Genomic DNA, 144,179 nt, shown 5'->3' with positions numbered 1-144,179 from the left:
AATGTTTACAGCGGGATCTAGACCAGCTGTAAAAATGGGCTGGAAAAATGGCAGATAGAACTTAATGCAGACAAGTGTGAGGTGTTGTACTTTGGGAAGACCAACCAGAATAGGTCTTACACAGTGAGTGGTAGGGCACTGAGGAGTGCTGTAGGACAAAGGAATCTGGGAATACAGGTCCGTAATTCACTGAAAGTCGTGCCATTGGTAGATAGGGTCATAAAGAAAGCTTTTGGCATATTGGCCTTCATAAATCAAAGAATTGAGTATAGGACTTGGAATGCTATGTAGAGTAGAGAGAAAATTTGCAAGGATGTTGCCTGGGTTAGAGGTCCTGATTTATAAGGAAAGATTGAATAGGTAAGAACATGATTCCCTAGAACATAGAAGATTGAAGGTAGATTTGATAGGGGTATACAAAATGATGAGGGGTATAAAAGAGCTAAATGCAAGCAGGCTTTTCCCACTGAGGTTGGTCAGACTTGAACTAGAGGTTATGAGGGTGAAAGGTGAAATGTTAAAGGGGAGCATGAGGGGAAACTTCTTCATTCAGAGGATGGTCAGAATGTGGAACGAGCTGCCAGCACAATGGTGGATGCAATTTGAATTTCAATGTTTATGTGAAGTTTGGATAGGTACATGAATGGGAGCAGTATACTCTATTATTCTGGTAGTTGTGGACGAGTTAAGGTTAACCACTTCATTGCTCTCCCTAAGCTGCCACTGGTTCGTGACACTGCCACCCTCATGACTCAGCACATGTACACATGACTCAGCACATGACTCAGCACAGCTTCCCTCAAGAAACAGTGTCAGATTAAGGACCACGGTTTGTGTCTGGGTTTTGGAAAGCTTTCTGATCTCTTTGGGAGCCACATAAAGCCTTTCGTCAGGTTTCCACCCCAGTCTAACGGCTGGAGTTAGAGAGTGAATCAGGAGCATGAAACAAACCTGCTCATTTGTCTCTTGTCACTCTTGTCTCTTCCAACCCCATGACCTGGAGCTCCCAAAGTGGTTTGGGCAGATACTCTCACAGCATCAAAGAAATATCCAGACAAATATTAAAATCACCAAAGCATTGAAGTTTATGGACTTAGTGCTAGAAAATATGATTCTCAAATAAGTGCATTTACCAGCATAGGCATGGTGAGCAAAGGGACTCTTTCTGTGCTATATGACTCCATGACTCTATAACGATTTAGCTGGTCATGTATCTTTTGCATCTGGTGACGATCAAATAGTAAGAAAGGGCTAATCCTGCAGAGTAATCCAGGTTAGGGGCTACATGATGCTTCACACAATCATGGACAATCCAACAAGCCTTTTGCTTTTCTTTACAGGTCTGGTCAACTCTAAAGAGATGACAGGATAGCTCATTTGGTGACAATCTGCTGCAGTAAGTCCCCTGCTCATCATAAATTCCGTGTGCATCTTACTTCATTCACTTGTGGTCGTTAGATGTAGTTATACGGGTATAATTTGTAACTTCAGAAACTAATCAAGTCACAACCTATCAAATCTCTCCTTAAAACTCAATCTCTCCAGTCCAGCAACATCCTTATGAATATTTTCTGCACTTCCTCAGGCTTAATCACATTTTTGCTGTGGTGTTATGATCTGGATTGCACCTAATATTCTTACATATTGTATGACTGTAACATGCTGCCCCATCTCTGACACTCACTATCTTGGCTAATGAAGGCAAGTATGCCATAACCCTTTTTGTTACCCTGTCAACCTATCTTGCTACTTTCAGGGAGATAAGTAATTATACCCCTGAACGCAAACGCCCTACTGTTCACTATGTATGACATGCCCTGGTTTAAATTCACAAAATGCATAACCTATCTCGTGTCTGAATTAATTCCATCTGCTACTCCTTTGCCCATTTTCCCAGTTGATCTAATGCAGCTGTAATCTTAGAAAACCTTTATTTTCCATATACCACCAATTAACTATATTAACTGTAAATGCTTTAACTACAGTTACATCCAATCATTAATATGGATGACTTGTTTGTGATGTAAATGGTGGTTATGATTAGATTAGATTATGAGGACACGCAGTCCCCTTTTATTGTCATTTAGTAATGCATGCATTAAGAAATGATAAAATGTTCTTCCAGAATGATATCATGAAAAAGACATGACGAACCCACTTAAGAACTAACAAAAACCACATAATTATAACATATAGTTACAACAGTGCAAGGCAATACCGTAATTTGATAAGAACAGACCATGGCACAGTAAAAGTCTCAAAGTCTCTCAAAAGTCCCATCATCTTACGCAGACGGTAAACCTCCAGCGCCGCCAGCTTGCCGGTGCAGCATCCTGGAAGCATCCGACCACAGTCCGACTCCGAGCCTCCGAACACCTCTTCAACACCGAGCACCAAGCACCGTCTCTGCTGAGCGCTTCGACCCCGGCCCCGGCAACAGGCGATACACAAAGCCGAGGATTTGGGGCCTTCGTCTCCGGAGATTCTCGATCGCACAGTAGCAGTGGCATCGAAACAGGCATTTCGGAAGTTACTCCAGATGTTCCTCTGCACTTCTCACGGCTGTCCCCATCAAATCCGGATTGTGCACGGCCCCTAGTTACATATACGATATCATTCATTGCGCCGCCATCTTCTCCTCCCTCCTCCTTTTTGTCCATCATGTCCAACAATGACACAGGACACCTGTGCAGGAGAGCTTTTAAAGTGGAAAAGCTGTTGCATTGGGTCATTTGTTCTCTCTTGACCTCAGAAGTCCAAGTCTAGTGGTACGAACAAGCATCACAAACTGTGGTCTTCCTTGGTTGCAGTGGATGACCATGACGTCTTTTGTGCCACGTTATGCACTTCACTCTCCACGGGCTATTGCAGTACCACCTTTCCAGCCATTGGACCTCACTGTAGATCTCATCCACCCAGTCTGCCAGAGCTGATGTCACATGCTGGGACAGTATGTATTTATCTGACTGGCATGTGATGCTGCTAGCTACCCGCAGCTGGTTCAGCCTGCCTATTGAAATGGTGTACTGGGGGTGTGTCTGCTCTCACAGCTGAGGTGCTATCCCTTCCTGGACACTCAATACATTCATGTGTTTTATATATAGAAAACAACAAGGGCACAGCACTGACCCTAGTGGCACACTACAGGTTACAGGCCTCCAGCATGGAAAACTATTGTCCACTACCATCTCTGATTTCTACCACCTTGCCAATTGAATATCTAACAGGCAAGCTCACCCTGCATGCCCTGTGATCTAGCCTTTCAGACTAGCTTACCATGTTATCAAAGTTGTGGAAGTCCATCTATGCAATATATAAGGGGAAGAATCTCATTCAAATGTATCAAATATTGAAAGGAGTGGATGTGCAGAGGATGTTTCTTGTAGTGGGGGAGTCTACGACTAGAGGGCACAGCCTCAGAATACAAGGATGTCCCTTTAGAGGAGAGATGATGAGGAATATCTTTAGTGAGAGGTGGTGAATCTGTGGAATTCATTGCCACAGATGGCTGGGAGGCCAAGTCATTGGGTATATTTAAAGTGGAGGTTAATAGGTTCCTGATTACTAAGGGTGTCAAAACTTATGTGAAAAAAGCAGGAGAATGAGATTGAGGGGGATAATAAGTCAGCCAGATTGCAATGGTGCCGCAGATTCAATGAGCCGATGGCTTAATTCTACTCCTGCATCTTACGGTCTGAACGTCTATCTATTGCCCTGTCCTCATCAATCCTTTGGTCGACTCTTCAAGTAAAAAACAATATTAGTCAAGTTTGTGAAATATGATTTTCAAGAACAAAACCACGTTGACTGATCCCAATCTGTCCTTTCCTTTCCAAACCTTGTCTCTCAGAATCCTTTTCAATAACTTTCTCATTACTGAAAATAGGCTCAGCAATGTACATTTCCCTGGTTACATCTGCTGCTATTTCTTAAATAAAGGGAGAACATTAGCTGTCCCCCTATTTTTCAGCACCTCACCTGTGGCTAACAAAGTTACTAAAATCTGCCAAGTCTGAGCTTTTATGCTTCGCTTCCGATAACACCAGGCCGCAGGGGATTAATCCACCTTATGCATTTCACTGATTCTTGAGAATTTGGATAAACCAGGTTTTAATTTTGAAAAGAAAAAAAATTAAATGTTAAGATATCTAAACTTATGTGGCGACCCACTTTCTACACAAGTGAACCGGCTCACAAAATAGCCTGTGCGCGGGGAGAAACTTTTATAATGCACCTCTGGCGTCATTTCCGCCCGGAGAGGGCTGGAAGGGAACTGCCTAAAAGCCAGGGCCGCGAAGTTTGAAGAAACGAGACTCGAGTGAGACTTACAGACTGCGTGTTGTTATTTTTAGCTCTGTGTGTAGCACATCACTACACTTGTGTGTTTATAGAACACGGTCTCAGCAATCTAGCAATATTTCGGCGCAACCTCCTGATTTTGTAATTTTTTTCTAAAATATGTGTTTTTCCTGTCATTACTTAGTTTTTGTCAACACAGACACAATAAAAGGCTAATTATTCCTATTTATTTAGTCTTATATAGATTTAGAGCTTTTAAATTATTGTGTCTACACCATAGGTACACATATATACTGTTAAATGTTGAATATTCACTTTTGTTCATTTTTTATACTATTTCACATGTACTCCTTTAAAAACTCTTACATCATGCAACTTTTATCATTAACATTAAATATACAAAATAACAATTTTGGACATAAAAAACACATTTTTAATTTTAAAGAGACAATTACTTTAATAAATCAACCGCTTTGGAGGAACAGATTGTAAGCATATTAAATTAAAACAAGGAAAGTTCCATCTGACGGTGGTGAATGAGACCTGACGGTGGTGGCAGTGGCCTAATTACAACAAACAATTCCAACCTTTTCACCACTCAGGTCAATGCTTCCTTGCTTAACAACTTTGTTTACCAATTTGGTGCAACAAATAACAATTTGTCATGTACATTTTATCCTTCTGTAAATATTAACAACGGTAAACAGCAAAATAAAAACTACAGTACAACTGCAATGTTTAAGCATAAACATCAGAAATCACACCAGGAACTAAAAAAAAAAATTCCATCCGTTTCTGGGCTTGAAAATCTTTGAAAACGTTCAGTCAGCTTTAGCAGACAGGTGGTAGATCTCCCTCGTCCTGCTTGCATGACCCGGTGATGATGGCTCCACCACTTTGACCAGAATATCTTCAACTGGTACGAAGCACATATCCTTTCCATCTGGTTTGGGATGGAAGAGCATGTTGGACCCATGAGGGTGGAAAACTCCACTTGAACATCTTGATGATGAGCATCCAGATTGACAGCCTTTGCTAACCAACAATTTTGGTCATAAATGACTGCAAGCCAATCTCCACAATTAATGACACCAGCAGCTAGATCTGTCGTAGTCCCGTCAGGACCACTCTGGGGTTCCTGCTCCATTTCCTCTATAAGCATTACCAAAGGCCCTCTGTCCTCAGCCTGTACCCTGGCATGTGTATTTTTAGTCAATTAATTCCTTGAATGGTTTGTTTAAACTCACAACCAGTGGCTGAAGCACGGACATCAAACCACCGGGGATAACTGCAATGTCAGTATTTTCAGCTTTTAATGATGCTTTTGTCTCACCTGACAAGTGCACTTTGAACGTGTCCCAGACAAGTAGTGATTTTTCTTTCCCGAAACCTTCGGGGCGTCGACGCCACACCTCTTTAACCCACGTCAAGCAACCCGCTTCATCCATCCAGCAGTGTTTTTGGACGTAAACAACAACACCCTGTGGGAATTTTCTGAGCAATCTTGGTTGTTTGTCTCAACACAAGATCACCCCTATTCATAAATCAGGTGCACTAACTTCGCGTAGCTTTGAAATTTTCGCTGACCTCACAGTGTTTTTCGTCCCATTTCAATGCTTGGACTCGAATCATTTCTCTGGTAACAATGTATCCAGACGATCGCTGGTGATTCACCACTCTAAAACGTTTTCTTCCAGTTCTGGCCACTGGCATGTTTTCCTGAACTTTGCACATTTCGTCTTTGGCGTTTCCCTCAGCGTTTCCTCTGCCTTTCTCCACTCTCTCATTTGTTTCTCCTTTACACTAAACTTCTTAGCAGAATTATTTGTTCCTTTAGCAAAATCAACAACCTTCAGCTTGACGCCAGCATCATATCGCATTCGTTTTAATCTTCTGTACATGGTGGTTGCAAACTATCCCGCCAACCCCTGTTACATTTTAACAAGATTATGATGGGCACTAAATGGTTTCAGGGGGGTTACATTTCAGAGGATTCTTTACCAGTGGAGACCTAATCCAAAATTTCCCTCCCTGATTTATTTATTAAGAATTCACTTATAATGCTCTACAATGTGTAGGCCTGTTTTCTTAGCAGGTACTGGTTCACAAATTTTCCAGCTTCCGGATCCCGCAAAGCTGAGTACCGGCATGTGAGATCATGTGATCTTTTCTAGTTAAATCAAAAATCTCTACGAAAGGGGTTGGCTTATACAAAGGTAACATGAAAAAGTCACTTTTTTAACCTTGAAAATGAGGGGGGTCATTTTATACTCCAGGTAGGCTTATACTCTGGAATATACGGTAATTTACAAAATTAAAAACAAACATGTGAAAAAATGTTGCATTTGTGCAAAAGACCCTCAGATGATCAACCCTGATTATTTTAAATAAGAAAATGTTATTCATTTTCAACAGAATTAGCACTTTTCTTAGTGGGACATGTTTTCACCGAAGTCTCAAGAATCAGTTATTTCAGGACCTCAGCCCTCATAATATTGATTTGCTCCAGAATATTACTGTGTCCTCCACTGATCAATAGCTTCCGTGTCCTTCTGCACAGTAAATCAGCCCCTCACTCCTGAAAGTGAGCTCCAGCTTGTCTGGTTGTCAATACTATTCCCATATCGCTGTGTTTTCATTTCTGTGTGTGTGTGGACCCAAGAGAAAATCTCCATAATTAGCAATATTCTGAATGAGCTCAATATCTCAACAGTGACTCAGTGTGATTCCAGGCAGATAGTGTGCTTCTGTTATTCTTATTGTCGACTCACCTCAAGGTTTCTGTAACATTCTAAGCTGTCTCTCTGTCGACCTTTTTACCACATGGCTACCAGTCTTGGATGGTTCTGTTCTAACGCTGCTAAATCAGTCTCTGCCAATCTAGATGAAAAGCCTAGGAGGTGATTTTCATTTGAATTCCTAGAGGACCTCCCCAAGAAGTACCATTCTAATGAGTCAGACAAATAGCTCCATTTGTCTGATATAGTATGTTGACTCCTTGTATCAGTTTGAAACTTCAAGAACTGTTCCAAGTTTAAAGAAAAACTTCTTAATACAAGGTCTCCTCTTGCTTTTCAATCCTCTCACTACACCAGAATAATTCTGGTGTTTCTGCCACATGACTATTCATGGCTTTCTTAACTGTGACTTTTCTATTCCCACCTCCTAGTCTCCTGGGTTGCCTTGGTCATGCTGTTTGCCCCACTTTCACTCAGTTTAAACTCAAGTGGACTAACGTTCAACAAGAAAGGATTTGTTAGTAATCTAGTCCTGTGAGATCCTTTAGGGATAAGTGAATAAGGAGTTCTTATTTAAGATGGAAAGTGAAGTAATTTTAATCCAAAACTAGGATCCTAAATGTAATCAAAGGAAGCTATGAAGTTGTGAAGTTTCGTTAAGAGATATAATGATAGATGGGCGTTGGCTAACATCTGTGAAGTAAATGCAGGAACTGTATAAAGTACATATTCCTGCCTGTCTAGTGTATAAATGGTAATTAAAAGCTTTCTGAACCATCGCTTACAAAAGAAGTTAAGGATGGCATTAGATCCAAAGAGGAGCCGTATAAGATTGTTAGATATCGTGGTAAAAACCATAAAACCATAAGATATAGGAGTAGAAGCAGGCTATTCGGCCTATCGAGTCAGCTCTGCCATTCAATCACGGGCTGATCCAATTCTTCTGGTTATCCCCACTCCCCTGCTTTCACCACATACTCTTTGATGCCCTGGCTAATCAAGAACCTATCTCTGCCTTAAATACACCCAATGACTTGGTCTCTACAGCCGCTCGTAGCAACAATTCCACAGATTTACCACCCTCTGACTAAAGGAATTTCTCCACATCTCAGTTCTAAAAGGCCGTCCTTCAATCCTGAAGTCGTGCCCTCTTGTCCTAGAATTCCCTACCATGGGAAATAATCTTGCCATATTTAATCTGTTCAGGCCTTTTAACATTCAGAATGTTTCTATGAGATCCCCCCTCATTCTCCTGAACTCCAGGGAATACAGCCCAAGAGCTGCCAGACGTTCCTCATACAGTAACCCTTTCATTTCTGGAATCATTCTCATGAATCTTCTCTGAACCCTCTCCAATTTAAGTGTATCCTTTCTAAAATAAGGATCCCCAAACTGCATACAATACTCCAAGTGTGGTCTCATGAGTGTCTTATAGAGCCTCAACATCACATTCTGGCTCTTATATTCTACACCTTTAAAATGAATGCCAACATTGCATTCCCCTTCTTCACAACCAACTCAACCTGGAGGTTAACCTTTAGGGTATCTTACACAAAGACTCCCAAGTCCCTTTGCATCTCTACATTTTGAGTTCGCTCCCCATCTAAATAATAGTCTGCCTGTTTATTTCTTCTACCAAAGTGCATGACCATACACTTTCCAAAATTCTATTTCATTTGCCACTTCTTTGCCCATTCCCCTAAACTATCTAAGTCTCTCTGCAGGCTCTCTATTACCTCAACACTACCCGCTCCTCCACCTATCTTTGTATCATTGGCAAATTTAGCCTCAAATCCATTAATACTGTAGTCCAAATCATTGACATACATTGTAAAAAGCAGCGGTCCCAACACCGACCCCTGTGGAACTTCACTGGTAACCGGCAGCCAGACAGAATAGGATTCCCTTATTTCCACTCTTTTTTCAACCAACCAGCCAATGCTCCACCCACGCTAGTAGCTGCCCTTTAAAATTCCATGGGCTCTTATCTTGCTAAGCAGTCTCCTCATGTGCAGCACCTTGTCAGAGGCCTTCTGAAAATTCAAATACACTATGTCTATTACATCTCCTTTGTCTATCCTGCTTATAATTTTCTCAAGGAATTGCAGTAGGTTTGTCAGGTAAGATTTTCCTTTCAGGAAACCATGCTGGCTTTGGCCTATCTTGTCACGTGCCTCCAGGTACTCTGTAATCTCGTCTCTGTCAATAGATTCCAACAACTTCCCAACTACTGATGTCAGGTTAACAGGTCTACAGTTTCCTTTGCTGCCTCCCACCCTTCTTAAATAGCGAAGTAACATTTGCAATTTTCCAGTCATCCAGTACAATGCCAGAATTTATCGATTCCTGAAAGATCATCGTTAATGCCTCCGCAATCTCTCCAGCTACTTCCTTCAGAACCTGAGGGTGCATTCCATCAGGTCCAGGAGATTTATCTATCATCAGACCAATAAGCATCCTGAGCACCTTCTCTATCGTAATTTTCACTGCATAAACTTCACTTCCCTGACACTCTTGAATGTCCGGTACACTACAGAAGTCTTCCACTGTGAAGACTGATGCAACATGTGCATTCAGTTCCTCTGCCATCTGTACATCTCTGATTTCAATTTCTCCAGCATCATTTTGTATTGGTCCTATATCTACCCTCGACTCTCTTTTACCCTTCATATACTTAGTAAAGCTTTTAGTATCTTCTTTGATATTAGTCACCAGCTTTCTCTCATAGTTCATCATTTCCTTCTGAATTACCTTTTTAGTTTCCTTCTGCAAGTTTTTAAAAGCTCCCCAATCCTCTATCTTCCCACGAGCTCTGTCTTCCTTGTATGCCCTCTCTTTTATTTTGCTTTGGCTCTGACTTCACTTGTCGGCCATGGTAGTGTCCTTCTGCCTTTTGAAAATTTCTTCTTATTTGGAATATATCTGTTTTGCACTTCCCTCATTTTTCAAAGAAACTCCAGCCATTGCTGCTCTGTTGCCTTTCCTGCAAAAGTCTCTTTCCAGTCAACTTCGGCCAGTTCCCCTCTCATGCTATTGTAATTTCCTTTATTTCACTGAAATATCGACACATAGGATTTTATTTTCTCCCTCTCAAATTTCAATGTAAACTTGATCATATTGTGATCACTGTTCCTTAAGGGTTCCTTAACCTTAACCTCTCTTATCACCTCTGGATCATTGCACAACACCCAATCCAATGGGCTCAACAACAAGCTATTCTAAAAAGTCATCCCTTAGACATTCTACAAATTCTCTCTCTTGAAGTTCAGTACTGACCTGGTTTTCCCAATCCACTTTCATTTTAAAATCCCCAATGATTATTATCACATTGCCTTTCTGACATGCCTTTTCTGTCTCCTGCTGTAAACAACATCCCAGCTGCTGTTTGGAGGCCTGTATACAACTGCCATTCGGGTCCTTTTACCCTTGCCGTTTCTTAACTCAACCCATAGAGACTCTGCACCTTCCAATCCTGTTATCTCTTTCCAGTGATTTAATATTATTTCTTATACACAGAGCCACACCACCCCCTCTGCCTACTAACCTATCTTTCTGATGTACTGTATATCCTTAGACGTTAAGCTCCCAATGGCAGCCATCCTTTAGCCAAGTTTCAGAGATGGCCACAATATCATTTTTGCCAATCTGTAGTTGAATTTCAAGGTCGCCCATTTTATTCCTTATGCAGCGTAAGTTCAAAGACAGCACTTTCAGTCCAGTATTTGTTGCTTTCTGACTTAACTGCACCACGCCTCCATTGCCCTGTAACTCATGCCACTGGCTTTGATTAAGCGTTATCTCCTGCCTGTTCTTTCTATAATCTCTGTTGCATACTATCTTTAATTTATTTCCGTTTTCCTCTTCCTCAACCCTATCACTCCAGTTCCCATTCGCCTGCCAAATTGGTTTAAGACCTCCCTAAGAGCCCTATTAAATGTGCCCGCTAGGACGTTGGATGCCTTTGAGTTCAGGTGTAGCCCGTCCTTTTTCTGCAGATCGTAACTCTCCCAGAAGAGGCCCTAATGATCCAGGAATCTGAATTCCTGCCCTCTACAACAGTCTCTCAGCTGCACATTAATATTCCTGATCATGCTATTCTTGCAATCATTATCATGTGGTACAGACAGCAATCCTGAGATTGCATACCCTCGAGGTCCTGCTTTTCAGCTTCCCACCCAACTCCCTGAATTCTCTCTTCAGAACCTCCTCCCTTTTTCTACCTGTGTCATTGGTACCAACGTGCACCGAGACTTCTGGCTGAAACTGAGGACTGGGAGCAAAGTTCTAAGTAAATTTATTATCAAAGTGTGTATATGCCACTATATACTAGTCTGAGATTCAACAAATAAAGAAATTGATTAAAAGAGCAAAATTTGAGCATGAAACTCTACGTTGATTGCCTCCAATCAGAAAAGGGAGAATTCATAAAAGGAAAGGGAAACAGCAGTGCAGTTAAGCAAATGCCACAAAAAAGTCAGAAGTATATTTCCAGAAACGTTCATGAATCAAAAACCTCATGAAGTTGACACAATTAAGGGAAATTGATGTTAGTAACAAAATGCTGCTGGAAAAATTAATGACAGTGGAAACGAATAAACATGTAAGGACTCATAATTTGCATCCCAAAGTACTCAAGAGAGGTAGCTGTGGAAATAATGGGTTCACTGGTTATCACTTTCCAGAATTTTATAGACCAAGGATCAGTCCCTGCATATCAAATGAAGAGAACTGTAACTCTGTAATGTAAAAAAAAGAAAGAAAACAGGGATCTGCCAAATGTAGAGAATAAAATGGATCAAGATACAGTAGGATTAGTGTAAAAATGGTAGTTGAATTTCAACAAGATTTAATGGGCTAAAGGATCTATCTCTCTTACTCTGTGATACTAAAATATAGAAGTTCAGAGAAATTTTATCTCGGGAAAATTCTGGTGAATCTCTTCTGCACACTGTCCGGAGTAAACTTGTCCTTATAGTGTAGTAACTAGAATTGTCCACGATACTTCAGCTGAAGCCTAACCAGTATTTCTTGTGGTTGTAACATAACTTCCATAGTTTTATAAGACCATAGGATAGAGGGGCAGAATTAGGCCATTTGGCCTATCGATTCTGCTTCACTGTTTCATCACACTGATTCATTATTCCTCTCAGCCCCAATCTCCTGCCTTCTCCCTGTATTCCTTCATGCCCTGACCAGTCAAGAACCTTAAATATTTGTAAAGGCGTAGCCACCACATCTGGCAGCAACAAATTGCACAGATTCAGCACCATCTGGCTAAAGAAGTTCCTGCTCACCATGGTTCTAAAAGGATGCCCCTCTGTTCTAGACTCTCCCAGCATAGGAAACATACTCTTCACATTCACTCTATCAAACCTTTCACCATTCAATATGTTTCTATTCGGTCACCCATCATTCTTCTGAATTCTAGTGAATACAGGCCCAGAGCCATCAAACGCTTTTCATATGACAAGCTGCTCAATCCTGGAATCATTTTCGTGAACCTCCTTTGGACCCGCTCCAGTGTCAGCACATCCATTCTAAGATAAAGGGCCCCAAACTGCTCACAATACTCCAAGTGAGGCCTCACCAGTGCTTTATAAAGTCTCATCATTACTTCCTTGCTTTTATATTCTAGTTTCCTTGAATTGAATGCTAACAGCACCTTCCCCACCAGCCTGCAAATTAACCTTTAGGGAATCCTGCACACGGACTCCCAAGTCCCTTTGCACGTCAGATTTTTGAATTTTCCCTCCATTTGGAAAACAGTCAACTCTTTCCTTTCTTCTACCAAAGTCCCTGACAGTACACTTCCTGACACTATATTCCATCTGCCACATCTTTGCCCATTCTCCTAATCTGTCTAAGTTCTTCTGTAGCCTCTTTACTTACTCAAAACTACCTTCCCCTCCACCTACCTTTGTATCATCAGCAAACATTGTAACAAAGCCATCAATTCAATCATCCAAATCATTGACATATAACGTAAACATAATCTATTCCTTGGGTAGTGAAAGCAAGTATTTCCTTGCCTTCTGCAAAGGTTGATATAACCAGACACTTTGAAGAGATCAGGTACATTAGAAAAAGACATCATAGCCTCCTGAAGGAGAAATAACATTTAATAACTCTGAATAATTGTGAAGATCTAGAGTAGATAAGGGTGCCAATGAATGCAGTGTGATAAAATCCCACATGTATGAGGGTATGAGTTTAAAGTGTCTAATATTGGGACACTGTTAGAGTGAAAACTGATTGACAAAAAGTGGCAGATGGTAACTAGTGAGATACCACATGGGTTGATACTTGGCTCTAGCTGTTAACAATATGCAGTAAATCCTCAGGGAATAAAACAATACAGTTCAAAATTTGCTGACAACACTAAGCTGGTGGGATGGTGAATTGTAAGAAAGATATGAAGCAGTTTTAAAGACATTTATACCAATTGCACCCTATCCCCATTATATGCGTCTTCAGACAATGTGTTTTCACAGTTGTGTGTCAAACATATTTTGATCAACTTCTCATTAAATATGTCCAAAACTCACAGTTATGCATGTGTGTGTGGTGGAGTCTGCGAGGCTGTTGGCCGACCAGTATTGTGTGGGACAAGACACACCGCTTTCCCACCAAAACAAGCCACGTGCACATGCCTCATAGTCTCACTCCCGCCAGTCTCACATTGGTAGTGGCAGCATGTGGATGTGCGATCTTGTGCTCTTAACCTTTTGTTGTTATTACCTATGGTGCAGTGATTTTGTGTTTGAAATATTTAACCATGTCTCCTAAGCATCCTATGTCAAGTCCTGGGCCATCAGCCAAGCAGCAGAGAACTGCTTTAACACTTGAAAAAAGGTTGGAAATTATAGACAGGGCTGGGTCAGGTGAAGGTAACACAGTTCTGGGACTCTGCTTCAGCCTGGGTGGATCCACGATCAGGAACATGAAGAAAAATGCTGAAAAAATAAAAAGTGCAGTGATTGAGTCTCAAGTGTCTTCAAAGATTGTTACCGAAGTGCGTCACCGAGTTATGACAAAAATGGAGAAAGTGCTGAACTTGTACTTTGAGCATGAAACAAAGTAAAAAACAACACTCAGTGCCAATCATCTTCACGTGAATGCTTTGGAAATTTATGGTCGCCTTTGTTCAGAGGCAAGTAAGGAAGTGTCAAGTGATATTGTTAGCTTTAATACAAGTAGGGGATGGGTTTCTAAGTTTGTTAATCGTCAGAGGCTTCACAACTTAGCTGCGCATGGTGAGCAGGCTAGTTTTGACCACAAAGCTGCTGAACGCTACCCTTTGCAGTTGCGGGCTATGATAGCTCAGTTAGGCATCACACCAAAGCAGGTGTTTAACGCAGATGAGACCGGGCTTTTTTGGAAGCATATGCCGAAACGCACTTAAGTAACTAAGGATGAAAAGACTGCGTCAGGTTTCAAGACAGCAAAGGATAGGTTGACTCTGCTTATGTGTTCCAGTGCTGAAGGAGACTGTAAGATGAAGCCTCTCGTAGTCTACCATTCACTAAACTTCCGTGCTGTTAAGGGTTTGAGTAAGAATATGCTTCCTGTCCACTGGGCAGCTAACAAGAAAGCATGGGTCACTGGTCAAGTCGTTGAAGATTGGTTTGCTAATCATTTTGCTGTTGAGGCTGAACGCTACTGCTGGGAACAGAACCTTGCCTTTAAAGTTCTTTCGTTGCTTGACAATGCGCCAGCCCATCCTAAACATGGAGGGAATGGCGGAAGTTCTTCAACATCAGACATGCCATCAGCAACATTGACGAATCCTGGAAAGAGGTCAGGTCTTCCACTCTCAATAGAGCGTGGAAATCAATTTGGGCGGAGTGTGTGCACACCTTCAAGGGGTTTCCTGCCTTTACCGCAGCTGTCCAGGATTGTGTGGCCCTGGGCCGTAAAATTGATGGGGAAGGATTCTCAGATCTCGAGACTGCTGATGTGTTAGAACTCCTGGATTCTCATGATGAAGAAATAAGTGTGGATGACCTTCTGCGTTTAACTCAGACTGAAGGTGATAATGATGAAGAAGAAAGAGTTGAGTTGCAGGTGAAGGATTTTACGGTGAAGCAACTGGAAGAATTTTATAAGGCTGGGGAACACTTGGCACAAATGGCAATGGACATGGACCCAAGTTTAGAACAGAGTCAGCATTTCAGTCCTTCCCCGCAGTCAATCCTTCTTCCCTACAAGCAAATTTATGCTGAAAAACCAAATACTGCCAAGCTAACAACCCTCACCACTTTCTTCAAACCGGTGTCATCCACACCAACTCCACCTCCACCTGAGCGCTCCACACTTGTCGCATCTCCTGCTACCGGCGGTTCTGAGAGTTCCATTAACTTGCCAGAGAGTTCTGTGAGTCTTCCTTCACCCCTTGCTGTCCATGATGTTCCTGACGACCCTCGACCATCCACCTCATCCATGTAAAGCTGCCCGACACCACTGCACAGCTACTCATCTCCCGGAGCCTACACACCTACCACTGTTGGTGAGTACTGTACACCCTAGTATGTTAACTTTCTATGATTTATTATGTTGAATATTACCTTAAATTGATTAAATATAATACAAATGTTGCGTTGTGGTACTGTTTTTGTGTCGTATTGGTATGAAAATATGAATAAATTACAGATAAAACATAGGAAGCTTTCCAGAATGCACCCCTATTTTCTCCATTTAAATAATTATTCACATAATGCGTTTACCATACTATGCATTGACTGCGAGGAATGTATCCCTCGCATATAACGGGGATAGGGTGTAAATGAGTGGGCAAAACCTTGTATAATGTGGATAAATATGAAACTATTCATTTTACTGGGAAAAAAAGAAAGATGGCATATTATTTAAGTGGTATTAAATTAAAATATTGATTGCAAAGAAACCTGCACAGCAGTCACTGAAAGCAGCTAGCAATAATTAAGGCAAATTATATACTGTTTTGCTGCAGGGTTGTCGTGACAAATTTCTTGGAGTACTGTGTACTGATTCGTCTTCCTGATCCAAGCCAGGATTCTGTTGCCCTGGAGGGCAGCAGAGTGATTCCAAGTATGTTAAGGGTGTTCTATGAGGAAAGGTTGTGTTTCTGAGGTTTGTAGTCAGCAGAGTTTAGAGCAGGGGTTTCAAACCTGGCATCCACGGATCCCTCGGTTAATGGTAAGGCTCCACAGCATAAAAAAAAAGGATTGTGAACCCCTGGTTTAGAAGAATGCAAGAGGATGTCAGTGAAATGCACAAACTACTGATGGAGATTGACTGATTGGATGTAAGGAAAAGATTTTCCGTAGTCCTTGTGTCTAGCATGAGCAACCATATTCTCAGAACACAGGGCAAGATACTTAGAACTGAATTGTTAATGTTCTTCAGTTGGAGGGTGATAAATGCATGGAATTTGCTAAGATAGAGAGCTGTAAAGGCCATGTCACAAATATATTTACAAGAGAGGCAGATACATTTCTAAACACATAAGGCTTTGAAGGGTGTTGAGAGAGAGAAACACTAGAAAATATATTGAATATCTACTTTCCTACAACCAGCAAGTTCTTGAGTCAAACTTCTCAACCTTAACACTTCCTCAGCAATGGTGCACTACGGACTATCATGGACTTATCTTCAATTGTTTCTTTGTTTCTGCTTTACACTAAGTTCTAGCTTTCACACAGTGTTCCTTTTTGTTGTATAGTATAATTCGATGCATAATTTATATGCTGTGTGTTGTCTGTTCCTGCATATCAGTGATACAAGCACATTTTTTTGTTGTACCTGTACCTCACTGTTCTTGTACGCGGATGGCATGGTAGCCTAGTGATTAGCGCAATGCTTTACAATACCTGTGACACAGGTTCAATTCCTACCGCTGCCTGTAAGGAGTCTGTACATCCTCCACATGACCATGTGGATTTTCTCCACGTGCTGTGGTTTCTTCTCACAGTCCCGAGATGCACCAGATGGTAGGTCAATTGATTTATTGTAAGTTGTCCCATGATTAGGCTAGGGTTGAATCGAAGGGCTGGAAGGGCCGAATCCATATTGTATCTCAATAAATTAAAAAAAGTACAAATATGACAATGAACTCAACTTGATGAGATGGATGGTCAACTGTGATCATAACAAAGAGCAGAGCACACTGAAAAGTCTGAATAGTCATGGCCTCCTTCTTTTCCTTATGCTTCTGTGTCAGTCCAAAGCCCCTAGATCAAGAGACGTAGATATCCCAACCTCCTACCTTCAGTATAGGTAGTTAATAATACCAGTGCTTTAACTTATGAGAAACTTTTTTCTTATGCATATCACTAAACCTTTTCTTATACATATCACTCAGCCTTTACCTATACTTCAGAATGTCTCCTGTATTTAAAACCTCAGCCATCTACATTCACATTTTTAGGACCTCATCGCATTAGTTGGCACTAGCTTCAACTACTCTTTATAGTTGGTGTAATCAACTATTTCATTCCTGTTATAGGGCCTGAAATATTGACTACCCATTTACCATGACAGATGCTGTGGAGATTGGTCAGTATGATATTGTGGCCATCACTGAGTCGTGACTGAAAGAAGGCTATAGTTGGAAGCTTAACATCAAAGAATATACATTGTACCGAAAGGACAAGCAGGAAGGCATAGGTAGTGGTGTGGCTCTGTTGGTAAGAGATAGGATTACATCTTTAGGAGGAGGTGACTTAAGGTTAGAGAACGTTGAATGTTTGTGGGTGGAGTTAAGAAACAGCAAGTGTGAAAAAACTTTGTGGAAATCATATATAGGCTTCTAAATAGTAGCCAAGATGTGGGGTTGAGATTGTAAAGGGTGATGGAAAAGGCATGTACTAAGGGTAATATCGCAATTGTAAAGGGGAACTTCAATATGCAAGGAGATTGGGAAAATCAGGTTGGTGTTGGATCGCAAGAGAGGGAATTTGTTGAATGCCTATGTGATGGCTTTTTAGAGCAGATTGTGCTCGAGCCTACTCGGGTAAAGGCTATTTTAGATTGGGTGCTGTATAATAACCCATAATATGATTGAATTCATATAACAATTTGAGAGGGAGAGGCATAAGTCACATATATCAATATCACAATGGAATAAGGGGAATTACGGAGGCATGAGAGAGGAGATTGCCTAGGTGGATTAGAGGAGGATGATGGCAAAGCAAAGGTGGCTGAAGTTTCTGAGAATAGTTCACAAAGGCCAGGGTAGATATGTCCCACAGGAGGGGTTCTCAAATGGCGGGGTAGGCGACCATGGCCGACAAGGGAAGTTAAGGACTGCATAAAAGCCAAAGGAAGGGCATATAAGGTAGCAAAGTGAATGGGAAGTTGGATGATTCAGAAGCTTGTAAAATCCAACAAAAGGCAACTGAGAAAGCTATACGAAAGGAAAAGATGAAATATGAGAGCAAACTAGCCAATAATATAAAACAGGATACCGTAAGTATTTTTAGTTGTATAAAGAGTAAAAGGGAGGTGAGAGTTGATATTGGAGTACTGGGAAATGATGCTGGTGAGGTACATAGAACATAGAAATTTACAGCACATTACAGGCCATTCAGCCCACAATGTTGTGCCAGCCATGTAACCTCCTCTAGAGACTACCTAGAATTTCACTAGCACATAGCCCTCTACTTTTCTAAGCTCCATGTACCTGTCTAAGAGGCTCTTAAAAGACCCCCTGTATCCGCTTCCACCACTGCCACCAGCAGTGCATTCCACGCACCCACCAGGTAGTAATGGGGGACAAAGAAATGGCAGTTGAACCTAATGGGAACTTTGCATCAGTCTTCTAGTCTTCACTACGGAAGACACTAACAGTGTGCCAGAGGTCCGTGAGTGTCAGGGAGCAAGAGTGAGTGCCATTGCTATTTCAAAGGAAAAAGTGCTAGGCAAACTCAAAGGTCTTAAGGTGGATAAGTCACCTGGACCAGATGGACTACATGCCAGAGTCTTGCGAGACGTTGCTGAAGAAATATCAAATGCATTGGGCATGATCTTTCAAGAATCACATGGTTCTGGCATGGCTGTGGAGGACTGGAAGATTACACAAATGCCACTCCGCTCTTTAAGAAGGGAGGACGACAAAATAAAGGAATGTATAGTACAGTTAACCTAACCTCAGGGGTTGGGAAATTGTTGGAATCTATTATTAAGGATGAGGTTTTGGGGTAATTGGAGACTAATGATAAAAATAAGTCAAAGTCAGCATGATTTCTGTAAAGGGAAATCTTGCCTGACAAATCTGGCAGTGTTCTTTGAGGAAGTAACGTGCAGGGAGGACAGAGGAGAGGCAGTGGTTGTTACTTACTTGGATTTTCAGAAGGTGTTTGTTAAGGTGCCACATATAATACTCCTTAACAAGGTAAAGTCCTATGGCATTACAGGAAAGATACTGGCATGGATAGAGGAATGGCTGACAGGCAGGAGGCAGCAAGTGGGAATAAAGAGGGCCTTGTCTGGTTGGATGCCAGTGATGTCCCTCAGGAGTCAGTAACTGGGACCGTTACTTTTCACATTGTTTGTCAATGATTTAGATAATGGAATTAATAGCTTTGTGGCAAAGTTTGCGGATGATACAAAGAGAGGTGGAGGAGTATGTAGTGATGAGGAAGCAATGTGATTGCAGTAGGACTTAGACAAATTGGAAGAATAGGCAAAAAAGTGGCAGATGGAATACTGTTGGGAAATGTATGATTTTACAATTTGGTCAAAGGAACAATAGCTCTGACTATTATCTGAATGGGGAGAAGGTTCAAACATCAGAGGTGCAGAGGGACTTAGGAGTCCTTGGGCAAGATTCCCAGAAGGTTAATTTACAAGTTGAGTTTGTGGTAAAGACGGAAAATGCAATGTTGCCATTTATTTCAAGGGGAACAGAATATAAAAACAAGGAGATAATGCTGAGGCTTTATAAGACACTAGTTAGACTGCACTTGAATTATTGTCACCAGTTTTGGGCCCATATTTCAGAAAGTATGTGTTGTCATTGGAGAGAGTCCAGAGGAGATTCACAAAGACGATTCCAGAAATGAAGAGATTAACATATGAGGAGCATTTGGCAGCTTTGGGCCTGTACTCACTGGAATGTAGAAGAATGCTGGGAGATCTCACTGAAACCTACTGAATGTTGAAAGGACTAGATAGGGTGGATGTAGAGATGATGTTTCCCATGGTGTGGTTATCCAGAACCAAAAAGCACAGCCTCAAAATTAAAAAGCAACCTTTAAGAACAGAGGTAAGGAGGAATTTTTTTTAGCCAGAGAGTAGTAAATCTGTCAAAATCTCTGCCACAGTCTGTAGTGGAGGCCATGTCGCTGAGCATATTTAAGGACAAAGCTGATAGCTTCCTGATAGGTCTGGGCATCAAATGATATGGCAAGAAGGCAGGTGTATGGGGTTGATTGGGTTCTCAAATCAGCCATAATGGAATAGCGGAGCAGACTCGATGGGCTGAATGGCCTAATGCTGCTCCTATGTCTTATGGTTTTATGCTAGCTGACCTGCTGAATTTTTCCAGCAGTTTGTTTCTTGCTCCAGATTCTACCATCTGCACTCTCTTTTGTCTCTAGTTGACTAGTCTGATCAACAGAACCAATTATTTCTTGAGATCTGCAATAGTTTTCCTATTATTTGCTCTGTTTTTGTCTGCCTGAACAATGTTTTTCTCACTTTCCTAGTTGCTGAGCATCTTCCCTGCAGTCACACTGTACTGACTTATGGGATTACTTTTGGCCAGCGCAGCACTTCTATTCTCTGCTTCCATTATTGCCCCACATGAATGATTATCCCTCCCTTTTTCCTTTTGCAGTGAATCACTGGCAGAGCACATATTTCTGAAGGGAAAGACCTGTCTGTTTACTCATTATCTTTAGTACTCTCTAAGTGTTGAAATGAGATACCATCTCCTCTAATCGAGATCCTACCCATCGCTGCCACTTTCTTATTCTGGTCCAAATATCAACACATCTCCTTATTACCTTGAGTCACAGCATCCTCATTCCCTTAGTGTCCATAATATTTATCCAGGGCATGTGCACGACAGTATGTTGCTTTTCATTGTTGAAAGTTGTCTAAAGTTGTACCACTGAATGGGTCACCCAGTTACTATGCAATGTGTGCAGTGCCCACATGCATACAATGTCATGGCCTACACACACAAAGTGCTGGAGGAACTCAGCAGGTCAGGCAACAGTTCCAGAGAGGAATAAAGGGTTGATCGTTTGTGTCAAGACCTCTCCCGGCATCTGCAGATCTCTTTTGTTTACAAGTATTGACTATTTCTTTTAATAGTAGTTGTAAACTCACTACAGTCTTCGATTTAGTTGTCAGTTGTGGCATAAATAATCATTTAATATTTATTCCTACTTAGGACCTTGCCAGGGACTCAAAAGATGCATTTTCTCTGCACAACATCAACTGCAAATTTTCTGCATCAACAACTTTCTGAAAGATGGTGTCAGATGTCACACGTTAATACGATTTGTACCACACTTTAGTGACAGTTGGGTTAAGTGGGTCGTATGTACCATGGATGAGATGGATGACACATGGATGAGATGAGGTCAGGGAGCATAGGGGAGAGTAACAGAAGGGAAACGGGCCTTCAAATTTAGGGTACAAGGGACACCAGCAAATATTTCATTCCTAAGCAAGAGCTCCATAATGGAAATTCTCCCAGTATTGACTAATCCAACTTTGGTAGTTTGCAAACAGCTCTTGATTCTTGGAAACAATCTCTGTGGTTCAAATACTTAATTTATTCAATGAGCTCACTTCAACTCTGATGATGTGATTTATTTTTTGTAATTTATTTTTTATTGAATTTCATCATCAAACAAACATTTTCATAAGATATATTTCAGATACTGTACATCTATATCATATAATCATATTTGTCACAAATCTCCACATAATATTTATCTGATATCATATTATACTTATCATATATTCACTTCAGAAAGGAGAAGAAAGAAAGAACAATCGAAAGAAGATAACCATGTACAGAGTAGAGAGTGATCTTTTTTTTTACAACAGCTTCATTGACTTGCGAGAATAAAATCAGACCTATGAAGTGTTATGTAGTTAAACCATTTTTTCCAGCATAAATAAGATTGTTCCAACTTATGATTAACAGATGCTGTTATCTTCTCCATTTTATAAATGTCTATTGTAATTTCCATCCACACATTTAAAGTTGGGCTCTCCTGTGATAACCATTTCCTGGTAAGAGTTTTTTTTACCAGGCACTAGCAGTACATTCATTAAATATTTATCTCTTTTCAACCATTCTTGAGGTATATACCCAAAGTATATGGTCTTACTCTCTAAGGGTATTTCACATATAAAGATGTCTTGTAGGGCGTTACGTATCCCACTCCAATAGTCTTTAATAATGAGGCATTCCCAGAAAATATGATAATGGTGATGTGATTTTAAAAGTAAAGTGGGTTTCAGATTTTGGCACTACTTCCAGCATTTTACAGCCTTACTTGGCTTTCTTTGCCGAGTAATGAAAATCATTTCTTTTTTCTCCTCATTAATTAACGTACTAAGCTGTGTATTGAGTCTAATAGACAATTCTGATGACTTTCCTTGCTTACTTTCCAAAAGAAAACCTTTTCAGCTTGTGTCAGCTCACCGTAAGAGATTTTCTTCTCCCGACAAGGTCATTATTTTAACCCTGTCTCATCCAGCAACAGAAAGAGTTCTGTTTCAAATCATTAAAAAGAAGGTCCACATTTCTAATGAATATATAATACATGCAACTTCAGTTGGAATAATTGTTCTGCTTAACAGTGTGGTTGAACTGAATCCATTGTTATAAATATTCAACAGGTCATGCAGCATCTGTGAAGGTGGAAATATGAAACAATTCAGGTCCTGCTGTGATACATATTCACTCTATAGGGGCAAAGGGTCCTTTTTTTGCCAAGCTCAGCTTTCAACACAGCAGCTGACGCTTCTATAGATCAATGAGCTGCTTTTGAGTAAGTTAAACTTCTGACTAATATTCTTTGTTCAGCTTCTTGTCACAAACAGGAACCAGTCTTTAGTTCATAATGTAAATGGAAAACAATAATCAGTCTGAAGTTAAAAGGACGGCTTTGCAAACAACACTGTCTGCAGAGCACAGGATGCTGACCCACTGCATGGCGCAGATTGCTCAAGAGGTGTAGTGTAAGAGAATGTGGTTAAGTTAATTGGCTTGTATCAAACCAGAGAACACTAGTTAAGTTATTTGGTTCAAAGAAACTTGCAGACCAGATTGATATTATAACTTAGGACATCAAGTAGCTAAAATATCAATAGTTGGAAGATTTGTGTTTTCAGAGGGTCACCTCTCATAGCAGAAGTTTTGGGCATTTGGGAACATTCACACTAGAAGCTTTCAGACTATCTGGGTGAAAAAATATCAGAAAAAATATCACATGCACGTGTGAAGTCACCAAATTTCAAAAAAACCCCCACTATAAATGTAAAGGAGCAGTCAGGCGTGTCAGGAATGGTCACATAACATCAGAAAAAATGACAGAAGGAAAGGTTGAAACTAGAATTCATTCCACCGCATTCAAATTCTGCAACAGACAACTCATTCATCTGCAACTCATTGGTATGTCTTTTTAGCTTTTAGGAATTGTACATGTATTTTGGAAATCCTTTATAAGATCGAAAACCTTTGTGGCTGTGAGTTTTAAGTATGTTTTAAATTTTTTTATCGAAATTTAAATGTATATCACTAAAAATAAATGAACTGTGTTTAAATTGCCTTGCTAATTAGACCAACCTCTCAAGTAGTGACTATTTGCAGCTAAGCTTGCCATGGAGGATAAATAGGGATGTGAACTAATCTTTGAAGAGTAGGTAGCTACAGTATAACTTACCTTTAGTGAGGGTACTTGTGGCTATCTATATCAGCTAGGACTTAAGATCTTTGTTTGAGCTTAGAACTTCACGGTCAGTAAACCCATTACTATGACACTGGGTTGTTTATCTGAACTGAAAAAGAAGAAAGCAAACTAGTTTTAGAAGATGATGATTGCAGAGAGGGACGCTGGAACAAATGGAATAGCATTAACTGCTCCTCTTTTTAAAGATACTGTCTGTTCTGCTATGTGCTTGCAATATTTTCTCTCTTTATTTCAGACCTCCAGCATATTCTTTGCACTTAATTTTCATGCATCTATTGTTCCATTGTGATGCTTTTAAACTGTCATGGATATTCACTTTCTGGCATCTGAGAGGCTTATTGCTAGCCTTGGCTTTCTACTATAGGAACATGACATTTCCAAAGGGTCAGAGTTGTTCGTGACAAAGTTAATCTTTTAACAAATATTCCTTGCTCAGCTTCTTGCTGTAATCAAAGCAGTTCTTCAAGTAAATTGCAAGCAGTAATTTGTTAGAAGTTAGAAAGACTCATGGAGGTCTGCTAAGAGATATAGTTTGCAAAGTGAAATTATCTGAATTAGCCAAACACAAGAAAATAAGACCATGTTAATTGACCTACATTAAACCAGGCAACTAGAGTTAAGTTATTTAGACCATTGTCCTCAGAAGCTTTTTTGACCATCTATGTAAATTACTTTGTCCGAGCAAAGGTATCTGGAGAACATCACATATAGATGATGTCATCGAACAAAAAAGCATAAATGTTAGAAAGCTTTGGGGATTGTTAGGAATGACAAGGAGAATGACAGAAAGAAGAACTAGAATTCATTTGTCAATCTTCAGTTTCTGCGACGGATGACTCATTTGTCTTCAAATCATTGGTATTTGCTGTTCATTCGTAAGAATTCTGTCTGTGTCCAGAAATCCTTTGTAGTTTTTAAATCATTTGTAATTCAGAAGTATTTTATAAATCAGAAATCCTGCTGTGAGTGTCAAATGTGCGTGAAAACTATTTGTCTATATTATAAAATGAAATAAACTGTGTTTACACTACTTCATTAGCTGGAAGTATCTCCTCCTTGGTAGGCAGTGGCTCCAACACTCATGAGTGGATCTTGCTGCAGAGACTAAACAAGGAAGTGAGCTAGTCCTTGAAGTATGTGAATTCAGTAAGTACCCCCCTCATAGTGGGAGCACCCATAAATATCTATACAGAATAAGGCTTAAATCTTTCTTTTTGAGTGTAAGGCTTTGCGGATAGGGAACACAATACCTTCACAGAACAAGAATCACAGAATCACAACATTTTATATCAATATTATTATTTTTCTCATGGTAGGCTTGAATTGCATTATTGTGAGAAGCCAAAATTCCAGGAGATGTTTCCTTGTTCATAAAGAATTGCTTTGATGTATGTTGGGAGTAATCCTTGATCTTCTAAATCTACCTTGTTATTGCCATTGCACTTTGCAGTATGTGTCTACTTGTACTGCACTTTTTCTATAATTGCAATACTATATTCTGTGTTCCGCTTTCTTTTTACTACCTTGATGTAATTATATATGGTATAATCTGCCACTAAACAAAGCTTTTCACCATATTTTGCTACATGTGGCAACAATAAACCAATACCAATGTCAATACCTAATACCAACTAGGAATGTGACAAAAAATCAGATTTTATCTAATATATCCAATTGTAAATGCATGAATCATGCATGAGTTACATGCCTACACAGAGTGTAGATGGGTTAAGTGGATTAAACAAGGTTGACTGTTTCTATCATTTTTTCCATATTTTCTAGTGATTCACCAGGTTCCTGCCACTACACACAATGGGGATAAAACTCACATGTACATTGAAAATTTGTGCCATCAGTGCAAAACAGAAAACTTGTGTGATCAAACAAAAATAGCATTTGAGTCAAGCAGGAAGACTTACCTATGAACTGATGGTTATAGTCATGACATCAGCAGTGTGAGGCATTGGCTTTGTTGCTGAGTGCAGTGGTGACTACACTTGAGTAACTGCAAGTGTGAGACAGCATGGAGGAAGCATCATAATCACCACAATCAGTCCATGCACGGGATGAATGAAAGTATTTCTGAAAGCAAGTAACACAGTGGAAATTGATGTTAATGGTGAGAAAGCACCTGTTCTGAGTAATAGTATGCAGAAAAGCAATAAAGCTATTTTATTAATTGAAATGGGTTCAGAAACATGCAACATGTTACCAGGTCTGGCAACATCACGAAAAGTAAAAGGTGTTTTGCTCAGGAAAGTATTACAGAAATTCCTGAAATATTTCAAACCTAAACCCTCAAAACAGTAACAAACTTAGAGCAGAAGAGTAACAAACTTAGAGCTGAGAATCAGGAAAGATTCTCAATAAGAACCTTGTCTCATGGAAAAATCTATCCTCCCTTTGTAACCCTGGCACTTAGTTAGACCAGGCATTGTGCAGAAATACGTTCATGAATTTAATCATTGATTTGACAATAAAAATGATTGAATATTTGATCTTACATGCAAAATTGAGATAAGATATCTATGGAAATATTAAAGAACTGTAATTAATTCCAGCTAGAAATACAGCTGCAATATACATTCACAAAGTAATACCTGGAATTCCAAGCAGAATATCAGTGTGCATGTGAGATGATCCTGAGTTCTTGATGTAAGTGTAACAGAAGCCACCCATCTTATGTATGTCAACCGGAAATGGGGCCTTCAGGTTCAAGGATATATATCTTCAGCAGGCAATTTTAAGACAAGTTAGTTTAACATAACAATTCCCATGGTGTGTGTTCATCTGCACAAGAAGTCTACGTTGCCTACCAGATACTATAAGATTTATGTACCAACTTGGCTGGAGCTGGCATGTTCATAAAGCGAGAACTAACATGTGCAGATCATAGTTAATTGTTGATAGGGAGCCAGCAATAGTTCACTATATATATAAAGATTTGAAACTACTGATGTTTTATGATGTGAAATTATCAAGAAGATCCTTCAAGTTACAGTCAACAAAATAACACAAAGTATAGATCAGTGTTTCTCCAACAAAGATGATGTACCAATAGCATCTTAAGTACCAAATAAGTACCACAGATGAGGATTTCTGAGTGTTAGAAATGGCTACACAAATACAATATAATGTTCAAATAAAATAAGTATGTACTTGTACAAAGCGAGACCATTTACTTTGGGATCAAAGTTAATTCAAATGGATTCCAGTCAGTCTAAGAAAAAACAGAGGCAATTACAGCAAATGTAATGCTCTGGTTAAGATTTCTACTGCTATCCTGTAGATATTTCATTTCAGCAGTTTTCAGTTTCTTATTCCCTCAATGCAATGTGTCATGAGTCTTGCTGGTATAATGATTTGGTTTCGGCTAAAGACAAGAAGCTCTGCTGTTCAACGTAGGAATGTGGTGTCAGCCAATCAGGATGGTGAGATCTGGAGAAACTTCTAGAGAGAATGGGGCAGAGAGAGTTTTGTGATGGGTGGTATTCTGGTTTATGATCTTTTGGTGAGAGCCGCAGAGTGGAATAGAAGGGAAGATGCCACAGAATTCCTTTGGAAGGCGAGTCCCCATTGCAGAAGGTGCTTTGAAGTCATTGAACTTTGGTGATTCACCGATATCCAAGGAATGGAAAAGGAGATTAACTGAAAAGATATTGGAATGCATAGCTGTCTTTTCTACTGAAGAGTTTGATGTTGGTTGCTCCAAGGATACTTGCCACACCATTGGAGTGACAGAGGACGCACCTTTCTGAGAGAGGTCTCACTGGTTAGCATTGCAGAAGTTGTAGATGTTCAGTAGCGCCTGCTTAAACTGAAGGCGACAAGTTCACTCATGGGGCAAGGTAACCTAAACTGCTGGAAGATATGAGTGGTGTACAGAAAGAAGAATCCTCTAGAAGACAGGAGTGGTCATAAGGAGTGATTGAAGTGGGAAAGGCTGAAGATGAGATCAGGAGATCTCATAGGGTAAGCAAACCCCTAGCTGGGCTGGCTCAAATTGAGGTGTCTTTAAATGGAGCAACATGACGTTCTTGTTTAGTTGAACCCCAAATCATATTGACCCTAGACATATGTTGTTTATGAAAGCTGGCCTTCTCACCACTGAGTCACATGGCTGTTAACAGAGGTAGCTAACAGGCCAAGTTTTCATACAAGTCTGGTAGGAGACTACACAAGGAATCCTGAAACTACTATATGATTTAGTCAATCCTTGGGATAGTAGTACATACTATTGTAAATCTTTGGCTAGATCTTGTACTTGTACTAGTGCTGATATAGTTGTTACTAAAGAAAGGGAAAAAATTGAAATTGGAGCAAAGAATAGGAAATGATATATACTTGTTGAAGAATGAAAATATCTCCTCATATTGAGTAAAGGGCCACAGGAATTGTTTTAGACGTGAATGTGTTTCATCATTTCTGACAGGGCAGAACTATTACTTTGGTCAGATAGCTGTGCTGATAATGCAAAGGCTTCTCATTATGATTATATAATTAAATACAGAGCTTCAGAGCTAAAAGTGGCTGCAGTTGTGTTGTCAAGGTTACGGTGCTACTTCACATACAATGTTAGAGAAAATGAACTTCACATTGAAAATATTGAAAGGTGATTTTTGTAGCCAGACATATAAGCAGTTTAGAAAAAAGTAAAGACACATTTCTCCAGTGAGCATATTAAATATTTTACATGCAAGAATTGAATATGAAGACACAAGATTCTATTATAATTAAATATTGGAAAATTGAACAAAAAAGCTTGAGTTAAGTAAGTGTGCAGAATTTTCATATTGAATATGTTGAGAAGATTGATTTTGGAAGAGCAACAAACAATGTGCAGGAGGAATTTAGTTGCTTATGCAGCATCTGTGTGAGGAAAGATACTGTTGATGTTTTGGGTCAAAATACTGTATTGTTCCTCCTAAAGCGACTGTGTGAGCCATTGAATTGCTCGAGCATAGTGTTTGTTGTTCTGGATTTAACCATCTGCAGTCTCTTATGTCACCAGAAATTAGAAGAATTTCACACTGAATATTCTGGTGCATGAACATTTAAGGCAATTTGTTTCTTTGTTGATCTAGGTTAGATAAAGGTCTTGAAGAGCTGAGAGAGTTGACTCTTTGTCAAGGAAATTTAAAAATACTGCATATCCTGCAAACTGGAAATAAAGACAGAATATACTGGAGACACTTAGAGTTTTGACAAAAGGTCTTGAAGCAAAAATGTTAACTACTTCTCTTTCTGAAGCTGCTACCTGACTTTTTGGGTGCTTACAATAATTTCTATTTTTATTGCTCTTTGTGAAGAATATAGAGCCAAGCCAACAAAGATACGTTTGCACTAATGGTGTGATAGATATGCACTGTCCAGGACCATTTTTTTTTGCCAAGCTCAGCTTTCTATGTTCAGCTCCTTGTTGTAAACAAGATTCAGTCTTTAGTTCTTAAAGGAAATAGCAAGCAATAATCAGCCTAAGGTTAAAAGGACAATTTTGCAAACACACAGTGCTATCTATGGAGTGCACTGCTGGCCCACTTCAAGGACCTGATTGCTCAAAAGGTGTAGTGTAACACAATGGGGTCATGTTAATTGGCTTCTATTAAAATGTGCAAGGTAAGACAACGGGGTCATGTTAACTGGCTAGTATCAAAAGGTGCAATGTAAGACAATGGGGTTATGTTAATTGGCTTGTATCAAGCTAGACAACACTGGCTAAGTTATTTAGTTCGGGAGGCCTGCAAACCAGAGTGACATAATTAGCTAGCATATCAAATAGCTGATCTACCAATAATCAGAGGATTTGTGTACCCGGAGATTCAGCAGTCGCGGCATTAACTTGGACTCTCTGGGATCTTTGTTCCCAAGAGATTTTAGCCCATCTGTGTGAAAACATATCTGAAAAAATATCATGTGTGTGATGTCACTAAGTGGCAAAAACTGTATCAATGTAAGAGAGCAGTCAGGATTTTTAGAAATAGTCAAGGGACATCAAGAAGAATGACAGAAAGCCAGGATGAACTTCGATTACTGTAACATCAACTCATTCATCTGCAACTTATTGGTATGTCTTTTTATCTTGATGGAATTGTATTTGTGTTTTCGAAATCATTTGTAATTTGGAAATCTTTTATAATATAGAAAACCTCTGTAAGTATGTTTTTAAGAATTTTATCTAAATTTAAAAATGCATCACTAAAATAAATGAACTATGTTTAAACACTAAAAGCAATATACTCCACAAATCTTTATATGGAAGCTAAGATTCCAACATGTAGAAGACATAGAATTCAACTGAGCTCATTTCAGCCAAACCCTAAGAGAAGCTGCTGAGATAGAATCAAATTGTGATTCAACTCATGGAGGGAGACAAATGATGGGGCTTCTGTGTTAACAGTACTAAGTAAATCTGACATTTGGAATTGGATGTTACAGTCACAGTGGAAGTATGCAGTTCAAAGAGATATCTTGTGAAAATATCAGACAGAATCAGAACATAGAAATCAATTAATTATTGCAAAAAATCACAAGAGAATATTGAAGAGTTATGTGATTATTTCAGAAATTGGATGCAGACACTTAGAAAGTAAAGATGCAAGATTATACTGAATTAATTAAAAAATGAACTAATAAACCATTCTATTTTCTTCCACCTCTGTGTAATACATGATCCCTGGGAAAATATAGTCATACAGATATAAGAAGCTTTTTTGAAAATCAAAAGCTAAAGTTGTGAATATAAATGTGTAAAGTATATATGACATATGAAATGTACAGAGTTTAATTGGAAAGACTGGAACAATCAAAGGTTCACATGTTTCAGCAGTTCTCTGTGATTCATTATACACCTGAGATTACAACTTGTTAAAATAAGAATACAAACATTATCATTAAGATCTTTTTTCACATCAAATAAATGATGCATATTATAGATTTCTGTGATATAGTTTTTGAATTTCACTATCCACAGAAATAGCAAAATGATTGCCATTAATTCATCCTCATTCAACAGCACCATAACATAGCAAAGCACACTGGTGTATTATGTTTAACTATTTTAGTTTTCTAATCTTTTGTGTACATCTGTTGGGTTTATTCAAGGAATGTGCACTTCACAGGCTGAGCCAGCATTTAATTGCCCACCTCTGATTGCCCTTGTGAAGCTGCATTAGTTTCTTGAGTCACTACTACCCTTGAAATGTGGGTATACCCATAATGCTGTTGGAAAGGGAGTTCTAGGGGCGATGTTTAAGGAATGATAATATAATTCCAAGCCAGGATGGTGTGTGACTTGGAGGGCAACTTTTCAGAGAACCTGTTGGAGAAGGAGCAGCAAGCCGTGCAGGAGAAGGCCAAAGGTCAGACAGCACAGGGAGTGGGTCAAATGATAAGGGTTCAGGGAGAGTGGAAAGCAGTGAAGGCAGAGGGTCTAGTGGTGTGTGCTGAGGGTTCAGGGAGAGTAGCAAGCAGCTATGTTTTAGGGAGGGGGTCAAGCTGCAAAGGTTCAGGGAGAGCGTCAAGCAGCGAGTGCCAATCGAGAGGGGTGAGGTTTCAGAGAGAGTGTTGAGCTGTGAGTGTTCAGAGAAAGCAGAGAGAGTTCAGGCAGACTGGCGAGCAGTGCTGGCAGAGGGTCAGGTGTCAATCAGCACTGAGAGGGGATCAAGAGCTGACCTGTGAAGGTTCATGGAGAGAGGCAAGCAGTGAGACCATCTCCTGCAGCAAAACCATTCTTTTACACCCAAGTTTGTGAATGGAACTGAAAGCATTTTTGATTGGAATCAAAGCAAGATTTATTTGAACAGAGCAGAGTGATTTGGATTCTCATATCATTCTTTGAGGTAGACAAAATTCTGAATGTGGAGTACAATAAAATTCAGAAAGGTAGTTGAAAGTATTTCTGGAAAAGATGGGATAACAAATCATCACATTTTGGTTCATTTTAAACTGAAGCTTTATATTATATAAACCAGCAGTATAAAAATATAAAGTGACAAGAAATTTCACACTACTATATGTCACACTTAGAATGGTGATGAAATTAAAGCAATACTCATTGAAAGTTCTCTGCTCATTGGGGAGCATCTGTGGAAAGAGCAATTGGATTAATGGGCTAATAGTGGTTCTGAGCAACACCTAACTCTTTACTAGCATTGCAGAAATATCCACACCACAAAATATCAGAAAATATCATATGCAATTGACTGATTGAACTTTATAAATCTTAATCTGAATGTAGGATTAGTAAAGAACTACTACTAGGTCAACTCAGGCCTAGGGGGCTGGCGTTAGGCACGATGACGGACTCCCCACATCTCCCTCTCCCTCATCAGTGTGTTCAGTTCATCTACGTTAATCATGCCACTGTCTTCTAAGAGTGTGTTGACCATAGTCTTGGGAGGGCACCCAGGGTTCATCCTCCCATGCTTGGGCTCCAATATGATGACTAGGCTGGCAGGTAGCTCGGGGTGGTGTAGACAGTGCCCCGCTAGTTGCAGTCTTCTCGCCTCGATTTTAGTGGTGAGCATCGGTAGGTTGTTATAGAGCTCAACGTTCGTCATGTGCTGTTGCCAACTCACGTCAAGAGCCATCCGGAGCAATCACGTATAGGTTAGTAAAGAAAAGAAAAAGAAAAAAGCCTATTTTAAGAGAAAAGTCACAAGTGCACGTTGGAGCTCATAAATACAGCCATTCATCAACCATCAACCTCCGAGCGTCGCTGACCTTCAGACCCTTGCTCCCAGTCCACTCCATCCGGGGGGGCTTCCAGCTCTCTCCACACGCGGCTTCCTTCTTCTCCTCTTGCTGACCAAAGATCACAAAAATCTCTCTTCCCAACTCACAAGAAAGGACGGCAGCATTCCAAAGCCCATTATCTCTAGTCATAATACAAATATTACTGCTACAGAGAAACCATTACATTATCAGTGAAACCTTCCAGCATGTTACACAAGATACTGTTCTTGCTCACAATTGCCATCCACCTTGCATGTTGTACCTAAACTAAACAAACCACCTACACCAATACTCTGTCAGGTGGGGAAATTATTTTGAGTCAGGACATTTCAATTAAACAAATGGTATGTTGGGAAATACCATCCCTTAAAGCATTTACTCCACTAGGGCTATTGAGACTCAAATCCCTTCAGGCCATTACCATACTCTGGGTTGAGGTTGGCTGAAATAGACTACTCCCTCCCAGCTTCACCGAAACAGAATGCCAAAACCCAAGAACCCAGATAATTTCTTCCACAGTCTTTTCCTGTTCAAAGAGATTGACATCAGTGTTATCCCTTCCGTAACATAGTAAAGAGTCCTCATAAAAATTCAGCAATCTGGCCCATTGGTCTAGTGTGCAGATTCAACCTCCATCCCCAGGAATGTATCACAGGATCTCCCATCACAAGTCAGCATCCACCACTTTTCCATTCTATAATAAAGGAAGATACAAATACACAGGATCCTGATCAGTCACTGGATATTTTGAAAACACAAAACAACCCTGTCAGGTCTGTTCCCAAAATGCTCAATTCCCTTGAAATGTGGGCATCTCATATCCAGAATAAATCTGTTCAGATTTCTAGCCTAGTAACTGAAATTTCATATGGTCAGTATGAAATGAGTCATCCCTAAAACTAATTACACAGGGAAACAAGTAACAAAGTGATAGGTTAAGACACATTAAACATGGAACAGATTAAGAAAACAAGAAACAAAGTAACTCACTAAACAAACACAAGTAACAAGATAAGTGATTAGAACACAAAATCCAGGCAATAATCCTCTTCTTTAAAACTTCATATGGAACTGCAAAAACTCAAATTATACAGCTAATTTTTCACAGAGAAATAGCACACTTATCAGAGAATAACTGAGAAGGAAAAAGCAACTGGGCAGAGCCCAACACATTCACAGAGTCTCGTAAAGGCAACAAACGCACACACACACACACACACACACACACGCAAATAGACACCTGTGGCCACACCTCACATACTTTCCACATTCAAATCATTCTTACTCTAGAGGAAAGAGGGATGTAGGTCAAATGTCCCCATCCCTACAACAATGAGGCACAAATGTGCTAGCCACCCTCTATTTCCCACTGCCACCTTTGTAGGGAATCCTGAATGGAATGTAGGGAATCCGGTAGAGAACAAAAGGAGCCATTATCTGCAGAGGGCTTGAAGAATGATTCTTCCCCCTCAACAATCTCCCTCTCTTGCTTTTCCTGACAGTACTTATGTCATATTGGAGGGAGGATGGGGGTGGGAACCTCATTCACCTTCTCCTCTGGGACTTCAGCTTTGAGCAACGCTAAAACATTTCTTTACAGGATATGCTAGATCTCCACTCCCCACCTGCTTATCCAACCTCCATACCTGGCTACATACACCTTCTTCTACATACTCTAAACCTTGTACTAATTTAATCACTGTACTTAAAGGACAACGCACAGCTGGCACTTCCCCTTTTACTGGGAAAGACAATGCCTTAACCCCATGTCCTATCACTCCAGAAGTTAATTCGATATCAGCTGGTGGGCTACTACAATCACAGTATAATTCTATGATAAGAGCCCACTGATATAGAAATTTAGTAACCTCCTCTACAGTGCTGTATTCTGCTTGGTGTTTTAAATTTTATTCAGTAAAAGAATAATACTTAAATTTAACTGCAGCCATTACCTGATTCCATAGTGATGCATTGTACTCAAGGGAAGCAAGTAGCATTTTCAGGACACTATTGATCATGTCTTGGGACAATAAGCTCCCTAAATCACCTATCTTTCTATTAGATAGGTTCATTCAGGATCCCCCACCCCCTCCATCCTAAATCCTTAGTAACCACGCAGCCAACGACTCCTGATGCCCGAGCTATGATCTGGCCATCCTGACACTGCATCTCTCTAATGGAGAATCCTCTCTTTGGAATAACTTTTTAAAGAAATGTACATCTGCTCAAAAAGCCAACCCCACTCGCAGCACCAAAATGTAATGTCAAATTAGGCTTGAGGGTCTGTCAAGTGGGACAGAAAACACAGACTGCTAATAAATATATTAATCATTTATTTACAAACAGTAAAACTTCAACCAAACATTCATGTTCCCTGAGTTACAGACATTACTAAGCTGAATATTCGGTAAGCAGATGCATGTTCAACAAACATAGTGCCATTCAAAAGTATTCACCCTCCTTAGAAGTTTTCATGTTTTATTGTTTTACAACATTGAATCACAGTGGCTTTTTTTGACACTGATCAACAGAAAAAAACTCATTTGTGTCAGATTGTAAACAGATCTCTCCAAAGTGGTCTAAACTAATTACAAATATAAAACACAAAATAATTAATTGCATAGCCATTCAGCATCTTTACTATAATATACCATATCATCACTGGTGCAGTCAATTGGTTTTAGAAGTCACATAATTAGTCAAATGGTGATCACTTACTAATATCTACAAATGGCAGGTCAAGGTCTTTCAATTGATTGCAGCAAAAATACACCTGTATCTGGAATGTCCAACTGTTGGTGAGTCAGTATCCTGGCAAAAACTACACCATGAAGACAAAAGAACACTCCAAACAATTCTGCAAAAGAGTTATTGAAAAGCACAAGTCATGAACTGGATACAAGAACATTTCCAAGACACTGAATATCCCTTGGAGTACAGATAAGTCAATCATCAAGAAATGGGAAGAGTATGGCACAGCTGTAAATCTGCCTAGAGCAAGTCATTCTCAAAAACTGAGTCACTATGCAAGAAGGGGACTATAGAGGAAGGCCACCAAGAGACAACTCTGGAGAAGTTACAAGCATCAGTGGCTGAGATGGGAGAGACTGTGCGTACAACTGTTGCCTGGGTGCTTCACCAGTTGCAACTTCATGGAAGAATAGCAAAGAGAAAGCCACTGTTGAAAAAAAACTCACGTGAAATCTCAGTTGGAGTTTGCCAGAAGGCATGTTAGGAGACATTGACATCATCTGGAAAAAGGTCTAATTAAACCAAAATTGAGCTTCTTGGCCATCAGACTAAGTACTATGTTTGCGGTAAACCGAACACCGCTCATCATCAAAAACAGACCATCCTTACCGTGAAACATGGTGGTGGCTGTATCATGCTGTGGCGATGCTTCACTGCAACAGGCCTTGAAAGCTGGAGGGTAAAATGAATTCAGCAAAATATAGGGTAATCCTAGAAGAAAACGTGATGCAGTCCGCAAGAGAATTGCGACATGGGAAAAGATTTGTTTTCCAGCAAGATAATGACCCAAGCATAAATCTAAAGCTACACAGGAATGGCTTAAAATAACAAAATTAACATAGAACATAGAATAGTACAGCACAGTACAGGCCCTTCGGCCCACAATGTTGTGCTGACCCTCAAACCCTGCCTCCCATATAAGCCCCCACCTTAAATTCCTCCATATACCTGTCCTGTAGTCTCTTAAACTTCACTAGTGTACCTGCCTTCACCACTGACTCAGGCAGTGCATTCCACGCACCAACCACTCTCTGAGTAAAAAACCTTCCTCTAATATCCCCCTTGAACTTCCCACCCCTTACCTTAAAGCCATGTCCTCTTGTATTGAGCAGTGGTGCCCTGGGGAAGAGGCGCTGGCTATCCACTCTATCTATTCCTCTTATTATCTTGTACACCTCTATCATGTCTCCTCTCATCCTCCTTCTCTCTAAAGAGTAAAGTCCTAGCTCCCTTAATCTCTGATCATAATGCGTACTTTCTAAACCAGGTAGCATCCTGGTAAATCTCCTCTGTACCCTTTCCAATGCTTCCACATCCTTCCTATAGTGAGGTGACCAGAACTGGATACAGTACTCCAAGTGTGGCCTAACCAGAGTTTTATAGAGCTGCATCATTACATCGCGACTCTTAAACTCTATCCCTCGACTTATGAAAGCCAGCACCCCATAAGCTTTCTTAACTACCCTATCCACCTGTAAGGCAACTTTCAGGGATCTGTGGACATGTACCCCAAGATCCCTCTGCTCCTCCACACTACCAAGTATCCTGCCATTTACTTTGTACTCTGCCTTGGAGTTTGTCCTTCCAAAGTGTACCACCTCACACTTCTCTGGGTTGAACTCCATCTGCCACTTCTCAGTCCACTTCTGCATCCTATCAATGTCTCTCTGCAATCTTTGACAATCCTCTACACTATCTACAACACCACCAACCTTTGTGTCATCTGCAAACTTGCCAACCCACCCTTCTACCCCCACATCCAGGTCGTTAATAAAAATCACATAAAGTAGAGGTCCCAGAACAGATCCTTGTGGGACACCACTAGTCACAATCCTCCAATCTGAATGTACTCCCTCCACCACCACCCTCTGCCTTCTGCAGGCAAGCCAATTCTGAATCCATCTCGCCAAACTTCCCTGGATCCCATGCCTTCTAACTTTCTGAATAAGCCTACTGTATTGAACCTTGTCAAATGCCTTACTAAAATCCATATAGATCACATCCACTGCACTACCCTCATCTATATGCCTGGTCACCTCCTCAAAGAACTCTATCAGGCTTGTTAGACATGATCTGCCCTACACAAAGCCATGCTGACTGTCCCTGATCTGACGATAATTCTCCAAATACCTATAGATCGTATCTCTAAGAATCTTTTCCAACAGCTTTCCCACCACAGACGTAAGGCTCACTGGTCTGTAATTTCCTGGACTATCCCTACTACCTTTTTTGAACAAGGGGACAACATTCGCCTCCCTCCAATCCTCCGGTACCATTCCCGTGGACAACGAGGACATAAAGATCCTAGCCAGAGGCTCAGCAATCTCTTCTCTCGCCTCGTGGAGCAGCCTGGGGAATATTCCGTCAGGCCCCAGGGACTTATCTGTCCTAATGTATTTTAACAACTCCAACACATCCTCTCCCTTAATATCAACATGCTCCAGAACATCAACCTCACTCATATTGTCCTCATCATCATCAAGTTCCCTCTCATTGGTGAATACTGAAGAGAAGTATTCATTGAGGACCTCGCTCACTTCCACAGCCTCCAGGCACATCTTCCCACCTTTATCTCTAATCGGTCCTACCTTCACTCCTGTCATCCTTTTTTTCTTCACATAATTGAAGAATGCCTTGGGGTTTTCCTTTACCCTACTCGCCAAGGCCTTCTCATGCCCCCTTCTTGCTCTTCTCAGCCCCTTCTTAAGCTCCTTTCTTGTTTCCCTATATTCCTCAATAGACCCATCTGATCCTTGCTTCCTAAACCTCATGTATGCTGCCTTCTTCCACCTGACTAGATTTTCCACCTCACTTGTCACCCATGGTTCCTTTACTCTACCATTCCTTATCTCCCTCACCGCGACAAATTTATCCCTAACATCCCGCAAAAGATCTCTAAACATCGACCACATGTCCATAGTACAATTCCCTGCAAAAACATCATCCCAATTCACATCTGCAAGTTATAGCCTTATAGCCTCATAGTTTGCCTTTCCCCAATTAAAAATTTTCCTGTCCTCTCTGATTCTATCCTTTTCCATGATAATGCTAAAGGTCAGGGAGCAGTGGTCACTGTCCCCCAGATGCTCACCCATTGAGAGATCTGTGACCTGACCCGATTCATTACCTAGTATTAGATCTAATATGGCATTCCCCCTGGTCGGCCTGTCCACATATTGTGACAGGAATCCGTCCTGGAAACACTTAATAAATTCTGCGCCATCTAAACCCTGGAACGAATCAGGTGCCAATCAATATTAGGGAAGTTAAAGTCACCCATGATAACAACCCTGTTATTTTTGCACCTTTCCAAAATCTGCCTCCCAATCTGCTCCTCTGTATCTCTGCTGCTACCAGGAGGCCTATAGAATACCCCCAATAGAGTAACTGCTCCCTTCCTGTTCCTGAATTCCACCCATATTGACTCAAAAGAGGATCCTGCTACATTACCCACCCTTTCTGTAACTGTAATAGTATCCCTGACCAGTAATGCCACCCCTCCTCCCCTTTTTCTGCCCTCTCTATCCCTTTTAAAGCACTGAAATCCAAGAATATTGAGAATCCATTCCTGCCCTGGTGCCAGCCATGTCTCTGTAATGGCCACTACATCATAATTCCATGTATGTATCATGTAAGTGTCATTCCATAATGTCCTGGAATGGCCAAGTCAGAGTTCAGACTTCAATCCAATGGAGAATTCATGGCTGAACATGAAAGTGCTGTTTAATCATGATCCTCATGTAGTCTGACAGAGTGTGAGCAGTTTCATAAAGAAGAAAGGGGAAAAATTGCATTGTTCAGATGTGTAAAACTGAGAGAGACCTATCTACACAGACTGAAGGCTGTAATTGCTGCCAAAGGTGCATCTACTAAATACCACCTTGAAGGGAGTGAATATTTCTGCAATCAATTATTTTGTGTTTTATATTTGTAATTAATTTAGATCACTTTGTAGAGATCTGTTTTCATTTTTTTTCACAGAAAAAGAGTCTTTTTCAGTTGATCAGTGTCCAAAAAAGCCAAATTAAATCCACTGTGATTTAATATGGTAACACAGTAGTAATTCCTCTGAGGTGGTGATTCCTGTGTCTGCTATTGTTATTTTATACAGACAGGAATGATAGTTGACTGGGAAGTGTTCAGCCTGGAGGAGAGATCTTGGGTGCTGTCCAGTTACATCTTGGATCCATTGCTATTTAATGACTTCTACTGGATCCATCCAGATCATCCTGGGCTGTCAGGGGAGTGGTCCTATCAGGCCAGCTTTTGCTAACAATTCCCAGCCTGCACATGCAAACACTTCCCACTCTCACCCAGCTAATAGTATTTACCTGCTACTCATTCACGACTCCTTACCTGCAGCAGACTTAACCCCAATTCTCATTCACAGTTCTCGTTCACTCATCGAACCAGCCAGCCTCATCTAATTGCTCCCTAGCCTTCACTCTCCCTGCCAAAGTTTACCTTGCTGCCTGTTGTGTTTATTTACGGTTCTCTCATGATTTGTGGCCCCTCGCGTCCTGTTATTTTGCAGTCTATTATTGAAGCTGTCATTCACCACCAAATCGTCTCCACTGCTCTGCTTTTGGGTTAGGCCTCCTCTACAATTCTTGACAGGTGTGCAGAGTAGATAAATGATGTGAGCTGGCAACTGAGATGGAAAGCTCTCTGAAAAGCTTGCTAAGCCCAAGGAAACTTGGCGGATAATGCAAAGATTTCAGTGCAGGCCCTGTGGTGAAAAGACAAACTGAGAAAGCCAACTGACAGCAGCAGAAATTCAAAGTAGGGACACTCATAGAAATGTTCTCCATTGGTCTGGAAAAAGAAAGAAACAATTTCAAAAAAATTTATTAATGGCACAAGTGACTGTCTGGATGTAATGTGATGTCCTGTCTCACAATTGGTGGGTTGTAACAACTGTGAACTCAAAGGAAAGCACTTTATCATCTGAAATGTTTTCAGTTGGTTTCTAAAACTTCTGCAGTCTGAAAATATGAAAAAAGCTAAGTAACCTGCGCAGATGGGATAATTTCAGCTTACTTCCAAAAGAAAAGACTATAAAATGAACAGAAAAAGGGTAGGTGGTTAATCTTATATAATAGTTTATGCTCATCTGCTTCTAGTGTATAATAGGAGACACAGAGTGTAAAGAAATAGCCTTCACTGTTTATTCATTCCTGATTAACAAAGCTAGTAAGGGCCATGCCTCCTGGATGTCGAGCTTGATATTTTTTGCTGAAAGGTGATTGGCTCCATGTCTCCAGTCTCTGCACTCCATGAGCCTTGCATTAAAAGATAATTTAGCAAACAGTATCCCTTGGGTGTAAAAAGCTGGGCACTGAATAAGAGACTAGCAACCAAGAGGAAAAGGATTAATGATTGCATTTACTGGCGTGGTTTGCACAGAAAAAAAGCCAAAAAACAAAGTAAAAATCTCAATTTCTCACATTCTCCTCAATTTCCTGTTCCACCCTTTCATTCACAGTGAGAAGGATTCCAGGTATTGTGAGCCCAGGTGCATGAAGGTCATGAACGAACCCTGTACACAGGTGACACAGAATTTCAATCCATGAGGCTGCTCATGGGTTTTTCAGAGGGAGTATCGGCTTTAAACTATCATACACAATCCCCTGTTGCAGTGGAAGCCTGAAACATCGACTGTACTTTTTTTCCATAGATGCTGCCTGGCCTGCTGAGCTCCTCCAGCAGTTTATGTGTGTTGCTCGGATTTCCAGCATCTGCAGAATTTCTCTTGTTTGTGATTTGATCACTATTAACTTGTTTATTAGTCACACTTTTTCTGGTACACGATCACTTCAACCAATAGTCTGTAACTTCCCTTTTGGAGTTGTGGCTTTGAACCGCCTATACGACCTGACATTTTTACACTGTGAACTGAAGTCTCAAGGGCGCAGAACAGTTGCGGCATCGCCTGTAGGGACCAAATTGAGGCAGTGGAATTCGGGCCCGAGAGTGGGGAAAGGGTCAATACTTGACTATTGCTGGAGCGGACTTGGAGCCAATTTAATGCAGCAGAATCGAGGCAAGGCAAAGTAGATTTTATACATTGGGTCCACGCCTGAAAGTGAGGAAACACCCAACGTTTGAGCAATTTAAGCACTGGGCTGAATTGTAAAGGTTAGGTTTGGGCTGAATCGAGGCAGCAGGGCCCAAGCCCAAGAGTATATTGAAGTGGCAGGACCCTGTCCTGAGAGCAAGGAATGACCTGAGGTTTGATTGATGTAAGGACCAGGTCGAATTGGAAAATTTGGGTGCAGGTTGAATCGAAGCAGTGGGGCCTGTGCCCAAGAAATTAGCAAAGCAGCAAGGCCCATGTCCAAGTGCGAGGCATGAACTGGAGTTTGGACAACTTAAGAGGCGGGCCAGATTGAGAAGTTCATGTGTTGAGGGATGAGCCAATTCTGGTTGCTGCTCCGTGAGATTATTCATCTCTGTGTTGAACGCAGGTTGAGGCCTGCAACCAGCAGGCTACTGTATCGGCTGTAATGAAGACTGGCTTTGTGGCTGTGGACTCTGGTGAACTTCAGTTGTTCAATTGCTTTTGTTGAGTGCAGGAGTTGTTTTTTTAGGTGCTTGATGGTCCTCTTTTTAATGGGCTCTTTGTTTTGTGGCTGCCTGTAAGGAGACGAATCTAAAGGTTGTATATAGTATACATATTTAGAACTTTGAACATTTGAACTTTGATTCTGCCACAATGATATCACCCAGCACATGATCCATTAGTAAAATACTACAAACAATTGGAAAATGCAGCAGAAAACACAAGAGCGTAGACAGCATTTGTGGAGAGAAAAACACAGCTAACAAATCAAACTATACTTTTTGTCGGTGGCTCCAATCGGAGGCATCACATTCAACCGCTTTCACAGCTGTAAATCCCAGTCTTCCAATATTCACTTTAAGCAGCAGCTGCTAGGCGATGGTGACAGATGCCCAATATTTTGTACTGTACCCCATCACTGGGCTCCACATAGAATCCACAGATGAGCCCAGTCTTACTGTTGTTCCCAGTAAACCACTGGGGAATCAATACTTGGATCCCATGCCAGATCAGACTTGACACAGTACCTGAAAATTTGACGGGGATCCTAGCCCTGTGCACTGGGAAGGAAAGAGAAAAGCAAGATATGTTTTTAAAATTATGTTATTTTTAAATCATTCTATCAATATTTAACAATGAATGATTTAATCAGGTTTTCTATCAATGACATGTGTCATGAAACTTGTTGTTTTGCAACAGTAGTACAGTACAAGATGTAAAAAATAATATAAGTGACAAAAATAAATTTACAGTATAGTGCAAAAAGAAAATTAAGTAGTGTCCTGAAGTTCATGAACCATTCAGAAATCTAATGGTAGAGGGGAAAAAGCTGTTCTTAAAACTTTGAGTGTGTGTCTTCAGGCTCCTCCAGAATGGTAGTAATGCAAAGAGGGCATGCCTGGATGGTGAGGTTCCACAGTAGTGGGTATCACCCTCTTAAGGCACCACCTATTGAAGTTGTCATTGATGGTGGGGAGACTTGTGTCTGTGTAATGAACCACAGACTTTTGTGATCCCCAAGACCAAACTGTGATCAACAGTAAAAGCTGATAGTTTTGACGGTTAGCATGGACAAGGTGACCCAAATGGCCAGTTTCCATCCTGTATAAATCATAGCTCCTCAATAATCCCAACTGTTAGAAGGAAGTAGTGCTCTAGACTGCCCTCTAGGGGCACAACCTCTATGTTACTTCGCCTGAAGACCCCTCACCCAGTGAAGTCTGCGACTAGACTTCAGGTCACCGAGAGGTACCCACACCTAGTCTAGTAAGTGCTTGTGTTTGGACATCTTTGGACAATGTGTCTGCTGCTTTAGGACAATAACCACCCACCCAAGGTAAATCTCTGATTAAAAGTCAACAAACTAAAATGTGAACCCTCTCTCTCTCTCTGTCCACAAATCTTTCCTTACCCTCTTCCAGTATTTTTAGGTCAATAGGGGCCAAGGAATGTGTTTACTGATTAGCTCATGCATTAGAACAATGTAGTATGGGGATTACATGCAAACACTTGAAATATTTTGTGTCACACACTGTCTTCTGGAAGAGCTCATCAGATCAGGCAGCATCTGTGTGAGGCGGGTCGGGGGGGGGTGTGGTTAGAAACTGTCAGTGTTCTGGACAGTGGAGAGGCGAGATGGCCAGGAGTATAGATGACAGCAGATAGTGCCAGGTTGTGAAGGATTGCAAGTGTAGAGTTGTAAGACTGTTGCAGGTGAATGACAGATGGAAGCAGACAGAGAGAAAGAGGAAAAGGGGGAACATAAACATGGATAGAGCAAGATGGGGAGAGGAGAGTGTGAAGATGGGAGCCCCTAATGGAGGGGGTTAAGGAGGAACAACTTTGTTGGATTATGGTGAGAATGTGAACCATGAGAGGAGAAGGGATAGTTGGTGGGTGGGGTATGTGACGAGTGTGTGTGGGGAGAGGAGGTGAAGAAACATGTGTGAAGATGGTAGATGGAGGAGGGAGAAGGCAACAAAAATGAGTGAAGTGAGTGGGGTGGTGGAAAGTACAAAACTCGGAGGATCAGATGATCAGAAAGAAAAGAAGGCAGAGAAGGAAAAAAATGACAAATGTGTGTGGGAAGGGTTCTTACCTAAAATAGGAAAACACAATTTTCATGCAATTGGGTTGCAGACTACGCAGGCAAAGTAGAAGGTGTTACTCCTCCAGTTTGCACTGGGCTTCATCCTGGTAGTAGAGAAGGTCGAGGATTGACAGTTCATGGTGGGAATTGAGAGAGAAGCTGAAATGATTGGCACTAGGAGGTCAGGATGGCCATTGCAGACTGAGCAAAGCAGTCGGCATGTCAGTGCTTGGTCTGGCCGAAGTAGAGAAGGCCACATCAGGAGCACCAAGCGCAGCAGGCAAGTTCGGAGGATACTACGTTAACCTTTGTCTCACCTGGAAGGATGGTTTAGGTCCCTGGAGGTCTTTGTGAGGAACTGCTTGTCACATATTAAGGAAGCAGGCCATTTGGCCCATTACATCCAATGCCAGCAAACAAGCATCCATTCACTCTAGTCCTTTACCAACTCCTTCAGACACTACCTCTCTGCTTCATTAGGGGCAATATAGACATCCTATTAACTACCAACCTGGGTGTCTTCAGGACATAGGAGAAAACTAGAAAAGGAAACATATGCATTCAGAAGGAGAATGTGCAAAGTCTGTGTAGACAGGACCGGATGTCAGGGTTGAACTCAGTTCAGTGGAGCAATAATGGTATAGCTCCACTCTTTCAAACTGTGCTACACCCTATAGATGCTGGTATGATGACTTTACCTCCAAATTCCAGCATCTACAATCTGTTGTTTTTTTCTGACAATGCATTTTTCATTAGAGAGTCTTGTAGTTCTGTATGAAATTGGAACTGGGATTGGTTTAATTATTGTCTCATGTACCAAGGTACAGTGCAACACTGTCTTGAATACAGATCAAATTGTTACCTGGTGCCTTGAGATGGAACAAGGTAAAACCATGACAGTGCAGAATAAGGATTGGGTTTTCCTGATGACCTGCATGCTTTTGCCTCCTGTGCTGATGTTGCTTAGTCAAGTATTGCCCATATAATGGCAACCAGTAATGGGTAATGGGTTGCTGACAGTATCATAACCACTGAAGAATCTATTGAATGAGTAACCCTGCAGCTGACTGGTAGAATAACACACTCTGATAGGAGTTCAAAATACAAAGTGTCTTTATTATCAAGTACGTATACAATATAAAATGTTGAGGTTTGTCTCTTGACAGGCAGCTGCAAAACAAAGAACCCCACTAGAAGTCATGAAAAAAAGACTGTTAAATGCCCAATGTGCAGAAAAAGAATCAAATTGTGCAAACAGTAAAAGTAACCAACTAACATTCAGCACCGAAGTTCATGTGAGTGAGTCGACAGCCACAGATCCAGTCATCACTGCAGCCGGTCCAGGAGCCGATTATTTGCAGGCCACAATGGAATCTACTCCGCTTGAAATTGGAATTGGACCACACAGCGCCAAACAAATAGGACCTTTGCAATCCAATTTCTAAATTTCCAGTCCCTTGGCTGCATAATTAAGGTTGTCCAGAAATTTCGTGCTGACCACCTGGAGAATGTCCCTGACAACATTCTCTCAGGCCCATGAGTTAGCATGCATCACTGGGTAGTAATGCAGTGTTGCTTGGTTGTTGATAATAGCCTTTTGGTGGACATCTTAAGCACCTCATGTAGCTATTTAGTGAAACAAACCTGTTCTTCCTATTGCATCTTTAAACAATTCCAAATTCTTCTTCATCTCTAAATGAGTTTCATCCAACCTGGATATACAATCCATGTCATTGCTGCTTATGGGCGCAAATTGACTGTTGCAGTTGCTGCATTTGGGCACTAACAACACTTCAGAAGTACAATTTTAAATACAAGATGCGTTGGGCTATCCTGTGACTGTGAAGCCTTTTTAAAAATGAATATTCATTTATATTCCTTCTATGCTTGGCCCAGTTATATTTCTTCAGTTTAATTACTGATCAAGAAATTGTTTACTCTTAAGATGATCATATTATAATTTTTTATTCATTTGTGTTGTAACAGGCCCCAGAAGCAATTGTTTGGTATTTTCCACAAGTTCTGTAAACTAATTTGCTAACAATATTTCTTTTTGGATTTTTAATTGATATTTTGACACCTGCAGGATTCATCAGAGTTCACTCTATGACAGAAGCCCAGCACAACCTGTGCTCTCTTCAGGTACAGTGTTAGCCCAGTTGTTGATTAAGGTTAGAACATATACAACAGAGATCTGGTGATGACAGACAGAGATCTGATTTCTCAAAATTGGGGCTTCTAACTGAAATATATATTATGCCAAATCTTCTAAATTGGAAAAGCTAAGCTAAGATTGCATTCTTTAGTGTAATGTAAATAATTGAACATTTAGTAAATTGATGGATCATCAGAAGATAATGAGCATGAGAGGTGTTCGATATGAATGCTACTACATTCATTTCATGTGGTTCCTGTACGATGTGCACTGAATCACAAATAAATTAATGATGCGATCTTTTATGATACACATTGTTCGATGCAATTACATTTGTACATTATAGCGTTTAAATTATGAGCTTTACCCCATGCTATGCATTTATAATTTTGTGTTAAGCATGAAGGGCACATTTTGTGCAAAATGAAATGGCATTTTAAAATAATTGTTAAAAGCAATGAAGTATTATTCACCCTCTATCCACCCTTTCAACTTCCTTCCCCTGAATCTGCTCTACTTATGACAAAAAAAATTTGAAGGGCATTCACTATCTATATTTCACACACTATAATCACTGTACAGACTTTCAATCCAGTTACTTTGGAGGAGCAATATATTACATTGGCCGAGTTTTCCTATTTCTGCACATTAACTGAGATTTGGAACTGTTCATTGGCCAGACATTTAAAGGACACGATTCAAGGACAGAATTCATAATGTCCCATTTCCTCATGGGAATGTATTGGGTGTGTCCATTTCACCTGTTGCAATATTTAAGTCAAGATGAATTTTTTGTCATTTGCACAAATATAGTGAGGCAGAGGTACAATGAAAAACATGCTTGCAGTGGCATTACGGGCACAAAGTGCACAGAATATGAACTACATATAAATTATGCAAGGTGGTAACTATCCAAAATAAGACACTAATTCAGAAAGAAAAAGTTCATAGTGTTCTGTTATTGAAGTAGGTTTTCCAGCCCTTGACCTTTCCCACTCTCCTAGCTTCACCTATCACCTTCCAGATGCTCTCTTTCCACTCCCCACACTTTTCAGGCATTTACCCCCTTCCTTCTCAGTCTTGAAGAAGGGTCTTGGCTCAAAACGTCAACTGTTTACTCTTTTCCACAGATACTGCCTGACCTGCGGAGTTCTTCCAGCATTCTGTGTGTGTTGCTTTGGATTTCCTGCATCTGTAGATGTTCTCGTATTAGGATTAGGGATCATGCCAAATCGGTTCAAGTCAGGTTGTGCAGGTTGCTTCAAGAATAGCCTGATGGTTGTAGGAAAGTAGCTGACTCTGTATCTGATGGTGTGAGACTTCAGACTGCTATGCCTTCTGTCTGACAGGTAGCTGCCATAAGAGTGCTTGAGCCCGATGGTAAGCATCCTTATTGATAGGTGCAACCTGTGTCTATGAAGGAGTAAGCTGTGTCCACTCCTCTCAGAAGCTTTTTGCATTCCTTTGCTTTAGAATTTTTGTGCTAGTCTATGATTGAATCAGTCAGGATACTCTGAGCAGTGCATTTATGGAAGCTTATTTAAAATATTTGATGACGTGCCAATTTGCCTTAAGTCCTGAAGAAAGTCGAGTCATTGACATGCCTTCCTCATGATGAAGGTGGTTTAACATTCTGCTCAGATTCAGATTAATTTATCGCATGTACATTTTAAAATACAGTGACGTGTTATTTGCATTGACAACCAACACAACCTAAAGCTGTGCTCAGGGTAGCCTGCAAGTGTTGCCACACATTCCGGTGCCCACATAGCATTCCCTAAAACACGAGAAAACCTGCGGATGCTGGTAATCCAAAGCAACACACACAAAATGCTGGATGAAGTGTCTCTTTTCCATAGAGGCTGCTGGCCTGCTGGGCTCCTCCAGCATTTTGTGTGCGTTGCATAGCATTCTTCCAATGTTCAGCAGAACAACGGCAACAACAAAAACAACAACCGAACAATAGCCAACAAAGTAACAACGACAAAACAAGCCCCTTTTTCTCTCTCCCAATCACTCAGCTATCTTCTCACACACATGGACAAACTCCCAAACTCAGGTTAGGCTGCCTTTGGCCTCCAGTCTCCAGTGGACTCAAGGACTAGCAGATCCATGGTTTCAGCCATTGAGCCTCAACTTTCAATCTCGCTGAGTTCAGTTTTCGAACTTAGGCTTTGATCTTGGGCATTGGCCCCAGGACTCTCTGAATTCCAGGCTTCGAAGCTTAGACTCGACGATGATGTGCTCTTGAACTCCAGACCACCAAATCTCCGGCCAAGGAGGTCATGACCCTTGTGCCTCCCGCCTACCTCGACCTCCAGTCCCGGGACCCTCTGGTCTGGAGGAATTTGCAGACCTGGGGAATCATCAACTATCATCCTTGCTGGTCTTCACCTACAGTCCTTTCCAGCCTGACATTCATCCACAGATGTCCTTCAATGAATGTTCACATCATTGGCCTTCAAACATGGAGCATAGAGTGGAGGCCTAGACCCCAGTCTGAACCCCAGTGACCCCGACTACCCCCTGTGCCCCCAAAACCATTCCCATAAACCCGAAGAATGCTAATTCTGAGCTACAATCTCAACAGAGACCGCAGCTAGTCATTATCTTAATCAGAAGCATCACATCTGATCAACTCCCTTATGCATGATTTTGCTTCCTCTGAGTTTTAGATTAGTTCATGTTCAAAGACTCAGCTGCCCGCCTAGATACCAATGTCATCACTATCAAGAACTTTATCAGAAAGTATATTGGGGATTCTGTATCAAAAAAGAAAATCCGGATGTTCCCAAAGCAGAAATCATGGATGAACTGGGAAATCCACTCTCTACTGAACTCTAGGACTGTAGCATTCAAGTCAGGTGACCCTGACATGTACAAGAAATTGAAATACGATCTCCATGAAGCTATTCAAGATGCCACATTTTAGTCAAAAATCAAGTCCCAATCCAGCAGTCAGTCATGGCACAGCAGACACAGGCTACTAAACAAAGTCAGGCAGCATCTTATCCCTTCTCACTGAGATAACCACATTCTACGCATATTTTGTCACCACAAACCTGGAGAGCCTCCATTGCACCTGAGCCCATAATCTCAGTGGTGGATGGCAGATCAGTGTTTTCAGAGAGTAAACCTGTGGAAAGCAATTAGTCCTGATCAAGTCCTTAGATCAGGTGCCTAACAACTGCTGGGAGCATTTGCAGACATTTTTAACCTCCTGACAGTACCTCCAGTTGAACTCTTGTCTTTTTGTGTGTTTCCCCCCAGTTGTCAGTATGTGCTTTTGTATTGCCATGTGCTCCTGTCCCTGCTCCTACTCTAGTCTGGCCCCTGTACTCCGTACTCCGTCTCTCACCTGCTTCTCATTATTACCTGTATTGCTGCCATTTCTGTCTCATGGTGCTCCATCTTCCATCTGTCTCTCTGTTTATTGCTCACTGTATTTCAGTCCTGTGTCTTCACCTGTTTGTTGTCAGATTGTGCCAATGAATTTTCCTGAGTGTTTTCAGTATTTGTATCTGTACTCTGTCCATCTGAATACCAACTCTGTTTCCTGATTTTGGTTTTTGGATTTCTCTGGATCTTTTGATCTCTGCCTGAACTTTGACGCCGACTTTGTTTGCACCTCAGGATTTGTTACTCAATTAATATCACTGTGTGCACAGTACTGGGTTTGTGATTGGATCCCTGCTCCAGCATCCTGACAATACAATCTGGCCAGAATGGATCCAGCAGTCCCAGAACGACAGGGAGTGGTGCTGGGGAGACACCAGAACCAGCCAGACTCCGTGCTCAGGGCAGTGGAGTTGCTTTTTGCCAATGTAGCCAATCTTGTGACCCAGACTCAGTCACTTCCGCTGCCTCAGAGCGCCCACCAACAATCTGCGACTGCATCCTCTGCCCGGCCCTCTGCGTTTTTGCTTACTCCTCCTGTCCAAGAGCCCCATCTGCCTCCTCCAGAAAAAGTACTCAAGTGAGCCCAGTACCTGCCGTTCTTTTCTTTCCCAGTGCACCCTCATTTTCGAATTACAACCAACAACCTTTCTGGCTGATCGAGCCAAGGTGGCCTACGTCATCACCCAACTGTCCAGTTGGGGAAGAGAATGGGGTACAGCCATCTGGGAGGCAGGCTCACCTTTCTGCATCAGCTTTCAGTTATTTTCTGAGGAGGTGAGAAAAGTGTTTGATTGGTCCAAACATGGGAGAGGCTGCCTGTGAAATGCTGCCCATGCACCCGGGACGCATACCTGTGTCAGATTATGCCATAGAGTTCCGGACCCTAGCTACCTCCAGCGGCTGAAACTCGGAGGCACAGCACGACACCTTCCTGAATGGCCTCTCTGAAGACATCAAAAGTGAGCTGGTCACCCAGGACCTTCCTGCCAACTTTGAAGCCTTGATGGATTTTGCCATCCGTATTGATGTTCGTCTTCAGTAGCGCCGCAGAGGAAGGTGTTCCAGAGGGTCCCTGGGGGCACTGGGTGAGTTTGAAGCTCCTCATCAGTCTACACTGTCCTGCCATTTGCCCCCATCTACAATTCCCATTCCAGAGCCCAAAGCTATGAAGGTTGACTGTTCCTGCCTGATGCCGACTGAAAGACAAAGGAGAATCAGCACCCGTTCCTGTCTGTACTGCGGCCAACCAGACAGCTTCATCTCCATCTGCTCAGTAAAAGCCAAACGCTCACCAGTAGGACAAGGAGTACTGGTGAGTGTGACCCTTGTCCAGCCCTCATTGACGCCACTCACTCTCATACCTGCTTCTCCAGAGTGAGGCGTCCAACGGCGAGCAGTCTTCGTCTTGGTTGATTCTGGTGCAGAAGGGTGTTTTATCAATTCTGGCTTGGCTGCCCAGTGGGGATTACTCACCTCTGCTCTCCAGTCACCATTGGTGGCCAACTCCTTGAATGGTCAGAGACTGGCTAACATCACCCATGTCATGGCCCCGGTGAGTCTCAGTTTATCCGGCAACCATCATGAACAATTAACCCTTATGTTACTGACTCCCCTCAACTCCCATTGTCCTTGGCCATCCCTGTTTAGTTAAACACAGCCCCAACATTGACTGGCTCAGTTGCAAGATTGCAGGCTAGAGCCCATTCTGTCACTCCCATTGCCTCCGCCATGCTCAGATCCCCTTGTCTCCAAGCCCAGGTCCCCTCGAGGAATTTCCAGACCTTAGTGTCATCCCCCCATCCCTCCTGAATACATGGACCTCAAGGCTGTGTTTAGTAAGTCCAGGGCCACTTCCCTACCACCTCAGCGTCTGTATGATTGTGCCATTGACCTCTTGGCTTGCACATCTCCCCCATGGGGCCACCTGGATTCCCTGTGTGAACCTGAAACAGAAGCCATGAGTAAGTACATTCAAGAGTCTCTGGCTGCAGGCATCATCTGGCTGTCTTCCTGCCCTGCTGGTGCTGTTTATTTTCTTTGTTGAAAAGAAGGATGGATCCTTACATCCATGAATTGATTACTGGGGTCTGAATGAAGTCACTGTTAAGAACCGTTACTCTCTTCCGCTCATGACCTCGGCATTTGAACTACTGCAAGGAGCCTCAGTTTTCACCAAGCTTGATCTCCATAATGCCTACCATCTTGTCCGCATCCGTGAAGGGGATGAGTGGAAGACTGCCTTCAACACCGCCAGAGGCCATTATGAGTATCTGGTCATACCAATGCCCCCGCCATCTTCCAAGCCCTGGTAAATGACGTCCTCAGGGACATGCTGAACCACTCTTTCTGTGTATTTTGATGAATTTTTTGATTTTCTTTTTGTAAGTCCCTTGCAGAACACACAGGTCACATCTGCAGAGTTCTCCAGCGCTTTCTGGAGAACCAGCTCTTTGTAAAGGCTGAGAAATGTGAGTTTCATCGCAATACCGTCTCCTTACTGGGGTATGTAATTCAGATGGACCAAAGAAAGGTCAAGGCAGTCAGTGGTTGATCAGATTCTCCTGGTCCCCTGCTGCTGAAAAAGCATCTCTGCCCTGAAGGAATGTTTCACCTCTGCCCCCACCCTGATTCAACCCGACACCAACCGGCAGTTCATTGTGGAGATGGATGCGTCTGACATTGGTGTAGGAGCTGTTCTCTCTCAGCCCTCTGCCAAGGAGCGGAATTACGATGTCAGAATCCGGGAGCTGCTGGCTATGAAGCTAGCTCTGGAGGAGTGGAGGCATTGGCTGGAGGGAACCAAGGTGCCATTCTTAGTCTGTACTGGTCACAAGAATCTGGAATGAATCCATATAGCCAAGCATCTTAACTCCCGTCAAGCTTTTCGGTCCCTGTTTTTCTCAAGATTCAATTTTACTCCGTCCTTCTGCCCCGGTTCCAAGAATGGAAAACCTGATGCCCCCTCCCGAAGATTTCCCTCATCTGAGACCCTTGAGGACCCAATATCATCCTCACTGTCTCATGGGTGCAGCTCAATGTGCAAGCTGCTCAACAGGGCAAGGCAGCCCCTCGTCAATGCCCCACTAACCATGTTTACGTTCCTAGCTCTGTCCACTCACAGGTATTGCAGTGGAGTCATTCTTCCCGGTTATCCTGTCACCCTGGAACCAAGCGTACTCAGGCCTTCATCAGTCGGCGGTTCTGGTGGCCCTCCATGAGAGATGACATCCGTAACTTTGTCTCAGCCTGCTCGGTCTGTGCTCAAGGCAAGAACTCTAACCGCTCACCTGCTGGTCTGTTACAACCCTGTCTATCCCCAAGAGAACCCTGGTCCCACATTGCCCCGGATTTTGTCACCCATCTTCCCCCATCAGATGGTAACACCACCATTCTCACAGTAGTTGATGGTTTCTCCAATTCTGTACACTTTATTCCTTTATCTAAACTCCCCTCTGCCAAAGAAACAGCCAAATTACTAGTACTGCATGTTTTTTAAATTACATGGTTTACCTGCAGACCTTGTGAAAGACAGGGGCTCTCAATTCACATCCAACTTCTGGAGGGCATTCTGTAATCTTCTGGGTGCCTCTGTCAGTCTGCCACAGACCAAGGCCAGACCGAGTGAGCCAACCAACAGCTAGCGACAGTATTGCAGCGTCTGGTCTCCCAGAACCCCTCTGCGTGGAGTCAACAGCTACTCTGGGCCGAGTACACCATAAACTCTCATCCGTCCTCATCCACCGGTCTGTCCCCCTTCGAGTGCTGCCTTGGCTACCAGCCTCCACTGTTTCCTGCCCAGGAGGAGGAGGTTGGCGTTCCATCTGCCGAGGCATTCATCCACCGTTGTCAGCGGACGTGGTGGTGCTCTCGCTCTGTCCTTCTCTGTGCCTCTGCTAGGATCAAGCATTAAGCTGACCACCATCACTCCAAGGTCCCACGTTACCACCAGGGGCAGCGTGTGTGGCTTTCAACCCAAGACCTGCCCCTCAAGGTGGATTCCCACAAGTTAAAGTCATCAGCCTTGCTGCTGTCCATTTCAAGCTCAGCTCCACTCTCCGCCGCATTCATCCCACCTTCCATGTGTCCCGCACCAAGCCTTTCATGAGCCACTCCGTGTCCTGTCCCCCCCTCCCCCATGGATCATCGATGGGTCAGAGGCCTTCACGGTGCATCAACTGCTGGACGTTCGTCACCGAGGCCATGGCCTCCAGTACCTTGTGGACTGGGAGGGCTACGGTCCTGAGGAGAGGGGCTGGGTCCCCGTCCATTACATCCTGGACCACTCGCTCATCAGGGGCTTTCATCGCCAGCACCCAGCTCTACCTGTCGTGACGCCAGGAGGCGTACGTAGAGGAGGTGTACTGTCAGTACCTCCACTTGAACTGTCTTTTTGTGTTTTTCTTTTTCCCCCTAGATGTCAGTCTGCCGTTTTGTATTGCAATGTGCTCCTGTCCCTGCTCCTGCTCTACTCCAGCCCCTGTATTACTGAATACTCCGTCTCTCATCTGTTTCTCATTATTACCTGTTTTGTTGCCATTTCTGTCTCATGGTGCTCCACCTTCCGTCTGCCTCTCTATTTATTGCTCAGTGTATTTCAGTCCTGTGCTTTCACCTGTTTGTTGCCAGATTGTGCTGGTGAGTTTTCCTGAGCCTTTCCAGCACTCGTATCTGAACTCTATCCGTCTGAATACTGACTTTGCCTGTTTCCCAATTCTGGTTTTTGGATTTCTCTGGGTGCTTTGATCTCTGCATGAACTTTGACGCTGACTTTGTTTACACCTCGGGATTTGTTACTCAATTAATGTCACTGTACTGGATCCCTGCTCCAGCGTCCTGACACTTCCTCTGCTTCAGTCTGAGGTTCCACTTGCATTAAGAAGACCACTATTGTACTGGTACCTAAGGAAAAACAAGGTAACATGCCTTAATGACTATTGTCCAGTGGCTCAGACTTCCATCAGGAAGTGCATCGGGAGGCTGGTCATGGCACGCATTCACCCCAGCCTCCCAGCCAACCTTGACCTACAATTCTATCACAGGTCTCCTTGACCTACATTCAACTCTGAAATATCTGGACAGTAAAGACACCTACAATAGATTATTGTTAATTAACTACAGTTCTGCCTTCAATACTATAATTTGAAACAAGCTCATCACCTAACTCCAAGAGCTGGTAGTCAACACCTCCCTCTGCAAATGGATCTTTCTCATTGACCAGGACTGTTGCTATGATTATTCTCGACACTAGTGCTCCACAATGATGCAACTTCAGCAACTTCATTATTCCCTGTGCACGCAGCACTCCATGGCCAGATGCTTCCCTGACTCCATCTTCAAGCTTGCAGATGATATCCCTCAAATAATGATGAGTAGGAGTGCAGGAAGAAGATGGGGACCTTGGTAACATGGTGTCATGACAACAACCTTTCCCCTAATGTCAGCAAAACAAGAAGAGTTGGTCATTGGCGTCAGGAAGGAGCAGTGCATTTTCTCCTGTCCACATCAACAGCATTGACATAAGATGATTGAGAGCTTCAGGTTCCCAGGATGGAACATTACAAGTTTCCTGTTCTGGCCCTGTCACGTACACATCACCACCAGTCAGGGCCCCAAACAGTCCTTCCAAGTGAGCTGACACTTAACCTGTTAGAGGTGTCTATTGTACCTGATATGACCTCTTCTACACTGGCGAAACAGAAGTAGATTGGGAATGCTTCATTAAACACCATCGCATCATCCACTACAAAAGCCAGGATTTCACAGCGGACAACTATTTCAAATCTACTTTTCATTCTCATTCTGCCATTTCAGTCATGGCCTCCTCTACTGCTACAATGAGGCCACACTCAGGCGAGAGGAGCAACACCTTATATTCTGTCTAGTTAGCCTCCAACCTGATGGCATGAACATCGATTTGGCAAACTTCCAGTCATTGCCCACCTCTCTTTACCACTCCCCATTCCTGTTTCCCTCTCTTAACTTACCTCCTTACCTGCCCAACACCTCCCTCTGGTGCTGCTCCACCTTCACTTTCTTATATGGTCTTCAGATGCCCCTGTATTTTATCAATCAAATTCCCAGCTCTCTACTTCACTCCTCCCCCTCCCAGTTTCACTTATCATCTACCACCCTGTACTTCCCCTACCTCCTTACTCTGAATTCTCACCTTTGCCTTCAGTCCTGATGAAGGGTCTCATACCAAAACATCGAATCTTTATTCTTTTCCATAGATGGGGCCTGGTCTGCTGAGTACTGAGCAAGGTGCTGAGCAAGGTGCTGAGGAAGAGGATTTCTTGGAATGTATGCAGGATGGTTTTTTGAACCAACATGTCGAGGAACCAACTAGAGAGCAGGCTATTCTGGACTGGGTTTTGAGCAATGAGGAAGGGTTAATTAGCGATCTTGTCGTGAGAGGCCCCTTGGGTAAGAGTGACCATAATATGGTGGAATTCTTCATTAAGATGGAGAGTGACATAGTTAATTCAGAAACAAAGGTTCTGAACTTAAAGAGGGGTAACTTTGAAGGTATGAGACGTGAATTAGCTAAGATAGACTGGCAAATGACACTTAAAGGATTGACGGTGGATATGCAATGGCAAGCATTTAAAGGTTGCATGGATGAACTACAACAATTGTTCATCCCAGTTTAGCAAAAGAATAAATCAAAGAAGGTAGTGACAAGAGAAATTAGGGATAGTATCAATTCCAAAGAAGAAGCATACAAATTAGCCAGAGAAAGTGGCTCACCTGAGGACTGGGAGAAATTCAGAGTTCAGCAGAGGAGGACAAAGGGCTTAATTAGGAAGGGGAAAAAAGATTATGAGAGAAAACTGGCAGGGAACATAAAAATGGACTGTAAAAGCTTTTATAGATATGTAAAAAGGAAAAGACTGGTAAAGACAAATGTAAGTCCCCTGAAGACAGAAACAGGTGAATTGATTATGAGAAGCAAGGACATGGCAGACCAATTGAATAATTACTTTGGTTCTGTCTTCTCTAAGGAGGACATAAATAATCTTCCAGAAATAGTAGGGGATAGAGGGTCCAATGAGATGGAGGAACTGAGCGAAATGCATGTTAGTAGGGAAGTGGTGTTAGGTAAATTGAAGGGATTGAAGGCAGATAAATCCCTAGGGCCAGATGGTCTGCATCCCAGGGTGCTTAAGGAAGTAGCCCAAGAAATAGTGGATGCATTAGTGATAATTTTTCAAAACTCGTTAGATTCTGGACTAGTTCCTGAGGATTGGAGGGTGGCTAATGTAACTCCACTTTTTAAAAAAGGAGGGAGAGAGAAACCGGGGAATTATAGACCGGTTAGCCTAACGTCGGTGGTGGGGAAACTGCTGGAGTCAGTTATCAAGGATGTGATAACAGCACATTTGGAAAGCGGTGAAATGATCGGACAAAGTCAGCATGGATTTGTGAAAGCAAAATCATGTCTGATGAATCTCATAGAATTTTCTGAGGATGTAACTAGTAGAGTGGATAGGGGAGAACCAGTGGATGTGGTATATTTGGATTTTCAAAAGGCTTTTGACAAGGTCCCACACAGGAGATTAGTGTGCAAACTTAAAGCACACGGTATTGGGGGTAAGGTATTGGTGTGGGTGGAGAATTGGTTAGCAGACAGGAAGCAAAGAGTGGGAATAAATGGGACCTTTTCAGAATGGCAGGCAGTGACTAGTGGGGTACCGCAAGGCTCAGTGCTGGGACCCCAGTTGTTTACAATATATATTAATGACTTGGATGAGGGAATTAAATGCAGCATCTCCAAGTTTGCGGATGACACGTAGCTGGGTGGCAGTGTTAGCTGTGAGGAGGATGCTAAGAGGATGCAGGGTGACTTGGGTAGGTTGGGTGAGTGGGCAAATTCATGGCAGATGCAATTTAATGTGGATAAATGTGAAGTTATCCACTTTGGTGGCAAAAATAGGAAAACAGATTATTATCTGAATGGTGGCCGATTAGGAAAAGGGGAGGTGCAACAAGACCTGGGTGTCATTATACACCAGTCATTGAAAGTGGGCATGCAGGTACAGCAGGCGGTGAAAAAGGCAAATGGTATGCTGGCATTTATAGCAAGAGGATTCGAGTATAGGAGCAGGGAGGTACTACTGCAGTTGTACAAGGCCTTGGTGAGACCACACCTGGAGTATTGTGTGCAGTTTTGGTCCCCTAATCTGAGGAAAGACATCCTTGCCATAGAGGGAGTACAAAGAAGGTTCACCAGATTGATTCCTGGGATGGCAGGACTTTCATATGAAGAAAGACTGGATGAACTGGGCTTGTACTCATTGGAATTTAGAAAGATTGAGGGGGGATCTGATTGAAACATATAAAATCCTAAAGGGATTGGACAGGCTAGATGCAGGAAGATTGTTCCCGATGTTGGGGAAGTCCAGAACGAGGGGTCACAGTTTGAGGATAGAGAGGAAGCCTTTTAGGACCGAGATTAGGAAAAACTTCTTCACACAGAGGGTGGTGAATCTGTGGAATTCTCTGCCACAGGAAACAGTTGAGGCCAGTTCATTGGCTATATTTAAGAGGGAGTTAGATATGGCCCTTGTGGCTACGGGGATCAGGAGGTATGGAGGGAAGGCTGGGGCAGGGTTCTGAGTTGGATGATTAGCCATGATCATAATAAATGGCGGTGCAGGCTCAAAGGGCCCAATGGCCCAGTCCTGCACCTATTTTCTATGTTTCTATGTTTCTATGTACCTCCAGCGTTCTGTGTGTGTTGTCAAGGATAGTTTCTACCCTGCTATTATAAGACAAATGAATGTTTTCCTCGTGTGATATGATGGACTGTTGACCTCACAATCTATCTCATTATAACTTTATCATCTACTTGTACTCCACTTTCTCTGTAGCTGTTACACTTCATTCTGTATTTTATTTTTGTTTTACATTGTAGCGCCTTAAGGCACTGTGTTGATCTGTATGAAAAGTATGCAAGACAATTTTTTTACTGTACCGTAGTTGATGTGACAATAATAAACTGCTTCCAATTCCCATCCCATTCTGCAGTCCTGCGCTTAATGACCTAAGTGACTACACCCTTCAGCACATGGATTTCAAAATCCATATTCTTGTTTGCAGAAGTTCTTAGAACTTTGTTCTACATTTGCTCTGAAGACCCCTTGAGCTCTATGTTTCACATCACTATTCCAACCCAAGTAATTCTACTTCTGTCGTGTTACCAGTGGAAAAGTAATGCAGCCGCTCACCTTCTATGATCCACATGGTTTTAGAGTTTCTTTCAGGCTCCACACAACCACTCCTGTTAATAAAGATAAATTCTGTACATGGTTTTCATTTTGTTTGTAACATTGATTGTATTGCTTGGGGCAGACAACAGACCTGGATTAGCAACACAAGGGGGTCAGTGTTTTGACGCCCCCAGTTCGATTCTAACCTTAGATGCTGTATGCATGGATTTTATACGATCTCCCTATGCATGTGTGCGTTTCCCACAGGTGTTCTGGTTTCCTCCCAACTCCAAAAGATGTGCTGCAGGGGAGAAGGGGAGTGAACAAAAAGTCCAATCCAAAGTTGGATTTTTGTGAACTCCTCCTCACGTGGGTGGATGGCAGAATATATGTGGAGAGATGGGTTTGATGTGAGGGCACGTTACAGGGAAGTAAGTCATGGGAATTGACTGACACAGGAGAGAGGCTTGATGATTTTTTAAAATTTCATATATGTTACCATCTTGGGTCAGGACCTTTCATCAGAACTGGAGATATAAGGAGAGAAATGTGTTTTAATTTCACAGATGGTTAGAGAGGGCTGAGAGAATGGCTGTGACAAGGTGGTTATCTTGGACGAGTAAGGCTGGAGGGCTGCTTCCGTGTTCTATAATACTTTGTCTCCATGTCTCCTACAGTTCCCAGACAATAATTTCTTTTAAAACAGCATTTGAAAGAGAAATGACGCAGTAACAGTTTGAAACATAACACATTGAAACAGAAAGATAGTATCACACTTGAACCGAGAAAATGAACGTGAGGGAGGGTGGGGGGTTTAGAAATTTTAAGATCAATGTTTTATTTGCAAATGCTGTGAGATGATTAGTCAGGCGATAAGATACTGTTCCTAAAGCTTATACCGGTTATCATTGAAGCAATGTAGGAGGTCAGAGTGGGAAGGAGATGTAGAATTTTGAAGTGAGAGGGGACTGGAAGCCCACTCACGTCTGCAGACTTACTAACTTACAGTTACCCAGGCGTGTTTTGTTTCTCAGATGGAGAGGTGATAATTTGTACACTGAATTAGAAGAACAAGGGAAATTTTCCTTCACCTGCAAGGAATGCACTCGCAAATTTCAGCACATCTTCAAGGAGCAATGCCTCAAAAAGAGGGCATCTATCATGAAAGACCCCCATCACCCAGTCATACCCTCTTCTCATTGCTACCGTCAAGGAGGAGGTACAGGAGCATGAAGGCACATACTCGATGATTCAAGAACAGCTTCTTCCCCTCTGCCGTCAGATTTCTGAATGGACAATGAACACTTGAGTGCTGTCTCACTACTTTATTTGCACCGCTTATTTAATTTATTTAAATTAACATATATATATATATATATATATATATATATATATATATTTAATGTCATTCACAGATTTTATTATTATATATTGCAATGTACTGCTGCAGCAAGAGAACAGATTTCACAACATACGCCAATAATATTAAACCTGATTCTGATTCTGAATATTTGAATTCGGATGGTAGGAAAGGAAAAGCTGAAGGGACATTGGTTGTGTGTCCCACAGTTGCATGGAAGAAAGTATGAAAGAGAAGTTGGTGGCGAGAGGGAAAGTAGATTGGGAAGTCAAAGAAGGAATTGGCTGTTCGGACTGCTGACAGAGAAGGGGAGGACAAGATGTGCCTAGTGGTTGAATTTCTTCAGGGATGGAGAAAACTATGGAGGATGTGCCATTGAATGTGTATCCTGTTGGGATGAAAGATAAGGAGAAGGGGAACGCTCTTTGTTCCTGGCTGAGAGAAGAGGAGGTGAGTATTTGTTACAAAGGAGATAACTGTCTGTTATAGTAGAGATAAACCATAGTTAAGTTAAAAGGAAGACATGTTGAAGGAACTGGTGCAGAATATCTTGTTAAAAATGGCAACAATGCACTCAGTTGTCCAGCCTGCAGCAACTGTGGGGCTCCAGGTTTTGTGTCATTCTCTCAGTATGGTTCCATTAAAATTATTATGTTTAAGGTTAAAGGTTTTTACATAAGTGAATGACTGACAGGGATAATATTTTATTTACAAATTACTTTAATTTTCTTGACATGTGACTTTGGATAAAAATGCAAACATTGCACCAGAACATTTTCTTAAATGAAATATTCTCTTGTTTTCTATTAGCATTAAGATACACTGATTATAAATGTTGAGAACAAAAAATGTTTCTGACTCATTTGCTGCTTAGAAACAGAGAAATATATGTAATAAATAGTGTTCAAATTGCTTCTATTTACATAGTCTCCTTTGTCCATACAAACTCTCTGACATTCTAGGTTCCTGTAACATTGCCCTCTGTGCATCTCTGATTCCCACATGGTAGTTATTCAAAGGTTCAAAGGTCAAATTTAATGCCAGAGAAATGTATACAATATACATCCTGAAATGCTTTTTCTTCTCAAGTTATTCCTTTCAGTCTTCCAGACTTCAAGCTCTGAAATTCTCTCAAAATTCCTTTACCTCACCATGTCCCTCTAACCTTCCATTTACAAATAATCTGATGATGAATCTTTCACTTGTTTACCTAAGTCCCTCATTATCAGATAGTGTCCACTTTTAATTTGTCTGCTCTCTCTACTACCTCTTCAAAGAATCCAGTGTTGTAGGTCAACCAAGATTTTCCATTTTAAAATCTCTATTGACAGTGTTAAGCTTTTTCCCTAGATTATCTTACGATGTGTAACAGCAATGCGACCAACCAGAGCTTTTATCCTCTTTCACTTTGATTTGTTTATTAGAATTTGCTTTGAATCAGATATTATTCCTTACCACATCTTTCAGTGTTGTGTCCTCTTGATATAAATCCTCACTTATTACTGAAGCAAAATAATTATTTTGTATTTCTTTATTTCCATTACAGGCTTCCAATTTTGCCTTTATCATCCCCTATTGCTTCTATTTTCATAGCTTTTACAAACTTAATTATATGGCTTTTTGATATATCACTATATAGTTTTGTGTTTCTTGATAATGTAATATGAATGTTCCTCCTTCCCTTGCCAATAACTTTATTTTTTTGACTTCTTTCCAGATGCTTTTGTATTTTTCCTTGATTCCCCACTATAAGAAGAGGCTAGAATGTCCAACATATTGCTGGCTTGCAGTGCACTCCATAATCTTGCATTCAGCTTACTTAGCCATTGACAGCTGAGAAGTAGGTCCTTCCCTTCTGATGCATGCACCTGACATCCTAATAGCACAACTGGTATCATTCTCAAGTATCAGATCAAGTCAGTTTCCAGAGATCTTGTTTGTGGAACTGGGATCATGACAGATTCACTCTGGACAACAGTTTCATCCCTGAGAATAAGACGTTTCTCTTGTAAATCACCAAGGAAAGCATCTGAAGTAATCCCCCATTAATGCCAGCATTAAATCCAAATGGTGAAAGGTAGCAAAACAATAGCAATGTTTATTCTCTGATCTCAGGCTCTATAAAATAGAATTGTTAACAATATGTAGCCTAGTGATAAGTCCCTTGGATTGCCTTAAATATCCAAGCTTGTAGACCTTTTATTTAGCAAATCCTGTGAACTCCTTTGTCCTGTGAACCCCACAATAAGCTTATCCCCCCAGATGGGATAGCTCGAGAACTACCAAGAGATGTAACTATTGCGTGGGGAGGCACCCTTATTTGGTAGTTTAGTCATTAACCAATTCAGCATTTCCTCTTCCTCCTCCTCGGATTCAGTATGGGTTACTTCCACTCCTGTTTTGTGAGTTCTGGAGTGATTGATAAAATCAACTGGGAATCACAGACTCTGCAACAAATGGGACAGGAAGTGTTTTAAGGCTTGTCCTGATGAGTGGTACATTCCTTCTGTGTTTGTATTCAGCTTCTGCATGCTTTTGACAAATGGATTTGATGGTCACAATTTCATCCTGAATTCCTCTTCTTCATTTTGAACTGTTATTCAGTGGAGATTTTGCACCTTAATTGGAGGACTCTTGATAATCCATGATTTTCTCCTTTGCCAATTTGGAAAACTCTTGCAGCTACAGTAATTACAATAGAGATGTGTTTCTGAAATATGTATTGGACATGTGAAAGGTGTGATCTCCCATTGGAACTAGTACCTAATTGTAATTAGACCCCCAAAGATGGCCTTAGAGAGGATGATTGTTTGCTTATCCTTTCAGTGAATTTTATGTAATTGTTAATATCTCTCCAGTACTTTGATGTGCCTACAGTAGGAAGTCAAAGTCAGAAGCATACAGAAAGACAGGGATGGTTGCTGCCTGGTAGACCATGAGGTTTCTACTGTGATTTTGGTCTTGATCTGCAAGCACTGTTTTGTTTTTCAGACAATCAAAGTGTGTGCTGGTGCATGATAGACAACAGTAGATTTCATCGTTAATGCCTGCTTTTGTAGTGTGCTGGCTCCTGTATTATTGGAAAGTGGTCGAAGTTTTCCAGGATCTTGTTGTGAACTTTTATTGTTAGGGGTTGACGTTGTATAGTAGTGTTCAAGTTACTTGTGGATTTTAAATGCAAGACTAATTTTGTCAATTGTTGCAGTGAATGGGTCAACAATAGCTTGTAGCTTGACTTTTAAACTTTACCCTTTATGCAGCTCAGTGACTGAGATGGGTATTGTTGCTTCTAGTGGAGGAGCAAAGTAAAGTGATTACTAGGGCAGGAAGTGCTTATTAAGTCCTTTTATTGTGTAAAATTGATGCACATGGCCTCTCCAGTGATGAATGTCTGTTATCTGTCAAGTGGGAGGCCGTGCACCATTCTGATTTGATGGAGGCAGACGTGAGAGCACGGAGGAACATTTGGTGAAACTTTTGAAATGGCTGTTTCGCTGCCGCCGCTACTGTGTGATCCGAAATCTCTGGAGGGGAAGGCCCCGAATCCTTGGATTTGCCTGTTGCTTGGCAGCTGGGGCTGAGGTCGAAGCGTTCGGCAGACATGGTGCTCGGTGCTCGGTGTCGGAGGGCTGATTGGAGGCTTGAGGTTTTCAGACAGACTCAGAGTCGGATTGTGGTCAGGTGCTGCATCAGAAAGTTCGCAGCGCTGGAAGCTCATAGCAGGGAGAGCTTCTCCCTTCTACTGTCTGTATGAGATGTTGGGGCTATCAGGATTTTGAGACTTTTTTTTACCATGCCCATGGTCTGCTCTTATCAAATTATGGTATTGCTTTGCACTGTTGCAACTATATGTTATAATTATGTGTTTTTTGTCAGTTTTAGTCTTGGTCTGTCTTGTGTTTCTGTGATATCATAATGGAGGAACATTGTATCATTTTTTAATGCATGCATTTCTAAATGACAATAAACGAGGACTGAGTGTCCTCATAATCTGATCTAATCTAATACAATACATTGCAAGAAGTCTTTTAAAAACACTCCAGTTGTTTTAGGCAGAGGATAGAAGCAAGTGCTTGGACTGATTTATCGTCAAGTCACTAAATACAAAATGCCACAACAATGTCAGACACGTATGATTAAACTCAATAACAGAATGTTGTTGACAAAGTTATGCTGATTCCCTCTTATCTGAGTGAGAGCAGCATCTCCACTCTACATTCAACAATGTGACGTTGTTGTTTAAGTTAGGTACAAGACAGGTTGTGGTAGAAATTCATCTTCCATAGGTTGTTGCTGTTCACCAAGCAGAATTTATTGACAATTGGTAAATGTTCCATGTTACAAGCAAGTGTTGTGTTATCTCCATGTTTATGCAAAAGTTCAAAACTGGGTAAAAAAATTATCCGCTGCAGCACAGACTTGGACAGTGTAAGAGAAAGAGAAAATAATTTAATTAACTTTTCATTGCTTCCTATTTTATGGTAGGTCAGAGTGCTACAGATTTCAGCAAACTTTGCATTATTTTATGTAATTTTAATTGAAGTCATGATTTTACATGAACTTTACAATGAAGTTTGGGGAAAACTACTTTGTGTTTCTTAATGCTGACAAAATGTAGCAGTACTTAATATTCAGTTACCATTTGATAGACTAAATGAAATTTCAACTTAAAAAATACCTTGCACTACTAATCTACCAATGAAGCAACAACAAAATTATACTAGACACATTGCACAGCATGTACTTTCTGCATGAGTGGATTATAGAGAAAGAATCATTTTAGTGCAGCATTTTTGCAAATAAATCAGATGAAGAATGAAGCTCAATACACTGAGAATCAATTTTCTATATTTTTCATGCTTGGAATAAATTTTGCTGCCAACCAAATTCCATATTTGTTCTGTATTTCATCATTATAATCAGAGTGAACATCACTTTGGGAACTAGCCTTAAATTTGTGAAATATATAGTACAAAGAAGCCAGCTAGGACCCAGCACTGGTTTCATGAGCGAGCCGGAATTCGGAGTTCCCCCACCAGCAGCAACAATCAAGTGATGTCTAACAATCGTGACCCCTGAAATCTTTGTGACTTGCTATGTAGTATTTTGTGTGGTTTATTTGAGCCTTTTATTTTAAGATAATAACTTAGGCTTAATGTACTTTGTGCTTGTATTCTTATTACCACATCTCCTGGACAGTTGAATAGTTTAAGACTGATTACAACCCATTACAGAAAGAGATTACTGCAGATGGAATTATGGATTGTTATACTGAGGCTATTGCCAAAAGCAAAGATGTATGCCAGAAGAGGTAAGTACAGAAAATAACCACCACTTCACCTTTATTACAAAACCTGGCTGGAACTTGTAGAAGACTACTGTGTCCCGGCTTGATCATTTCACTTTGAGAATGTAGAAAATGTTTGAAGATATCACACCAGGTTAATATTTGTACTAAAATTATTTCAATAAGTTCAGTAAACCATGCATTTTTAGTTTGGAAGTCTAAGTCTGACATTGAATATTAAAATAATGAAAAAGGTGGATATAACTACCATAGTTGGATGCATCAGCAAGGGAGATGAGGTTGAGTACAGGGCTACGGTAGGAAACTTTGTCACATGGTGTGAGCAGAATTATCTGCAGCTTAATGTGAAAAAGACTAAGGAGCTGGTGGTAGACCTGAGTAGAGCTAAGGTACCGGTGATCCCTGTTTCCATCCAGGGGATCAGCGTGGACATGGTGGAGGATTACAGATACCTGGGGATACGAATTGACAATAAACTGGACTGATCAAAGAACACTGAGGCTGTCTACAAGAAGGGTCAGAGCCGTCTCTATTTCCTGAGGAGACTGAGGTCCTTTAACATCTGCCGGACGATGCTGAGGATGTTATATGAGTCTGTGCTGGCCAGTGCTATCTTGTTTGCTGTTGTGTGCTGGGGCAGCAGGCTGAGAGTAGCAGACACCAACAGAATCAACAAACTCATTCGTAAGGCCAGTGATGTTGTGGGGATGGAACTGGACTCTCTGACGGTGGTGTCTGAAAAGAGGCTGCTGTCTAAGTTGCATGCCGTCTTGGTCAATATCTCCCATCCACTGCATAATGTACTGGGTGGGCACAGGAGTACGTTAAGCCAGAGACTCATTCCACTGAGATGCAGCACTGAGCATCATAGGAAGTCATTCCTGCCTGTGGCCATCAAACTTTACAACTCCTCCCTCGGAGGGTCAGACACTTGAGCCAATAGGCTGGTCCTGGACTTATTTCATAATTTAGTGGCAAAATTTACATATTACTATTTAACTATTTATGATTCTATTACTATTTATTATTTATGGTGCAACTGTAATGAAAACCAATTTCCCCCGGGATCAATAAAGTATGACTATGACTATGACTATGACTATGACTATGACTATAATCCATGTTGCCTGGTTCATTTAATTATGGATCCACATATTAAATGATGTATTTAAAATAATTTGAGTAGATACCATGACCAAACCCATCTCTGATACCTCTTTCCCTTTTTTTCATCACTCTGTCTCCATCTCTGGAGACACGATCTACTGATATCTTTCATAAACCAACTGGCTCTCACAGCTATCTTTGACTGTAGCTCTTTCCATCCTGATCCATGTAAAAATGCTATCCCCTTTTCACTGTTACTCCATTTGACCCACATCTGTTCTCAGGATGAGACTTTCTATTTTATAGCATCTGAGATATACTGCTTCAAAGAATCAACCATTGATGCTGCCTTCACCTGTTTCACCTCCATTTCCTACACATCTGCCATCACCGCATCCCTCCCGCTGCCATAACAGGAATAGGGCTCCCTTTGACCTTACTTACAACTTCATGAGCCTCTGTATCCAGCATGTCAGACTCTGTAACTTCTGCCACCTATGACTGGATCCTACCTCTAAGCAGATCTTTCCATCTTCACCTCCCCCTTTCTTGGCTTTCCATAGAGATTGCTCTCTGAGTGACTCTTTACTCATCTCTCCCCACTGATGTCTCTCCTGGCACATATCCCTGCAAGCATAGCAAGTGCTACACCTGCCCCTACACTTCTTCCCTCACCACCATCCAGGGCCCATATAGTCCTTTCAGGTGAGGCAACACTTCACCTGTGAGTCTGTTGGAGTCATCTTTTCTATCCAATGTGACCTCCTTTACATTACTGAGACCGATGTAGATTGGGAATGCTTCATCAAGGCCTATGCTCTGCCCACCACAAAAGTCGAGATTTCCCAGGGGCAGCCATTTCAATTTGACTTCCTATTCCCACTCCAATATTTTTGTCCATGGCTTCCTCTACTGCCACATTGAGGCTACACTCAGCTTAGAAAGAGATACACTTCAAGTTGGAAGAGCCACTGTTCTCTCCTATTGATTTCCTTCTTGTTCAGCCGTTCACCACTTCCACCTAGCACTTCCCAGCATCTTACTTCACATCTCCTTCCCCCACCCACCCCACTTCTCATCTGGTTTCACCGATCACCTGTCGACATCTTTCCCCTCCTCACACCTTCTTATTCTTGCTTCTGCCTCCTTCCTCTCCAGTCCTGATCAACGGCCTCGGCTTGAGGTGTTGAATGTCTTTTCCCCTCCCTAGATGCTGCCTGACTTGTTGAGTTCCTTCAGCACTTTGTGTGTGCTGCCCAAGATCTCCAGCATCTACAAAATTTTAGGGTATTTGTTTACAGTGCTGTAGGCATTTTGACCTGTATGATATGAATTTCTTGCAATGATCAAAATGGTGTTGATGCACCCCTCATCCATCTCTAATCTTCACTCTTCTTTATGTGTAACAGGATCCAACAGATCTTCTTTAAAATACAGTCAGGGCAGCAAAATGTCCACTGACTTTGCTGGAACCAAAGAGCTAACAACCATTGAGAAAAAACACATTAGATGCTGGCAGTGTTCTATTCATCCAGCAAACCATGATTCGGCTTTCTTCAGTATTCATCTATACTTCGTATTTTTCTTCCAAATATATAATAATTCTTTTCACTTTGGCAGGTTTATGCAATGGCTGATAATGCAGATTAAAAATTGAACTGCTGTCATTAATAACAAAGTTTATATTAGTGTTAACACAGTCACTGTTTGTAGGAAAGTTGGACATGATTAAACTGTCTAACTTTAGCATAGCTTAGTAAAATTTATCTGATAAATGGTTACAGAAACAGAAAGGAAAATAAATTCAATGTCAACTTTGAAAACTGGGAAGTTGAGAGAAAAAGACTGCACACCTGAAAAGAAAATTGTTATGAGGAAAAGAATGTAAAGTATTCACGGCTGGATGTCGTATACTTGCATTTCCAGAAGGTGTTCGATGAGGTGCCGCACAAGAGACTTATAGATAAGTTACGGATGCATGGAGTTGGAGGAGATGTATTGGCATGGATAATGGATTGGTTAACCAACAGAAGGCAGAGAGTTGGTATAAATGGGTGTTTCTCCGGTTGGCTGTCAGTAGTGAGTGGAGTGCCACAGGAGTTGGTGCTGGGCCCGCAGCAGTTTACCATTTACATTGATGATTTGGAAGAGAGGACTGAGAGTAGTGTAGCAAAATTTGCTGATGACATTAAACTGAGTGGAAAAGCAAATTGTACAGAGGATGTGGAGAGTCTGCAGAGGGATATAGATAGGTTGAGTGAGTGGGCCAAGGTCTGGCAGATGGAATACAACGCTGGTAAATGCGAGATCATCGACTTTGGAAGGAATAATAGAAGAGAAGATTATTATTTAAATGGTGAAGGATTGCAGCATGCTGTTGTGCAGAGGGACTTGGGAGTGCTTGTTCATGAATCGCTAAAAGTTGGCTTGCAGGTACAAAAGGTTATTAAGAAGGCAAACGGAATGTTGGCCTTCATTGCTAGAGGTATTGAATTCAAGAGCAGGGAAGTCATGCTACAACTATACAGGGTACTGGTGAGGCCGCACCTGGAGTACTGTGTGCAGTTCTGGTCTCCATACTTGAGGAAGGATATACTGGCTTTGGAGGCAGTGCAGAGGAGGTTCACCAGGTTGATTCCAGGGATGAAGGAGTTAACTTATGAGGAGCGATAGAGTCACCTGGGACTATACTCTCTGAAATTCAGAAGAATGAGAGGGGATCTTTTTGAAAAATACAAAATTTTGAAAGGAATAGATAAGATAGAAGTAGGAAAGTTGTTTCCATTGGTAGTTGAGAATAGAACTAGGGGACATTGCCTCAAGATTCAGGGGAGAAGATTTAGGACGGAGATGAGGAGAAACTGTTTTTCCCAGTTAGTGGTGGATCTGTGGAATTCTCTGCCCAGGGAAGCAGTTGAGGCTTCTTCACTAAATATATTTAAGATGCAGTTAGATAGATTTTTACATAGTAGGGGAATTAAGGGTTATGGGGAAAAGGCAGGTAGATGGAGCTGAGTTTACGGACAGGTCAGCCATGATCTTATTGAATGGCAGGGCAGGCTCGATGGACCGGATGGCCAACTCCTGCTCCTATTTCTTATATTCTTATGTTTTTATGTAAAGGCAACTCTGTTGGACACATGGCCAAGTGGTTAAGACGTTCGTCTAGTTATCTGAAGGTCGCTAGTTTGAGCCTCAGCTGTGGCAGCGTGTTTGTGCCCTTGAGCAAGGCACTTAATCACACATTGCTCTAGTCTGTGCAAGGAGTGGTGCCCCACACAGACTTCCAATCTGCACCTTGTGAGGCATGAAAATGCCCTCTGCAGGCCTCTCATGGTATGAGTCGACATTCACCCTCCCCCACTTCTGCCCATTTTGGGTAAATGATTTACATTTATTCTTAGGATTCCAAATTTTAACGTTGTTACAAGGTAAATCAGTCAATCAGAGAGGAAATCTGGTGCCAGAACCATTGGGAATCATTTATGTTCATCGTGAAATTGTGTCTTGTTACATTTCCCATCTGCCACATTATCTACTTGATTGTGACACAGAGTACCAATTGTCCACAGAGAAGCAGGGAAACAAAGCAGGATGTGGCAAGAAACATTTAAGAAATTCTTTGGAGAAGGTTTTGGAGAGTTGGATGAGATAAAGCACTGTGATAGAGTTTAGGAAAACAAGGGAGCATCAGCAATGTATAGTAGAGGGATAATGCAAAAAACGTGGACTAGAACAACGCATTTGCGCAATCAGCCAGAAAAAGCTGTGGAATTCCAAAGCTTGAATCCTCAAGGGATAGGCTGCACATACTTTATTTTTACCTGCAGACAAAAAAGCTTCTGTGTTCAATTTATCACATTCTGGGTGCATTTATCTGGGTCTCCCTGATCAATCCATGGTGAAAATATGAAAACCTTTCTTTAATGGCGGGAGGAGAAGATGGTGGTGCGACGCAGCGCGCGCGGCCTCTCTGGTGAAATGATATCGTATTTGTTAAATAGGGGGCCGTGCACAATTCTGATTTGATGGAGACAGATGTGAGAAGCACAGAGGAACTTCTGGAGAGACTTTTGAAATGCCCGGTTGGCTGCCACTGCTACTGTGTGATCGAGAATCTCCAGAGGGTAGGCCCCAAATCCTCGGCTTTGCCTGTTGCTGGCGGCCGGGGCTGGGGTCGAAGCGCTTGGCAGAGATGGTGCTCGGCGTCCGAGAGCTGGTCAGATGCTCGAAGTTTTCGGACGACTCGCAGTCGGACTGCAGTCGGGTGTTTCCAGGATGCTGCATCGACAAGTTTGCGGCGCTGGAAGCATGGCAGGGAAAGTTTTCTTCCTTCTCCTGTCTGTGTGAGATCATGGGGCTTTCAAGAGACTTTGAACTTTTTTTACCGTGCCCATGGCCTGTTCTTCATCAAGTTACGGTATTGCTTGTGCTGTTGTAACTATATGCTATAATTATGTGGTTTTTGTCAGTTCTTCAGTCTTGGTCTGTCTTGTGTTTCTGTGATATCACACCGGAGGAACATTGTATCATTTCTTAATGCATGCATTACGAAATGACAATAAAAGAGGACTGTGTATCCTCATTATCATAATCTAATCTAATCTAAACTCCCCAATACTATTCTTATTCAATTTTAATAGTCCTTAGATGTAAAGGGGATAGAGGGGATCTTAGGAAAAATACTTTGATATAGTCTGGAACACATTGTGTAATCATGCTGGGGTCAGGTACTCACACAAGATTTATAAAGTATGCGGACAGACTTCAGAATTGAAAGGTATGGATGGATATAGGAAACTGACATAAGGATAAAACTATAAAACCGTAAGACACAGGAGCAGAATTAAGTCTGCTTCACCATTCTGTTATCGCTGATTTATTATCCCTCTCAATCTCATTTTCCGACCTTCTCGCTGTAATCTTTGACACCCTTACTAATTAAGAACCTATCAATCTTGGCTTCAAATATACCTCATGCCTTGGCCTCTACAGTGTCCTGTGGCAATGAATTCTGCAGATTTATCACACTTTGCTGAAGAAAATTTTCTTCATCTGTTCTAAAGCAATGTCCTTTGAGTTCTGAGGCTGTGACCTCTGGTCCTCGACTCTCCCATTGAGGGAAATATCCTCTCTATGTCCACTCTAACTAGACCTTTCAATATTCAACAGATTTCAATGAAATTCCCCCTCTCATTCTTCTAAATTTCAGTGAATGCAGGCCCAAAGCCTACACTCTTCACAAGTTAACCCTTTTATTCTTGGGATCATTCTTGTGAACCTTTTTCGGACCGTCTTCAACGCCAGCACATCTTTTCTGAGATATGGAGCCCAAAACTGCTCACCATACTCCAAGTGCAACCTGACAAATGCTTTATAAAGCCTCAGCATTACATCCTTGCTTTTATATTTTAGTCCTCTTGAAATGAATGCTAATATTGCCTTTGCCTTCCTTACTATGGACTCAACCTGCAAGTTAACCTTTAGGGAACCCTACACAAGGACTTCCAAGTCCTTTTACACCTCTGATTTCTGAATTTTCTCCGTGTTTATAAAATAAACCACACCTTTATTCCTTCTACCAAAGTGCAGGACCATACTCTTCTCTACATTGTACTTCATCTGCCACCACTTTGTACATTCTCCTATTCTATTTAAGTCCATCTGCAGACTCTCTGCTTCGTCAACACTGCCTATCCCTCCACTAATCTGTCTATCATCCCCATATCTGGTTACAAAGCCATCAATTCTATCATCCAGATCATTAACATATGACAGGAAAAGAAGCAGTTCTTATACCAACCCCTGTGGAACGTCACTAATCACTGGCAGCTAACCAGAAAAGGTTCCCTTTATTCCCATTCTTTGTCTCATGCCAATCAGCCAATCTATCCATACTAATATCTTTCTTATAATATCACGACTCCTATCATGTTTAGCAGCCTCATGTGTAGCACCTTGTCAAAGACCATCTGCAGGTCTTCCACAGCAAACTCTAATGCACAATATCTATTGAGTTCCCCTGACAGTTCTTTGTCCCCCCCATCACTTCTTCTCCAGCGTCATCTTCCAGTGGTCCGCTATCCACTCTCACCTCACTTTTACTCTTAATATTTCTGAAAAAATCTTTCGGTACCCTGTTTTATATTATTGGTTAACTTACCTTCATATTTCATCTTTTCTTTCCTTATTGCTTTTTTAGTTACCTTTTGTTGGCTTTTAAAATCTTTCCAATCCTTTGGCTATTTTTGCTATATTACGTGCTCTCTTTGAATCTATCCTATACCTTCTGAATTGCTCCCAGAAACTCCAGCCATTGCTGCTCTGCAATCATCTCTGCTGGTGTCCACGTCCTATCAATTTTGGCCTGCTCCTCTCTCATGTCTCTTCAATGTCTTTCAAATACATTTGTTTTTAGCTTCTCCCTCTCAGACTGCAGGATGAATTCTATCATATGAAGATTACTGCCTCCTCAGTGTTCATTCACCTTAAGCTTCCAAATCAAATTAGGTCCTTGACACGAAACTCTATCCAGAATTGCCCTTTCCCTAGTGGGCTCAACCACAGGCTGTTTTAAAAAGCCATCTTGAAAATCTTCTACAAATTCCTTCTCTTAGGATCCAACACCAACCTAATTTTCTCAATCAACCAGCATAATGAACTCCCTCATGCCCATTGTAACTTTGCCCTTTCTACATGCCTTTTCTGTCTCCCATTGTAATTTGTACCCCACATCCTGGATACTGTTTGGGGCCTGTATATCACTCTCATCAGGGTCTTTTGACCTTTGCAGTTTCTTAACTCGACCCACATTGATTCTGCATCTTCTGATCCTGTGCCACCTCTTGCCAAGGATTTGATTTTATTTTTTACCAAAAGAAATATCCCACCCCCTCTGTCTACCTGCCTATAATTGTGATCTTCTGTCAGCCTTGACTAATAGTACTCAAATGCTGTAGTCATTCCGAGTCCAATCAAATGTGCATCTATTAATCTTGTACATCTTTTTTATGATTACTGGTTACTGCTAAATGTAAAGAACATGAAATACTGCAGGATTATCCCATCATCAAGTTGGCTTAATAACAATGGAGCTGGAATAATTACGTACCATTGTTGTGTTGTCACCTGGACATACCCTTGTGCTGAGATGGTGCACGGTCCAAGAAAAGTTACAAGTGAATGTCTTGCAGGTTTTTATTGTGATTGCAAGACCCTGTTGGACATTGTTAATGTAGAATACTGCAAGTCCTGTTCGCTGATTCATTGGCGAACCGAAGGCGGAGTAGCTCTGTTGCCTCCATTGTGGCAAAGACTAGGCCTGGAATGGCCAGTTGCAGTTGCCAGGGGAGGAGACACCAAGACAGTGCTGCCCTCCAGTGTTCATTTGTTGCTGTGTTTGCTCAGTGCTGCCCTCCACTGTTCACTTGGTGGAAGAACAAGCATGACCAGGAAAAGCTACCATCAATTTAGTCATGCCACACAGGGACTTGGGCTATATATCTTTTTTTCTCTCTTTGTGACTGTATGGTTTTCTGAAACCATAAGCATATGTGCCATTTGTGCGATGTGCTGTGTTCTGTGTGTTGTTAGGAATGTGTTTTGCTGTCTTGTCTGACTATATTTATGCATGGTTGAATGATCATTAAATTTGAACTTGTACTTGAACGTTACCAGAAGTTATCACTTTCTAAATCTGTCTTTTTCTTTATTCTGGAGACGCTCGTAACTCTACTGCATTGTCCTTCCCTCTTACTTTATCCTCCATTTTTCCAAACTGTTGAATTCAACCCCCATCCCCTTATTATTTAGTTTAAAGCTCTATTCACAACCGCAGTTTACAACTCAGCAGGATCCTAGTCCCAGCATGGTTCAGGTGGAGCCCATCCCATTGGAACACAGTAGCATAGTGGTTTCACAATACTTTACAGTACCAGTTACCCAGGCTCAATTTCATCCACTGTCTTTAAGGAGTTTGTACATTTTCCCCATGAACACCTAGGATTCCTCCTGGTGCTACAGTTTCTTCCCACGGTCCAAAGACACTGGTTGGTTAGTTTATTGGTGATGGTAATTTGTCCCATGATTTGGCTAGGGTTAAGTTGGGGGTTGTTGGACACCATGTCTTGAAGGGCTGGAAGAGGCTATACTGTGCTGTATCTCGATAGATAGATAAGTAAAAATTAAAAACAAGATCTTCTTCCTTCCCTAATACTGGACCCAATGTCACAGAAATTCAAATCCACTTCTTCCACACCAATCTTTGAGCCACATGTTTAGCTCTCTGATCCTGTTAACCCTTTGCCACTTTGCACGTGGTTCAGTTAACAATCCGGAGAGTGTTACCTTTTTGGTCCTGTGTTTTAACTTAATCCCTAACTGTTCAAAGTCTCTCAGCAGAACATCTTTCCTTGTTCTTCTGTGATGATATCCTGAGTTATTCATTATGGACTCTTCCTTTAAAAAGAAAGAGAGAGCGTGCAGCTGTACAGCACAAACAACTTGTTATCGAGGTGAAAACTGCTCACAGTTTGTTTGGAATTTCTGCAAGGACACCACCAGCTCCTGAGTTCCTACAGAGAGAGAAGGGAGGAGCTACTTGATGGACAGCTGGTGTTCAGCACAACAGTATTTAAACCAGCGTAATTGCTTGTTTCACAGGACACGCAGACACGCTAGGTTGTGGCGAAGTTACCACTATCCTGTTCAGGTGCCCACGAGTGTGGGACTGAGGATCGATTATGAGGGACCGATCTGTGATTATTAGTGCATGAAAGAGCGACCCTGTGGAGTCTACCTGTGTGTCTAACCCTTGCCTGGGTTGGTAGACTATCACTTGAAGATGGTGCTATTAAGTTGGTCAAGTTTGGCTAACTTGGAAGTTTCGGAGGACAACGGGAAGGATCGACAGCATCGGCTTACTCGGACAACCACAACACCTCTCTCTCTCCATCACTACTCCACTAAATACCATGAACTGAACTGATTCCCTTTACTCATCATTGTAAGACTGTATCCATTTAACCCCTAGGCTTGAAGAAGCTTGGTTTTTATATTTCCATACTTGTACCTAATCATTGCTAACCTGTTTGATATGTCTGAATTTATATTACTGTACTGCATAGTTACTAATAAATAGCATTAGTTAACAGCAATACCAGACTCTATAACCCATCACAGTGTATGTGACACTTCCACATGAACCATGGCAACTGGAGTATTCCCTTCCCACTCCAAATTTCTCTGCAGATCAGATGAGATGTCCTGAACCCAGGCACCATGCAGACAAAACAACCTTGAGGACTCTTGGACCTTTCAAAAGAGAACTGTGTCTATTCTTCCTGACTATACAATCCCCAATCACAACTGCATTTCTCTTCTCCACCCCTTTTGAATGGCTACCTGAACCATAGTACGACAGTTCAGTTACTCATCCTTCCCAGAGCCCCAACTCTCATCTTCATGGGGAGCAACTTTCTCAGACCTGTTGGGTGGCTCAACAGATGGATTCTTGATGATCAGCATGGAACTAGTGGTCAAAAGAAATGGTTTCTGTATTGTCTTAATAGGTTGTACAAGGCTTCAGTGAGATCATTGCCACAAATGCTTGTAAACAAATCATAAATTTTATACTATGACAAATCTCTGGGATCTTTGGAATACCTGGCCAATTAATATTGCACTAGAAGTTGGATTCATGCATAAAGTTGATCAAAGCATCGCAATGATTTCACGACCAAGACAGCTTCAAAGATTGAACTTGAATAACATTGACTCTTTATTCCTCTCCATAGATTTTGCCTGTCCAGCTGAGCTTTTCCAGCATTTTGTGTGTGTTACTCTGGATTTCCAGCATTTGCAGAATCTCTTGAGTAAAGATTAAACTCATGGTCTTAGGTGCAGGTACACCAATAGTTACATTTCAAAACCTCTTCAATATTTATTTCTGCAGCCAGGCGAGGAGCTATTTATTCTTGCAATATTTGACAAGGAAATGAATGGTTCCTTTAAACTTCTAAGTCATTATCAAAGGATTACACACAGGTGGTTTATCGGACTGATTTTAAATGATTATTTTGTTTGATGAAGCCACTGTCAGCTGTATTATTCTTTTAAATATATCAAGGACATTTAATCATGTTAATTAATTTTTTTTACAAGTTGCATTTTAGTGCAGTACATCATTGCATGGAGTCCTGATGGATCCTATGTTGAAAAACATGCAAAAGTCCTGGAGCATAAATGTCAGAATCAGCTTTATTATCATTGTCTTATATCATTTGAAATTTGTTTCTATTTCCTTCAGCAGTAGAAGGTAAAAGACATAAAAATTACTATAATTACAAAATAAATAAATAGAGCAAAAAGAAGGAATAATGAGGTAGTGATCAAAGACCATTCAGAAATCTCATGGCATGGGAGAGAAGCTGTTTCTGAATCATTGATTATGCGCCTTCTGGCTCTTATAACCAGATAACCATATAACAATTACAGCACGGAAACAGGCCATCTTGGCCCTTCTAGTCCATGCTGAACTCTTACACTCACCTAGTCCCACCGACCTGCACTCAGCCCATAACCCTCCATTCCTTTCCTGTCCATATAGCTGTCCAATTTAACTTTAAACGACAACATCGAACCTGCCTCAACCACTTCTGCTGGAAGCTCATTCCACACAGCTACCACTGTCTGAGTAAAGAAGTTCCCCCTCATGTTACCCCTAAACTTCTTCCCTTTAAGTCTCAACTCATGTCCTCTTGTTTGAATCTCCCGCACTCTCAATGGAAAAAGCCTATCCATGTCAACTCTATCTATCCCCCTCATAATTTTAAATACCTCTATTAAGTCCCCCCTCAACCTTCTACGCTCCAAAGAATAAAGACCCAACTTATTCAACCTTTCTCTGTAACTTAGGAGATGAAACCCAGGCAACATTCTAGTAGATCTCCTTTGTACTCTTTCAATTTTATTGACATATTTCCTATAATTTGGTGACCAGAACTCCAATACAATACTCCAAATTTGGCCTTACCAATGCCTTATACAATTTCAACATTACATCCCAACTCCTATACTCAATGCTCTGATTTGGTAGGCCAGCATACCAAAAGCTTTCTTCACCACCCTCTCCACATGAGATTCTGAAGATAATTATACCTCCTCCCTGATGGCGCTAATGCGATGAAGGCAGGTCCAGGATGTTGAGCATCTTTAAAGCGGGGCGCCACAGTAGTGTAGCAGCAAATGCAATGCCATTTTCACTCGAGGCAACAGAGTTCCGAGTTTAATCCCAGCATCCTCAGTAAGGAGTCTCTCCACGTGTCCTTGGTGGAATGCGTGGGCTGACTCTGGGTCATCTGGTTTCCTGCTACAGTCCAAAGAAGTACATGGTAAGTTCATTGGTCATTGTAAATTGTCACATGATTAAGCTAAGGTTAAATTAGTTTTGCCAGGGGTTGTTGGGTGGTGTGGATTGAAGGCCAGCTGAACTTTTTGTGTACTGTATCTCTTAATAAAATGGCAATGCTGCCCTCTTGAGACACTGGCTCTTGAGGTTGTCCTCGACGGTAGGGAGGATTGTGCCTGCGACAGAGTTGGTCCAGACTATAACCCTCTGCACCCTTTTGAAATCCTGTGCATTGGAAGCTCCATACTAGGCTGTGATGCTGTCATTCAGAATACTCTCCAACATTTGCAGGAATTTTTTGGTCACATACCAGATCTCCTCAAACTCTGAAATGCTGATATTTATTCTTCATAATTGCACCCAGGATCGATCCTCCAAGATGCTGTCACGTAGAACTCACCCTTTTCACCACCCATTCCTCAATGAGGATTGTAGCGTGTTCTCCTAACTTCCCTTTTGTGACGTCCACAATCAATTCCTTGGCCTTGCTGATCTTTGATCTTAAGTGTGAGGTTATTGTTGCAGCTGACCTACCTCACTCCTGCATGCCACCTCGTCACGATCTGATACTTTACCTGCAACAGTGGTATCACCTGTGAATTCACAAACAGTGTTTGTGCTGTACTGAGCCACACGGTCATGAGTGTAGAAAGTAATGACCGTAGCGTAGAAGGTTGAGGGGGGACTTGATAGACTTATTTAAAATTATGAGGGGGTTAGATAGAGTTGACGTGGATAGGCTTTTTCCATTGAGAGTGGGGGAGATTCAAACAAGAGGACGTGAGTTGAGAATTAAAGGGCAAAAGTTTAGGGGTAATAGAGAGTACACGTTCTCAAGGTGCATCTGTGTTGATTGTCAGTGAGAAGGAGGTGTTATTATGATGATTATGAGGACACGCAGTCCCCTTGTATTGTCATTTAGTAATGCATGCATTAAGAAGTGATACAATGTTTTTCCAAAATGATATCATGAAAAACACATGACAAACCGACTTAAAAACTAACAAAAACCACATAATTATAACATATAGTTACAACAGTGCCAGGCGATACCGTAATTTGATAAAAACAGACCATGGCACAGTAACAGTCTCAAAGTCTCTCGAAAGTCCCATCATCTCACGCAGACGGTAAACCTCCAGCGCCGTCAACTTGCTGGTGCAGCATCGCGGAAGCATCTGACCACAGTCCGACACTAAGTCTGTCCGAAAAACTCCGAGCCTCCGACCACCTATTTGACACCGAGCACCGAGTACCACCTCTGCCAAGCGCTTCGACCCCGGCCCCGGCAACAAGCAATACACAAAGCCGAGGATTTAGGGCCTTCCCCTCCGGAGATTCTCAATTGCACAGTAGCAGCAGCAGCGAAGCAGGCATTTCAGAAGTTACTCCAGATGTTCCTCTGTGCTTCTCACAGCTGTCTCCATCAAATCTGGATTGTGCACGGCCCCTAGTTACACATACGATATCACTGATTTATACCGACTGTGATCCCCAGAAACGTGGGCACGTGGCCAAGTGGTTAAGGCATTCGACTAGCGATCTGATCTGAAGGTCGTGAGTTTGAGATCCAGCCGAGGCAGCGTGTTGTGTCCCTGGAGCAAGGCACTTAATCACACAGTGCTCTGCGACGACACTGGTGTCAAACTGTATCGGCCCTTGCCCTTCCCTTGGACAACATCGGTGTCATGGAGAGGGGAGACTTGCAGCATGGGCAACTGTCGGTCTTCCATACAACCTTGCCCAGGCCTGCGCCCTGGAGAGTGAAGACTTTCCAGGTGCAGATCCATGGTCTCGCAAGACTAACGGATCCCCAGAAAGAAGTTGATGACCTAGGTGCAGGAGATACAGAGGCCCAGAGTGCAAATGATCAAAAAATACAGTGAAATACCTTGTTTGCATTAGCTCCCACTCAGTCACACACATAGAGGGTCTCCAACCTTAGGACAGGCTGCCTCTGGGTCTCTGATCTCCAGACCATGGCCCTAGATTGCAGACATAAGGTTTCTAACCTCTGCACTCTACAACCAAGAGGTTTTGACCTCTGGACTGGCTACCCTTGGTCTTCGACCTCCTGACTTACTGTTCTCAGGACTTTGACTTCTGGGTTTCATCCTCTGGGCTTCAAACGTAGGATTCACTGATCACGGACCTTCGACCTCAGGATCTGCTGATTGACCTCAAGTCACCATTTCTGGGATTCACAGACCACAGACCTCTGTCCATAAGGATTGCTGGCCTCGAGCCCTGGAGAGCCCTGACACAAACTCCAACCACCATCTCCTTCCACTATCATGATATTTACTGTTCGTGAACTCTCACTCCTCTCATCCTTGTAGCTATCCCTAAAATAATCCACAAGTTCCCACACTTTTGCTGATTATGCCCCAAGTGGAACTCCACTATATAGAGTGGAGGGTATTATTATCTGAAATGAGGCACCATATTCATATTTTTATAATAAAAATTTTATAATAATAAAATGAACTTTTGAACCTTATATGAAAGTTTGAAGGACAGAATGGTCATTTTGTGTGATGAAGTGGGAATTCCCAGCTCCAGCAAAGCAGGCTTCATATCCATGCTGAAGACTAGTTCTGCATGAAAATTCTGTATATTCCTTGCATGTCATTGTGCACACAGTTCTTCTTGGACTAACTTATACTGAGGCTAATTCGCTGTATTCCAGCCAAATCGGAATGAGGGCGAGATCTGGAGATCCCAGGGGAAACGCACACAGTTACAGAGAAGATATGCAAACTCCTGGTCAGAATTGAAACTGGGCCCATGAAGCTGGTTAACATTGGCTTATCTGCCATAGCGTTTGCCATAACCTTTTTCTTGAAATAACGTTAGTAGATTTACTTAGATCTGATTAACACCTTTCCTAAATAACAACAGAAGGATAAGAAAAAACAGACTAATGGATTTATATATTCATATCCTGTAATATATTCTGGGATCCAGACAATCTAACGTCTTCAACACTAGGGAACACCTTTTCAATTGAAACTCAGAAGCCCCTACAGCCTTTGGATAAGTCACTGACTTGAGAACAGACAAAAATTACTGGGCAATTTGATTTAAACAGGTAGTATACAATGAAAATATTACACCTGTGAGGAATTATATGTATTAAATACATATACCTTTCAGCAAGAGGTAACAATCTGATATTTCACTGGTTATATAGCAGATTTATTATGAAACTAATGGTTGGTGAATAAAATAATTGCTAAACCATGCAGTTGACCTGGCAACATCTTCCATTAACACAATTCCCTGAACTAAATCAATAATATTAAAATCTACTTGAGTGAAAGGTTAAATATTCGAGAATAACTTTCTCCAGGGCATTAATGCTGAATTAGGAACGTCGGCTGTTGAGTAAGAAGATAAAGAATCTGAAGCATTTTAGATAGAAAAAAAATTAATTCCTGACTCGCAAGAAGCCTGGAATTTGCAGAGGATATAAGATGGGAAATATTCAATGTAGGGAACTATCTCTTCCTTTCCCATTTCAAACCTTTGGATGAGCTCAGGTGCAAATGTGTCCAAACAGTAGCACAGAAATTAAATGGAAAATCCATTGAAAAACAATGAATGTCATTTGACAATGAAATTGAAACACTGTGCTGTCAAAATAATGTATGAAGCATACCCTTTGAAATATGGATGGTGGCCAAGATGTGAATTGGAAACTAAACAACCTTGAAATGAAATTTAAAACATTAAGCAGTGAAGAGAATGGAAATGGAACCTAAAGAATAGTGAAATAATAATTGGCCAGGAGCAAGGGATGATGTAATTCAGAGATAATACAATGCAGTTTAGCATGTGAATGATCACCAAGGCAGATAGATAGGCACTCTGAGCTGCTGGAAGAAAAAGGATCAAAGAGTACTGAAGAACCCTAAAAGAGCAAGATTAATGAAGCTAACAGAATAAAACTGCAGAGTGTTAATTAGTTACTTAGTCATCAAAACATCTGAATCCTGATGGTGGTGATGCCTCATAAGCGTACTTTGCAAGCTTGAATGCAAGGAAATAAACACAAGTCAGATGAATGACCCGCAGAGCCTGAACCACCATTCAATAAGATCATGCTGATTTAAACATGACCTTAATAAAGCTTTGCATTCTCTCTATAACTTCCGTGTAGGCCCAATGTCATTCTCAGTCTTGAAAATGTTCAGTAACTCCACCACCACAGATCTCTGGGGAAGAGAATTTGAAGCAGCCATGGTTCAATGAGGAAAGAAATTCCTCCTCACCCTCATCCTAAATGAATCTTTATTCAGAAAATATCCCATCCTAGTTCTGGATACCTTCACTGTGGGAAACAACATTACACTATCAACCCCCTTCAATAAGACCATCTTCCAGACTCAATCTGTGCAACATACAGAGGTTGCTGAAAAGTTCAAAAGAAATGGAGCAGATTGTGTCTATTCGGCCCAGCGACATTGGTTGATGCTTTCAATGGTACAGTGGTGTAGCCAGTACTGCTGCTGTCTCACAGTTCCAGTGACCTCATGGATTCATTCCTTACCTCCATTACTGTCTGTGCGGAGTTTGCAAGTTTTCTCTGTGTTGATGTAGGTTTCCTTTGGGTGATCCAGTTCTGTACCACATAGCAGAAATGTGTGGGATGGCAAGGTTACTTAGCCATGATAAATTGCCCTGTGTGTGTAGGTGAATGACAGAATTGGATACAATCGATGTGTGTTTGGAGGGTGAAGGTGATGGAAGGGGCTGCACTTTTTCAGAACATGCAGAAAATTAAAGGAAAAGTGGGAGATTAGTGTAAAAATGGATGTTTGATGGTAGGTCAGACTAGGGGGGTCAAAGGGCATTTTGTGCCTTACGCTTTCTGAGCACATTGACTAAGATCCCCTTCCGTGTGCTTTACCTGGGAATCTTGTTCTTTTGAAGCAAACAACAGCTCACATGTCAGATCCTGGTGTTACTGCAGCTTTATTCACAGGAAATTGAAGAGAGTGTGGACAAAGCTCATCATGGAAACCAGCTATCTCTCCATGCATATTGTCTATACTTCCAGCAGTCTCACAAAGCAACCAGTGTAATTAAAGGCCAAAAACCCCCACCCACCCTGTACATTCTCTCTTCTTCCTCTCTCCAAACGGGCATAAGACATAATAGCCTAAAAGCGCATACCACCAGGCTCAGGGACATTTGCACCTCACTTTATAAGGCCACGGAATGGTTCCTTATTACAACAAGATGGTCTCCTGATGTGACAATCTATCTCGTTATGTCCATGCAACATTTAGTCTACCTGTACTGCACCTTCTTTCTAACTGTAATACCTTATTCTACAAGGTGTTATTGTTTTTACTTGCATTACCTTTATGCACTGTTGTAATGAGATGAACAGTGTGCATGACATTTTTTTGGTACATGTGACAATAATAAACCTACTTACCCATTGAATTTACACACACACAAACAGAATTAATCATAAAATGCATGATTGCATGAAATGCTAAGGGACTGGATATAGAAGTATTTGGATAGACTGGGACTGATTAGGGTTAGTTAACATGGCTTTGTGCATGGTAGACCCATTAATGAAGCTAACAGACTATAAGTGGAGATTTGGCATTAATTTGGTGAGAGAAGCCAGAGAATGATAGTGGATGATTGCTTCTCTGACTGGAGGCCTGTGACTAGTGGTATGTCACAGGGATTGGTGTTGTGTCCATTGTTGTTTGTCGTCTACTGTGTATCAACAACCTGGATAATAATGTGTTAAACTGGATCAGCAAATTTGCAGGTGAAACCAAGATTAGAGGTATAATGACCAATGAAGAAAGCTATCAAGGCTTGCAGTGGGATCTGGACTAGTTGGGAAAATGGTGTGAAAAATGGGAGATGGAATTTAATGCAGACAAGTGCAAAGTGTTGTACTTTGGGAGGACAAACCAGGTTAGGTCTTCAACAGTGAACAGTAGGACACTGAGGAATGCTTTAGAATGCTTTAGAACAGGAGGAACGCTTGTCCGCTCTTGGACTGTATTCCTTGGAGTTTAGAAGAATGAGGGGAGACCTCATAGAAACATTTCGAATGTTAAACGGCATGGACAGAGTGGATGTGGCAAAGTTGTTTCCCATGATGGGGGAGTCTAGTACGAGAGGGCATGACTTAAGGATTGAAGGGCGCCCTTTCAGAACAGAAATGCGAAGAAATTTTTTTAGTCAGAGGGTGGTGAATCTGTGGAATTTGTTGCCACGGGCAGCAGTGAAGGCCAAGTCATTGAGTGTATTTAAGGCAGAGATTGATAATAATCTGAGTAGCCAGGGCATCAAAGGTTATGGTGAGAAGGCAGGGGAGTGGGACTAAATAGGAGAAAATGGATCAGCTCATGATAAAATGGCGGAGCAGACTCGATGGGCCGAATGGCCTACTTGTGCTCCTTTGTCTTATGGTCTTATGGTGATCTGGGAATGCAGGTTGATAATACTTTGAAAGGAGCATCACAGGTAGAGAGGGTTGTAAAGACAGCTTTAGGCACGTTGATTTATGAAAGCCAAAGTCTTGAGTAGAGGAGCTGGGATGTTATGTTGAAGTTGTATAAGACGTTGCTGAGGCCTAACTTTGAGTATTGTGTGCGGTTCTGGTCGGTGGGTATGCAATTTCCTGCTGACGGAAAATATATCAATAAGATTGAAAGAGTACAGGGAAGATATTCAAGCATGCGTCAGGATTTGAGGACCTGAGTTATTGGGAAAGGGTGAATAGGAGAGGACTTCATTTCCTGAAGCATAGGAGATGAGCGGAGAATTGAAAATGATAAGGGGTATAGACAGGCGAAGCCTCCCGGTTTCCTTGGCTGCGTAAGTCTAGGGAAGACAACCTCTGGCCCCATCAAACTCGTGAGATTGAGGTGTGCTCCATTCCACCCCAAACCTCAGTTTGTGTGGATGCTGGGTGATTTGCTACAAATTAATGCCATGAAGTAACGGACAGTACACTGCATATGATTAAAGGAATTATATTTATGAATCTTAACTTAAATAAAGCATTAGTAAAGAATAATAAAAAGAACAGGGGCTAGTCTAATTGAACAGTCAAATGTGCACAAGTTGGAGCTCATCTTGAACTTTTCTGTCACTCGCGCACTGGGTTCTTGGTGAACATGAAAACATACACCAGCTTCCGAACGTCGCTCGCAATCCATCCCGAACAAGCAAGTCTCCCACCGGATCATATGCTACAACCGGTTCTCCCCAGGGTCTTCTCGCTCCATCTCCCACCGAGCATAATCCCAAGACCAACCTTATTGTCCCTCACCAAGAAAAATCTCCCATTAATTGGATGGCACACATTCCACATCATCCCTTATCTTCAATAATAACCCAAACAGGTTGAAAGCAGAACAAACAGCTCTTACAGAGCTGCTAAATGAAATACCTACAGCATAACAGTAAAGATGCGAACCAGGGCATTTCACAAGATATATGAAAGAGGCATTTTCTACTGAGGTTGGGTGAGATTAGAAATAGAGGTCATAGGTTAAGGGTTGAAGGTGAAATTTTTAAGAGGAGCATGAGGAGGAACTTCTTTACTAAGAGGGTGGAGAGCACATGGAACCAACTTCTAGCGGAAGTGGTGAATGTGGTTTCAATTTCAAAATTAAGAGAAGTTTGGATAGGTAGATGGACAGGAGGGGTATGGAGGGATATGGTCTGAGTGCAGGTTGATGGGACTAGGAAGAATAATAGTTTGGCACAGACTAGATAGGCCAAAGGGTTTGTTTCTGTGCTGTGATGCTCTATGAATCCATAACTGTATGCATAACATGCTCTAACTATGTGTCAGAGTGCTCACCAATATCTGACACGACTGAGGCCAGACACAGGCATCATCACTGGGCTGCCAGAGTGCTGAGTTTTCTGCCCTACACCAGGATTGGTCTCCTTCTTCAAGTGGCTGCCCAGCAGTAGGCAATGAGTTGGAATAAAGGGGGGCATTTCAGTTGGCTGATGGCGACCAGTAGCATTCCACTGGGGTTGCTGTTGGGTCCACTACTTCTCACAATATATGGTAATGATCTGGATGATAGAATTGATGGTTTTCTAGTCAGGTTTTCAGACGATACAAAGAAAGGTGTAGGGGGCAGGTAAGTTTGAGGAAGCAGGAACTCTGTAGAACTTGGACAGATTAGAAGAATGGGAAAAGAGGTGGCTTCCATACAGTGCAGGAAAGTGTATGGTCATGCACTTTGGCAGAAGGAATAAAGGCATATACGATTTTCTAATTGGGGAGTGAATTCAGAGGTTGGAGGTGCAAAGATACTTGGGAGTCCCAATCCAAGATTCCCTAAAAGTTAACATGCAGGTTGAGTCAGTAATAAGGAAGGCAAAGGCAATGTTAGCATTCGTTTTGAGGTGATTAGAACTGAAAAGCAAGGATATAATGCTGAGGCTTTATAAGTCATTAGTCAAACTGCACTCAGAGTATTGTGAGCAGTTTTAGGTCCCTTATCTAAGGAAGGATGGGTGGGCATTGGAAAAGGTTCAGGGAAGGTTTACAAGAATGATCCCAGGAATGAAAGGGTTAATGTATGGAGAACATTTGATAGCTCTAGCCCTGGACTCATTGGAGTTTAGAAGAATACGGGGGGGGTGGAGGGGGGGAGGGGATGGGGGTAGATTCTCATTGAAATCAACTGAAGAAAGGCCTGTACAGAGTGAATGTGGAGAAGGTGCTTCCAATAGTAGGAGAGTCTGGGAAAAATGGACACAACCTTAGAATGGAAGGATGACCTTTTATAACAGAGATGAGGAATTTCTTTAACCAGAGGGTGGTGAATCTGTGGAATTCATAGCTACTAACAGTGGTGGAGACAAAGTCATTGGGTACACTCAAACTAGAGGTTCATAGCTTCATGATTAGTGAGAATGTCAAAAGTATGGGGATAAGGCAGGGAAAAGGATTTTAGAGGGAAAATAAATCAGCCATAATTGAATGGTGGAGTTAGTCAATGGGCCAAATAGCCTAACTCTGCTCCAATGTCTTATGGGCTTATGGTCATCACTCCCTTTGCTGGAGCCCTCATTGCTGGCCTCTACTGGTTGAGACCCTGGTTGGCTGCTGTCGATGTTCTTCACTGCTGATCACCAATGAGGAGTTATTGCTGCCCTGACTTGCTGATGGGAATTTATTATACCCTTGCTGTAGCCTTCCAGAAACTTTTCTTAGCTTGACCAATTGGATGACAAGGTGGAAGAGCCACTGGCTCCATTCAGTCTGTATCTGCATTTCTCGTTCCCTGGACGGAGTTAATCAGTAGGCCTGCATGTGGTCAGTAACACCTATTCTTCCTGCAGCATCAATAACCTCTGAACTCAGACTGAATGTCTGGCCCAGGTAGTTTTACGAATTTGGATCTTCCAGTTGTCAACTTTCCCATGATTCTCAACAATGCACAGAGAGATGGAGGAACTCAATGGCAGCTTCTATGGAGAGAAATGGACAGTCAAAGTATCAGGGTAAGATGCTATCTCCTCCACAATCTCCACCAGCACAGGTGCACCACAAGCCTGTGTGCCTAGCCCCTGCTCTACTTGCTTTACACTTATGACTGTGTAGCTAAGCACAGCTCCAATGCCATGTTCAAGTTTGCTGACAGCAGCACTGTTGTAAGCTGTATGAAATGTTGGTGATGAATCAGCATAAAGGAGGAAGATTGGAAATCTGGCTGAGTGGTGCCACAACAACAACCTCTTACACAATGTCAACAAGACCAAGGAGCTGACTATTGGCTTCAGGAGGAGGAGGAAACCAGAGGTTCATGAGCCATTTCTTATCAGATGATCAATGGTAGAGAGGATTAGCAAATTTAAATTCCTCAGTGTTATTATTTCTGATGACCATTCCTGGGCCCAGCATGTAAGGGCAATTATAAAGAAAGTATGGGAATGTCTCTACTTCCTCAGGAGTTTGTGAAGATTAGACATGACATCTAAAACTTCAACAAACCTTTGTAGATGTGTAGTGGAGAGTGTACTGATTGGCTGCATCAGAGCCTGTTATGGAAACACCAATGCCTTTGAACGGATAATCCTGCAAAAATGTAATGTGAATAGCTCAGTCCGTCATGTTAAACCCTCCCCACCATTGAGCACATCTACACAAAGTGTTGTCGAAGGAAAGCAGCATCCATCAGTAGGGATTGCAGCACCCAGGACATGCTCTCTTCTCACTGCCACCATCGGGAAAATGGTACAGGAGCCTTAGGACTCACTTAGCCCTAGGTTCAGGGGCAGCTGTTGTCCCTCAATATGCCTCTCAGATGGTTACCTCTCCTCAGCATGTATTGTTTATTTATTTATTATTATTAATTTTATTTTGTATTTGCATAGATTGTTGTATTCTGCACATTGGTTGAATGGTCACGTTGGTGCAGTCTTTCATTGATGCTCTTGTAGTTATTATTCTGTTTTGGATTTATTGAGTATGCCCACAAGAAAAGGAATCTCAGGGCTGTGTATAAGGACAAATATGTACTTTGATAATAGAATTTGCTTTGTATTTTTATATCTTAACTGGTGAAGGATTGAGATGAAGGATCTTGATCTGAAACATCAGCTGTCCGTTTCCCTCCATAGGTTCTATCTGACCAGTTGAATTCCTCCAGCTTTTTGTATGGGAAGAGAAATGTTAATTAGTCTAACATTGTAAATGTAAGTTAACAATTTTTCCATAAACATGTAAAATAATTTGTGTTCATAAGTTTTTTAAAATTTAGTTTATGTCTGAAAATTGTTCTAATAATAGTTACATTACATTCCAAGTAAAGATCAAGTAATGAAAAGAACCACTGTCATTCTATATTTCTGGATAATTAGTCATGTTGTTGGAGCAATCCAGAATCAGGATTACATTGTGCACCAATTGTCTAAACTAACAATTACTTTCAATACAAGCAAGCAATACACAAACTTCTATAATCGGCAGTAAACACTGTTCTCAAATTCACTGTTTTGCAATTTGATGAAAAAACTTATAGAAGCACATGGCATGATAGTCCAAAGAATGTGCAAAGAAAACAGCTTGGAACTAGTAACAGAGTTGATGAATGAAAGATATACTGACATTGATAAAGATTTCTCGCACTAAAAATTGAAAACTGCTCTGTTAGTTAATCAGTCAGATAGATCTGAGAACAGAAGGCAAGGGATGATTATTGATGTTTGTCATTCTGACCATAAACTATATTTAGAATTTCTACCAAAATGTTCTCCTGCATGATTTCTCTTCATGCTGCATATAATTATGTTTCTTGATGGCCGAGTTTGCAAATGATAATCCACACAGGAAATACATTGCTAAACTGAAAGAGCTGCAATTCTAACTAAAGACTGGTAGAAAGCAACAACAAAATAAGAACTAGTTTGATTCAAACTTAGAAGTTCGAAGTACATTTTATTATCGAAGTATGTATACTTTATACAATCTTGAGAATCACCTCCTTACAGGTATCCACGAAACAAAGAACCCCAATAGAACCCATTAAAACAAAAGCAGAATATCAAACACCCAGTGTGAGAGACAGTAAAAAAAAACAAATCGTGCAGGCAATAAAAGCAAACGAAAAACAGTCAGAACTGAAGTTCCACACACAAAAAATGCTGGTAAACACAACAGGCCAGGCAGCATCTATTAGGAAGAGGTACCGTTGACGTTTCGGGCCGAGACCGTTCGTTAGGATTAACTGAAAGGAGAGCTAGTAAGAGATTTGAAAGTGGGAGGGGGAGGGGGAGATCCGAAATGATGGGAGAAGACAAGAGGGGGAGGGATGCAGCTAAGAGCTGGAAAGTTGATTGGCAAAAGGGATACGAGGCTGGAGAAGGGAGAAGATCATGGGATAGGAGGCATAAGGAGAAACAAATGGGGAGGTGGGGCATTAACAGAAGTTAGAGAAGTCAATGTTCATGCCATCAGTTGGAGGCTACCCAGACGGAATATAAGGTGTTTGGCTTCATCTTTACAGTAGAGGAGGCCGTGGATAGACAGATCAGAATGGGAATGGGATGTGGAATTAAAATGTGTGGCCACTGGGAGATCCTGCTTTCTCTGGCGGACAGAGCGTAGGTGTTCAGCGAAACAGTCTCCCAGCCTGCGTCGGGTCTCGCCAATACATAGAAGGCCACATCGGGAGCACCGGACGCAGTATATCACCCTAGCCGACTCACAGGTGAAGTGTCGCCTCACCTGGAAGGACTGTCTGGGGCCCTGAATGGTGGTGAGGGAGGAAGTGTAAGGGCATGTGTAGCACTTGCTCCACTTACAAGGATAAGTGCTGGGAGGGAGATCGGTGGGGAGGGATGGGGGGACGAATGGACAAGGGAGTCACGTAGGGAGCGATTCCTGTGGAAAGTGCGTGGGGGGGAAGAAAAAGATGTGCTTTGTGGAGGTGGCGTAAGTTACGGAGAATTATATGTTGGACCTGGAGGCTGGTGGGGTGGTAGATGAGGACCAGGGGAACCCTATTCCTAGTGGGATGGCAGGAGGATGGGGTGAGAGCAGATGTGCATGAAATAGGAGAGATGCGTTTGAGAGCAGAGTTGATGGTGGAGGAAGGGAGGCCTCTTTCTTTAAAAAAGGAGGACATCTCCTTCATCCTGGAATGAAAAGCCTCATCCTGAGAGCAGATACGGTGGAGATGGAGGAATTGTGAGAAGGGGTTGGCAGTTTTGCAAGAGATAGGGTGGGAAGGGGGAATAGTCTAGGTAGCTGTGAGAGTCCGTAGGCTTATAGTAGACATCAGTAGATAAACTGTCTCCAGAGATAGAGACAGAAAGATCTCGAAAGGGAAAGGAGGTGTTGGAAATGTACCAGGTAAAGTTGAGGGCAGGGTGTAAGTTGGAGGCAAAGTTAATGAAGTCAGTGAGCTCAGTATGCTTGCACAAAGCAGTGCCAATGCAGCTGTTGATGTAGCAAAGGAAAAGTGGGGGACAGATACCAGTATAGGCTTGGAACATGGATTGTTCCACAAAGCCAACAAAAAGGCAGGCATAGCTGGGACCCATACGGGTGCCCATGGCTACACCTTTAGTTTGGAGGAGGTGGGAGGAGCCAAAAGAGAAATTATCAAAAGTAAGGACTAATTCCGCTAGACGGAGCAGAGTGGTGGTAGAGGGGAACTGGTTAGGTCTGGAATCCAAAAAGAAGCGGAGAGCTTTGAGACCTTCCTGGTGGGGGATGGAAGTATATAGGGACTGGACATCCATGGTGAAAATAAAGCAGCGGGGAACAGGGAACTTAAAATCATCGAAAAAATTCAGAGTGTGAGAAGTGTCATGAACATAGGTGAGAAGGGATTGAACAATGGGGGATAAAACAGAGTCGAGGTATGCAGAAATGAGTTTGGTGGGGCAGGAGCAGGTTGAGACAATGGGTCTACCTGGACAGGCAGGTTTGTGAACCTTGGGTAGGAGGTGGAAACGGGAAGTGCAGGGTGTGGAAACTATAAGGTTGGTAACAGTGGATAGGAGATCCCCTGAGCAGATAAAGTTGGTGATGGTGCGGGAGACAATGGCCTGGTGCTCCTTAGTGGGGTCATGATTGAGGGGTAAATAAGAGGAGGTATCTGCGAGTTGTCACTGTGCCTCGGCAAGGTAGAGGTCAGTATGCCAGACTACAACAGCACACCCCCCTTATCAGCGGGTTTTATAGTAAGGTTAGGATTAGTGCGGAGGGAGTGGAGAGCAGAGAACTCGTAAGGAGTGAGATTGGAATGGGAACAAGGTGTGGTGAAGTCGAGATGGTTGAAGTCCCGTCAGCAGTTAGCAATAAAGAGATCCAGAGCAGAAGACCAGAGCGGGGTGTCCATGAAGAGGAGGAGGTTTGAAGACGGGAGAAAGGGTCATCGATGGGGGTCGGAGAGTCCTTGCTGAAGAAGTAGGCTCGAAGATGGAGCCGGCGGAAGAAGAGTTCAGCGTCATGGTGAACGCGGAACTCGCTGAGGTGTGGGCAAAGGGGGACAAAGGTAAGGCCCTTACTGAGGACGGAGTGCTCTGCCTCAGAGAGTTGAAGTTCAGAGGGGATGGCAACACCGGGCATCACTGTAGTGGAACCAGAAGTCCAATAATTGCACACTACAGCCTTACTCCAAGTGGAAGAAATAGAATATAGAACAGTACAGAACAGTATTGGCCCTTCGACAAGGGTGAGGGGAGGGGAAGTGGTACTAGTAATCATGTGCCCATCCCACCTCTCTTATTTGGTTACATGCTCTCTCTCCCATCAGATTCCATCATCCAACCACTGGGCCACAAAACATATGCTACCCGGCTGACAGGAAACGATATGATTTGGCGGTATGATGAGTAAAAAACAAAAGTTGCTTGAGAGTTTCTTTGGAAGAGGTGGTAGGGGACATAAAAGACCTAACGATGATGATAACGCAGACAGCTGAGGCCGAGACTGCAAAAAAAAAGAAAGCTTCCTTCAACAGAAAATACGACGAGTTGTACATAAAATATGGCTATAATGCAACCGGTGATTCGCATGGTCCAAGCCCCCTGTGTGTGATATGTGGAGACAAGCTGCCTAATGAGGCAATGAAGCCCTCAAAACGGCTTCAGCACCTTGAGTCCAAGCACCCTGCACTTAAAGACAAACCTGTTGAATTTTTTGAGTGGAAAAAAACGTGAGCAAGTGGAACAGAAGCAAGTGCTGAGAGCCACCATCTCCATAAACGCTACTGCTCTGAGAGCATCATACTTGGTGGCTAGCCGTATTGCTAAGGCTAAGAAACATCTGTTTGAGCAGCTTTGTGAGGAAATGAATGCAGGGCACAAACACCTACTCTTACACACTGGAGTCAGGTAGCTATGAAGGGGGAGAGCCCTAGCCAGGGTTTTTGAGTTAAGAGAGCCGCTACAGAGATTTCTTTCAGGAAAAAAGTCACCACTGGCAGCACACTTCAGTGACGAGGAGTGGATATCAAAACTCGCTTATCTGTGTGACATCTCCAACCTGCTCAATGAACTCAATTTGTCACTTCACGGGAGAATGACAACTGTCTTCAAGTTGGCAGATAAAGTGTCTGCTTTCAAAGCCAAAATGAAACTGTGGGGACGACAAGTGGACAGGGGCATATTTGACATGTTCCCAACATTAGCTGGGATTTTGGGAGAGACTGAGGCTGCACCGTCCTCCTCACAGCTGGTGTGTGATCACCTATCTTCGCTGTCGACAGAATTCAAACGTAACTTCCCGACTGCAAATGATCCAAGACATGCAAAGGAATGACCGTGACCCATTTGTGAATGCCCCCGGTGAATCATCCATGTCAGTGCGGGAAGAAGATCAACTCCTCGAGCTTGCAAATGATGGTGGCCTGAAAAGCACCTTTGACATAACATCTCTGCCGGCATTCCGGATCAAAGTCAAGGCTGAATATCCTGAGATAGCCACGAAAGCCCTGAAAACGTTGCTTCCATTTCCAACATCATATAGTCATAGTCATAATCATAGTCATAATTTATTGATCCCAGGGGGAAATTGGTTTTTGTTACAGTTGCACCATAATAATAAATAGTAATAGAAATAGTAATAGAACCATAAATAGTTAAATAGTAATATGTAAAGTATGCCAGTAAATTATGAAATAAGTCCAGGACCAGCCTATCAGCACAGGGTGTCTGACCCTCCAAGGGAGGAGTTGTAAAGCTTGATGGCCACAGGCAGGAATGACTTCCTATGACGCTCAGTGCTGCATCTTGGAGGAATGAGTCTCTGGCTGAATGTACTCCTGTGCCCACCCAGTACATTATGTAGTGGATGGGAGACATTGACCAAGATGGCATGCAACTTAGACAGCATCCTCTTTTCACACACCACCGTGAGAGAGTCCAGTTCCATCCCTACAACATCACTGGCCTTACGAATAAGTTTGTTGATTCTGTTGGTGTCTGCTACCCTCAGCCTGCTGCCCCAGCACACAACAGCAAACATGATAGCACTGGCCGCCACAGACTCGTAGAATATCCTCAGCGTCGTCTGGCAGATGTTAAAGGACCTCAGTTTCCTCAGGAAATAGAGATGGCTCTGACCCTTCTTGTAGACAGCCTCAGTGTTCTTTGACCAGTCCTGTTTATTGTCAATACGTATCCCCAGGTATTTGTAATCCTCCACCATGTCCACACTGACCCCCTGGATGGAAACAGGAGTCACCGGTGCCTTAGCTCTCCTCAGGTCTACCACCAGCTCCTTAGTCTTTTTCACATTAAGCTGCAGATAATTCTGCTCACACCATGTGACAAAGTTTCCTACAGTAGCCCTGTACTCGACCTCATTTCCCTTGCTAATGCATCCAACTATGGCAGAGTCATCAGAAAACTTCTGAAGATGACAAGACTCTGTGCAGTAGCTGAAGTCCGAGGTGTAAATGGTGAAGAGAAAGGGAGACAAGACAGTCCCCTGTGGAGTCCCAGTGCTGTTGATCACTCTGTCGGACACACAGTGTTGCAAGCAGACATACTGTGGTCTGCCAGTCAGGTAATCAAGAATCCATGACACCAGGGAAGCATCCACCTGCATCGTTGTCAGCTTCTCCCCCAGCAGAGCAGGGCGGATGGTGTTGAACGCACTGGAGAAGTAAAAAAACATGACCCTCACAGTGCTCGCTGGCTTCTCCAGGTGGGCGTAGTCACGGTTCAGCAGGTAGACAATGGCATCCTCAACTCCTAGTCGGGGCTGGTAGGCGAACTGGAGGGGATCTAAGTGCGGCCTGACCATAGGCCGGAGCAGCTCCAGAACAAGTCTCTCCAGGGTCTTCATGATGTGGGAGATCAATGCCACTGGCCTGTAGTCATTGAGGCCACTGGGGCACGGAGTCTTCGGCGCAGAGACGAGGCAGGATGTTTTCCACAGTACAGGAACCCTCCGGCGCCTCAGGCTCAGGTTGAATACATGGCGAAGTACTCCACATAGCTGAGGGGCACAGGCTTTGAGCACCCTGGTACTGACACCATCCGGTCCTGCAGCCTTGCCTGGGTTGAGACGTTTCAGCTGTCTTCTCACCTATTCAGCCTTGAAGCTCTCCGTGGCGGATTCGTGTGGGGAAGGGGTATAGTCATGAGAGCAGGGTGGGGGATTGTGAGGAGGGGTAGGAGGGGAGAGTGGAATATGTGTTGATTGGGGGCCGACAACAGATGGCTCATGTGGGGGATGGGCAGGGGTCACAATGTCAGATCTGTTAAAGAACAGGTTAAGTTCGTTGGCCCTGTCCACACTGCCCTCAGCTCCTCTGTTGCTAGTTTGCCGGAACCCAGTGATGGTCCTCATCCCCCTCCAGACCTCTCTCATGTTGTTCTGCTGGAGTTTCCACTCAAGCTTCCTCCTGTACCTGTCTTGAGCCTCCCTGATCCTGGCTTTCAGTCCCTCTGTATTGCCCTCAGCTCCTCCCTATTTCCATCTCTAAACGCCCTCTTTTTAGTGTTCAGGATGTCCTTAATGTCCTTTGTCACCCATGGCTTGTTATTTGAATAACAAGAGACAGTTCTTGTCGGAACATTGCAGTCCACACAGAAGTTGATGTAATCAGTGATGCACTCTGTGAGCCCATCAATATCCTCCCCATGTGGCTCACAGAGTGCCTGGTAGTCTGTCACCTCAAAACAACCCTGGAGCGCCTCATAAGCCTCCTCCAACCATTTCCTCACTGTCCTTGAGGTTGCAGGTTTACTCTTCACCAGAGGCACGTAGCAGGGTTTTAGATGCACCAGGTTGTGATCTGACCTTCCCAGTGCGGAGAGGGGAGAGGAGCTGTATGCATCCTTAACGCTAGCGTACATCAAATCTAGAGTCCTCTCCCCTCTGGTTGTACAGCTCACATACTGCGTGAAGTTGGGCAGTGTTCTAGCCATGGTAACCTGGTTGAAATCACCCGAGATGGTAAGGAGGGCACTCGGGTGCTGGGTTTGTAATCTGGCTATGACGGTGTAAATGATGTTACACGCCGACGTTGGGTTGGCAGAGGGAGGGATGTACACAACAACCACAATTGCATGCGAGATTTCCCTTGGCAAATAATATGGCCGGAGTCCAACAGCAAAAAGTTCAATATACGGGCTACAGACACATTCCTTGATCGTAATATGCCCAGGATTGCACCATCTGTTATTTACCAGAACCACCAGCCCCCCTCCTTTACGCTTACCGCTTTCAGTGCAATTCCGGTCAGCTCGAACGGTCTGGAAGCCCTCTATGGAAACGCTTTGATCGGGTATGTCCTCGTGAAGCCATGTCTCAGTGAAGCACATGACACTGCTCTCCTGAAATGTTCTCTGACTCCTGACAAGCGCCGTCAGTTCGTCCATTTTATTCCCCAGCGATCTCACATTTCCCACGATGAGAGAGGGGAGACACAGCTTATAACTTCTCTTCTCCTCTGTTGTCTCAACCCGGTCCTCTTCCCTCGCCTTTTTGATCCCCCTCTGCATCCTCTGTGTGTTTTCCTCCAGATTTCAGCCGGGATGTCTGCTGCTCTGTTCGCTAAACCAGCAGGCATGAGCGTAATTAGTTGTTCCCTGGAATAAACAATGCGGCCATCCTGCTGCCACGCCAACGTGAAGCGGGGTTTTCTGCAATGAATGCAACGAAAACTAAATTGCAAAATAGACTGGACATAAGGAGCCCACTTTGAGTATTGTGTCTCCCATCACCCCTCGATGGGACCATCTTGTTGCAGGGAAACAAGCCCAGGGCTCCCACTGATTCAGCGATACTGGTGTGTTCAAATGATTTTATATGTTCATACAAGGAAAGTATGCGCTGTGTGTTTAATATCCAAACATTACTTAAAATGATATGATGCTATTGACTTATAAGTGACTTATAATTGACTTATCACTATATGCATGCGAGGAAAATATGTGCTGTGTTTAATATTAAATTCGTTAGATAAACCCCTTTAGGAATAAAATTGAGTGTATTAGCCACTTGTAAGTGACTTAGAGTTGACTTATCTCCTATATTCCGGTGATGATTAACACACCCCCACACCCGTCGGCTGATCCACAAGAATATTGTTAACATTAAACCGGTCCGTGGTGCAAAAAACGTTGGGGACCCCTGATCTACAGTCCGTTGTCACCTTCACCTATCACCAGCCAGAACCTGTTGCTATTTCTACTCTTTCTGCCTCTCACCTGCCCATACCTGAAACCACCTATTTCTCTTCCCATTATAAAGAGAATGTTTGAAACTACTACTTTGACCTGCTGATTACACCCAACGCAAAATCTTTAGATTCTCCCCAATACTTCTTTTTCCACACACAAGAGTAGATAGAACAAGTTGTCTAACAGTATAATTCATCTTTAACCGACTCACACCCCAGGTTCAATACCAGTAAATATTGTGTCAGCTTAGGAGCAATATTTTATATGAGTCAGGTTCAAGTGCCATCCCAGTAACTTGGCAATGAAGCATAAACTGATATTGAGAGTATTGAGGACATATTTGAACTATTTTTCTCTTTAACCTGCAGAGTAGGCGGATACAGTGAGGATGTTACGTCACTGAAGGTCCATTCTTTTGCTTCAGTAGAAAGAGATTCAGAATTGCACAAACTTGTCATTAATTTGCTCATGCATATTGTTACGTACCCCGTAACTGGGTTGCCAAACCAGCAGAAATGGGTCACTCAGTTGGAGTCTGGATTACTAGAACTAAGAAAGTTTTATTAAAGGAACAAGCAACACAGTACTCTAGTCAAAAGGATAATAAATGCAACAGTTCAGCAATGATAAACACACATGTACACAGAATTAGGATAACAGGATCAATCAAGCTCTATCGTCGTCTAGGGGTAAATGACCAGTTTCAAAGTGACACAAAGTTCAGTTCAATTTAGTTCAGTTCAGTTCACAGTAATCACTGCCGTCGGAGATGGACAGTGGGAGGAAGGAGAGTGAGAGCAAAATGAATGAATATTCAAACGGCTTCCACACAGACCTTCGATATTCTTTGCAGTCAGCTTTCGGGCGAGCCCTTTGCGCTATCTTCTGAGGTCACCGACCGTGACCCCTCCGTTTCCAGATACGATCGTTTCTCTGCGGTGAACCTGGCACCCAGGCAAGGGTGGACACACACCAGGTTCCCGCTGATCATGCCTTTCCACCCTGTGTGTCTATGGCTTGGTCCCGCGCCAGCCTTCCAAAACTTCCCACCGACTTGTGGAAGACGCACCGCTTTCAGGGTCTTGTTACCTCGGGGTGTCGTGTGTGTCTTGCCTTAGCGAACCTGTCCCTTTGTATCCCCCTGCTGAGGTATCGCCTGTCCATCACTTCAAACAGTTCAGGGTTCAAAGGGGGAGCCGATCTTGACAGCTCTCCTTCCGTTAAACTCTCCCGTCCCTTCATTAACATCTCCAAATGCTGCTCCATTGTTTTCCTTATCGCTTTTTCTCCTGAAGATAGGTGGCAGACCAACTGCTGATCCCACTGGTGCCAGCACAGGACAGCTACATCTTAATCTATGTGTATTCTCGTCACACCTCCCACCTTTAAGGATTTTTACCGGGGTAAAAATTACAAACATGAATACATTATTTGATACACACAAATATACATCTTTATCAGCTATTTGGCTAATACAGCGAATTTTAAGTTGTCAACACCTGACAGACAGTCAGCAATCACATTTTCTGTTCCTTTTATATGTGTTATTAATAATCTCTTAAACCAGGCTCCAACTTAGCAAACTTCATAGTGGCCAAAAACACTGATGAATTGCGATCAAAGTAACCTTTCATTGGGTTTCGTCCCGGACCACAATAACAAGGGTCGTCCCATTCCGAATTAGTTTTCTCTTGCAAGGGCTTAGTAGGAGGGGGAGGAGTAGTAACCGCAGAGTTATTGCAAAACTTCCTACAGTACCCCACCATCTCCAAGAGCCTTCTGAGGGCCCTCTTGTCTGTTGGGGTTGGGATATCAGAGATAGCCCGCACTTTGGCTTGCATCGCTGCCAGCTGCCCCTGTGTCACCACAATTCCCAGATAAGTGACCTTCGTGTGGCCGAACTCATTTTTTTCAAGGTTCACTATCAAGCTGGCTTCAGACAGCCGTATTACATCGCCAATACACACCTCTGTGTTCGTCAGCCCTTTCGTCACTGAATTACTCATTCTATAGGGTGTTGCTCACTAGGCTGACCTAGCGTAACAAACACCACCCAGGGTCCCAGTTCTTTGCATCGCCTCGGGACAATCAAACACACGTGTGCGAGTCGTTTAATTACTTCTCCTAAAGAGTCGCTTTGTTCGGGGATTAAGGGACAGACCTTATCAGCAGAGCTGGCCAAAACAATAGCCTTCTCCCATCTGGTCAATACCATACACATCATTTCAAAATGGTTTTTTTTCTCTTATCGGGGGGACCCTAGCTTCATTGATTTCCACAATAACACCAACTAGGTTTGTTAGCATATCAAAAACCTGTGACCGTCTCAGTTCGCATCGGCCATAATCAATAACATCCTTCCTCCGGTGCAGCCGGTAAACCTCTTTCATGATTCCACCAACTGTTTCCTCCAGCACCGCAAAACGTCCACCAGGGGGTACCTTGTGGGCCAGGTTAAAAATCTCATCCCCATAACTCTTTTGCACCACCCCCCATTCCTCATCTGCGGGTACGGTACTTGGTCTCCCTTTCTTCCTTAGCACTTCCTCCTCCACACAATAGCCTACTGGTTCCCTTTTTAATTCTGCATCAGAGAGAGCAGTCTCCGCCAAAACCGTCAGCCCCTCGTCTCGCTCCTGCGCCTGCACAAATTCTTTCCTGGCTAATGCTAAGTCTGTCTCAGCTCCCTCACTACCTCTTGTTTCACTACACTCCTTCTTTTCACTTTCTACCCCCTTCTCGTACAAGGCTGGCAGAAATGTCTCAGCTAAATTTACTTCGGTAGCCCTGGGATGAACCTGTGAGTCCATTGGCGGGGCCTCAATGCTGGCAGGCTGACCTGTCAATCTCACGGCTGGGAACACGATTCCCCCGGCGAGGTCATTACCGATCAAGACTTCCACGCCTTTCATCGGTAATTCGGGCCTCACCCCGATCGTGACTAGTCCAGAGACCAAGTTGCTTTGTAGGTGTATCTGGTGCAAAGGGCCTGCCTCTGTCCCTCCCCCAATACCTTTGACCTTGACCTCCTCAGTCTGGGTCTCGGAGCTAAACTCTAATACACTCTTCAATATCAATGACTGACATGCTCCCGTGTCTCTTCAGATCCGCACTGGAAGTGGTTTTAAACCCTCCTTCACTGACACCAATCCGGCCGAGATAAACCTCTCGCGCCCTTCCTGAACTTTGGCAGACCTGTCCTCTCCTAGTGGTTTGTTTACCAGCTCGATACAGCCAGTCAAAATTGCCATTTTTCCTCTTCCCGTCTCCTTCTTTGGGGCAAAGCATCTGGACGCAAAGTGTCCGACTTTCCCACAATTATAACAGGCGACCCCAGGAGACTTCCTCCTACCAGACTGCTCCTGGTCTACCTTATCGTTCTCACTAGTCCCCGGCTTACTTTCTGACTTTTCTGTCAGACTCTCCCCGCCTTCCTGACTACCCTTCTGGTAGCCTTTACTCGGGGCAAACTTCATTTTATGCGTCAACGCATACTCATCCGCTAACTTAGCAGTTGCGGCTAACGTGGCTGCCTCTTTGTCATCTAGGTAGGGTCTCATACCCTCAGGGACACAACCTTTAAACTGCTCAATCAGGATCAGCTGTAGCAGTCTGTCATAATCCCCCTCTATCCCCTTCGAGGCGCACCAACACTCACAATATGTCTGCATCTCACGGGCAAACTCTAAATACTTGCGGTCCCACTGCTTCCTCGCATTCCGGAACCTCTGCCGGTATGCCTCCGGGACCAACTCATAAATCCTGAGGATAGCCTCTTTCACCACCTCATACCTCTGGGCATCTTCCGCGGACAAAGCTGAGTAAGCTTGTTGGGCTTTCCCTTTCAGTACACTCTGAAGCAAAACAGCCCATTTATCCCTCGGCCAGTCCTGACTTGTAGCAACTTTTTCGAAATGGAGAAAGTACCGATCCACGTCGGTATCGTCAAATGGGGGAACCAGCCTAACCTCCTGGGTCGCCCGGAATCCTCCACCTTGGTTCGGCACGGGCCCCTGCTCTGCCCTTATCTTTAACTTCTCCAGCTCGAATTCCCTTTCCCTCTGTTTCTCCTCTCACTCCAACTGTCTCTCTCTCTCCTGCCTTTCTAACTCTCTCTCCTGCCTTTCTAACTCTTTCTCTTTCTCCTGCCTTTCTAACTGCTTCTCTTCGTGTTTTAACTGCCGTACCCGGAACTCGTGCTCGAGTCTCAGTTTTTCAAGCTGCACCTGTACCGCGTCTCCAGCAGGTTTTTCAATAGACACCACCTCCAGCTCCCCTTGGGGAAACACACCTTTAGATACATAGTGCTCTACGATAGCTCTGTGTATCTCCTCTCTCCTCATTGTCGACTTCCCCTTAGCAAGATTCAACCGTTTGGCCACAGCTGCCATTTCCACTTTCCTGGCATCCTCTAATGCCTCCAAGGTCAGCGCCTTTATAAAATCCTCAACCTCCATTTCTGCTGTTTGTCTTTTCTTTCTTTCGGGAATTTTAACCCAATCAATTTACTCTGTCCCAAATTTAGCGTTCAAAATCCCGGACGAGAACCCCACTTATGTTACGTACCCCGTAACTGGGTTGCCAAACCAGCAGAAATGGGTCACTCAGTTGGAGTCTGGATTACTAGAACTAAGAAAGTTTTATTAAAGAAACAAGCAACAGAGTACTCTAATCAAAAGGATAATAAATGCAACAGTTCAGCAATGATAAACACACATGTACACAGAATTAGGATAACAGGATCAATCAAGCTCTATCGTCGTCTAGGGGTAAATGACCAGTTTCAAAGTGACACAAAGTTCAGTTCAATTCAGTTCAGTTCAGTTCACAGTAATCACTGCCGTGGGAGATGGACAGTGGGGGGAAGGAGAGAGAGAGCAAAACGAATGAATATTCAAACGGCTTCCACACAGACCTTCGATATTCTTCGCAGTCAGCTTTCCGGTGAGCCCTTTGCGATGTCTTCTGAGGTCACCGACCGTGACCCCTCCGTTTCCAGATACGATCGTTTCTCTGCAGTGAACCTGGCACCTAGGCAAGGGCGGACACACACCAGGTTCCCGCTGATCGTGCCTTTCCACCCTGTGCGTCTATGGCTTGGTCCCGCGCCAGCCTTCCAAAACTTTCCACCGACTTGTGGGAGACGCACCGCTTCCAGGGTCTCGTTACCTCGGGGTGTCGTGTGTGTCTTGCCTTAGCGAACCTGTCCCTTTTTATCCCCCTGCTGGGGTATTGCCTGTCCATCACTTCAAACAGTTCAGGGTTCAAAGGGGGAGTCAATCTTGACAGATCTCCTTCCGTTAAACTCTCCCGTCCCTTCATTAACATCTCCAAATGCTGCTCCATTGTTTTCCTTATCTCTCTTTCTCCTGAAGATAGGTGGCAGACCAACTGCTGATCCCACTGGTGCCAGCACAGGACAGCTAACATCTTAATCTATGTATATTCTCGTCACAATATAAACAGCAACAATGACATTTTGTGAAACTAAGTAGCCTTTGAAGCTCATATTGACTGGAATTTGCAACATTGCTGGGCTCCACTACTCAGTTCATCTCACAGAAACTCTTTGTTAGATGAGTAATAGACCCTAAAATGTTTACTCTATTTTGTATATGGAAGCAGAGCTTTCACACCACTGCAATTCATCAAAGTACTCGAAATGTCTGTGGGAAAGAGTTACTCATCAGAAGGCTTTGAACCATGTCACTGCATGTCACAGAAAATATTAATGTGAATCCTAGAAAATATGGTCCCTTGCACAGATTCAGTGAAAACATACCAAGGAGAACTGATAATCATAGTTGTGTAGTCATACCATACAGACATACTGACATGACATAGTCTATTTGGAAGCAAATCATAAGACCAGAAGATATAGGAGCAGAATTAGGCCATTCAGCCCATTGAGTCTGCTCCACCATCCATCATGACTAATTTAACATCTCTCTCAACCTCAATCTCCCTCCTTCTTCTTGTAGCCTTTGACACCATTACTAATCAAGAACTATCAACCTCTGCTTTAAATATATCGAATGCCTTGGCCTCTACAGCTGTCTGTGGCAATGAATTCCACAGATTCACCACCCTCTCCTCTCCTCAGGACAACCTTTTAATCTGAGGCTGTCCCCTCTAGTCCTAGACTCTCCCAATATAGGGAACATCCTCTCCATGCCTACTTTTTCTTGGACTTTCAATATTCGATAGGTTCCACATAGCAGTTATTCAACAATATGTACATTCTGTTTCCTGAGAGCCTGAAGCCCATGCTCAATGATTTAGGAACAGCTTCTTCCCCTCCACCATTAGACTTTTGAGCAGTCCATAAACCCAAATACTACCTGTTAATTTGATTTTTTGCACTATTTATTAGCTTTTGTAGTTTATACTGTAGATCTTTATACCTTTATAGTCTACTGCTGTGGCAAAACAAAATATTGCATGTCTTGGCATTGATAATAAAGTGGAATCTTATTCTGATTAAATGAAAATATTTAATGTTACATACCTCGTGGGTATCTTGTGACTGTCTTATGGCCATGATGTAATTGAGTATCTTGTGAGCATGATGTAATTGTCTTGTGATGGTGGGGTGATGTAATTTTCCCGCCAGTGTGAGGTCACATGGTGTAATTTTTCCACCGGTGTGAGGTCACATGATGGCATGTTCCCAACAGGTATATAAAGGGAAACCCTTGTTTTCACGCAGTTAATTCATCAGTTGATTCGTTAGTTACTTCGTTATGCTGCGTATTTGTCTCATAACAGTTTCGTTTTGAAATAGAGTTTTTACTTTCTATTGTAAGGTACAAAAACATTGTGTCGGCAGTTTCACCAGTCGCTGCCAGTTTTTGTTGGTTGTACCTTTGATTTACCTTTACAGTCTAGTATTGGAGAGTGAAGACTTTACTAAAGTACGGGAACCCGAAGGATTGAGTAAAATTGGTGTCGTTCAACGGTTTTATAAAGGATCGACCTTATTGAATCTTCATTCAGGAATAGTGGCCTGCATCTGAGAAAATATCTGCAAGATCAGGAAGATTTGTGCAGTGTTCACCCACCAGGAAAAAGATCTGTTCCTTTAAGCCGTTTTATTTCCTTCATCGTGAATTCTTTGGTCAGGGCATCTTGGTTGGTATCAGCAGTAACGTCACGTCTCCGATGAAATCAGTTTTCAGGGAAGTCTCTCCTTACTGACTGTATAAATCAGTTGGACTTTCGAATTTACCACTTTAGGACTGTGTTCGAATTTACCACTTTAAGAACTGTTCCAGAGTTGCCGTATAGCAGTTAACTTCCAGTTAAGTTAGTCATTTGAATACTTTTCACTATTGTTGAGCAGAGTTTAATGAATGTTTATGTTTGTTTATAAAACCTGACTCAAGTATATATTCGTTGTTGCTGATGACATAACATTAATCTTCCAAAATCTATTTTGTTGCTTACCAGTTTGTCCATGAGGTTCCTTTATATTTTAGCTTTATAATCTTCCTTTAGCAAGTGCCCTTCTTCTCCCAAATCACCTTTCTAGGCAAATGGTAATATTTCCTCCCGATTTGTTCTCTCCTCCGGAAGGGACAGGACTGTCAGAGTCAGAATCAGAATCAGGCTTATTGCCACTGTCTTATCTGATGTGAAATATATTGTTTTGCAGAGCAGTACAGTGGAAAGACACAAAATTACCATAAGTTACAAAATAACTCAGACAGTGGTAGCTGTGTCAAACGAGCTTCCAGCAGAAGTGGTTGAGGCAGGTTTGATGTTGTCGTTTAAAGTTAAATTGGACAGCTATATGGACAGGAAAGGAATGGAGGGTTATGGGCTGAGTGCGGGTCGGTGGGACTAGGTGAGAGTAAGAGTTCGGCATGGACTAGAAGGGCCAAGATGGCCTGTTTCCGTACTATAGTTGTTATATGGTTATATGGTTACATAAATAACTAGTTAAAGAAAATATTAAGGTGGTGCTCATGAGTTCATGGGCCATTCAGAAATCTGTTGGTGGAGGGATTGAAGCTGTTCTGAATTGTTGCTGGAAATGTAGGGGGATAAATGACATTCATGTGAATAAATGCTTCTTTGTTAATGTGGATGAGTTGCACCAACAAACCTGTATTACAGTGAAGCTCTAAAGTGCTCCTTCAAGATTCTATAAAAAGTAAACAGTAAAGTAAACTAAAGTCATACTTTATTGATCCCAGAGGGAAATTGGTTTTCGTTACAGTTGCACCATAAATAATAAATAGTAATAGAACCATAAATAGTTAAATAGTAATATGTAAATTATGCCAGTAAATTATGAAATAAGTCCAGGACCAGCCTATCGGCTCAGGGTGTCTGACCCTCCAAGGGAGGAGTTGTAAAGTTTGATGGCTACAGGCAGGAATGACTTCCTATGACGCTCTGTGCTGCATCTTGGAGGAATGAGTCTCTGGCTGAATGTACTCCTGTGCCCACCCAGTACATTATGTAGTGGATGGGAGACATTGACCCAGATGGCATGCAACTTAGACAGCATTATAACAATTTGATATAATGAGATCCACACAAAATGCTGGAGGAACTCAGCAGGCTAGGCAGCGTCTATGGAAAGAAATGAACAGTTGTCGTTTCAGGCCGAGAAGGAGTCCTGAAGAATGGTCTCAGGCTGAAATGTCGATTGTTTAGACTTTTCCATAGATGTTGCCCGGTTTGCTGAGTTCCTCCAGAATCTTGTGTGTGTTGCTTTGGATTTCCAGCATCTGCAGACTTTCTTTCTCATGTTTGTGATATAATAAGATCTCTGGTCTGTGAACAATAGAAGGTTTGTGTTTTCAAGTCTTTTTATTTGGCAGTATGTTAATTGCTTCGGTGCTTGATATTGTTGTTATTGGACAAAAGAAGTAAGAATAAAATCTATTATTTTAACTCCTAAACTCAGTCCCATCACATACTGTCCTCCCACTGGGATGTAGCCATATCTGAAGTTTAGATGCTAAGTACGTTAAGATCAGTTGCAATGTCCCAAACACAGTATATCAGAAACTTATCAACAACCACCAATCTAATTCAAGGATCTACTAAGAACCATACATATTATGCTGTGCTAGATATTCACTGTCCAGGGCCAAGTGGCCTTTTCTTTTTGCCAAGCTCAGCTTTCTAAATATAGCAGCTGACATTACTAAGTTTCGGTTTGGTTGCCGGGCGCTCGGAGACATTTGGTAGGGGCGGGCACCTGGTGCTCAGCTGGGGGCCGTGTTTGAGTGGTCGGCAACTTGGGTCAGCTCCCCCACCGGACTTAGTCTGGTGAGGAGGGTGTGAGGACACCCAGCAGGACTTAAAAAAAACAAGACCTGACAAAGGACGGATGAGCTCATTGTGAGCCAACGAACATCTTCCGTGTAGAGATTAAAGCCTCACCACATACTACCAATCGTATGCTATACACCTAGTTAGAAGAGACATGATGAAATTGGGCGCTGTACCGTGTGCCTAGACCTGCCCAAGGCCTCCACCTAAGGAAGGGCCGAGCTCGAAGAAGCGGCCGCGGCTGGAGGCTAACACGGCCTCGGGCTCAAGTTCAGCGGGGGCAGCGGCAGGTGGTGCCAAAGCAGACAGCGAGAACAAACTGGAGGAGAGGCTGTACTTGGTGCTGTTGCAAGATTGAAAAAGATGGAGGTGTTTAGCCGCCAACCCCGGATTTGGGACAGCACCCACTGACTGACTGACTAAGGATGAAAGTATTGTTCTTAAGTAAGATAAATTTACAACTACTATACTTTTTTCAGCTTATTGTCATAAATGGGAACCGGTCATCATATTTTAATGTAAATCACAAGTAATAATCAAGTTAAAAAGACAGCTTTGCAAACAAGTCAGTCTATAGCACAATGTACCTGGCTTATTACTTAGGAGAAAGCATGTAAGTCAATGGGATAGGTTAATTGGGCTTATTTCAACAAGACAATGCTGGTTACGGTAGTTCAAGGAAGCCTGCAATATCACTTAATACACCAACTGATTTATCAATAGTTGGAAGGTTTGTGTACTCAAGGAGTCAGCTTCACAGCATGAATTGCGGGTATCTGAGAACTCCGTCCCCAGAAGCTTTTTGACCACTTGTGTTAAAAGGTATATAGAAAAAAAAATCACATATGTGCAACATCACTCAAGTCGCAGTGAAACAGCATAAATGAAGAGAGCAGTCCAGGATTTTTAGGAATGGCCCAGGAATATCAAGAAGAATGAGAAGATCATGAGCATGAATATCAAGAGAATGAGAAAGGAGCTTAAGAAGGGGCTGAGAAGAGCAAGAAGGGGGCATGAGAAGGCCTTGGCGAGTAGGATAAAGGAAAACCCCAAGGCATTCTTCAATTATGTGAAGAAAAAAAGGATGACAGGAGTGAAGGTAGGACTGATTAGAGATAAAGGTGGGAAGATGTGCCTGGAGGCTGTGGAAGTGAGCGAGGTCCTCAATGAATACTTCTCTTCAGTATTCACCAATGAGAGGGAACTTGATGATGGTGAGGACAATATGAGTGAGGTTGATGTTCTGGAACATGTTGATATTAAGGGAGAGGAGGTGTTGGATTTGTTAAAATACATTAGGACAGATAAGTCCCCAGGGCCTGACGGAATATTCCCCAGGCTGCTCCATGAGGCGAGAGAAGAGATTGCTGAGCCTCTGGCTAGGATCTTTATGTCCTCGTTGTCCACGGGAATGGTACCGGAGGATTGGAGGGAGGCGAATGTTGTTCCCTTGTTCAAAAAAGGTAGTAGGGACAGTCCGGGTAATTATAGAGCAGCGAGCCTTACATCTGTGGTGGGAAAGCTGTTGGAAAAGATTCTTAGAGATAGGATCTATAGGCATTTAGAGAATCATGGTCTGATCAGGGACAGTCAGCATGGCTTTGTGAAGGGCAGATCGTGTCTAACAAGCCTGATAGAGTTCTTTGAGGAGGTGACCAGGCACATAGATGAGGGTAGTGCAGTGGATGTGATCTATATGGATTTTAGTAAGGCATTTGACAAGGTTCCACACGGTAGACTTATTCAGAAAGTTAGAAGGCATGGGATCCAGGGATGTTTGGCCAGGTGGATTCAGAATTGGCTTGCCTGCAGAAAGCAGAGGGTGGTGGTGGAGGGAGTGCATTCAGATTGGAGGATTGTGACTAGTGGTGTCCCACAAGGATCTGTTCTGGGACCTCTACTTTTCGTGATTTTTATTAACGACCTGGATGTGGGGGTAGAAGGGTGGGTTGGCATGTTTACAGATGACACAAAGGTTGGTGGTGTTGTAGATAGTGTAGAGGATTGTCGAAGATTGCAGAGAGACATTGATAGGATGCAGAAGTGGACTGAGAAGTGGCAGATGGAGTTCATCCCGGAGAAGTGTGAGGTGGTACACTTTGGAAGGACAAACTTCAAGGCAGAGTACAAAGTAAATGGCAGGACACTTGGTATTGTGGAGGAGCAGAGGGATCTGGGGGTACATGTCCACAAATCCCTGAAAGTTGCTTCACAGGTGGATAGGGTAGTTAAGAAAGCTTATGGGGTGTTAGCTTTCATAAGTCGAGGGATGGAGTTTAAGAGTCGCGATGTAATGATGCAGCTCTATAAAACTCTGGTTAGGCCACATTTGGAGGACTGTGTCCTGTTCTGGTCACCTCACTATAGGAAGGATGTGGTAGCATTGGAAAGGGTACAGAGGAGATTTACCAGGATGCTGCCTGGTTTAGAAAGTATGGATTATGATCAGAGATTAAGGGAGCTAGGGCTTTACTCTTTGGAGAGAAGGAGGATGAGAGGAGACATGATAGAGGTGTACAAGATAATAAGAGGAATAGATAGAGTGGATAGCCAGTGCCTCTTCCCCAGGGCACCACTGCTCAATACAAGAGGACATGGTTTTAAGGTAAGGGGTGGGAAGTTCAAGGGGGATATTAGAGGAAGGTTTTTTCTCAGAGAGTGGTTGGTGCGTGGAATGCACTGCCTGAGTCATTGGTGGAGGCAGATACACTAGTGAAGTTTAAGAGACTACTAGACAGGTATGTGGAGGAATTTAAGGTGGGGGCTTATATGGGAGGCAGGGTTTGAGGGTCGGCACAACATTGTGGGCCGAAGGGCCTGTACTGTGCTGTACTATTCTATGTTCTATGGGGTGAATTAGAATCCATTCCTCTGCCTTTGATTTCTGCAACAGGTGACTGGTTCATCTGCAGCTCATATGTATCTCGTTTTAGCTTATAGGAACTTTACCTGTGTTTTGGAATTCCTTTGTGTTTTAGAAGTGGATTGTAGTTTTGAAGTCTTTTATAAGAAAGAAAATCTTTGTGTGTTTTAATTGTGTTAAAATGAATTTAAATGTGTATCTCTGAAAATAAATTAATCATGTTTAAACTACCTTTTAGATAGAATATTCTCCTCCTTGACAGTGGGCGGAGGGGGTGGAATCACATAAATAGTGCTAAACTCACTGTGGAGGATAAACAGGGGAGTGAACTAATCTTTGAAGATTGGGTAGCTACCATATACCCTTTGTTTAGTGAGCGATACCTATAGCTACGGTATCTATATTGGATAGGGCTTAAGGTCTTTGTTTAAGTTTGAGTCGAAATCTTTGCAGTCAGCAGACCCAATACCATCACAGTCCATGCCAAATGTGGCCACGTTATACCAAATGTATTAATCTAGACAGAATTATTATCAGCAGCAGTCTATCCAAATTGCACTCAACAAGTGCTATGGCACTCCACCTAGTTCGATAAAATGGTCAACCTTCTCATTCCAGTAGTTGTGTGACCAAATGCTGGTCAATATAATGAATATGTTAATAGTATAAATGGAATACTGTGTGGGATAATACCCCAATTGCTCCTCAAATTGAACATGATGAATATTTTATTCTTTAAATCAGAGACTGGAATGATGAAGGGATCAAACATAGAGTAGGATGCAGATTATACAGACCAAACCCTGCTGTATAACCCTGCCTTTTTGACATAGGCACAGACATTTCAATGCTAAATACTGATATTATTTAAGGTAATAAACTAGGGGAGCTGACAGGGAAAATTAACACTGCAGCCACATATGGAAATTAATTAAAGTGCCCAATTTATAAATTTCCTGTACAGGTTTACGGGATTAAACAAACAATAGAAGTGGCCATAAAGGTTTTATACCAGCTTGTCTCATATCGTAATAAAGTAGTGCTTTTAACAGCAACACTGGGTGCTTCCTGCTGGAATGTGCTACAGTACTGTGCAGAAGTCTAAGGCACATATACATAGCTAGAACGCCTAAGACTTTCGCACAGCACTGTAAATGGCAATGAGGTTCACTCCCTGATGAGCTCCATATCTTGTATGCTAGCTGTTAGCGAGTATTCTGGAGTTATGTGAATAAACCAGATATTAATTCAGCAAGAACCAGTCTTCAATTCTTAATGTAACTTATAAATTGCAAACAGGTAATTGAAGTTACAGCACTGTGCAAAAGCCCTAAGCACCCTAGCAATCTATATGCACCCAAGACTTTTGCACAGTAGTATATATTCCAACTACAGCTGGTGCAACTGTACCAGATGCCAAGATATACAGTACATATCCAGAAACAACTAGACTATCATTAATAAGAGCAAAATTGAAACATTTTTTGCAAATATTACAGCCACCTACTACAACATCCCGACCACTGTGAGATGATTGGTATTGAACTGATTAAACTAAAATGCAATGCTTTCCCATGCCAGAAACCGTGGCATATTGCTGATTGTAGAGGAAATCAATCCCTACAGGAAATTGTAGGCTCCCTCTATAAACAAGATGCTTTGATAAAATAGAACCTTCTTAATTTAACTTTATTATGTTTGGCATAGCAATGCCTGATGGGTAATGGCAATTGGTCATTGACTACATCAGCCTGAGTAAACACACAGAACATAATTTTGCCCAGCAGCAGTCACTGTAACCAATACTGCAAGGATTGACTTGTAAAAAGTATAAATCTTGGCAATGGCTTCTAGTCACAGACAATTCTTGAAAGTGACAGACACTGCAGCACCAAATGTCTCACAATTTCAGTGTACCAGACTTCCACAAGGTTTTCAGAATAGTCCACAAGTATTTTCTGTGTGAGTCATTCAGACTCTACAGGCATAACCCAATGTTTGAGTATATGTTGATAACATATACTACATAACTGACACTAGACAAGCTTTTAACACAGTTAATACCTCTGTCACAGTTTGATTGTAATTAACATTAAAAAATTTCAACTGTGTTGTACAAAACTAAATTTCCTGTGTATGACAACTACTATCACAAATGTGGTTTAACCCCTAAATTAGACAAAAAAGTTCCTTGAGTAGGATATCCAAAGACCCTGAAAGCCTTACAATCTGTCCGAGGCTTATTGAATTATGCTACAGCTTTCATACCTGACTATGCTCAATTGTTAAAACTGTTATAAGACAGGTGTACACCGAGAAATGAAAAACCTTTAGTTTTTACCCCAGAAGATTATGAGACACTCGTGAAAATGATGAATGAAATTCAGCAAGCAATAGACCTCTAGACAAGAAACGTAACACAATCTCTGCAAATTTGTTTTTCCAAAAACCACAGTAGCTACCTGGTATAATGAGGCAGAAGAAACACAAGCCCCCACACACTATGCCTCGTACAATTTCACCCCAGCAGAACAGAAATTTATTTCCTTAGAACAATGTCGTACCATGCTATCCTACACATTTGTTGAGGTAAGACCACTGCATGGGGACAAACCAATTATTATACAGAGTTTGCGGCTTTGAAAAATTATAGCAAATTACCAACAAATGAAAAGAAAGCTACCATAACCAGATCTGGGAAATGGCAAACGCTTACAAGATGACATCTTAAAATAGGAATGCGTTTCTGAGAGCTATGCCTTACAATCCTTTGCTGTCATGGAAAAAGCAGAACCATCTTTCCACGATCCAATGTTGCATGACATCTTTTGAAGCAATATTCTCAAATATGTAACTGTGATGGACCAGCATTGTGATGGAAATTAAACCCAAGTATGTTAACACATTAATAGGTGAGAATGTTTTAGGAAGTAGGATGTTATATTTTGTAACTCCAAAACATAAAACTGATTGAAAGAAAATCACAGTGGGCCGTGATAATGTGGGTACTACATTTCTAATCTTAGTGAAGTAAGCACTCATGATGAAGTGACATAATAACATATGCCATTCATGTACTTTTACTTATAACCCATAACGAATTCTGTTAACAACAACAAACGCTTAACCAAAGAATATATTTACAATATTACTCAAATATTACTGAAATAGTAAATGAACAACAAAGGATGTTGACAGTCACAGGAGATTAAAATTTTATCAGAAGAACCACAAGCTTGGAGCATTTTCTTCTTAACAAATTGCACCCTCTACTCATTTGTTCACTTCCTCTGAGGGATGTCTTTTTTGCATAATACAGTACATTATAAGTATTCTGCGATTAACAAAAAAAAAACTTTGTTAATTATAATGTTGTAAATTGAAAAGATTTTGTGAACTGTTTTGTGGGAACTTTGGTACCAATATATTCCTTCTCAGAGAGAGTAGAGAGCTATTTGTTGTATCAAAACAATAGCTGCATAAATTGAAGATCTCTACTTGACAAAGAGCCAATGATCATATCGCCAAGGTTCAAGTCCTGTATGTGCATGAATGACATACTCTATATCTATATCGAAGATATATGTTATTAAGTTAGGTAGCACCTTCAAATACTGGAGTGAATTTAAAACCTTCAGACTGAGGGTAGGAATACAAATCTATCAGGTGAACAGATAGGATCTCTGGCTGCTACACACAGTAGAAGAGAAATACAAATCTCTTCTTGATCTAACATTCTATCATTGACAACAGTAAAGCATGTTTACAAGTTAAGCATAGAATTGTTACAGTACAAAAGCAGGTTATTCAGCCCATCAAGTTAGTGCTAGCTATGGATAGAGCAAGCCTATGTCCTATTCCTCTGTGCCTTGTCCACGGTATAATGTCACTTTCTCTGAATGTCCATCTCTCTTGAATGGTCAATGCTATTTCCCACTATTCTGAAAACCAGATTACAGTTATCCTTTGTGAACTCAAGTTATTCCCCAAATTTATAGTTGCATCATTGGCTTCAAGGTTTCAATAATTTGCCCAGTCTTTCATTCACTTAAATATTCATGCATCTGATTTGCTCTACCAGAATCTTAGTGCATAGTTGGCTACACACACCTGCAAAGTACCAGTCATTGCAATTCATTGAGTTTGAATTGCTTTTGTTAGGTTTAAAAGGAACATTTAAATACAGGAATTTCCTTTTAGTTCCAAGACTGACTGGAAGAAATTAGAACTGAGATAAGGACTTATTTCTAGAATCAAGTCATTGTCTGCAAGATTTTTTTTTAGTCAGACTGTTTATTATGAACAAAAACCTGGGCAGAAGTTTTTATTTCATAAAATGCAAACTCTACAGCTTCTTGTCATGGTATATTTTTGCTTGGACCAACTTACAAAACCTATACTTCCCTAACAGCTTCTTTTTCCCTGTGGTTCAAACTGGATTTTAACTAGTGTCACTTTAAAGAGTTTGACAGTTGAATGGAGAACAAAAAAAAGACTATAGTTTCATGATGAAGATGTCTGTGCTTTCAGAGCCAGAAAGATTTCATCGAAAGTTTTTGAGGATTTGCTTTTATGTTCTGTAAGATTTTCACATTCATTAAAATTGCTATGTGTTATTGGCAAGGTCAAAAATTGAAAGGCAGATCTACTTTGATTTAGAATTGGTCCATATTCAGATTAAGGCTCGTACATTAATTAATTTCAATAAATTCCATATGCTAATTTTTGGTTTACCTGATTTAACTAGTGAATAGCCTCAGTATCCACAGATAATACACAAATAAAATACCATGGATACTGGAAATCTGAAACAAAAACAAATGCTGGAAATACTCAACAGGTCAGGCAGCATCTGTGTTGAGGGGACAGTTAACATTTTGGGCTGATGGTCCTTCAGTCAGAATTCAAAAAGTTTAGGTGTAAAATGGCAAGGGAAGGAGAGGACAACAGGGAAGGTTGGTGAGTACATGGAGAATGGACAGATTAGCCATCGTCCCTGCACCTCTGTCATGTTTGCGAAAAGGACTGCCAATCTGGGTGGTCTAATTAGACATCCCCCTATATATCATAACACTGCAGATTAGATGTCATGATCTTAGTCATGAATGAATGACAAACAAAAACAAAGAAAATTTTCTATCCTATCCTATAAAATTCTCATTCCAATTATTTCTCAATGTATTTAAATTGTCCCAAAGGAAGTGTAATATCAACACAAATTCCAAGGACCCTCAGTCAAAGGAGGCACTGTGGTTTTTGTTTGGCCTATATGTGCTTCTTCTGAATGAAGTCAAGGCTCCCTGACATTCCTCACCTTAAACCTATATACTCTAATTTTGACATACGAGGGGTGATTCATAAGTTCGTGGCCTAAGGTAGAAGGAGTCAATTTTAGAAAACCTAGCACATTTATTTTTCAACATAGTCCCCTCCTACATTTACACACTTAGTCCAGCGGTCGTGGAGCATATGGATCTTTGACCTCCAGAAAGTGTCCACAGCAGGGGTGATTGATAAGTTCGTGGCTTATGGTAGAAGGAGATGAGTTATCCAGCTCTCGTTACATGCACATGCAGGTCAATTCTTTGAGTGATTATGCAGAAAGGTGAAGTTAATAACTCATCTCTGTCTACCTCAGGCCACGAACTTATCAATCACCCGATGAGATATTAACTGACGAGTTATTAAATTCAACCTTTCTGCATAATCACTCAAAGAGTTGAACTGCATGTGCATGTAACGAGAGCTGTATAACTCATCTCCTTCTACCTTAGGCCACAAACTTATCATTCACCCCTGCTGTGGACACTTTCTGGAGGTCCAAGATTCTATGCTCCATGACCGCGGGACTAAGTTTGTAAATGTAGGAGGGAACTATGTTGAGAAATAAATGTGCTAGATTTTCTAAAATTGACTCCTTCCACCTTAGGCCATGAACCTATCAATCACCCCCTGTATCTGCCATTTCTATGCCTCTCATAATTTTGTATTTCTTCTCTACTAGTACCTCATAATGTCTATTACAATGCAGGCTTTAGATCTGAGTCTTCAATTACTTTTGGTGGGGAGAATGAGAGGACAGAGTCCTCATGAGGTGAATTGGATTGATACACTTTGAAAACCAAGTACAAAATATTGTGGGCTCTGCTGAAACAACAAGTGAGTCAGACTAATTGGTTGAATTTTACCTAGAGCCAGCACAGAGATGCTGATTGAAACAGATTACTTCAAAGGGTTAAGATTCTATGAACTGATGACACTTTTTAGCAAGGCTACAAAAGTGATCTGTGTGATAAGCTGTGAAAAATCTGCTTTTCACAATAATGAATTCATTGTGTCTGAAATCATGGGCATATTCCCAAAAATAGTACACCCTTAGTTATTGTCAGTTCAGAGCCCCAGTTACCTGAGTCATGGAGATCAGCAGCACTGTGGTTTTAGTTTCAAGTCATGACCACAAATTTATGGCATTGTCTTTTAAAAATTGTCTAGAATGAATCAGTTACGACCAAGTTTTTGTTCTTGGTTTCTTCTCAATATGAAATGCTCCTGCTCATGTTGTTAATTAACTGTCAGTTTGTGTAGTGGTTAGCCTAACACTTCTCAGTGTCAGCTGTAAGATCAGCATTTGATCCCCTCCACTGTACATTCTCTCACTGACCACATGAATTTCCTCCAGGAGATCTGGTTTCCACCCACACTCCAAAGATGTAGGGTTAGTAAGTTGTGGGCATGTTATATTGGCACTGGAAGCACGGCGACACTTCTGATGCCCCCAGAACATCCTTGACACAAAGGATGAGCTTTTCACTTTATTTTTCAATCTTTGGGTGTATGTGACAAATAAAGCTAATCTTTATTGTTAGCTGGGTTGCTGAAATTGAGAATATATCTGAATTTTTAAGAGAAATTAACCCAATTGTTAAAGAGGAAGAAGATTGCAAAAAAAGAAAACAAAATGCCTTGGTTAGTAGAGATAGAAATATCCAATTTATTTTGAGCTACAGTGTGGTTCTTCATGCAGGAGTGCAGTTGAAATTAATAGAATCCTAAAACACTTACACACACAAAAGAACATACGTTTTCGAGTCAGCTAATCCTATGTTTGTTCCATCACTACAATGTAAACAGATGTATATAAATATTGAGCATGCAAACAATCTAAGATAAATTCTACAATGAGGTCCTTGTCTCCAATTAATGGTTTGAACACTTATTTGATGGAGATAAATCTTTTTCTCTAGGCCAACTGAGGCTGAGGGCAAATTTGAATGTTTACAAAATTATGCAAAACATAGTTAGAGTTGCATCCAGTATCTGTTTTTCCCACCAAAATTGAAATGTTTAGTTTAGTACAGGTCGGCCTTCACTAATCCAGCACCTTTGGGACCTGAGGAGTGCCGGATTAGTGAAAATGCCGAATTATAGAAGGATCACATTAAGCATAATCAGTGTCGGATTATCGAAGGAACCAGATTACAGGAGTCGGATTAATGAAGGTTGACCTGTATTATGTTTAGTATTAGTATTTGAGGTGAAAGCTGGGCAGAAGAGTGGGGTGACACAGGTAGAAAAAGGAACTCAAATTGTTTGCAAGAAGTGACATAGGATCAGAAGATGTAGAATCCTTGTGGGTAGAGTTAAGAAACTGCAAGGGTAAAAAGATTCCGAAGGGTGTATAAAGTAGCCATGAATTGGAGTACATACTGCAAATAGAGATGAGAAAACATGTAAGAAATATAATGTTATTCAAGGGGGACTTTAATATGTATGTTTGTCGACTGTGAAAATCAAATTGGCACTGAAGAGAAGGAATTCATAAAATTCCTATGAGATAGCTTTTCAGAGCAGATTTAATTAGGGGGCAATGATCATAAAATGATAGAATTCACTCTGTAATTGAGATGGAGAATTTAAAATCAGATGTATCAATGTTATTACTGGGTAAATGCAACTACAGAGATATGAGAGAGGAGTTGGCCAAAGCTGATTAGAAGGGGACACGAACAGGGACCACGTTGAGAACAGCAATGAGTGAAGTTTTTGAGAGTAATTCAGAAGATGCGGGATTACTTCATCCTACAAAAAGAAGAAAAATGCTAAAGGCAGGATGAGATAATGGTGACTGACAAGAAAGGTCAAAGCAAAGGTGAGGGCATATATTATTTCAAACATTAGTGGGAAGGTGGAGGATGGGCTTTGAAATTAAAACAACAGAAGGCAACTGAAAAACCAGTAAGTGGAGAAAAGATGAAATATAAAATTAAGCCAGCTAATAATATTAAAGAAGTTACCAAAGTCTTTTTTTTTTATCAGATGCATAAAGAGAAAAAGAGAGACAAGGTTGAATATCATACCACTGGAAAATGACTGGCATGGTCCAGTCCGAAGTCTGCATTCCAGTTCACGGTCCGGTCTGCGGATTCCTGACTCCGGGTCTTTTGGCTGTCCCTGGTTTTGGTTGGACTTACCCATAATCACCTGATGCTCATCTTGGGGCTGGGAATATAAGTGGCCCTGGGATAGAGTGTGGGTGCTAGTTTGTCTCGTCAGTCTCCCCTTGGAACAACCCATCGGTGGAAGGCTAGTGCAGTCATCGAGATATGGATTTGTCTATTCCGTAGCCCACTGAGGTTACCGGCCGCCTCAGATCTTGGAGCCACCCCGGACCTAGCTCCCTCCCTGTCCCTTGCCTCTACCGGGTAAACCAGGCCGTTTGCCATTACCCTGCGGTTGGTTCTGCTGCTTCCTGTCCCTTGCCTCCGTCGGGTAAGCCAGGCCGATTGATGTTACCCTGCGGTTGGTTCTGTCCCTTCCTGTCCCTTGCCTCCATCGGGTAAGCCAGGCTGATTGATGTTACTCTGTAGTTGGTTCTGTCCCTTGCCTCCGTCGGGTAAGCCAGGCCGTTTGCCGTTACCCTGCGGTTGGGTCTATCCCTCCCTGTCCTTGCCTCCGTGGGGTGGAGTCCCATGTCCTGCCCAGGAGTTGCCTCCTTGCCCCGTCATGTCCTCGTCTAGCCTCCAGGAACCCGAACCTCGCCATGCCTTCGCCTGGTCTCCAGGAACCCGAGCCTCGCCACGCTTTCGCCTGGTCTCCAGGAACCCAAGCCTCGTCTCGTCTTCGCCTGGTTTTGGGGTCCGAGCCTGAGTCAAGAGCCAGGTTCTGAGTCCTCGTCCAGTCTCTGGCTCGGAGTCCACACACAGGCTCCTTGTTCCCAGTCCCTTGTCCTGGTCCTGCCCCCCTAGCCTAGTCTGTGTTCCTGTCCCTACTCCTAGTCAGTGTCCTGTCCCATCATTTAGTTTTTCCTGTTCCGTCATTTAGTTTTGCCCGTTCCTGTTCCTAGTGCTTCAGTGTCTGTGTCTTGTATTTGGGTCCATTCCCAATGCCCCCCACTGTGACAATGACAGTGGAAAAATAGTAATGGGAAATAAAGAAATCGTGGATGAATGAATAAGTATTTTGCATCTGTCTTCACTGTGTAAGACACTAACAATATGCCAGAAATTCCAGAGGGTCAGGTGACAGAAATGAGTGTCGCCATGTTTGATGGTGGATGAATCAGGAGATTGGTAGTCTGCTGAGGGCTAAATCTATCTTTGACATTCAAGGTGGGTTATCCAGAATTATACAATTACAGAATGCTATTTTAAGAGTGAAAATAGAAATCTGATTGAGGTTGCAGATAGAATCAGATTCACTTCAGCTCTGGCTTGGTTTGCAGGTCATTACTGCCGACAAAGCAAAACCTAGCATTATGAATGGCTGTGATGCATCAGTCCCAGAGGAGCTCAGTACCTTTTATGCACACTTTGAAAGAGAAAGTGATCCACAGCTGTGCGAAGCCCTATAGCATCTGGTGGCTTTGTGATCTCGGTCTCAGAGGTCGACATCAAAACATCTTACAAGGGGGGGTACACTCACTAGGCATCTGGTCGTGATGGTGTACCTGATAGGGCTCTGAAAACCTGTGCAAACCATCTGGCAGGACTGTTCAAGGACACCTTCAATCTCACTGCTGAAGCTCAAGGTTCCCACCAGCTGGAGGTTACTGGTAAGATGGTGATATGTTTGGGTTCAGTGGCTTCTCATGAACCAAATAAAGGTGTTTTTCTTTCTTCGTTAAATGTCTTTTTAATGATCACAAGACAATTCTAGACTCCAAGAATTTTGGGTACTGTAGGTCTACCCCATCAGTGCTTGTTTGGAGGAGCTGGACTGGGTGCAGAGCGTGTTGCTGCCTGCTTCAGGAAGACATCAGAGTTGGTGCACAAAGGTGGCATGCAGTGTAACCATGCGTGATTCCCTTGGATGCTTCTGTTATGATCACAAGACCCTGTTAGAAAGAGATCATGTAGAAAGCCGCAGACCTGTTACCCTTGTTTGGTGATGTGACAGATGGCGGGGAAGCTGCGTGGCGTCAGTTGTAGCACGGACTACGCCCCAAGCAGCAGCTTGCCTGCTGCTGCAACCCAGAACAGGCGACGCCGGTGGCGGTGTAGCATGTCGATCATGCTTGGGTGGGGTCTGGCCTCTCCCAGCAGTGCTGCCCTCTAGTGCTTGATCGGTGGAATGACAGGCTAGATTGCAGCGGCAGTGCGCTGCCAGGAACTGTAGCATCAATTTGTGGGACATGTCGCTCAGGAACTTGGACTATGTAACTTTTATGTTTTTTTATGTAACTTTTCTTTTAATCGCTATTTTGATTCATATGTTGTGTATGTTTTTCACCCTGGCCCAGAGGAACGCTGTTTCGATCGACTGTATTCATATATGGTTGAATGATAATTAAACTTGAATTCAATTTTTTTAGATTTGATTTACTTCAAAAATTGTACCAGTGCCCAAGAAGAGCAGGGTGAGCTGCTGCAATGAATATCACCCAGTGGCCCTTACATCTAGTGTGAAGTGCTTTGAGAGGCTGGTCATGGCCAGAATCAATATTTGCCACAGCAGGGACCTGGACCCATTGCAATTTGCCTGTTACCCTAATCGATTTGCAGCAGGTGCAATTTCACTGTCCCTCCACACAGCCTTGGATCGCCTAGAAAATAATGATATCTACACCAGGCTGCGGTTTTTTGATTACAGCTCAGCATTCAGCACAATCATACCCTCGGTTCTAATCAATAAGCTCTAAACCCAAGGTCTCTGTACCTCTCTCTTCAACTAGATCCCTAACTTTCTCATTGGAAGACCACGGTATTTGTGGATCAGAAATAGTATCTCCTGTCTGCTGACAATCAACATTGGCACACATCAAGATGGCTTAGTTCACTGCTCTACTTCCTCTACAGCCACAACTGTGTGGCTAGGCACAGCCCAAATGCCATCTATATATTTGCTGATGACACAACTACTGTTGGAAGAATTTCAGAGGGTGATGAGGAAGCTTACAGGAGTGAGATAGATCAGCTGGTTGAGTGATATTGCAAGAAAATCTTGCACCCTGTGTCACTAAGACCAAAGAATTGATTGTGGACTTCAGGAAGCGGAGGTCAAGGGCAACACACACCAGTCCTCATCAAGGGATCAGCAGTTCGAATGGTGAGCAGTTTCTAGTTCCTGTGTGTCAACGTCTCTGAAGAACTTCCTGGGCTTCAATATATTGATGCAATTACAAAGAAGGCACGACTGTGGCTATATTTTATTAGGAGTTTGAGGAGATTTGGTATGTTACCAAGGACACTCGCAGATCTCTACAGATGTACCAAGGGGAGCATTCTAACAGGTATTGATAATCACCTTGAATGTTAAATTTGGTCCCCACCGGAAAGCAGCTTTTACCTGTGGATCAGTCAAATGGTAGTTTGACTTTTTTATACCTTTTTTAACTATTTCCATGGGACTTCGGCTAATTGGGAAAGCCACTGAATTGGACTAAAACGTAGTGAGCCTGACGTGTCCCAATTATCTGGAATCCACTGTACTTCTTATAGTAATTTATAGTTTTTTCATCATTATGTATTGCCATGTACTACTACTGAAAACAACAAATTTCAAGACATAGGCCAATGATATTAAACCTGGTTCTGATAAGTCACCTGGACCAGATGGACTACACCCAAGGTTTCTTAAAGAACTAACTGAAGAGATCGTGGGGACATTCGTAGTAAATTTTTAAGAATCAATAGAGTTAGGAATGGTTCCAAAGGACTGGAAAATCACAATTGTTCCACTATTTAGGAAGGAAAAGGAGGCAAATGGCGGGAAATTATAGCCCAGTTAGGCCGATTTCGGTGGTTGGTAAGTCCACTATAAAGGATGAGCCTTTGGGATACTTGGAAGCATAATGTAAAACAGGCCAAAGTTAGTATGGTTTCCTTAAGGGGAGATCTTGCCTGACAGATTTGTTGGAATCTTTTGAAGAAATAACAAGCAGAATAAACAATCACCTGTCCAGCTCTTGGCTCCATCCCTTCCCCTCCTGTCTCCTCCTATCATTTTGGATCTCCCCCTCCCCCTCCCACTTTCAAATCTCTTACTAACTCTTCCTTCAGTTAGTCCTGATGAAAGGTCTCGGCCTGAAACGTCGACTGTACCTCTTCCTAGAGATGCTGCCTGGCCTGCTGCGTTCACCAGCAACTTTGATGTGTGTTGCTTGAATTTCCAGCATCTGCAGAATTCCTGTTGTTTGCGAGGATAAACAAAGGAGAGTCAGAAGGATTTTCATAAGGCCTTTGACAAAGTGGTGCATATGAAGCTGCTAAACAAATTAAGATTCAATGTATTACAGGAAAGATAACAGCAAGGATAGGAAACTGACTGACCTGCAGAAGTCGGATAGTTGGAATAACGGGGGCCTTTTCTGGATGGTTGCCAGTGACTAATAGTTACTATTGGTGATGAGTCAGTGTTGGGTCTACCTTCGTATTTTACATTTTAATGATTTGGATGACCACCATTTGCATAGCCACCAATGTTTTTGTCTAAACCACAAAGTTGACAGGCAAGATAAGCCTTTTTCACAAAGATTGGCCTGCAATGCACTGCCGAGGTTTGTGCTGGAAGATTTAAGAGCCGAAGCGGATTTAAGAGACTCTTGTATAAGCACGTGAATGTGCAAAGGAAGGAGGGATATGGTGAATGTGCAGAGAAGAGAGATTAGATTAGTTAGGAGTCATTTGTTCAATTAGTTGTGTGCAGCACCATGGGTAATTCCACAGCAAGTAAATTTCAAACAACTGCTGTGAGGAATCTGTACTTCAGTAAGTACCAGTGCATTGATGTATTTTACCTCTGCATTCTCATAGAGTACGAGGAGTGTTTTTCTGATGAATGGTTGTAATTCTGGGCCAATTAGCTTGTGAAAGACTTTGTATGTGGTGAAGATTGTTCTTCTGTCTTTAGGCCAGATCTCCCACAGAAATTTGTAGGAACCTGCAGATCCTCAGTGCGCGAGAATCCAGATAACTCACTTAGTACCTGTCTTTGTTGGCTGATAGTTAAGAACAGGGGGCTTGAGGGTTGTTGCCAAGTAATTGGACTCAAAAAACCTTGTGCTTGTTTTCCAACAACACACATAAAAGTTGCTGGTGAACGCAGCAGGCCAGGTAGCATCTCTAGGAAGAGGTACAGTCGACGTTTCAGGCCGAGACCCTTCGTCAGGACTAACTGAAGGAAGAGTGAGTAAGGGATTTGAAAGTAGGAGGGGGAGGGGAAGATCCAAAATGAAAGGAGAAGACAGGAGGGGGAGGGATGGAGCCAAGAGCTGGACAGGTGATTGGCAAAAGGGATACAAGAGGATCATGGGACAGGAGGTCCGGGAAGAAAGATAAGGGGGGGGGGGACCCAGAGGATGGGCAAGGGGTATATTCAGAGGGACAGAGGCAGAAAAAGGAGAGTAAGAGAAAGAATGTGTGCATAAAAATAAGTAACAGATGGGGTACGAGGGGGAGGTGGGGCATTAGCGGAAGTTAGAGAAGTCGATGTTCATGCCATCAGGTTGGAGGCTACCCAGACGGAATATAAGGTGTTGTTCCTCCAACCTGAGTGTGGCTTCATCTTTACGGCAGAGGAGGCCGTGGATAGACATGTCAGAATGGGAATGGGATGTGGAATTAAAATGTGTGGCCACTGGGAGATCCACATCCCATTCCCATTCTGACATGTCTATCCACGGCCTCCTCTACTGTAAAGATGAAGCCACACTCAGGTTGGAGGAACAACACCTTATATTCCGTCTGGGTAGATGCTGCCTGGCCTGCTGCGTTCACCAGCAACTTTTATGTGTGTTGCTTGAATTTCCAGCATCTGCAGAATTCCTGTTGCTTGTTTTCCAATCACACTTCATTTATTGATGCAAAAGGCAAACAGTTCAGCCTCTGTCACCAAACTCTTCTAAAGCCTCAGCTCAGTACTGGCAATGTCATACAGATATTGATCCAATCGAAATATTGTGCTCTTTCTTATTCCATTATTTGCATATATAAACATTTACATTGCATGTAATGCATTATAAAACATTTTCCAGCTACTAATAATGAATAAAATCTACATGTTAATGGCCAAAAATACTTTGTTGTTGATCCTCTCTGTGCTTTGGACAGCAACCTTGCCACTTTTTAATATTTGTCTGTGTTGTTTCAGAGTCTGAGATGCTAGCTTGACACCCAACCCAGCATAGATGGAAAGTGTGCAAGAAGCTGGCCAAATTCGAACATGGGACTACTTCCCTCAAAATCCAGTGCAGCACTGTCAGCCAAAAATACATTAGGTTAGTAAAATAAATGTAAAATAGCACGAATGTTGTCTCCTTCATTTCGCCGAAGTCATGGTCTGACTGGTCACTTTGGATCCAAGACTGGAACAATGAAGCTGTGTAAAGAGGAGCTCGGTCCTCAAGGGCTGTGTTCAGCTTGGGTGTGTGACTAGAGTCCTTGATGAAGGTGGTTTGGACTCAGATGCCAGGGTATCTGAAGCAAGACTCAAAATATGGTATCAAACTGGATTGAGCACAAAACGAACACTAGACAATATCACTAATAGGCTTACAATTGAGCACCAAACTACAGTTCAGTTGTTCCTTAAATTTTCGATTCTTGGCACCCAAAACATGCTTTCCAATTAGTGGGACCATCCTGAACCCTTAAAGGGTCCATATCAGCTATCTGTACTCCAGAGAGTTAGAGTATCTAAATCCTGGAAGCTGGTGTGCTGGGAAGCATCTCGTAATACTTTTCTGTATTAGTAATTCATGTTTTCATCTAGATAATTCTTAGATAAGTCTCTGGCTCCACTACTCTCTCAGGCAGATTACTTCAAAAAACTCTTAACCCTTAACTAAACCTTTACATACCAAGTTTCCTCCACAGACCCAAATGCTGGATGCCTCTACCAAGTGTGAAATGCCTGTGTTCAATGAAGTCAACAGGAATTAGAGGCTGCTTTACAGTTAACTCATCCTAGACAATCACTTCTGGAGTGGTCTTGAAAGAGGTCCAGTACTTGGTTGAGTTAGACTCATACAACATGCAAACAAGCATTCTGCAATTAATCTAATGCCAACCATCAACCTCGTTTTTACACAAATCCCACATTAATTCTGTTGTTATTCACCCTCCCTTCCCCCATTCTCTTCTGTACCTGACAGATTTTACCACTCTTCTCGGGACAAATTTCAGTGGCTGTTTCTCCTGCTAAATCTCTAAATCTCACATCTGGATGTGAGAGAAGAATGGAACAACCAAGAGAAAACCCATGTAGTCACAGTGATGTCCACACAGACATCATCAGAGGTCGGGGTTGAACCCAATTTACTGAAACATCACTGTGGCACCCACTGGCATTTTCCATAAATTTTCTGGCAGCTTTGCCAATGCTTTAAGCACTCCATCAACATTCTACTAGGGCAATGCTCGCCCTTTTATTTAACCTCCATATCACTAACTTTGGAGTCACATCTCCCTCATAGCCATGTTACATCTGAAACTTGATGTCCACCTTCCAAACTTCTCAACCCACACTGTGCCTCATCATTTGCTTGTGCAACAAACACAACTCCTACCTCTCTTTTACACTTCGTATCTTTGTTTGCTTGTGCAACAACAATAAGCAATAATTATTTTAATAATTACTATTGGTGACACACTGTAATTTGTCTGACTCAAAAGAGTGTCTCATCAATATTTAAGTTTTATACTCTGCACAGTTGTCTTTTCCTCAGGCAGTGGCTGAAGATGAACCAAACTTTCTATAACATTCTAGTTAACTCAATAGATCCTCTCCAAACAATGTCTTCTTGCTCATCCCTACCCTTATCACCAACTAGATCTGACTTTTCTCTTTTTCTGGATGATCTTCCACTCTCCGCTTTCAAAAGCTCAATCTTTGGTTCAATAAAAGGATCAGCTGTTAGCATCTTTTTTCTTGTCTGTAAATTATTCTATGCATCTTACATTGAAGGCAAACAAGAAAAAAAACAGATGTTGGCTAAAATCCTAGCAGTATGACTTGCAAATGTTATCCAAGATCAGTATCTGGATAATAGCAACTAGTGGTCAATCATACATACAAACATCATACAATGCCCGCTCCACTTTTACGTGATTGCTTACTGCATTGTAAATCAAACTTTCAAGAAAATTGTCCAATATATTTCTAATGGGGCTGTTAAACAAAATATACTTACTGCATTGATGGTAATATAGGGTTAAAGGTGGATTTGAGTGTGAATAAATGTTATGCAAAATCAAATTCAACTGACTATATTAATTTATCGAGTTATAATGAGGATTTGAGAGGAGAGGCTAAGGACAGATGTGTAACAGTGGAGTAAAGAGAATTACTGTGGCATGAGAGAGGACCTGGCCAAAATTGATTGGAAAAGAACACTGGCAGGGATGACGGTTGAGCAGCAATGATTGGAATTTCTGGGAGCAATTCAGAAGGCACAGAATATATACATCCCAACGAGGAAGAAGTATTCTAAAGGCAGGATGACACAACCGTGGCTGACAAGAGAAGTCAAAGCCAACATAAAAGCCAAAGAGAGGGAATATAATAGAATGAAAATTTGTGGGAAGTTAGAGGATTGGGAAGCTTTTAAAAACTAACAGAAAGCAGCTAAAAAAGTCATAAGGAAGGAAAAGATGGAATACAAATGTAAGTTAGCCAATAATATAAAAAGAGGATACCAAAAGTTTCTTCAGATACATAAAGTGTAAAAGACAGGTTAGAGTAGATATTGAACCACTGGAAAAAAAGGGCTGGAGAGGTACTTAGGAAAGACAAGGAAATGGCAGACAAACCAAATAAGTATTTTGCATCAGCCTTCACTGTGGAAGACACTAGTAGTATGCTGGAAGTTTGAGAGTGTTGGGGGGAGAAGTGTGAGAAGTTTCCATTACTATGGAGAAGGTTCTTGGGAAACTAAAAGGTCTGAAAGTAGATAAGTCATCTGGACCAGATGGTATATAGCCCCTGGTTCTGAAAGAGGTGGCTAAAAACATTATGGAGGCATTAGTACTGTACTGATCTTTCAAGAATGGTTATGACATGGTTCCGGAAGAAAGGAAAATTACAAATATCACTCCACTCATCAAGAAAGGAAATTATAGGCCAGATAGTCTGACCTCAGTAGTTGGGAAGATGTTGGAGTTGATTGTTAAGGATGTGGTTTCAATGTACTTGGAGGCACGTGATAAAATAGGCTGTAGTCAGCATTGGGAAAATCTTGTCTGACAGATGTATTGGAATTCTTTGAAGAAAAAACAAGCAGGATAGACAAAGGAGAATTGGTTGACCTTGTGTACTTGGATTTTCAGAAGGCCTTTGACAGGGTATCACTCATGAGGCTGCTTCACAAGTTAAGAGCCTATGGTATTACAGGAAAGATTCTAGCATTGGCTAATTGGCAGGAGGCAAAGAGTGGGAATAAAGGCAGCCTTTGCTGTTTGGCTGCTGGTGACTAGTGATGTTCCACAGGGGTCTGTGTTGGGACCAATTAATTTTATATTATGTGTCAATAACATAAATGACAGAATTGATTGCTTTATGAGCAAGTTTGCAGACAATACGAAAATGGGTAGAGGGGAAGGTAGTTTTGCAGAAACAGAAAAGCTACAGAAGGACTTAGGCAGGTTAGGAAAATGGGCCAAGAAGTGGCAGGTGGAATACAGTGTCAGGAAGTGTACAGTCATCCACTTTGGTAGAAGAAATTAAGAAGTAGACTTTTTTCTAAGTGGAAAGAAAATTGAAAAATCTGAGGACCAAAGGGACTTAGGAGACCTTGAGTATATATCCTAAAGGTTAATTTGCAGGTTGAGTTGGTAGTGAGGAAAGCAAGTGCAATGTTAACATTCATTTCAAGAGGACTAGAATAAAAAAAGCAAGGTTGCAATGTTGAGGCTTTATAAAGCTCACTTGGAGTATTGTGACATGAGCAGTTTTTGGCCCCTTATCTAATGAAGAATGCACTGACATTGGAAAGGGTTCAAACAAGAATGATTCTGGGATTGAAATGGTTGTCATATGAGGAGCATTTGATGACTCTGTGCCTATACTCAATGGAATTCAGAAGAATAAGTAACCTCATTAAAACATTTTAAATGTTGAAAGGCCTCAATAGAGTGGATGTGGAGAGGATGTTTCCTATGGTGGGGGACTCTAAGACAATAGAGGGGCACCCATTTAGAGTGGAGATAAGGAGGACTTTCTTTAGCCAGAGAGTGGTGAACCTGTTGAACTCATTGCCAAGTCATTAGGTATATTTAAGGGAGAGGTTGACAGATTCTTGATTAGTCAGGGCATGAATAGATACTGAGGGAAGGCAGGAGATTGGGGTGAGTGGGAAAATGGATTAGTCATGATGAGATGCTGGAGCATAGTCAATTGGCCAAGTGGCCTAATTCTGCTCCTATAACTTAAGGTCTTATTTGCTTATTATTTTTAACTTTGATGCTGATGAAGCAAATAGTACCACTGGCTGCTATGTTAACATTAAAATGTTAAACTATCTATAGACTTTCTAAAACTACAACAGTTGTGTTTATGATGTGATAGTGAAGTGATTCACTGACTTTTGCTTGATGAGACCTATCTATATTCAATCCAAACTCAAGTTTTAGTTTTGTTACAACACAAAGCTAAAGCTCCTCAAGTACGTAACACAGAGGCACTAGAGATGTTGCCATTTTTAACGTCACCAAAATCAATGTTAGTTGGCTAGATATTATTTAACATGTATTTGTATAATTAATTAGTGATCTCTATTAGTCTCTGCAATGGCACATAATTACTGTAGTCCATCAAACAATTATCCTTTGGCTAGGTACACCTAATGGAATTTGAGATACTAATTAAGTAGTTAATAGACTCCAAGGAAACTTCCAATTTATCATTGATTTTGAATAGTTCATCTTTTATAAAGATGTATTTTTAATCAGGCTATCTTTTTTTTTCAAATTACTTGCATATGACAGTGTGGGCACTGAAGGTAAAGTAGCAAAAAATCCTTACTTGTTTGAGAAATTTCTTGATTATTGCTATTTTTCTTTTGCAAAGCACGTTTTGAATTTTTTTTCAGGCTAACTTTCTATGCAACTATTACGCAGAAGGGTTTTTGTATCCACGAGCTGCATAACATGTAAAAAAGTAACTATTGCACGAGGAAAACTTAAATCAGGTCAAATTCATTCCTTGGGAAATGAGTAATGCACACACGTCCTTGCAGTACCCATAGGTCATGGTGAGCCATGATCATTGAACTGATAATTCAATGGGATCCCTCATCTCATTTAAAACATCTGGGAATGCATTATATTTCCAAGAACATCTCATTCATTCAGGAGAAGATTTTCAGGATTAATTTCAGCTCTGAAGTAAGGAGAACAGGAGAGAGGAGATTTTCCTGAGTGGTTGTAGTTCTCAGGAGTGCCACAGACTTCAGAGAAACATGTCTGATATTCATTTCTTTCCTATATTCCTTTAAAGAATATATTGTTATACATTCCTGGTGCAGGTTCCTAGCCTAAACTTGTACAAAGGAAAACAACACAAAGCCAGGATTTGCTCGATTCATATTGACAAAGCTTCTAAGAAGCATTATAAAACTGGCAATGGACTGCTGGTATATGTAAGGAAACTTATGGCTCTCTTAGATCCTTCCCTATTTCTGAAAAATATTTCAGGCTCACTGAGCAGCTGAATTATTTTCAGAGATGCTTAGTGTGCAAGGAATGAATTAAGGAATTATATCAAAGTAAATTTATCAAAGTTCGTATATTTCACCATGTACTACCCTGAGATTTGTTTTCTTACAGGAATTTACAGGAAAATAAAGAATGTATGAATTTATGAAAACTATTAATGACAACTGACAAATGTCAAATGTGCAAAAGAAGATGAATCATACAAATAAATTTAAAAAGTTAATAAATAACACTGGGTTTTGGAGTCCCTTAAAGTGAGTCTACAGGTTGCGGCGTCTATTCAGGGTTGAGGTGAGTGAAGTTATCCACACTGGTTCAGAATCCTGATGATTGTTGGGTAATAACTGTTGCTAAAAATGGTGATATGGGACCAAAGGCCCCTGTATCTTCTGACCAATGGTTGTTGCAATAAGACCTGGGTGATTGGTACAGCTTTCTTTCGGCAGCACTCCTTGTAAATGTACTCAATGATGGGGACGGTTTTGCCTACCTACTAAGTTTTTTATTATACAGGGTTTACTCTACAGTAGTTTGCAAATAACTCACAAGTATACAAAAGCATCAGAACAATCCCTATCACATTTCACGAACTCTTCTACAATACCATTGCCAGTTTAGTTTTTCCAATCAATAAGTAGATTAAAATCTCCCGTGACAGGGGGTTTTCAAGATGGCAGCACAGTGAAGAGTCTGCCTTGCTGAGCTCAGCACTGCAACACTGATAATTTCCCATATAAACCGATCCGTTTCGACTATTTTTAAAATGCTCAAGTGTCGGATTTAATGACATGAAAATTGATGAGTATTTTTTCTGAGCTGCTTCAACACCATGCCATTGAAAGGTACTGAAAAGAAAGGTACTCTAACTTCCGGTAATATAGAATTCTCCAACTTCTGGTAATTCCCTCCCCCTCCCTTCCTCTATCCCTATTTCACTCTGTCCCCTCCCCCAGCTGCCTATCACCTCCCTCATGGTTCCGCCTCCTTCATTGTATTTTCCATTGTATTTTACCCATTGTATTTTCCCCTATTCCTTCTTCACCTTTCCTGCCTATCACTTCCCTGCTTCCCCTCCCCCACCCCTTTATCTTTTCCCTTACTGGTTTTTCACCTGGACCTACCAGCCTTCTCCTTCCCACCCTCCCCCCACCTTCTTTATAGGGCCTCTGCCCTTTCCCTCTTCAGTCCTGACGAAAGGTTTCGGCCTGAAACGTGAACTCATCATTTCCACGGATGCCGCCCGACCTGCTGAGTTCTTCCAGCGTGTTGTGAGTGTTTATCTAAAACCTTAGCATTGCAATTAGAAACTGCGCTACCTCTTATCATAAAAGAGGATCAAATGGGTTTCGTAAAAGGCCGTAGATCATCTAACAATATCAGAAGATTACTTAATGTGATTCAGGCATGTCAGCAATAGGCAGCAGACGGCTTGGTGGTTTCCTTAGATGCAGAAAAGGCCTTTGATCGTGTCAAATGGCCGTATCTTTTTTTACTTTAGAATGATATGGTTTGGGCAATAATTGTATTAAGTGGGTGAAGGTTCTTTATAATGACCCTTTGGCTGCAATTCTCGCGAATGATATTAGGTCAGTTAATTTTAGTATTCTGAGGGGCAGCCAGCTGGGCTGCCCTTTATCACCACTATTTTTCACACTAGTGATCGATCCATTGGCTGAGGCTATTCGGCGAGACCGCAAAATATCCGCTCCAGACATAGGACTAAAGTCACGTAAAAATACATTGTATGCGAATGATATTCTAATTTTCTTATCAGATCCTGCTATATCAGTGCACCACCTTATACAATGTATCAACTCATTTAGCGCCTTTTCAGGTTATAAAATCAACTTTACTAAATCAGAGGCTATGCCTCTAGGGAATCTGCTGCAGGTGCCTGACACTCAGGATGTTTTCCCCTTTAAATGGTCGCTGACAGGTTTTGTTTCCCTCGGCATATTTATCACACCTATGTTTGATCAATTGTTCAAAGCTAACTTTACACAGTTATTTGACAAAATCAAACAGGGTCTTGAGCGATCGAGCACTCTTTCCATTTCTTGGCTTGGCCGAATATCCTTGCTCAAAATGAACATTCTTCCTCATCTGCTCTACCCAATATGAATGATTCCAGTCATTTTTACCCAACAAACTCTTAAAAAAATAAATGGCTGGTTTGTTTCTTTCATCTGGAACAAAAAAAGACCCTGTATTAAAATGTCTAAGTTACAGCTTCCCAGTAGTCTAGGGGGTTTGGAGTTTCCAGACATCAAAAAATATCAACTGAGTTCCTTTTTATCTTGTGTGGTTGACTGGGTTTGCAGAGACCCCTCCTCAAGTTGGCTAGACATTGAAGCTTCACAAGCAAAATGCCCTCTTATTAATTTGCTTTTCCTCAATAAGATGAAACCAGTTAAGGAATATTGTCACAATCCAATGGTAATTGAAAATGTCAGGGCTTGGAGGGCGGTGTGACAAATTGAGGCAACACAGCAAAAATGTCACCCTTCACTCCAATATCCCGCAGTCCAGATTTTCAGCCTGGCATAATGGATTCTGGATTTAAACTTTGGATTTCTAAGGGTATTTTCCATCTAGGAGATTTGTTTGATGAAGGAATGATGATGTCTTTTAGTCAAATAGTACAGAAATTTAACATACCCAACAAGGATCTTTTTCATTTCTTTCAGATAAGAGATTATATACAGAAAAAAACATCATTGTTGACTGACTTCTATAGTTCTGACATAGAAAAGAGGGTGTTTCGTTCTAAGGGTGAAGCTTCTATTAATACTTTTTACAGCATCCTGTTCTTGTGGAGAGGCTGAGGCTGAGGCTTCTGGGAAGGGTCCGGGAGGAAGAGCTGGGAGTAGAAATTGCAGCTGAAACATGGGAAGACATCTGTGATAATGCAAAGAAAACTTCAGTTTGTAATAGAACTAAAGCATTGCAACTCAAAATTCTGCATAGAACCCATCTGACTCCAGATCGTCTCTCGAAATTTGAGACGGGTGTTTCTCCAATGTGTTCTAAATGTAAAGTAAGTACTGGAACTTTCACCCACTGTTTTTGGACTTGTCACAAGCTTCAGACATACTGAAATGATATTTTGGGTGAAATGGCAAAGATTCTGAAGATAGAGTCCAGTGTTTTTTCTCTTAGGTTTACCCAGCAGTCGTATTATTAATGCACATCAGAAAAAACTTTTTAACATCCTGACTTTTTGTGCGAGGAAGAGTATTTTACTTTGTTGGATATCCGATAAGGCTCCTGGACTTTTTGGTTGGCGTAAATTAATCATAGAATACATTCCTCTGAACTTTGTGACATGCATGGTACACTCAGAAACAAATAGTTTTCATAAAACATGGCAACCTTTTCTGCAGTATATAGATGTAAACCTGTCTGCTATACTAATAAGGGCTTTTGTATAGGATGTTGTGGTGATATCTATATTTTGATGGAAGTGTTCTGATGCCTGATATCTGTGAGGGGAAGAAATGTAAATGTAAGTGTATCTGGAAATTGAAAGTATTGTTATGCTGAGCAAAAAATAAATTAAAAAAATATATATATAAACTCCCATGATAATTCTGTTCCCTTTAAGTATGCCTTGGATGTTTGCTCATTTATGCTCTTCTTATTGAAGGTCACAGTTTGGGGACCAATAGATGACTGTCATCCAGTCTCCTTTCCCCGACTCTTCACAATTTCAAAGCAAATTAATTCTGCAGTACTATCTACTGCCTCTGTATCAGGTCTTCATACTGCTCTGAAACCTCTGATTAACAAAGCTACTCGTTCTCTTTTCCTTTTCAGTCTGTTCTTTGGGAGTATCATATAACCTGGAACATCCATAACTCTGAAACTGTCTCTGTAAAGGCTATTCAATAACACGCATACAGAGTGTTACAGTCTGTACTTTCAACTCATCAATCTGATGGCAAATTAGTACAGTTAAACTTTGAGTCCTTGACCATTTCTACTAACCATGTATACGCTGGCTGCCTGCTTCTGCTTAAATTTTCTTCCTCAGCTGTCACATTTTGCTTGTCACTTTCTCCCCTCACCATCTGGCAGTAACATTTCCTCTTGATTTATTGAACATCCCATTCTCAGAATGCTTCCCCACCTCCTGGTATTCAAATAAGAACAACCTATTTATTATCACAAAAAGTAGCATGATTTATACTCTGGCAATGTTTATTGGTTTACTTTTACAGATCACACAACATCCTTATGGCTATTTTGTATGGACAAGGTTATCCATTAGAGATGAAACCAGCATCGAGAAGGTGCTATAATTTGCTCTTGTACAACCCCAGGTGCCTTTTACCACTTAAAATGCAGCATATACAGTATCTGATTGACAAATAGACCTGAAGCCCAATCAAGTAATCAGTATATGTCTTATCTGTGGGGATATGACTCACATGATATTGCCAAAGTCAGAATGATTTGCAAGAAATTGGAAACAATGTAGAAAGTATCTCCCTGAAATATTTCAGATAGTGCTTTAAATAATAACAACCTGTTTATCTCAGTACTAATGGAATTAATTATATTCAGCAACAACAATATTGTTGAGTCCTGCTTAGAGCTTTCAGCAACTTCAGCTATCAAATGGTATTCAAGACAAGTGCATTACCACATGATAATTTCAAACAATTCCGTTTTCTTAGGCAGTCCCTTAACATCAAGGGCGACTTAAATCCACAACAGTTTTGAGGGTTCTCAGGTAGCGAATGAGGTCAATGTGGGAATAGCAGATTCTTCCACAAATGGGGCAGAAGCTAGCCCATGGGGGAAGTAGATGAACAGTTTGTGAAATAATTTCCTCCTCTGCCACTTCTGCAGGGCTTTGGTTTGTTCCGAATGCAGGTCATTAAGGTTCACACCACTGTCCTGAATGATTGCCTTCTAGTTTGAGGAGTATTGAGTCACAAATTCCCCAAAGTAGGAGTGCTGCACTCCTTCAGGTAGGCTTTGTGTGCATCCTTGACTCGACTCACCTGCCCATCCTTGTCTTCATCTGAACAATTCCAACACAGTTCCAAGGAAACTACTCAAAGTGCCATTTACAACTTGCATTTTTATTTAATGGAATAAAACTTCTCAGGAGATACAAAAACATTCTTAAACATACTTCACCACCATGTAAGGAGTTACAGGAAATCCAAGCCTCAAGTCCCAGTTTGCCAAAGGCATGGCTTCCAACACGATATGAAGAACCAGACATTAAAATATTAAGGAGCTGTCAGAGATATTGTAAAAGGTTTGACAAGATAGATGTCAAACGCATGCACTTTTTCCAATTTTCATGGACAGTTCTGGTTGTGTGTTAAGAACTATTGGCAGCAGTCCCAAATAAGGAGTGATGATTTAGGACAGGGTGAGGAGAAATGTTGTCATTCTGAGGATGAGAATCTTTGAAATTGTCTATCAAAGAGTGTTATGGAAGATCAGTCATCCAGTGTATTCAATGCAGAGAATGATATATTTTCAGATATTAAACAAATCAGGGGATATGCAATTAAGGCTAAAGAGCAATGCTTCAGAAATTAGGAAAAGAAAGAGGTGGTCGCGGGAGGCAGAGGAGCGGATATGGGATTATTTTGGGTCAGTAGACAGGGCTGAGTTCACAGACCTATCTGTGGATCTGAATTACTACACCATAGTTGTCATGGCTTTATAAAAACAGTTGTAGAAGGGTGCATCCCCACAAAATCATTCAGAGTCTTCCCCAACCAGAAGCCTGGATGAACCATGAGATCCACAATCTACTGAGGGCCAGATCAGAGGCATTCAAGTCTGGGACCAAGAAAGTTACAAGAGGTCCAGGTACGATCTCCAGAAAGCTGTCTCACAGGCAAAGTGATAATTCAAGACTAAACTTGAATCAACGAAGGATGCTCTACAGTTGTGGCAGGGCTTGAATAATAACAAGTTAAATCAAGTGACATAGGCAACAACAGGGCTTCACCTCCCGATGAGCTCAATGCCTCTGTGCTTGCTCTGACTGTCAAATCACAAAATTCTACAGCTCCCAATGATCCCGTGATTTTCAGACTGATGAGTGAGCAGCCTTCGGGAAGGTGAACCACAAAAAGTATCGGGCCTAGATGGGGTATATGGCAAACTACCAAGGACCTGTACTGATCAACAGGTTGGAGTGTTCACTGAGATCTTTAACCTCTTGCTTCAGCAGTTTGAGGGACACACCGGCTTCAGGCAGACTTTACTTATACTGGTGCCTCAGAAGAACGTGATAACATGCCTCAATGACTATTGTGCAAATGCATTTACATCCACAGTGATGAACCATTTTGAAAGGTTGGTGATGAAACATATCAACTTCTGCCTGAGAAGAGACTTGGATCCACTCCAATTTGCCTCCAGGAGCAACAGCTTCACAGTTATTTCATTGGCATGGGCAACACCTCTATATCCTTAGGAGTTTGTGCAGATTCAGCATGAAATCTAAAACTTTTGACAAGTGTGTATAGATGTGTGGATGAGAGTATATTGACTGGCTGCTTCACAGCCTGGTATGGAAACATCAGTACCCTTGAGTGCAGTATCCTACAAAAAGTAATGGATATGTCTCAATGCATCATGGGTAAAGCCTTCCCCACCATTCAGCAGCATCTACGCGGAGCATTGTTGCAGGAAAGCAGCATCCATTATCAGAAACCCGTCTACCCAGATGATGCTCGCTTCTTGCTGCTACCATCAGGAAAAAAGGTACAAGAGCCTCAGAACTCACACCACCTGGTTTAGGAATAGTTATTGCCAGTCAACCATCAGGGTCTTGAACCAAAGGGGATAACTTTACTTGTACCATCACTGAAATGTTCCCAGAACCTATAGACTCACTTTCAAGGACTCTTCATTTCATGGTCTTGAAATTTATTGCTTATTTATTTATTTATTACCATTATTTATTTCTTTTCGTATTTGCAGTTTGTTGTCTTTTGCACATTGGTTGAATGCCCAAGTTGGAGTGGTCTTTCATAGATTCTATATTGGTTAATTATTCTATTATGAATTTATTGAATATGCCCACAAGAAAATGAATCTCAGGGTTGTATATGGTGGCATATATGTACTTTGATAATAAAGTTGCTTTGAACTTTGATGTAAAACATTTGCCCAGATTTTATTGATTCAGGGAGTAAGGCATAGGAGCCAATTGGCTTCCAATTCTTGTGCTGCAGTGTTGCAAAAAGTTATAAAGTTATGGATGACATAAAACACACTTGCAAAAACTGAAGTCAATATAATGATTTTTGCAGGCAGAGTAAAATACAATAGTGCTGTTCTACATCCAATTAATGTTACCAAACAGGGTTGAATTTTCAGACATCCCTGTTCTCTAGTCACTACGGTAAACTATCCTGAAAAAGGGACTTGGAAAGGTTGCCAGCAGGAGCTGCATAATCATGAAATTTACAGGCAGCCCAATTCATAAACTTATAACTTGCTGCAACATGGGTCTGCAAATCTGACAGCTTCATCAACAAAATAGCCTTCAATTATTCTTTGAACTCAGCTCAATTTTACAAAATATAATTTGTAATTTGAAGAGAAATTACAGTCTTTTTCAGTTGAATAAGATGCTGAATGACTTGAACTATAAACTAAGGACATTTCAATTTTGCGCAGAGTTTTTAGAATACAATTGCATTGCAAAGGAAGATTTCACCTCAAGGTCAGCATACTAGTTAAAAATATCTTCATTCACTCATGGATGTGGATTTTGCTGGCTAGGACACTATTTATTGTGAAGGCAGTGGTAAGTGGTCTTCCTGAATCATGAGTTCTTATTTTGAAGATACTCCCACTACATCTGTTTTAGGAAGGAGGTTCCAAAATTTTATTAGCATATGAACAGACTAGCTTGGAGCAGGAGTTGGCCACTAGATCGATAATCTTTCCTGCTACTTAGTACATGTGGCTCACTTCTGAAATTCATTCCATTGATTTCATTTCTAAGCACTATGCTTTATAACCAGTGTAACCTCCCTCTATCAGTTGGGGACCTTATCTGCAGTGTCTACCATCTCTAGAATGTACAGCAGCAACTCAGAAAGGATGCTTTGACAATATCTTCCTAACTTGAAGAATAAGAAAACAGGGTTGAAGGAATCTGCTCACCAGCTTCCAGATGAAGAGGAAAATCTAACAACAAAATGAAGATTCGGATATGAAGAAATAAGGAAAGATCTCCCTGAAGGATAAAAACATTAATTAATTAGATTTTTTATAAGGCAAAATGACTTCCACAGATGAGAACTAATACTGCAGGCATTGAGTGGCTCAGTTCTGGGATGCCTGCTGAAAGGATTATGGAGTAGAACCGGATATCAAATGAACAGGGACATTTACTTACAAATGAGAAAGAGCATGGAGAAAGAAAGAGGGTGTGGGAAACACTGTTAGATTATCGGATAGGCAGTAAAAGCATGAGGAAACACATAAGAAACTGCAGATGCTGGAAATATTGAGCAACACATATGATACACCGCAGGAACTCAGCAGGACAAGCCACATCTGTGTAGAGAAATAAACAGCTGGCCACTCCATCTGAGGTTTATCATCAAGACAAGGGTTCCTACAGTGTCCTGTGTGTGCCTCAGCAGTGGAAGCATAATGGCACAAACAGCTCCTATCTGCTCTGTTACTCCACATTTTTCTGTGAATTCCATTTTCTTCATTAGCTACCTTAGTCTGCTACCATGATCACTTGTGGGGGAGGTAGGAACAATCTATTAAGACAAAAGGAAGCTACAGAAATTTAAACATGATTTCCAAATGTTCTGACTTCAAACTTCTCCCTTGTCTGCACAGCAGCTGCTAATTATACCATTTGACACAAATTAGCAGTTGGTTGCGTCCAACAGCCCATTTAATGCCTACCTTACAAATTTATATTCCGCAGAAAATTACCCCTTAATGTGCTTTACAAAATTAATCTTTTGAACTATGAAACAATTCTTACAATGTTAATATTCATATCCTGTTAAATACATTACAATTAAATCCCAAAATCACAGCACATTGTATATTCTCACTAAAAATCAAAGCACACTTAACTCTAATGGTGAAATTAACTCTAGGGAGGATAATTTACCTTTGATGTAAAATACTTTAAGCACTTATTTACATTCTTTTTGTTTCAATTTTTGTGACCTTGTCTTAGCGAACACTAATTTGCATTCATTTTGTGACAAGTACTTTTGTGACCTTGCTACATTTCATCTCTGAAAAGTTCTCTAACACTCTCCATATTATCTGGTCTCCTGTGGATTTATTCTCCTGCTTAGGAATGGCAGTGGATTTTCCAGCTTTTTCAGCCAACTTTCCCACCTTGCATTTACATCTGCTTCTGCAGACCTTACAATTGTCATTATTTGGAACACCTCCCTTTTTGCTGCACATTTAAATGTTTTTTTTATTTTTCTACATGTGAAGGTATCTGGGATATATTGTTTCCCACAACAGAGCTCTAGTTATGAAAGTTGTGAATTGAATGTCTCTCTGGCTCTAATCAAGAGGTAGTCAATCATGGGACCTCTCAATGGTCAAGGAAAATTTGATTCCATAACATAAGGAGAGATAAGAATAGAAAAAGCAGTGGGGATTGAGTGGAAATGACATATTGAATATTTAAAGCAACACACATAAAAGTTGCTGGTGAATGCAGCAGGCCAGGCAGCATCTATAGGAAAAGGTACAGTCGATGTTTCGGGCCAAGACCCTTTGCCTCGGCCCGAAACGTCGACTGTACCTCTTCCTATAGATGCTGCCTGGCCTGCTGCGTTCACCAGCAACTTTTATGTGTGTTGTTTGAAATTCCAGCATCTGCAGATTTCCTCGTGTTTGAATATTTAAGAGTCGTTTTTATACAAACAGAATCATAGTAATTGAAGTACCGAAAGTAAACTATTTGATCCATTAACATATCTCCCATGCTAGCTCGTTAAATGGCTCTAATCTTTTTTACACCACTCCCACATTAATTTTAGGTGTTGACATAGGCTGAGGAAGCAATCTCATTTCAAAATTCCCACTCCAAAGATTTGATGATATAATATCAATTCATATATCAGTTTAATGCTGAGGAAGTTTTCTTCAACTCTTCTTAGAGAGTCCATCAAGGGGCAAGGATAAGTTCCACCCTCTCTGGTCCTGCAGCTTTTGTGGTGCCTGGTAAGGCCAATGTGGGATCCATCAACCTAGCTATAGGAAGGGCAGGAAATCCTTGGCAAGGTGGATATGGATAGTTACAACATTGGCTGATTGGTAGGAGGCAGCGAGTGGGAATAAAAGGATCCTTTTCTGGTCAGCTGCCAGTGACTAGTGGTGTACCTCAGGGGTCGGTGTTGGGACCATTTCTTTTTATGCTGTGTATAAATGATTTAGATGATGGAATAGATGGCTTTGTTGCCAAATTTGCAGATGGTATAAAGATTGGTGGAGGGGCAGGTAGTGTTGAGGAAACACATAGGATGCTGAAGGACTTAGACAGATTAGGAGAATGGGCAAGAAAGTGGCAAATGAAATACAATGTTGGAAAATACATGGTCATGCACATTAGCAGCAGAAATAAATGCGTGGACTATTTTTGAACTTGGAGAAGATTGAGGAATTTGAGATGCAAAGGGACTTGAGTGTCCTTGTGTAGAACACCCCAAAGGTTAACTTGTAGGTAGTCAGTAGTAACAAAGACAAATGCCATGTTAGCATTCATTTCAAGAGGTCAAGAATATAAGAGCAAGGATGTGATGCTGAGGCTTTATTAGGCACTGGTGAGTCCTCACCTTGAGTATTGTGAACAGTTTTGGGCCCCTCATCTTTAGAAAAGATGTGCTGGCATTGGAGAGGGTGTGGAGGAGGTTCACAAGGATGTTTCTAGGAATGAAAGGTTTATCATATGAGGAGCATTAGATGACTCTGGGTCTGTACTCACTGGAATTCAGAGGATGAGGGGGGATCTCATTGAAATCTTTCAAATGTTGAAAGGCCTAGACAGAGTAGATGTGGAAAGGATATTTCCCATGGTGGGAGGGTCTAGGAAAAGAGGGCACAGCCTCAGGATAGAGGGGCACCTTTCAAAACAGAGATGCGGAGAGATTTCTTTTGCCAAATGGTGTGAATTTGTGGAATTTGTTGCCACATGCAGTTGTGGAGGCCAGGTGTATTTAAGGCAGAGATTGATAGGTTCTTGTTTGGACATAGCATCAAAGGTTATAGGAAGAAGGCCTGGAACTGGAGTTGAGGAGGAGAAAAAAAGAAGTATCAGCCATGATTCTGCTCCTGTGCTTTATGGTCTTATGATAGGTTTGGAGTTGTGCATACCTGTAGTTTTACAGAGCCGCTGCATGCTCTCGATAAGGAGCCAAGATTCTTAAAGCCTTCTCATGCTCTTCCTCCATTTTGAATGACCATAGGCCTGGAATGCTTTGATATAGTGTAGACGTTGTTGAAAGTATCCTCAAATTGCTTCCTCTGTCCTTTCAGTAATATCTTGCCCTGATCTTTTGCTAGTGGAAGCTATCTATTAAGTGAGTCTGATGTCAAGCTTGCAAATGATATGGGGAAACCTTTCTGCCCCAGCTGAAAGTAATTGGAGTCTTGGGGCTGGTCATGTGACTTGGGAGATGATGGCAATGGCAGAGCACTTATACTTCTATTGGAGCTGGAGGATTTTGTAGAAACAACAATGGTGGTCTCTCTCTACTATCTTGAAGTGGTTGTAATATGTAAAACAATCCCCTGAGCTGTTTCAGAAAGCACAATAACTACTGCCCATTGGACCACAAGTTTAGTGCTGGGCTTAAGTTCTTCATCTTGAAAAGCATTTTAGTTAGCCGAAGACCACGTTGGCATACAGGAGAGAGTGGTCAATTTTGTTCCACGCTATCTGCCTTTACTGAGAGTTACCTCCTGAAATATGAGACTTAGGCCCCATATCCAGGGTGTCACTGTGGACCTTTATTGTTGAGGCTGATCTTGTGCAGTGGCAGCATTCCGGTAGGAGAACTTTTGTCTGATGGACATTAACTTCAAGAATTGTTGTCTTGTACATGTCCGTGAATAAATCAATAGTGACTTGAAGGACCACGCCTGGATGTGTGCAAGTGCAAGTATTGTTTTCATATCTGAATAAGTGAGGTTGAAGAGAACACAAACAACAGGAATTCTGCAGATGCTGGAAATTCAAGCAACACACATCAAAGTTGCTGGTGAACGCAGCAGGCCAGGCAGCATCTGTAGGAAGAGGTGCAGTCCACGTTTCAGGCCGAGACCCTTCGTCAGGACTAACTGAAGGAAGAGTGAGTAAGGGATTTGAAAGTTGGAGGAGGAGGGGGAGATCCAAAATGATAGGAGAAGACAGGAGGGGGAGGGATGGAGCCAAGAACTGGACAGGTGATTGGCAAAAGGGGATACGAGAGGATCATGGGACAGGAGGACCCCACTGATCTCCCTCCTGGCACTTATCCGTGTAAGCGGAACAAGTGCTACACATGCCCTTACACTTCCTCCCTTACCACCATTCAGGGCCCCAAACAGTCCTTCCAGGTGAGGCAACACTTCACCTGTGAGTCGACTGGGGTGATATACTGCGTCCGGTGCTCCCGATGTGGCCTTTTATATATTGGCCAGACCCGACGCAGACTGGGAGACCACTTTGCTGAACATCTACGCTCTGTCCGCCAGAGAAAGCAGGATCTCCCAGTGGCCATACATTTTACTTCCACATCCCATTCCCATTCTGACATGTCTATCCACGGCCTCCTCTACTGTAAAGATGAAGCCACACTCAAGTTGGAGGAACAGCACCTTATATTCCGTCTGGGTAGCCTCCAACCTGATGGCATGAACATCGACTTCTCTAACTTCCGCTAGGCCCCACCTCCCCCTCATACCCCATCTGTTACTTATTTTTATACACACATTCTTTCTCTCACTCTCCTTTTTCTCCCTCTGTCCCTCTGAATATACCTCTTGCCCATCCTCTGGGTCCCCCCCCTTGTCTTTCTTGCCGGACCTCCTGTCCCATGATCCTCTCGTATCCCCTTTTGCCAATCACCTGTCCAGCTCTTGGCTCCATCCCTCCCCCTCCTGTCTTCTCCTATCATTTTGGATCTCCCCCTCCCCCTCCTACTTTCAAATCCCTTACTCACTCTTCCTTCAGTTAGTCCTGACGAAGGGTCTCGGCCTGAAACGTCGACTGCACCTCTTCCTACAGATGCTGCCTGGCCTGCTGCGTTCACCAGCAACTTTGATGTGTGTAGGTTGAAGAGATGTGGTTCTGGAGTAGACTGGAGGAGATGAAACATATTCCCAAGTGTCCTCAAGACTGGCTTCACCTCAGCAGGAAGTATGTTGAGGTGAGTTGCGACATGGTGATGAGAAACACTGAGAAAAGTAAGAAAGGTTGAGGAAGTGATCTGTTGTTTGGAGATCTGAAGGCTTGCTCGCCGCTGCAGTGATGGTAAAAGTTTCCTTGTCAGTTTTTGAATAGGTGCTCAGCAATGGGCAACACAAACCCTACAATTAACAGTAGGTTATCTCACCATCATATTCAATGGTCTTACTGCGACTTGGCTGCTCAGGAGTCAGACATCTCCAATTTTCAAAATGAATACCCTCATTTTAAAATCAGCATGTACAGTTGCCCTTAAAACCTTTCTCTTTTATTTTTTTTTCACATAAAAGCTCCTTGTAGGCAAGAACACTCAGTGGCCATGTTATAGCTGTACCTAATAGAGTGGCCACTGGGTGTTAGCTTGTGGTCTTCCATTGCTGTAGCCCATCCACTTCAAGTTTGATGTGTTGCGTGTTCAGACATGGCCTTGTACACAACACTGTTGAATTGTGTGCTTATCTCAGCTACTGTCATCTTTCTGTCAGCTTGATCCAGTCTGGCCATTCTCCTCTGACCTCTCCCATTAACAAGGCATTTTTGAGGACTACTACACACTGGACTTTTTTGCACTATTCTCTATAAACTCTAAGGACTGTTGTTCATGGACATCCCTGGAGATCAACAGTTTCTGAGATAGTCAAACCACCCTGTCTGGCACCAACATTCATTTCACAGTCGAAATCTCTTAGATCACATTTTTCCCCATTCCGTTTGTTTGGTCTAAGTAACAATTGAACCTGTTGACCATGTCTGCATGTGTTTATGCACTGAGTTGCTGCCACACGAATGGCTGATTAGGTATTTTCATTAATGAGCAGGTGTACAGAGGTAACTAACAAAGTAGCCACTTACAGCATTTTGCCTTCTATTTTTAAACGCCTTTCAGATTTTTTTATCTGTATAAGCTACTTTACCATCTACCAGCTCTGCCGATCATTATCTGGTTTGACAGGTTCTTAGATTTTAGTATTATGAGAAAACTTTAAAACCATTCAATTGGTAGTTATATCTAAAAGATATACATCAACAAAAACATAAAAGCAGCAAAGATTCCCAAGGTGCTCTCATTAAGTCTAAAACCATTCAGTCTTTGCTTCCTGTTTTCGCTGACCCCATCACTCGAACACTCTTACCTTAGGAAGATGTCCATCAATTGCTACAACAGCAACGTATCACATCTTTACTGTAAATCCATCAATACTATATTCCCTTCAGGATTTATTTAAATCAATTTCTTTTGGGGTACATCAGTTAC

This window comes from Mobula birostris, chromosome 24 (assembly GCF_030028105.1).
Source record: "Mobula birostris isolate sMobBir1 chromosome 24, sMobBir1.hap1, whole genome shotgun sequence".
Taxonomy (NCBI): Eukaryota; Metazoa; Chordata; class Chondrichthyes; order Myliobatiformes; family Myliobatidae; genus Mobula; species Mobula birostris.
Note: the sequence above shows the minus strand (reverse complement) of the source record.